Source organism: Cibotium barometz, chromosome 42 (assembly GCF_041138505.1).
Source record: "Cibotium barometz isolate CiBa-2024 chromosome 42, ASM4113850v1, whole genome shotgun sequence".
Lineage (NCBI taxonomy): Eukaryota > Viridiplantae > Streptophyta > Polypodiopsida > Cyatheales > Cibotiaceae > Cibotium > Cibotium barometz.
The window spans coordinates 36,233,903-36,378,081 of NC_141087.1; the positions used below are offsets into that span (position 1 = coordinate 36,233,903).

At 43.6% G+C, this 144,179-nt stretch overlaps 3 protein-coding genes across 5 annotated transcripts; 2 read left to right on the forward strand and 1 right to left on the reverse strand.

Moving 5' to 3' along the window:
* The first annotated feature begins 7,098 nt into the window (after positions 1-7,098).
* Positions 7,099-97,103, forward strand: LOC147614439 (glycolate oxidase 1-like). Of its 3 annotated transcripts, XM_086780976.1 has the most exons (12): positions 7,099-7,115; positions 7,379-7,626; positions 7,719-7,843; positions 8,051-8,097; positions 19,999-20,076; positions 47,805-47,929; positions 48,018-48,084; positions 85,433-85,495; positions 95,896-95,965; positions 96,161-96,261; positions 96,530-96,634; positions 96,719-97,103. In XM_086780976.1, the coding sequence occupies exons 2-12, from the start codon at positions 7,409-7,411 to the stop codon at positions 96,896-96,898; spliced, it is 1,179 nt and encodes a 392-aa protein (XP_086637102.1). In that variant the 5' UTR covers positions 7,099-7,115; positions 7,379-7,408; the 3' UTR covers positions 96,899-97,103. The 3 variants fall into 3 exon arrangements, with proteins under 3 accessions (XP_086637102.1, XP_086637101.1, XP_086637103.1); XM_086780975.1 differs by lacking the exon at positions 7,099-7,115 and having other exon boundaries at positions 7,193-7,626; XM_086780977.1 differs by lacking the exons at positions 7,099-7,115; positions 7,719-7,843 and having other exon boundaries at positions 7,563-7,626.
* LOC147614440 (uncharacterized) lies at positions 56,668-57,757 on the reverse strand. Its single transcript, XM_086780347.1, has one exon. The coding sequence runs from the start codon at positions 57,640-57,642 to the stop codon at positions 56,668-56,670; it is 975 nt and encodes a 324-aa protein (XP_086636473.1). The 5' UTR covers positions 57,643-57,757.
* Positions 97,104-124,194: 27,091 nt separating the features above from the next.
* On the forward strand, positions 124,195-127,675 carry LOC147614441 (senescence/dehydration-associated protein At4g35985, chloroplastic-like). The gene is made up of 4 exons (XM_086780978.1): positions 124,195-125,615; positions 126,087-126,253; positions 127,114-127,198; positions 127,304-127,675. The coding sequence occupies exons 1-4, from the start codon at positions 124,636-124,638 to the stop codon at positions 127,488-127,490; spliced, it is 1,419 nt and encodes a 472-aa protein (XP_086637104.1). The 5' UTR covers positions 124,195-124,635; the 3' UTR covers positions 127,491-127,675.
* Positions 127,676-144,179: the final 16,504 nt, after the last annotated feature.

A 144,179-nucleotide genomic window follows, 5' to 3' on the forward strand; every position in this document is an offset into this window, starting at 1 on the left:
CCTAGCCTACTTTAGATGCTAAGGCCCTCATAGAGGTCGAGAGCTAATCCAGAAGCAACAACTACTAGCCCACCACACCATTTGGATAGATGGTGTAAAAAGTGTGGCACTATTTATTTGACCAATGAGACTAGCCTCTCAAGACAACAAATATAAATCCCTCAATGAGTACATCATCTATTGCCACGGGGTTGGGGATAGGCAATGTGTCATATCCAACATTGTCTTTGGATAACAAAAAAGAAGTACAATTTAAGATTGTTAACATTGTCTTTGGATAACAAAAAAGAAGTACAATTTAAGATTGTTAACAAGGGCCCAAGCCAAGAAATTACAAGATTAGGCGGCCCTGTCCGCAACATCTTCCTCATTATTAGAAACCCCTAAAAGAAAAAAAAAAGGAAAAAGAAAGAGTAGGGATCGTAAACAAAGGGAAGGCACATATAATAGAACATCGATAAGCACGAGAAGCATCTAATGAAAGTAGTGTCTTGAGGTGGGAATCACAAAAAGATCAACAATCTTGGGACCACTCAGGGACAACAATGGGAAAATAGGGAGGTGGAGCTTAGAAACAAAGAGGAAACCTATAAAAGCCTTTAGAGCCAAGAGATGTAGGAAACCTAAGAGCATTACATGACCATGTCCTAAAAGAATGGGAGATTTACGAGAGGTAGCTTGCACGCAAAGAATCTATGATGATAGGAGAAAACATGGAAGAAAACTGAGTCTAAGTGGGCAAGGGGTGTCGTGATAGTCAAAAGAAAACTCATTAAGGATTCTGGAACTCGGTATCGAGCACATCTTCAAAAGTGATTGACCACCCTCTAAGTTATGGGGAGAGAAATCTTGTTTCCCCTTGTGACTAGCTTTATGGTAGAAAACTTAAAAGGGAAACTAGAAGCCTCGAATGAAGCCCACCAATGGAATAATAATTAGCCTACGCCATCCAACCAAGAAACCGAGCAGATATACAAAGACATTCTTCTCCCCATAGGGTTAAATACTTACTATAGAACTCAAGAGACCAAAAAGCTTGAAGGTTGTCCAAAGTTTTATGGGGCACATGGGTATTGCAGAAGGTTTATATTCATGTATAAAAAAATTGCTAAGCCTCTATATGCCATGTTTGTTTGTTTTGCGTGAACAAAGGAGTGCGAGAAAAAAGAGTTCCATAAGGTAAAGCAAGCTTTAATCTTAGCTCCAATTCTAAGAGCATCAAGATGGGATTTTATCTTTCATGTGCACATTTATGCATCGTCTTATGCTATAGGATGCATATTGACCCAACCAGGGGAAACGAACATGGATTTCCCACTGTGCTACTCCAATAGATAGTTGAATGAGCTAGAGAAGAACTACGTCCACTAAGAGAGAAGAATGGTTTATGTTATGAAGAAGTTTTGACATTACCTTTTGGCAAACAAGTTTGCATTTTATGTTGAATAGCCCACTCTATCCAATGAGCAAACCGTATTGTATGAGATAGATCACAAGGTGGCTGATGCTGTGAGGGCAAAAGGAAAAAAGGACTAGATGTGTGAGAGATCAAAGCAAATCAACATAACATGAAATGGATGAATGAATGTATGTATAATGGTGAAGTAATCCAGTACAAGAGGCCCTCTGATGTGAGGTGACTCTAAATAGTAGATTGGCAAATAAGCAAAGATGAATTTGAAGCAAGAGGCTTGGTCAATGAATAAAGGCTCGCATAAGGGACAGTGGTGGCACTCTATGTGATGTCGAAGGTTGCAAAACACAAGTCTACTAAAGATGGTGAAGCAAGGTGTTGCACTGATCACAGGAATATTATGTGCAGGGTAGAGCCGACGATGAAGATGATGTGTTGGTAGATGATGTGTGCGTAGATCAATCAACACTATAACACCTGTTATTGTAGTAGAGCCAATGGTTGGATGTGATGCACAAGGCTACTAAATGTAGGCTGACCTGTTTGGGTGCTGAGCTGTTGGGGCAGTCATATGATGTGTAAGGCTGCTAAACATGAGTTGATGATCGTTGGTTGTTCAGGCAACAAATACAATGGTAGAGCACCGATGACTGCTAATGGAGTGTGCTTGTGTTGGTTGATATAAATGTTAGTTTACACCAAGTAATCATGTTGGTCCACCCAGAGGGAGGCCGGCCAACAGTAAATGGACAAAAATGCCTTTTGGGCTAGTTGTCACACACCCCCTCTTAGACCAAAAGGGGACCATGAGAAAATGATGGTAATTGGGTAAACAGAAACATGATGCAGTATTTGGCTTTTGGTAGGGTTGGTTGTTGTTTTACAGGTGTAGATCATGTGCTCTTCGTCTTTTGTAGAGTCTTGTGAGTTCGGGCTATACTGGATCAATGCCACAGTACAAAGGGTTTTCACATGCATGAATTCCCCTATGTATTTTCATTCATACATGTGCCCTAAACACAAAAAACAAAATGCGATGTAAAGGGTATACAAGATGGTAAATACTATACAGTGGGTTTTCACATGAGCAATGCCCTCACGGGGTTTTCACTTACTCATGTGCCCATTAACAACAATGATTAATAATCCAAATGGTGAGGGTGGTCCCTCTCTCAACATGCTAAGGGTGATGGTGGAGGATTGACTCCAATCCACTCGAGCGAAGACGCTCGAGGAGGATAGGCCGGTTGATGCACTTTGTAAGAATGTCAACATGGTTGTTCGTTGTAGGAATGTACTGGAGCCTCATGGTACCAAGCTCAACCTGTTCCTCCCTAGTAAAATGAAAATGAACACCAACATGTTTGGTATAGTTAGAAAAAATAGGATTGCTGATGAGGGCAATCGTACTCTGACTATCGACAAAGATGGTAGAAGCAATGTCCATGGGAACGCATATGTCCTCAAGAAGTTGACAAAGATACAAAGCCTTAGTGGTGGCGTTATAGAGGGCCCGGTACTTGGCCTCAACTGAAGAACCTGGAACGGTATCCTGCTTCTTGCTAGACCAAGAGAAAGGGCCAAATCCAAGTGAGTACAAATAACCACCATGAGAACTTCGGGAATCGATATCATCGGCCCAGCCGATGTATGTGTAACCACACAAGGTGAACCCACGACTAAAGTGAGGTCTGAACATATAGATAGTGCATAACCCTCATCTCACTAAACTCCAATGTGGCTCCTTCGGAGCATTAAGATACTAACTTAAAATGGATGTGTAATGGGAAATGTTAGGTCTAGAGTTTGTGAGCCATATGAGTTTCCCAACCACTTATTGGGTAGGCTCACTCTTCATGTGGTGGTGAATCCTCTTCCTTTGAAAGTTTGATGGTTGGATCCAGTGGGTGGCCACAGGGATAGCACCATCATGAAAATAGGAAGTAATGAGTTGAAGATAGTAATTTTTCCAACACCATCATGAAAATAGAAAGTGATTTTTCCAACACCATCATGAAAATAGAAAGTAATGAGTTGAAGATAGTACTTTTGTTATGACACAAACCATCAGGATGTTGGACCACCTCCATACCAAGGAAATATGAGAGAAGACCGAGGCCAGTTGTCTCAAATGTTTGTCTCAACTATGACATGATGTTGGACACTTTGCCTTGATTTGAACCAGAGATGATAAGATCATCGACATACAACACAAGGTAGCATACCATCCCGTGATCTATGTGGATATAGATATTGGGATTATAGTGAGATGGGTGAAAACCTTGGTTGTTGCGAAGAAATTTGTTGATGTGATGATACCACACTCAGTGGCTTGCTTAAGCCTGTAAAGAGCTTTATGCAAGCGGAAGACTTTGTCCTCATGTCCGAGGAGTGGGAAGCCCAAAGGTTGGCCAACATAGAATTCCTCCTTGAGAATGCCATTTAGGAAGGCACTCTTGACATCCTTTTGGTAGACTAGCCATTTGTGGTGTGCAGCCAAATTGAGGAAGAGATGGATGGTCGTCATTCGAGCTGTAGGTGCAAAGGTCTCCTTGAAGCTAATGCCTTCTTTTTGGCGAAAGCCTTGCACTACAAGCTGGGCTTTGTAATTTTCCAAGGTACCATCAGCTTTAAATTAGTGTGGAAAATCCATTTGGTTCCAACTACCTTCTTATGACGAGGGCGATCCACAAGGAACCACGTGCCATTACAGTGAATGCTTTTGAGTTCTTGTTCCATAGCCTATTTCTAGGCGGGTTGTTTGATTGCCTCTTTCCACGATGTTGGCTCATCATGCGCCACATAGTTTGCTGAAAATACATAGGCAAATGAGGCACGAGGATTGAGCTAGGTGGACCAACAAGGACCGTCTAAAGGGGTATCGCTGGGAAGCATGCCTAAATCCCGCATGGTTTGTTGGTACCAGCAAGGTAAAGGGTCCCTGGGTAGCTATCGGGAGGAAGGCTCCTCAAGTGTCACCTTCTTTCGGGCCCTTATTGGCATCCTCTACCTCTATGTTGGCTCCTTCAGTGGGTTCTCTGGGGCTTGACCCTAATCTTGTCACTCCAACTTGTGGATTAAGTCAAGTATCTCGTCACCCTCCATCTTTCTGAATGTAGGGTAGGCCACTTATAGTGTAGTGAAAAAGAGTGCACTGGTTATCTTTTGCTCTTTTATCTGTGCCACAATACGGTGGTAAAGGACTACCATGCTAATTGGGTCATATGTGGTAGAAGCCCCAACGGATTAGCTTGCAATGCCTTATATGTGACCCTCATGTCACCCAAGCCCTCTTCATGAATCCGTGTCTCCGCATGGTTCATAATTGTATCCACCAACATGGCAGCATGCTCTGTAAACTGATTTGCATTCAAAATGATTGGCTTTGCATGAGAGCCTCTGCACATGGATTCCTTAAGATTGCACACCATGCATAATAATTGGAGAACAAATTGGAGAACATGGGATGAATTATCTAGTTGTAAATATATGTTGCTGCTCTAGATAGATGTCCCCTTTGAAGTTTATCACATTTACCAGGTGCATGTATTCAGTTGGCATCTTTCTACAAAGCTTGATGAACATGAGAAAGTTCAACGGGTTGGTCCAAGACATATTCGTGATATATAAATATGAGTGGCACTACTTGGAGAGCTTACCTAGAGAGCCTGTTTAGAGGTATTGGGGCAAGGCTATAATGTTACAACACTAGATTAGGCAAATAGACTACCACCTCTAGGATCAGTTGATCCTTTTCCACGGTCACCCACTGACCGACTCGGCTGAGTTGGTTGAGTTTAGGCTTGTGGGAACTTGGGCACTCCCTTTAACGAACTCTTGCTACTTCTTGTGATGGCATCCTTTTTTCTCATTTTAGTTGCATGCAAGGCGGTGGTAGTTCTTCTATTAGCCTCGAGACAATTGACCTTCAGCTTATTGCTCTTAGAAATATTGCGAGGTAGACCCTATTAAGCTCTGCTACATGCTGCAATTGTGCTTTAGATTACATCCTCTTCATCTCTCAGATGGTTGTAAGCAATGTATAAAGTGAAAAATCTGCTGTGGATATATAGAAACTTAATAGTGTTACAATACTCTCCTATCTTGTTTGACCATGCTTCTAGGTGTATACAAGGCTTTACGCAACCTACAACATGGTCCTCATATCTTGGTGGCTGCACCATGTATACTTCCTCCTGTGAATTGCCGTGTAGAAATGCATTCTTTACATCCATCTGATGTAATAACCATTTCTTAGCTACAGCCATAGTACTGATTGTCTCTCATGGTTTCCATCCCAGCCAACCAAGCTGAAGATCCCCTTGAAATCAATGCCATAGATTTGTGTATATCCCTTGGCCTACTAATCTTGCCTTGTACCTACTCACCACACAAACCCATTTGAATTATGTTTTACTTTATAGACCCACTTGCATCTAATTGCTTTTTTCTTCTTAGGTGAAGGCACCAACTCCCATGTCTTATTTGCATCCAATGCAGCCAATGCAGCTATCTCTTCATCCATGGCATCTTCTTATTATTTATGTCCAAGTGCCTCCTCAAAGCATGTGGGTTCAATCTCTTGTATTTCTTTTACCATTAAGCATACTGATGGATTATATACCCATCATAACTTGTCCAGTGGATATCTAACCCTTATAGACCTGTGCACATGTGGATCACTACCAGGTGTTCTCAACATAGGTTGGCTCTAGCTTTGGCCCTTTGTACACCAATTATAACTATAACCCTTGGAATCCAATTTGCTTCTCACTTCATTTGGCACATATACATAGGCAATGCAGCCAAACACTTTCAAGTGTGCCAAATCTCGTTTTCTGCCAATAAACTTGTGTTTATGCGTGATGCCATGAATTGCTAGTGGGGGTCATGTTCATAATGTAAACCACGTTGCCTACTGCTTTAGCCCAAAAGCATCCCTTTCTCATTCATCAACACACATGTAACTTTTGTAATATGCATGTTCTTCTTGTCACACCAAAATGCTCCTTACCAATGGAGTGAGGGGAGAGCTCTCTATGCCTATATGGAGGCAAAAAGAGATAGCCTTCTTGGTAATGTTTCTCTTTCATAAAAGGTGGGGGAAGAAGAAAAAGCTAATGCAAGAGGGAAGCTTACAAACAAAACTATCTAGCATCCATCCATCAAGCAATCAAGATTCAACAGCATACATGCAAGCACGAATAGAGAAGAGAAGAGCTCAAAAGTATTCTATTGCAAGGGAATGATTGTGTATTGCTTATTGTAAAAAACGACTTATATATAAGTGACTAGTTTTCACACTAGGCCGGCCAAACTAAAAAATGGTATGACCTCTATTACTGGTCTTAAGCAAGGATGTACACGAAATCCTTAGACTTTCTCTATTTGACATTAAGTACAAGGTAAGGCCGCTTTATATCTTCTAGCATCGTCTTACAAAATACAAGTGTCCATTCGAGCAGGTAAGGTAAAACACCTTAAAGTAGATGGTGAAGTACCTTAAGGTAAGATGGGACGGGTGAAACCATGTTAACCTCCAGAGTGGTCATAACAGAGATCGAGGTGTTTCATAGTTTGCCTTGGGATTGTCTCATTCTAGACGTGCCACTTTTACCCCCGCAGGGGTCGAAGGGCGGTGAAGCTCTTAATTGCCGTTACTCAGATGTCTATGGCCCCTTCCTAGGCTAGTACCTCCAGTGTAAGATTTTTTTCAACTCCTCTCTTACCACCTCCTCTTCATTGTCCTTACTTAAAGGTCCATAGGCTAGCGACCTCCCTCCTCCTCTCCGTGTTTTTAAACTACCTATTTCCGCCGCACCCTCCAACATCCCTCTGTTATTGCAAGTTCAGTATTTCTTCGGCTAGAAAAATCTTTGAGAAATTAATGTATTAGTAATTCGTAAAGAAAAGATTCCTCTCCGGAGCCGGCGATAGGAACTCAATATATATAACTTGTGTCAGCTTCGGCGAAGCTCAGACAGCAAATTAGCAATGGCACGCAAAGAGACTGCTGCTGCTGCTCGCGTGGAGGAAATGGAGAAGGAGGCGGGCCGGTGCTCGTCGGCGGAAGAGGCCGATGTGGTGAACGTGGGCGAGTACGAGGCGCTGGCTAAGCAGAGGCTGCCCAAGATGGCCTACGACTTCTACGCTGCGGGCGCCGAGGATCAGTGGACCCTCCACCACAACAAGGCCGCCTTCTCCACCATCAGGTAAGCCAACCTTCGAGAAACTTGTGGGAAATGGATAATTCCTTCAAGAACCTTCTCGAAGAAAATAGCCCAAGTTGCCTTCATTGTTGCAGATTACGTCCAAGAGTGTTGGTGGATGTGAGCAAAGTTGATTTGTCCACATCTGTCCTCGGATTCAAAATCCCCATGCCAATCATGGTGGCCCCAACCGCCTTTCATAAATGGGCCCATCCTGAGGGTGATCTCATCTTTCAACCTAAACTCAACCCAATCTGCATTGGCAAAATTTCTACTTCCTTAAACAATCTGAAGACATTCTTGCTCAGGCTTATCTGGTACTCAATCTTTAGGGAAGTCTTCTTGTAGTCATAAAAACCAAGATAGTGGGCACTTTCCCTTGCTGGCTAGGTATACTCTAATCTTTTCTCTTTGTTTTTTGTGATAGGTGAGTTAGCCACGGCAAGAGCGGCTGCATCGATTGGGACAATCATGGTATGTCTCTAGCTCAAAGATTTGACCAAAAAGTAAGGGCAACCCCTTGTTAGGGTAAGATATTGTCAGAATACGCAGCGGAGATGATGACCAGATTTGGGAACACAAGAGCAAAACGCAGTGCAGAAAATCACAGCACAAGTGAGAGAGAGATAGAGGCGTGTAACTTTGCTCTATATACACAAGAAGATCCCGAGAATGATACAAAAATGACAAGGGGGCTGGGGGCCATTTTATATGGCCCCCCATGAGCAGTCGGCCTGCTGTAGGACTGAAAATCCATAGTCGGCCAGCAGCAGAGGGGGTCGGCTAGCATTAGGGAAGTCCACGACTCATGCAATGCAGTTGGCCACTTCCAGAGTCTCCATAGATGCAGTCGGCCAGGTTCAAGGTCCTCCTGCCACTACTAGACTGCCTCCCATGCCACAAAAAAATAGGGAAAAATACGGAGAGTGGGGAAAAATGAGAAAACACCTCATAAGGGCGACAACAAAGGCCCTGGTGTATAAAAATAGACAAGAGATGACTTCCATGAGCTCAACTGCCTTATCAGGAAGCTCCCATCCAATCTGGTGTCCATCAACCAGATCAATGAACCATTCTGCTTCTGAGTCAAAGAGGCATCACACTGCTCACAAGGATCAACACCTGTTACGGTGCAAATCTCCTTTGTATCTCATGTACAAATCAATAAAGCAATGAAAAAAAGTGTTTCTTAGTACTTGGTTTTTGTATATGATGATGTGGAACATAGCAATGTGCTTGTTGATTCTTTCACGTTGAATTTTCTAAGTGAGTATAGAGATTGCTTCACAGATACTTTGCCAAGTGATTGCCTCCTCGGCTAGAGGATCAATGCATTGATTTGGTGCCTCGTAGTTCACCTTCTAATGGGCCGGCATATCATGTGAGTGCTTTCCAACAAGAGGAGATTATGAATCATGGTGGTGAACTCTTAGAGAGGGGTTTAGTGCGACCAAGCTTTTTGCTATTTTACTCACCTGTTCTTCTCGTGTAGAAGAAGGATGTTTCATTTCATATGTGTGGATTACAAGGCACTAAATAAGATAACCATCAAGAATTGGTTCCCATACCGAGGATTGATGATATCTTAGACAAATTGGATGGTTCATCATGCTTTAGTCACATTGATCTCAAGAGCGGCTACCATCAAGTGAGAGTAATGCCTCAAGATGTACAGAAAATAGTTTTTTCACACTTCTTTTGGTCTCTATGAGTATTTGGTCATTTGCCATTCGGTCTTGTGAATGCTCCAGCTAGAAGAGCACAAGATGCACTTGAGAGTGATTTTTGAAGAGCTGAGAAAACATAGGCTTATGATCAATGACAAAAAGGGTGAATTCTTCCTATCAAAGATTCACTATCTTGAGACTTGGACACAGTGTGTCTAAAGATGGCATGCGAATGGGTCCTGCAAAGATCCAAGCCATTAAGGGTTGGTTGGAACTCAAATCTATTCATGAGAAACACAGTTTTCTTGGTTTATACTCATACCATAGGAGGTTTATATTTCACTTTGCAATGAATGCCTCACCATGGCATAAACTTACCAAGAAACACTTGCATTTAAGTGGTCAAAATCAGAAATTGGTGCTTTCCATAGGCTCAAAGATGCCATGTAATATGCGGAAGCTTCGGAGAAGGATCGGTACTTCAAAACTCAGAAATCAGCACTCTTTTCGCGACGGAATTAACACACAAAACTGGAAGACGATGTGCAGAAAATAGAGAGAGAAGGGGGAGATGGAGAGGACACAGTGTTGGGTCCCAATTACCCTCTGTAGGGCCCCCACCACGGATGGTGTATTTGATTTATTAGAATGATGTAAATCTGAAAACAAATACAAAGTACTTGACCTTTTCTTGGCTGGAAAACCTGCCCTTGACCTTCAGTCCTTCACCCCTTTGCGTTAGCAAGTTCTTGGCTGTCCTGGCCCTTGTTTGCTTGGAGCACTTGGTGAATTATGAGATGAGATCAATGATTATTGGCTGGAGTATTTATACTCCCTTCAGCATCCAGTCGGCCAGCTAATAAAAGCCCCACGACTAGGTTCCATTCAATAAAATGCTTTCATACTTTATTAAATGCTGTCCAGCCTGCGCATGCTTTCTGGGACAGCTCCTGGCTACTGGGCATGCTGCGCAGAGGTGTGGGACTGCCCCTACACCTGGCCTGACGAGCTGCGTAGGGTTTCAAACCCTGTCGGCTGCCTGTCCAGCAGCCCTAGGGCTGGCCGACAGCCCTTCCAGCCCTTCCAGCCCATGCCTTGGCTGGTGGGCAAAGCTTGGGCCCTCCTGGCCCCTTGGGGGTGGTTCTACACCTCCCCCATGCCCATACTAAGAGTGCAAGTGCAAATCTTCGCACTGGGGTAGCCCTATGGGCTGGCCCCATCTCTACATGCAAACCTACATGCCTACAGAGGCCTGGCATCCAGTTGCAAACCAGATACACAGAACATCTGACATCATTCCAGAGGGAGACTCACAGCGCGGATTGGCACTGCTTCATGTGCAGGACAGTGCACACCTGACCTTGGACGTATGTGCAGGACAATGCACACCTGACCTCGGACAACTGAGATGGATCCCTGACTGACTCGTCCCGGACTGGGCTCACATGGGACCAGTTCACCATCCCAGGTCTTGCACCTTCTGTACAGAAATGTCTACGTGGCATCCAAGTGCAGGATGCACGTGACATCCCCTTCTGCTTAACTTGACGGAAGCTGCATAGCCTCCAAATAATCCGTCAATAATGTCGGATAGTCTTCGAAAAATTCTTTGTCGAGCCATACCGCTTCATGAGTTCCTCGGTCCTGAAACTTCGTGAGGAACTGTCGTAGTCTTCGGCCTGAGCCATGCTGGAAACGGTGCAGAAGGATCTGTTCTGGAACCATTACTTCTGCTTCATCAATAATGTCTGGTTCCGCTTCGTCTTTGACCTCTGAAGGGGGTGGATCTGCAGATGGCTTTAACCAACTGACATGAAATACATCGTGCATAGTCCAACTCGGAGGTAGCTTTAACTGCATAGACACCTCATTAATCTTTTTCCGGATGGGAAATGGTCCGAAGCTCCTGAAAGACAACTTTGGGCATCACTTGCCCACCTGCTTCAATCTTTGCTTCATAATCCGAAGATACACCCAATCCCCTTCCGAAAACTTCATGTCCCTTCGGTCTTTATTGGCCTGTCGGGTGTAGGCCTCTTGCGCTTTAGCCAATCTGTCTTTAACGGACTCTAGGATCTCCTGGTAAGACTCCGTCACTTTGTTCGCCTCCGGTACTGAAGACGAAGTCCTGGTTAACAACGACTGGAAAGGCCTTCCAAACGCTGCCTCATATGGAGTCCTGCCAATAGCTGAAGAAAAAGAGTCATTCAAAACAGCTTGAACTAAAGGCAAAAACGATTCCCACTTACCTTGCTGATTGTGGACATAACACTTCAGCACATCAAAGGCCAACTGGTTGTATATCTCTGTCTGGCCATCTGTCTGTGGGTGGAATGCACTGGAAAAATTCAACTTAGCACCAAAATTATCAAACAATGCCCTCCAAAAATGACTGGTAAACTTGGCATCTCGGTCTGACACTATGGTCCTAGGAATCCCACCAATCGGGTACCAATGCCGAATGAATAGCTGGGCAACATCCTCGGCGGTCACATTGGCCCTGCAAGGAATAAGCATAACAAATTTGCTGAACCTGTCAACAATAGTTAAACACTGTGTATTACGCTTACTCGGACTGGGAGGCAGATTTGTGACAAAGTCCATCGAAATGTCCTGGAAAGGACCCTCAGGAATTGGCAAAGGCTGTAACAACCCTATCTTCTTTCCACGAGGAGCTTTCACCTTTTGACAAATGTCACAGCGTTGTACATATGTAAACACATCACGCCTCATCTTTGGCCAATAGTATTGCTGTTCTAATTTCTCCAGAGTCGAATTCATGCCCCTATGACCACCTGTAATGGCATCATGGGCATCATGGAGAAGAGCTGCCCGAAATGATTTCATGACACACAGTCGGCCTTTGTAGAAAAGCCAACCATCGCGTATCAGAAAATGGCATGGTCCCGTGGCATCCAATGCCTGTTCCCACTGTGTACCGAATTCCTCGGAATCCGCGTACGTGTGCTTCATGTCTTCTAGTCCTGTACCAACAAGGTCAAGTCTAGTGGTCTGAATCGCAGATACTTGTTCCTTCCTGCTCAAAGCATCGGCCACTGGATTGGCCTTTCCTGGAAGGTACTCAATCGTGCCACCGAACTGCTGCAATATCTGACTCCAGCGGTGTTGTCGATCACTCCACTGTGCACTTGGCATCGTCTGAATCCAGCGCAATGCCTGATGGTCAGTGCGAATCTCAAAGTCACGGCCATACAGGAAATGTTTCCAATGTTTCAAGGCCTGTATAACTGCTAGGAGTTCACGATCGTAGACTGAGTAGTTCTTTTCGGCGGGCAGTAACTTACGAGACATGTAAGCTACTGGATGACCATTCTGTTGCAATACACTTCCAATTGCGATGTTACTCGCATCGGTGATCACCTGAAATGGTTCGTCCCATGAGGCAAGGGCTAAACAAGGCGCTTCTGACAAAGCCACCTTGAGGTTCTGGAATGCCTCCAACGCTCGTGGAGTCATTCGAATCTTTTGCCTTCTTGTTTTCACTCCCTTTAGCAGATCGGTGAGGTCTGCCGAGAGATCAGAAAACTTGTCAATGTGGGTGGAATATGCCTGGCATATACCCACAAATGATCTAATGTCATAAGCGGTCTGAGGTACTTCCCAGTTAACAATCTCGGCCACTTTAGCCGGATCAAGTCGAATGCCTTCGGCACTAATTATATATCCCAAGTAATGTACCTGGAACAGATAAAATTCTGACTTCTTTTCATTGACATAGAGCTCGTTGCTTTCCAGCAACTTAAGGACTTTCTCCACATCAATGTCATGCTGCTCAACTGTAGCTGAAAATATGAGTATGTCGTCCAGAAATATGAACACACACACTCCAATCAACTCCCGGAAAATACGCATCATCATGCGGTTAAATGTAGCTGGGGCGTTCGTCAATCCAAATGGCATAACCACAAATTCATAGTGGGCCCGTTCTGTACGGAAGGCTGTCTTGGGGATGTATCCCTCTACAATCCGTACCTGGTGGTACCCACTCTTTAAATCCAATTTAGAGAACACCTTAGCTCCATTCAGCCTCTCGAGAATATAGTCAATTCGAGGCATCGGGAATCTGCTCTTGATAGTCAGCTTGTTGAGTGCACGATAATCGATACACAACCGAGAAGACCCATCTTTCTTCTTGATAAACAAGATCGGTGCTGCAAATGGCGACACGCTGGGGCGGATGAAGCCAGCTTGCAACAATTCTTGGAGTTGGCGGTCCAACTCCGATTCCATTGTCTTAGAAAACATCAGGAAGAAACTTGTGAAACCACTGGATACCCAAAATTATGTCTGCTCCTACAAGAGGGGCAACCATAAAGTCACGCACAAACTCTATGCCCTGAATCACTAATTTAGCACCTAGAGCTTCATACTTGACGCTCGTTGTCATACCTGTGCTAAAACCCTCAACTTGTTTGTCCACCGGAGTTAGCTCGAAACGGGCACGCCTAGCGGCCTCTTCCGTGATCACATCCTCCGTGCTGCCGCTGTCAAACAAGACAACGACTCTCTGGCCACCTATGTAGCCAAAAGACTTGAGCAATTCGTTGCGCTCATACTCCTGGTCATGGGCGCCCTTCTGCTTATCTTCGAGCTCCCGGCTAATAATTGCTCCAACTGAAGCACCGGGGGTTGAAGAACTAGGGGTAGCCGCTGGGGTCTGTGTGGGAGCTGTGCTCACCACGGAAGCTGTGGAGGCGGTGGCGGCCTTTGGGGGCTTCTTCGGACAATCCCGAGAAGTATGTCCTTTTGTGTGACAAAAGTAACATCTACCCTCCTTCCTGTACTGAGAAAGCTCCTCAGTACTCAACTTGCCACCTGTCTTGCCTGCCTCTGCTTTTTGGTCTGGAGTAAGCTTAGACGCATTGTTCGAGTTCTTGGAGCCAGAGGCTCTCGGGCTCTGTCTTGGGGAAGACTCCGTCTGGTTCTGGCTTTTGCCCCCCGAGGCGTTAGCCTTAGGAGAAGCCGGCTGGGAAGTCTTGGGCTTGCCACCATTGTGTTTCATTTCTGCACTCTGCGCAAGCGAGAGTGCATCCTCAAAGGTGGCTGGCCTAAACATACGCACCTCCCATTGGATTTGCGTGTCCAGGCCATACAAAAACTGCCCTTTCTTGTCCGTATCAGATAAGCCTAATTGCAGACACAAGGTCAAAATTTTATTGGCAAACTGAAGGACTGGTTGCGCGTTCTGACGCGCTCCCCTGAACTCGTCTTCGAGTCGCTCAAGGTAGTGGGGCGGTAGAAACCGCTGCTTAAGGTCGCGGACAAACTTGTCCCACACATAAGCTGCCATACCTGCTCTGGTGTGGGCATGAGCCCACTGAGTCCACCAAGGAATGGCCTCACCTTCCAAGTACCAACTAGCTAAGATCACTTTGTCAGTATCTGTTTTCCTAACTGCGGCAAAGTAAGCTTCAAATTGATGTAACCATGAATAAAGAGTTGTGGGATCGAGTTTACCATTATACTTACTGAAATTCATTTTCTCGAGAAAATGATTCGAGGGCGCCGCCGGTGTCAATCTGGCGTCCAAAGCTCTGAGGTAACGCTCGTGTTCCACTCGTCGCATGGCGTTGTCTTCTCGTTGTCGAATCTCCAATGCACGCATCTGCATCTTAAGCAAGGAGCTTGGCTGCGGCTGTGACCCCGCGAGAGGGTCCCTGTGACGAGGATCTAGTATCTGGGATACGGAAGGAGAGGGAGGAGGAGATGGAAAACGCGACGCTGGAGAGCGAGAACGCTCCTCCAGAGCCAAAATCCGCGCCTTCTGCTCATCCAACTTGGTTGTCTGGTCTGCGATTGCTCGCATCATTTGCTGGAACATGTCTGTGACACTCAAGCCGGGTGCCCTAGCTGGGCTGCCTGGTGCACTCTGGTCCCATGGTTCTGGTTCTCTCTCGTCGCCGAAACTCGCCATAGCGGGAAAATGCAATTCCTTTCCGGAACGCAATCTGACCATCCACTATCTGTGTGGGAGACTTCCGGAGGTTTCCGGAGGCTAAAAACCAACCGTCCTTCGAGGGACAGGAGTCACTCCGAAAGGGGTAGTCCACCGGCGTCTAAAAACCAACCCCACAAGCGAAAAAATTTTCTGGTTTTCTTTGCTGAATCTTTGTCCTTGAAGTGAGCTCTGATACCACTGTAATATGCGGAAGCTTCGGAGAAGGATCGGTACTTCAAAACTCAGAAATCAGCACTCTTTTCGCGACGGAATTAACGCACAAAACTGGAAGACGATGTGCAGAAAATAGAGAGAGAAGGGGGAGATGGAGAGGACACAGTGTTGGGTCCCAATTACCCTCTGTAGGGCCCCCACCACGGATGGTGTATTTGCTTTATTAGAATGATGTAAATCTGAAAACAAATACAAAGTACTTGACCTTTTCTTGGCTGGAAAACCTGCCCTTGACCTTCAGTCCTTCACCCCTTTGCATTAGCAAGTTCTTGGCTGTCCTGGCCCTTGTTTGCTTGGAGCACTTGGTGAATTATGAGATGAGATCAATGATTATTGGCTGGAGTATTTATACTCCCTTCAGCATCCAGTCGGCCAGCTAATAAAAGCCCCACGACTAGGTTCCATTCAATAAAATGCTTTCATACTTTATTAAATGCTGTCCAGCCTGCGCATGCTTTCTGGGACAGCTCCTGGCTGCTGGGCATGCTGCGCAGAGGTGTGGGACTGCCCCTACACCTGGCCTGACCTGCTGGGTAGGGTTTCAAACCCTGTCGGCTGCCTGTCCAGCAGCCCTAGGGCTGGCCGACAGCCCTTCCAGCCCTTCCAGCCCATGCCTTGGCTGGTGGGCAAAGCTTGGGCCCTCCTGGCCCCTTGGGGGTGGTTCTACACCTCCCCCATGCCCATACTAAGAGTGCAAGTGCAAATCTTCGCACTGGGGTAGCCCTATGGGCTGGCCCCATCTCTACATGCAAACCTACATGCCTACAGAGGCCTGGCATCCAGTTGCAAACCAGATACACAGAACATCTGACATCATTCCAGAGGGAGACTCACAGCGCGGACTGGCACTGCTTCATGTGCAGGACAGTGCACACCTGACCTTGGACGCATGTGCAGGACAATGCACACTTGACCTCGGACAACTGAGATGGATCCCTGGCTGACTCGTCTCGGACTGGGCTCACATGGGACCAGTTCACCATCCCAGGTCCTGCACCTTCTGTACAGAAATGTCTACGTGGCATCCAAGTGCGGGATGCACGTGACATGCCATTACATTGGGACCAGTTTTGGTGATTCCCGATTTACAGAAGCCACGTGGTAGTTGCATAGAACCTGTCCTAAATCAAGAAGGACATGCCGTTGCATATGAGAGCAAAAAGTTGCATGATGTTGAGCTTTCTCTTGGCAACTATGAGAAAGAGCTATTGGTTGTAATTCATGCTCTTACAGTATGGAAACACTATTTATTGTGGGAGCTAAATTTACAGTCAAGATTGATCACCAAAGCTTCCAGTAGCATGTCTTGTTGCTGCCATATTTGCTGCATTTGTAGTTGTATCAAGGAAAAAATGGAAGTCATGGAAGACTCGGGTCCAAATAAGGAGACAATCGGAGAAGGAGGACGCTTTGTGGAAGAAGATGAATCAAGGGGAGTATTGAGCTACTCTTGTGATGAGGCTGTCTTCCAGATTACTCATAGTGGGAGTGCTCGTGTTCAAGCTCGAGTGCAAGCAAACCATCCACTACCACGGGTGTGCGAGCGCAAGCAAACCATCCGACTCTTTTAGGGGCTTTTCCAATTCATATCACGAATGAAGCATTTGCAAGATTAGATGGCAGCGGTGGGGATCACCAAGACCAGTGAAGAACTGGCATGCAGGTGCATTAGAGTCTTGTCCCTGAAGTATGATAGTTTGGTGACCTCATTGAACACGCAAGTGTGCGACCCGCCTCTTACTTTTGAGGAATTCGATGGAATGTTGTTGTTGGAGGAGATGCGTTTTAAAGCCAAAGATGGTAGTGATATTGCATTCTCCGCGAATGCAAAGAAAGGCAAGGGGAAGGGCTTTGATAACCCCAATGCTTTTGAGAAGAAGAAGAAATCAAAGGCAAAGTGTTTCTACTGCAACAAGCTTGGTCATGTGGTCAAATCATGTAGACTGAAGGAAGTAGATGAGAAGAATGGCACTTTGAAGCCTTGGATCATTGACAGTGGAGCATTTCGACATATGACCATTCAAAAGAGTTGGTATAGCTTCCTTAAGCTTGTGGGGGAGTTCATTATGGTAGCGGTTGGGATCGATGCCAAATGACTCAAGTACTATTTCTCTTGTTTCTAGCGGTGGTGATACTAAAAAGTTGTTCGATGTCCTTTATGTGCTAGACATTAAGAGGAATTTATTGTCAGTTGCGGCCATAGCTGATCGTGATAGAAGGTTCTCTTCGATAAGGATGGTACAATCATCACAGATGCCAGTGGCAATGTCGGGCACTTGAACTTTGTAGTCTTAAAAGAGATGCAAAGGAATGGAATTATGGCACATCTACTAGCATTTTCAAAGATTTTAGATGTATGTGAACGTTGTATGATGGGCAAGCAATATCGGCATGCATTTCCACAAGAAAGCAAGAATTATGCAAAGGCTCCTCTAGAGCTTTGTACATGCAGATATGTTACAATTCCACGGGCCTCCTAAATGCATAACACAAATAATTAGAATAAACGCCCTAAGAAGGGTGCAAGCTAGCTCACCTCCCAACCATAGGTTCTATGCTTCGAACCGTCCCCGAGCGAGGGGCTAAGGTCTGATTCCCAGAAATCCATGCTAGTCTTTCGGCATGCTGATCTATGCTCTGCTACATACGTAGCCGGAGTCTTAATTGAACTCTGACTAATAGTGAGGTTATGACAACAATAATCAGTGTTTCACTTATATTGTGTGCACTGTTGTTATAAATAACTAAACCATTATAAATAGCGAGTAGACATGGATTTACTAATAATGACCTTAGCCACCCGTATTAGCGTGCTTCCTCCTAATCCTAGGGCTCCCCTAATTCCATCAGATTAGGTTACTAATCTCGAGGATTAGTACTAGGTATGTAATATACTTCCACTCTTGAGATGTTTCCATTCTTGGAAACAAAATCTATCTAAGAAGAAAACTGAGAAACCTATGTTGTAACTAGCATCTGTCTCCCAAGTCAGAAACATTTCGAGTCGATAAAGAGGGGAAACTTGAACTACATTTGACAAATGAATTCATAATCTGGTTCACAGAGTTGAGGAGGAATAGAACAATCCTCAATCCAACTCCCGAGGAATTGGATAATCTGACATCACAGAGAATTGGCGTAGCTAACCAAGTTACCTATCTTATGCATCTGTTCCATCCAGTCCCCATTCCGTTCCTGCCCTGTCTCTGAACACCGTCTTTGTCTTCATTTCGGAGAAATGAGTCTGGCACTCTCACTCCACCCCTTGGAGGATCATCCTCCCTTGGAACTGTTGCCTGAAAGCCTTTCCTGGTATGCCCCAAGTGGCATCCGACTCACAGGACTGCCATTCCCCTTGGGTTTTGTGGAACACCACCAACCAACCTCCTGGGAGTTCTTCCCTGTCTTGTGTTCCTTGCCCTGGGTGTTTAGCCTTGTTGAGACTTATGCTCTGATACCAATGTTACACGTGGAAGCTCTGGGAGTCTTCTTTCAGCCCTAAACACCACCAAGAACATGCTGATGCAGAAATGCATACAGAGGAGAGAGAGAGAGAGAAAGAAAGAAAGAAAGAAAGATTTTATTAACGTCTTCCAAAAGACCGAACTCGGCCTATGAGACAAATCGGAGTACATGTATGGGGTATCCTCTGTCATCCCAACAAAATGGAGAGAGAGAGAGAGAGAGAGAGAGCTGGAAATTCAGTATATCATATAGTACAAAAAGGTACATGAATCCTTGCAGCCATGGGCTGCCTTCTGGGAAAGGTAGAATACCCTTACACACACCCAAGAGGGAGTGAATGCATAAAACGATGAGCAAAAGTGCCTTTTATAGGCCTTGGAAAAAGCTAGAGATCTGGCCAACTGCTGGTTGGCCAGCCGCTTGGACACCAATATCACTAATGAAGTACCCAACCTGTTTTAATGCAGCCGACACAGCCTCTTCTTGCATTCCACACAGCCGAGAGGTCATCATGTCCACTCCAGTCTATCACTGGCCATAACTTGCACATCCATGGTCCAAAATCCTGATTCTATCTGGTTCTTAATCCTTCTTTATCTGGTTGCACTCTAGGATTAGTCGTGGGATTAGCATGTACATGTGCATGCACATGACATTGCATTCTTGTGTTCTTTATTGTGTTGGATCCCCATAATATATGGGCTTATTTCATACTTGTTGATGCTTGTTTTTGTATTAAGAGTTCTTATTTATACTGTCTGTTATTATGTTATCTCCTTTTAATGTATTGGTTTTTTGCCCTGTTTTTTTTTTTAAAATGAAAGTAATACCTTTTGCATATTTGCTTTCATTATGGTGTTTGATTCACATGATTTATGATGTTATTTCATATTTGTTGATGCTTTTTTGAGTAAGAGCTGCACATTCATTGTATCAAAGGGAAGTGAATGTCTCAGAGTGCTTGTCTGATGTATACACGTGTCCTTTGTCCCTCATGAATGGTGGCTTTCTATTAGACTATTCTAATTGGTGTATGGGATTTGAATGCAGGTCCTTTCATTCTCATCTTCATGTAGTGTGGAAGAAGTTGCAGAAGCAAGTAGTAGTATCAAATTTTTTCAACTCTATGTGAGATTCTTACTATAGTAATTTTGCAGTTTTAATGAAGGATGAATGTAAAGTTAAGGGTACTCTAAACTTTGACGGCGATTTCTTGATTACATATAAAGAGTTTGGAAAGGTAGTGAAAAAAGCAATTGGCATAACAGCTGTGGCCTTTTTGCTAAGACTATATGAGACTCTTTCACAAGACTATTGTCACACCTTTTCAAAATGGTTGCTATAGCTCCTGCAGAATACCCTATGATTGTCCTACTATGACATGAAAATTAATATCTTTCATTTTTAAATTTTGTATATATTTTGGTAGTTCTGTAATGAGAGCTTGTTGGATTATATCATCTCCAGAGGGTCTACATAACCTTTCTTCACGCTTGTATTGGCCATTTATGAGGCCCTGCATTGGCATATCTTAGTAGAGATTATTCAGCATTTTTCTACCATTTTTTGGGTATTTGTAGGCATTTTTGTAGCATTTTATGCTACTGTCTTGCTGTCCGCATGCTACAGCTGGCTGACCAGCATCCTATGGGAATATATAAGGGCTGACTCCCTTTCCCCTAGTTTATCTCATTTTTCAGCATTCAATTGAGGTCATTAGTAGCTGCTTCTGCTTCTTCCCATTGTACAGCACCTACGGGCTTCCCTCGTGCTCAGCATTCAACAATAGACATCAGTTTCTAGCATTTACAGGTCTTGTACCTGGGCCTACATCTATGTTTTCTATTTGCTTCACTTTCTTTCTTGGTATCAGAGAAAAACATTGACCTGTGAGCAGAAGAGAGCTGCATTTTCTGTTTTGGAGCAGAGGCTTCGATAGTTTGCTTGCGTTTTCTGCAGATTTCAGCGTAGAAGGTGCTGCGTTTTCTTCCGAGAGCAGAGGCTTCCTCAAGAGTGCTGCGTTTTCTTCATCTGACACTTGGGACTGTTGTATTGCTGAATTTTCAACAAAGATTGCTGATTTTTCTGATTGCTGAAGCCCTCTTCTAGGTGCCAAGGACAGGGAACTACATCTTGGAAAGATCTTCCTCTCTATTCAGTTTCCCACCCTTCCTCCCTTTCTTGTTGCTGTGCACAGCCTGAGAGGAGGACTTGCTGATTTTTTTCAGCCCCTTTCTTCGGAGAAGGTTTCTTGTCACAGAGGACATGTCTTCACAAGGTTTCTCTACTGCTGCTCCTTCTCTTGTTGATTCTCTAGCACCATCACAGCCTAGATCCCCTACTCCCGCCACTGCACAGGTGGTTCCTATTCCCAATCTTTCCTCTCTGAGTTTCTCTCATCCAGGTCTTGCTCCCACCCCTACCCACATACCATCTTACAATCCTCCCCAAGTCAGTGACTCCATGAAGCTTACAACAACCAACTATCATACTTGGCCTTTCTACACTCAGTTGTTGCTGAAGGAGCCGGTGTGTGGATGGCTTTCTCCGCACCTCACTTGGTGGACCTTGCTTTGAGAAGCATATTGGATGCTCGGGCTCGTCTTATCATCATCCATTGCATGACTCCATTCATACAGGCACAATTTGTCTCCTCTCGGAGTAATGCTCATCAGATGTGGACAGAGATCCAGAGGTGGTATGGGAGAGTTCGACAGTTAAGATTGCCAAATTGGAGTCAGATCTAGAGAAGCTTACCATCAGTGAGTCAGATAACTTGATTGAGAAGATTGGAGAGTTCTCTCGTATCAAGCTCCAACTTGAGAAGTACAGGAGCACCATCAACAATCCCATCCATAAACTTCTTGGTAAGTTGCCTGTTTCCTTTGATTCTTTCAGAAGGGATAATATTTATTTCCGTGATCCTCTCCTCCCTTTTGAGGACTTCGTGAGTTATCTCCACGACAAGTGCATGTTTCGTAGAAAAGGCAAGTCAGAGTCTGCTTTTGTTGCCTTTGACAAGGGTAAAGGCAAAGGCGGAAAAGGGAACTCCAACAACAACAACAACAACAACAACAAAAACAAAGGCAAAGGCAAGGGTAAAGAGGATTCTAAGGAATCCAAGGACAAAAACAATGAATGTGATTATTGTGGTAGGTCAGGTCATACTGAGGCTCGCTGCTTTGTTCGTCGTGATGATTCTTGAACAGCAAAAGCCAAGTATAAAGCCCAAGATGCCTCTAAAGCATCTGACAAGGACAACACCAAAGATAAAGGCAAATTTTCAGAGGAGGGATCTGCCAAAGTTGCATACATGGCAGTCACAGATTCATCCACTTCTTCAAAGGATTCATTCCTCGTGATCACAGATATTACTTCTCTTGAAGAGGTTAGTGTCACACTTGCAGCAGTGGAATGGGTTGGTGATAGTGGTGCTTCTGTCCACATGACCAATCAGGCCCATATCTTGGAGGACTACTAAACTCTCTCTTCTTTAGTTCGTATCGGCGACAACTCTTCGCTTCTTGTCACTGGTGTTGGTAATGTTTCTTTGGGTTCCTTTGCCACCTTACATGATGTTCTGCATGTACCACGAATTTCCAAAAATCTATTTTCAGTATACAAAGCTTCTCAGAAGGGACTTGGTGTGTACTTTGATGATGAGGTCATCGAAGTAATTGATAGGAAGACTCTCGGGGTTGTGGCTAATGGAGTCCATGATGGGGGTCTCTACAAGATCACCAATTGTTCTTCCCAGATCCCTCACACTCATTCCCATATTCATCAGCTTTTCTCATTCCGGACCCATATCTATTGAAGACAGTTGTACGAGTCATTCTACGTCATACTTTTCAGTTGCTTACTGGATACTAGACTACGAGTTTTGGAACTTGGAACTTGGACTTGGTTTTGGAACTTGGGCCTTGGACTTGAACTTGGGCCTTGGACTTGGACTTGGTTTTGGATTTCGACTTGGAACTTGGAACTTGGACTTGGACTTGGTTTTGGAACTTGGAACTTAGACTTGGACTTGGTTTTGGAACTTGGAACTTGGATTTTGGATTTGGACTTGGAACTTGGACTCGGACTTGGTTTTCGATTTGGATTTGGGTATTGGATCTGGTACTAGTCCGGTGAAAGATTCTTGTTGGTCATCCCCGTGGTGTGCTCGGTATCAGAGATCTCGTGCCTCGACACCAACTTCGACTTAGAGATTCTACATCAGCATATTTGTTTGCTTTTGTATTCATTGTTGTATTGATCCTGGCTAGTGTGCCCGTGGATTGTTCTTGAATAAATTCTTGAAAGGAGGCGGGGCTTGTTCCCCGCTCAGTGTGGTGTATCGTGTAAGATTCCTATTCCCTTCTCTCTCTCTCCTCTATCTCTCTCTTTATACCTTTATCTCTTGTACACGTGCTTGAGTCTGTCACAGCACGCCTCATTGGGCTTACAATGGTATGAGAGCAAGATTTCTCTTGAACAAACTTTCTTGGGGTGACAGAGCCATGTCGAGAGAAGAGGGAGACCAAGAGCCTCATGAAGGGAACAACTATGAGGCCGATACAGAACTTCTAGATGGGAACCAAGGCCTCAATCTATTTCTCATGAGACCGTAGCCATGACATCGGCAGAGTACCGAGATTTTCAGCAGTTTAGACAGTTTCTCCAAGATGAAGAATTCCTAGCTTGGAGAGCTAAGAAGGAATAGGACCAAAGAAGGGCTCGAATGTTTTGCGGATACTTTTCTAGGAGAGCTACCTCCAAAGAGATCGAAAAATCGTCAGATTGACATCATGCCAGGAAGCTCACCTCCTAACAGACCTCCTTATCGTGTGAGTCAAGCACAACAAGAGGAGATTATGAAGCAAGCGAACGAGCTATTGGAAAAGGGTTTTTAGACCTAGCTCATCACCTTTTTGCTCCCTAGTCTCGTTGGTTCAGAAAAAGGATGGTTCTCGGCGGATGTGTATTGATTACAGGGCTCTTAACAAGATCACCTTGAAGAGTAGGTTTTCTATTCCTAGGATTGATGACATCCTAGATAGATTAGATGGAGCCACCATCTTTAGTAGGATTTACTTGAAGAGTGGTTACCATCAAGTTAGGATTGTTCCAGAGGACATTCACAAGACCGCATTCAGGACTACCTTTGGACTCTATGATTATTTGGTGATGCCTCTTGGTCTTACCAATGTCCCGGCTACTTTTAACCGAATGATGGAAATAATATTTCGAGGACATAGAAAGTTTGCGGCTACTTTCTTTGATGACATTATTGTGCATTCAAAGAATGAAGGTGCATTCAAAGAATGAAGATGAGCATCGAAAGCACTTGGATATGGTATTTTAGGAATTGTGGAAGCACAAGTTGTATTTGAATGGCAAGAAGAGTGAGTTTTTTTTGTCACAGATTCACTACTTGGGTCATATAGTGTCCAAGTAAGGGGTCAGGATGGACCCAAAAAAGGTCAAGGCTATTATGGAATGGCCAGAGTTGACTAGTGTGCATGCAGCTCGAAGTTTCCTTGGCTTATGCTCTTACTACGGGAAGTTCATCGAGTGGCTTGCCGTGGTAGCAAGTCCACTGCATGATTTGACAAAGAGGGCCGTGAGAGCGGAAGACTTCAAGGAGCCGAAAAGACCGCACCCACATACGAGAAAGAATTGATGGCTATCATTCATGCCTTAAAGATTTAGAAACACTATCTTATGGGTGTGGAGTTTATTATCAAGCTTGGGTTCCTGGTGCTCCTTAGCTTTGGATTTTCTAAGTCTGGTTGTAGAGAAGCACAGAAGGATTGGATTTTATTGCGATTTTTTTTTCCAGAAAGGAGACTTCTATTAAGTATGAAAAATTTTACAAAATGGAGATTTCACACCAAGCAAGGTGGAGATCTCAACCAATCAGGAACCTTGTGCTGCCAATAGGGTCCCGAATGAGAGGACGTGAAAAAGATACCAATGTCCCACTCTCTCATAAAGTGGCCACGCTTCCTCTTCGCAGCCCTCGAAGATCCTTGGATTCTGGCCCAGGTAGCCATAATGTGTGAATAATATCACTCCAAATCTTGCAAAAGACACTGAGAAACAAGAACAGGAGTACCCTCAATGGCCTCAGTGCATCTAGCATTCCAGATATTCCAAGCTGTGATGCTAGCAATAATCTCCCAAGAACTGTCTAACCTCTGTGTCGGAGAGACAGTGTGAAAGTGGCAAATCCTGAAGACAACACTGCCGAGCAACTCCTTGCCTAACCATAATGGCCAAGCTCTTGTCAGTCCCCTCGAATCTCAGCTGAGGCCTAGACTTTGTCAACCAAATGATAGAACCAAAAGAAATGATAGCATCCCTCTTAATCCTACCAAAGAGGTGTGCAATCGCAGACCAAACCCTCTGTGCTTCCCTGCATTCCCATAAACAATGGTAAACTGACTCCGAAACTCCTGCACATCTAGGGCATGCTAGGCAAGCACTAGTAATAGACCTCCACTGATTGGTGGCCAGACCACCATGAAGGGAAACCCAGATAAAGGAGGAAATCTGTGGCTTCCTATGAGAAAGCCTTAATCTCCGCCAAAATACCCTCTGAATGTCAATCGAAATGCCGTAAGACTCCCAATGGGGTCTAAGAGTAGGGACACTCTGAATGTGTCCCAAGATAAGATGTCTGGCATTCCGCACCGTATAACTAAAAAAAGGCATGCTTTTCAAAGGGTTACAAGCATCCTTCCACTCCCACTCACCGGGGTCCCAATGCAAATGTCTGATAGGGCAGCCACCATACAACCAAAGGCTAACACTCTTTGTGAACATCCCTGGGGGGGTGGGGGGGGTGGGGGTCAACAAAGACATGCTTCCCTAGCTTGCCAACAACTCTGATTGGACGAATCTGGGGGCCCTCAATAAGGTCTTGCACATCACATCTCTCCGGCTGCCATCCATCCTGTACAGAAAAAAAGACCGGTACATCATCCTCCCTAGGCAAGGAGAGACCCATACCCTGAAGAGGAACGCTTGTTCCATAAAAAACCCCTGACCAAGAATGATGACGACCTTCCAAAAAAGATCCAGTAATCCAGTGGTTGGGAATGGCTGCATCAATCTGTGCAATCCTCCGGCTAGAGCCTCTCAAGTGCTGCGTGAAATCCAATCTCTGCACCTCAGTGAGGCTCTGAAGCCTCTTCCAAGCCAGCACTGTGGGGCAAAGGGTCTCCTAGCCAACCCAAAGAATATGCATAGCTGCCCCAAGAGGTCTACCATGCACATCTAATATCAAATCATTCCACAGAATGGGCTGCCGGTTAGCTTCCTCCGCTGAACGCGGGGGGATGTGTACCAAAAAACTCCTCAAGCAGTCCCAGGTTCGTAGGAGGGACCTAACCAAGGGGGACGAAGGGGAGCGGTGAATTGCATCCGAAAAAATAAAGCGTGAGCTGAGAGTCCAGTCACCTCCGCGAACAGGGACACGATCTGCTGCATGAGAAAGTCCTTCCATGGCTCAGTGCCTGGAAGAAAGCCCCTAACAACAAGCTTACAGAGCAAAGTCTTACATTGCACCTCAGGGTCAATGATATTCAATCCCCCTTCCTGCTTAGGCCCGATAATGGTTTCCCAAGCAACTCTGGCCCTGGTGTGTGCATTTCCATCAAGCCCTGACCAAAGAAAGTTCCAAATAAGGCGACGAAGCTGGCCAATGCAACCCTTATGAAAAATCCAGCACGAAGCAATAAACCAAGCCATGGCTAGCAAAACTTGGTTAACCACCAAAGCTCTAGAGGCCAAGTCGAGCTTCCTCCTCCTCGAGTGATGAAGTTTGCTTTTAATGCTTAAGAGCACTGGAGCAAACTGTTGTGCAGGGGAGATGTCAACGCCCACCTGACAACCAAGGTGTCTGGCAGAGCATCCTCTCTTAATCCAAGTAAAGCCAACATCTGGACCCCAATCTGCAAGAGGAGAATCATTGATCAACCAAGTGATTTATGCCAATGGATAGTAGCTCTCTTAATCCAAGTAAAGCCAACATCTGGACCCCAATTTGCAAGAGGAGAATCATTGATCAACCAAGTGATTTATGCCAATGGATAGTAGCTCCTGCTGCCAAACAAAAGGCCTCCAAGGCTGTATGGAAAGCACATAAACAAGCATGTGAAGCCTCAAGGAACAACGCTGTATCATCTGCTAACTCAGAGTCCAAAAACTCTTCCTCCGTGCATAAAGGCAGCCTGAGACCCACAACACCAGGAGCAGCCCGAAGAAACCTGCTCATAGCCTCAGCTACAATGAGGTACAGTAAAGGGGCGAGGGGACAACCTTGCCTCACCGAATGGGAAATTTGAAAACGCTCGCCGCGCCCCCCACAAGCTAAAACAGTGCTATGAGCCTCCCTGTATAGGCAAGACACCCCCCTAATCCAGTTTTGGGAAAACCCCATGTGTGCCATAGTGCCCTCCAAAAAATCCCAATCCACTCTGTGATAAGCTTTTTCAAAATCAAGCAAAAGAATGGCAAGAGGCTGTTGACTAGACTTTGCCCACTCGACAGCTTCCTAGAAAGAAAAGATGTTATCAAATATACTCCTTCCTTGGAGGAACCCATTCTGTGTATCATGGATAGTCCTTTGGAGAATCAGCTGCAACCTTATACTCGAGGCTTTAGCTAAGATCTTATATGCAGATCCAAGGAGAGTGATGGGCCTCCATTGCTTGATGTCAGTCTTGTCCCCACTCTTGGGGATAAGGTGAATCAACCCCTCTGTGAGGTATGGCGGCATCATACCCGACAACCACATTTCCTGAAGGGCAACAGTGATAGCATCTCCAATATGATATCAAAAAAGAATAAAGAAGGCGGGAGAAAGACCATCATCCCCTGGGCATGCAGTGCGTGAAGGAATTCATCGTTCGAGAAAGGGGCATCCAGGGAAGAACACAGCATCTGTAATGAGCCTGGGCATGCACTCCCAAACTTTCTGCCATGCCACATCTCTCGGAGGAGAGGACACCTCTGCAGTGAACAGAGACCGATAAAAATCTGAAGCAATACGCCTTACCTTATCAGGCTCAATCTGAACCTCACCCTGTGAATCCTGCAAGTACCTCACAGAATCCCTGCTATGGGAAGGCCTGTGCACTGAAAAAAACTCTTTGTTGCATCTGCCACCCATCTAAGTCCAAAAAGCCTCGTTCGCATGAAACGCGAACTCAGCCCTCTTGTCCATGGCCAACTGCAGCTCTGCTCTAACTGTGGTCAAGAGGTTTGTAATCCAAGATACATGTCGATGCTTTTCATGTTCCCTTTGAAGAGCAGCAATCCTACGCCTAATAGCTCTCTCCTTGTCCAGAGCCTCCTTCTTCTTGGACAAGGCAGCGCTATGATAATGATGGCTGGTCCTCTCAAGAGCCAGCGCAATATTATGACGAGGATCAGGACCGTCACAAGATCTCCATATCTCTCTGATCTCAAGGGAGATGCCAGCATCTAGATAAAGAGAGTCAAGGATACGGACACGGGGAGAGGCCGAGCGAGCCCAGGCTCCCTGAGACACAAAACGGCGGGGCAATGATTGGATTTGGTGGTGCCAGGCATAATAGCAATGGTGCCTCCTTTGTCCACGAGGGACCAATCATCCACATAAAATCTGTCCAGACGTGCAAAGATGCTCTCATCCCCACTCCTGCGGTTATGCTAAGAGAAAGATAAGGAGTTTGGCCTTCTCTGGAAGTCATCCTCAGTCCAGCAATCCGTGCCAAAAAAAGAAAGCGTGAACCTCTCCCATGAGGTTCGCTCCAAAGGGTGTGTACCCCCTTCGCGTCCACCCTTCTTGTCAGAAGGTTGCTCAACCATATTGAAGTCTCCTCCCACTATCCAATGATCAACCTGGGGAATGACATTTGTAATGGTGTCCCAAAAGGACACCCTTTCACCTCTCACGTTAGGTGCATAGATATTCAAGATTCCCAATTTCTGACCCTCATGCATGATCAAGATCCATTGCGCTCTAGCAAGGATGATAACACAATGCCGAATAACATGAGGCATAACAGATGCTGCCACTGAAATGCGAACACCCCCTCTAGTCCCAATAGCCGAGGACCAGAAGTCTAAGAAGACGATGGGCAGCTTGAGGACGCCTCTCATAATGCTGGAGGACGGGATAATCCACGGGGCAGAGTCCGCTGACATGCCCTTGTCTGAGGCCTTGCATAGTACCTGCATATGTACGAGAAACCTGTGTGCCTTGCAGGGCATCAAGGGCAATGGCATCATGCTGAAAATCCTACAATACATGATTCCCACTGCGTTGAACATCTTGCATATCGCCCCCTCCAAGTAGAGAGGACTCAACAAAATCATCCCGATTTGATATATCATCTCCTTGCAAAGATGCATGAGTTGATACATCCCCAGAAACATCATCTATCTGAGGTACAAGATCCGAGGAGGTCTTCCCATCAATCGCACTAGGGGGGCGGGCGTGAGAGACAGCTCGCCACACCTGGCGGACTGTAGGACGGGAAGGATCAAGGGAGGTGGCGCCTGAGAAGCACGCTTGCGAGGCCTCCTGTGACCCCGAGCCTGAGGGCAATCTCGAGCAAAGTGACCCTGTTGGTGACAAACCTGGCACTGATTAAGTTTACTTGCAATCTCCATACGTTGCTTCAAAGGACCACTAGGGCCTGGAAGCAAAACATAGTCCTCAAAGAGCTCACTGTCACGGTGTCGTGACGTGGGCGGTATCGCTGGGCAAGTGCGAGACTTCTGGCTGTGAGAGTAGCTTCAAATCCCAGCAAGGAAACAGAATATATATCTCTTCAAGGGGCACCACCTGCAGAAGCTGGAACCATAATATTTAAATACCAAATCTCAGCAAGACATATGAGTTGTACCAAAAACCATCATAGGCATCATGGTTCAAACCAAAATCCAAGGTTGATAACATTATAATCTGTCATAAAACTCAAAACATCAAACCCCAGAAAAACATCTCATAGGTTTTTGCACTCCAGAAAATCAACTCATGGCATATACATCCAAGACTCATGGCCAACCATCATATGGTTCCAAAACCAACTCCACATGGTATTGTGTTCCTATGATCCTTGCAGTAACAATTTCCACCTTGGGCCAGCCAAGTATCATTATAGACATCCTTGTATAATGATAACCCACAAAATCAGCCTCTATGAGCCTCTATAAACCTGCGCTTACGTCCCCATATGCAAAATTCTTCCTGTCAAGAACAAAGTAATTGGGTACTGCAAATCTGTGCTTCCTCAATTTGCATGCACCAGCCTCTCTCCAAGATAGTCACCTCTTTGTTGGCAGTGCATACCATCACACCCCATGGTATTCTGAAGAGCTATTTTGAAGAGCTATACTCCCTTACTCAGCACGAACAGCCGCTCCATTTCATGAGATACCCACCATAATTACACCAAGCATTCTTCACCTCTGCAGCATGCTCCTCGAAGGTGCTGGTCTTCCTCTACATGCAGTTCTCGGTGGTTTCATCTCTGCACAACTTTCAGCATGCAGATTCTTCTCTTTCTTCTCTTGAAAAAAAAAAAGTGAGGCTCTCCATTTCACTATAGCACACCAACTACATGTAGATCCTCACGGTTCCTTCGTGAACACCATGTTGCTGCTCTGCATCTCCTTGGCCATCTACTCTTCACGCGCTCCTCTTCATGCATTTACTTTCAAGACTCTCATACTTAGCACCATCACAGCAAAAAACACTCTCTGGTTTCTTGTTACAAAAGAGTCCCTCCACGAACAATACACGCATGCTCTCCCGTCTTCAGAAACATTCATGCAATAAAAATGATGCTGGTGCGTTTAGTTCTCTCCTTCCTGCAAAGTGAGGCGTCCATCATTGCAGCTCACACATAGAAACGCATGCGTCTCCCCACAGCAGAAACATGCACTCGTTTTGATCATCTCTTCCTTCATTGAAAACATAAAAATGCTGATTTTATAGATTCCAGCCATGTAGAAAACTGCGCTTTTTCCATTTTGATGAAGACAAGCTTATTTACAAGCTATAACCACTCTTCGTTTCTAAAAAAAACTGCAATTTTTCCAAGTTTGTATATGTTATAGAGCTCCCTCTACTGATTACATCGAACCCCTAGAAGCCCACTTTTGATAAGAAAACACCATGACTGCATAAGAAAGAAACTCCAAGCTCTGTACATAGAAAAAAAAACGACCCCCCCTCCCAATATGTGCGCCGCCTGGTTATTTTTCATTTCCCGCAAGGAATTCGGGCAGAATTGCCTTTTGCAGCCAAAAATTCGCGTTTCCCAAAATGAAAAATACGCTACGCCCCTTTTTTAGCTTAAAATTCGGATATTCCAATTTTTGAAAAACACTGCCTTCGTATTTTCCCCACGCAAGACACCACCCTGAGGCATCAGAAGCAGCAGAAAATCCTGCGCTCTGGAAAATTGATGCAGCATAATAAAGAACACTTGGTTGTCCAGTGATCTGTTGGAACAACACAAGGCCACCACCTATCATTAAAACTCTCAGACTGGTGCTCCTAAAGATCTCCAAGAAGCTCACTTCATCTTGTACAAGTTGCAAGGATAGCAAGGTTTCCCACATTTGATGTGAAACTACAACTTCATCAACATCATTTCCTCTCAACCGGCAGATGGCTGCAGCAGCTCTCTCTTGTGACGACTCCACATCTCCTTTTCCTTTGCAAGCACAAAGCAGTATCCAACGTGGTGATGGAGGTAGCCACCACATGCCCACCGCCATTATCAAGGCAATAGGTGCACCGATGCCATACATGATCCGCCATCCTCCCACCGTATCAATTGCTAGATACCCAATAAGATATCCAAGCAATATTCCCAAAACTATGAAGGCCTCTTTCATGGAAATCAATGTGCCACGTATCTCCCCAGGGCAGGTCTCTGCAATGCTAGCATCTTTTAAAGCTTCTACCATCCCAGAAGAAACGTTCATAATGCCATTTTGCATGGATGCATCTTCAACCATATTATCTACTCCCTCTCTAGAAGTGATCAATTGCTGGTCCTTCAGTCTTTCTTGTGCCTCCATCAAGATCAAAAACTGCAACCAATCCCTCTTCCTTGTCAGCCCCATAAGAAAGTGATGCTGCTTTTGGTTCATTGATAATTCGTGCTACCTCAAGGTTTACCATAAGCATAAAAACTCCATGATTCACACCACATTTATGTACAGAGGCTTCGAGACCTGGCTCAGCCTCAGCTCGTCTTATTGAACCTCATTTACAATATGAACATATGTACATAGGCATCATAAAATGACTCAAGTCATGGCACTTAATCTCATACATCTAGATTTATATTTAATGGTCTCACATGCATGGTTTCACACCATAGACGTGCCATGGCACGACATCCACCCCTTCTAAACCTGCACATCCTCCGGTATGTGCCAAGTCATCATTAAGATCCATATATATCTGGATGTTGTCTTCATCTTCTATATTACCAGGAAGATCATCCTCTTTCTCTTCAACCATATCCATGGTATCACTATCAAGCCTCTAATCTTGAGTCTCCTGTGAATCAAAAGGATCACTGTCATGCCTTCTTTTAAACATCTTGATCCTTTTGCGTGCTACAAGATTCTTTATCTCTGTTCCATCAAGCTCACACAGGGTATACGTGGCATTTCCATGCACATGCTTGACAATGTAAGGGCCAAACCATCTTTTTGCAAACTTTCTTTGCACAGTGAACTGGTTGTCAAGACTACTATCATACATTAGGACCCAATCACCTTCTTCAATGGGTTTCGGCCGGAGTCTGTGTCTTCTATCAAATCTTTCTTTATTTTTCAACCTTGCATCTTTCAAACGAGCTTTAGCAAGCTCTACATCTTCAGGCCTTCTCTCCAACTGCCTCATTCGCAATGCAAGGAGGTCTTCCCTGCTCAATTCTTCTACCCAGGGTAATACATTCCAAGTTGGGACTACTTCTTCAACTGGCATTACCGGCTTCTGACCATACATTAATTCTGCAGGCATGTATCCTGTCTCACTGAGCTATGAGTTGTACGGTCAGCCCATAAAGCATATGGTAGCAGCCTTGGCCACTCCCGCATTCTTCCTCTGCATGCCTTAGCCAAAGCTTTAATGATTGGAGGATGTCCTCGCTCGCTTTTACCATTGTCCTCAGGGTTGTTAGCACATGTTAGGGCCAATTTGATGCCAATTCTAGAAAAGAATTCCCTTGCTTCTTCAGCATCTAGCTCACCCCTGTCAGCTGTTATTTTCCCAACACAACCATACCGGCAAATCACATCTTCCAAGAGAAATTTGCATACTGTTTCCGTGCTCTTTGTTCTAAGAGCACGCCCTTCCACCTGATTTGTCAGGTCTTGTCTTGCAAGTACTACGTACCGCATCTGCCAGATTCCCAAGGGCATTGTAACTAGATCCACTACCCATTTGTAGTGCATGGCAGGTGGGTAGGTTGGTTGCAGGCCATCACGATGTCGCACATTCGAGTACATTTGACATACCATGCATGTTTCCACATATTGGGATATATCCTTGTACATTCCTTTCCACCAATATCTTTCCTTTATTTTGGTAAAGGTGGCCCACACACTTCGATGTCCAGTCCAGAGACTCTCATGGAATTCTTTCATGAGCTTCCCTTGAGTCTCTTTATCACATATAACTCCCTGTGGCATAGCATTCCTCTGCTTAGGATGCTTCCAGAGGTACCCATTCTTTAGAAAATACCCATATGCCTTTCTGCGGATCCTCTTGAATTCTAAGTCAGACCAATTTTCCTGCCTTGTCAAGGTACTCAAGTATTGGCCAATAAGCAACCAATCTCCTTCATACATTTCCTCAGTAAAAGACTCAAGTGCATTTGATAAGCAAGCATGGTTCCCTTTTGCATGTGCAGTAGTATAGAACTTTGTGCCTACATCATCAATGTCACTAATTATCCCTTCTTCATCTTCATACCTGGCTCTTGATAGCATATCTGCAACTGGGTTGTCCTTCCCTGCAATATGCTCAAACTCAGGATTTAGTGACTTGATATAGGCAATCCACCTGAGCATAGCGATATCTGGAGTGGTGCAGCTTGCAATCATCCCAAGGAGTGGCAAGCAGTCAGTTTCCACAAGCACGGATGCTCCAATAAGATATTCTTTTTCACATTTTAGAGCAGTGACTACTCCCAATAACTCCCTCTTGATCAGCGGATAGTTTTGCTGGCGAATGCTTAGTACCTTTGCTCCAAACCTGATTACATACCTGTGATCATCCTCATCATCTTGCCCTACTGCCCATCCTATCCCAGTAGGACTAGTATCAACTGTTACAATCACAGGCCTGCCACACTCATAATCTACCTTCCTTAGAGTAGGTGATGATTGGAGCAGACATTTCAGCTTCCGCATAGCTTTAATATGTGCAGCACTCCATAAAAATCTCTGATTTTTCCTCAAAAGTTGGTAGAGAGGATCTGCTACATGTGCATAATGTGGGATCCATATAACATAAAAGACACATGCACCAAGAAATCTCCTCACCTTTGTAACATTAATGCATATCTCTTTCATTCTTTGTATCGCATCTATCTTGGCTGGACAAGGTCTGCGTCCATTAGTACTACAAAGATGTCCCATGATTAGTACTTCACCAACCCCAAACACTGATTTCAATCCAGACAAAGTAAGATTCACCTCTTCAAGCCTGGATAGAATTTTATCACAATCTTTTATATGATTTGCCACAAACTTACGGCACCCTTTTGAATCCAAATTCCCATCTTTATCTTTTTCATCACAGCCTTTTATGGGCACATCATCCAGAAAAGGCATAGTTATTTGTGGTATGAAGTCTCGTAAGACTTTATTCATTCCATTCATCATATGCGCCACTGAGTTGGTGGCTCCCTGTGGTAAGGTGCACATCCTTACCAAACCCAAAGGAGTTTTCATTGTGGTCATGTCCCTGCTTTGTATATCCAGCTGGAACTGATCATATCCCGAATACAGATCACCCATAGAGTATATAGCTTTCGCTGCAAATGCTTCTACAAACTCGTCCACAATCGGACCTGTTCCCACATTCCTGATTGTGACCTTGTTTACAGGTTGCATGTCTTGAATGAAGCGCAATGCTCCATTTTTCTTTGGCACGGTAAACCATCTGTTGGAGTATGGAGCGCATGATGGCTCCAAAATTCCCATCCTGATCTTTTCTTTTAATTCCATCAGCTTTGGCAAGAGAGCTTTTGGTACTGGAATCGGCTGCAGGTTCCAGGGCACATGTGGAACAGTGAAGATTACCATTGGTGCTATTACGCTTGGATCAACACAGCCTATCTCATGCGGCTGAAAAGCAAAGGCCTTCCCATGTTTTACAAGCATCTCCTCAAAGCATTCCTTTTCAACTGGTAACAGGAAATCCTTGTCACCGATCTTCAGCTCTTTTAGGGTTTTCTATGTAAACTTATGCCCAATTTTCTTCGGATCTCTGAGATTCGGTTGCATAGAGGCTTCATCTATCTTCTCCTTGCTTTCTGGTGGCAGGGGCAAGGCAACTGGTTTCACCTTCTTTGCAACCGTTTTATACTTTGTATCAACACGAGCATCCATCTCACAATACATGTTTTTACATTCCATTCCTTCAAATTCCTGGATTATATCATACATCTCCACAGATGACACTTTTACTATCTCATTCCCACCCTGTAAGCATGCGCTTTCCATGGCAAAAAGCTCACCCATAGTATCCACAAATGACACCTCGTCAAGCATACCTGAAATAAACTCATTTTTCTCCAAAAGACCACACTGCTCAAGACTTTTTTGTACATTTTGTACATATCGACGTATACCACGCTTCAAATCCTTGCTTTTTACAAAGACTATTGACCCATGGCTAGAGAATCTCTGAAAGTTTGCTAAAAAGTTATTTACATTGATTGAGTCCTGCGAGAACTCATTGCCCCTTGTACCATTGCAATCCCGCTTTACAATGGCACCTGGCCAAAATCCCTCATGTCCTTGTAGTTCATGAATTCTCTGTTTATCTTTGGGAGTGACTGTTCTCGAAGAGACTCGCGGTTTCTTTCATGGTTGATGCAAACTGTCAAGAACTGAACAGCTTTCTTACCATCTTTGCTCCTTATTCTTGCATACGCCGAGCCATCGTCCAAGACTTTTGTCTCCATCCTCACAGCTGTAATATAGGGTTACCCAAGGATAAGGGGGTACGATGACATCTCCTGGACGAAGAAGTTCTGGTCATCTTTCACATTCCCTATAGTTACCGTTACATTTGGACAGGCTGCATAGAGCTCTCCAGATGAGTTATTAGCCGCCTTAATCATCCACCCGTGATCTACATCCATTGGCCAGATCTACATCCATTGGCCACTTACATTTGTTGTAGAGGTTTTTAGCCATAAGATTTATTTCAGACCCATGGTCGATTAGAGCGACATACGGCTCTTCCAAGTCTCCTATCTTGACAAGGGTTTCAGTGGTGGCCCTTGCCCAATGGTTCCTGGAGTAATGACTTTTTGCAAGAACTTCTTTTTCATCACCCTCAGCCACAAAGCGCACTTGTCGTGCCCCTCCAGTAGAGTGACTGCATTCCACCACATTCTCTCTCTCTTCCTTTTGCTGTACCTGTACTCCATGAGTCTTGGAAGTGCTTGTCTCCCCCTGTGATGGAATAGATTCAATTATGGACTGCCTTTTCCTTCGTATAATATCAATTATCTCATCATGGAATTCTTTCTTTGCAATCCCCAAGACTTCCCCTAGTGTAAATTCCACCCTACTGTTTAGAATTCTCTCTTCTAGCACCTTTTTGAGGTCCATTGCGGCTTCAATATCGGATTGGAGCTTGTAGAGCGGACTTTTCCCTTTACCCTTCTCCTTCTCATGCTTCATCTTTGCTGGCGCTTCTTCCATTGATACTTCCTGTGGAGGCTGGTTTTGCGGCGGAGGCACATGTGATGGCCCAGGGTCCTTCTTTCCACTACCACGGGTGACCCTTTTTGATGGCCCTCCTTCCTCATTTTCCCTCTTACGCTTTTCCTCAACCTGTGCCTCATTATTCTGGCATTTTGCAATATAGGCATGAACAGATAGAGAATCCACACGTTCTTCCCAACCAGTCTCAAGACGTATACAGTCTCCTGCCTCATGCAAAGCCTGCTTAGACACCTTCTTTGACGCAATTAGCTCCATTGTTGATGGCCAAAAATCTTCATTCTCATAGTCTTCATCCTTCTCAGATTCTTGCTTTGATTGACCGGCCTTTAACCCATAGGTTGCTGCCTCAACCATAGAGATGGCATGGCTGGCAGCCATATCTTCAACCAACTTTTCATCCCTCCTTTCCCAAAGTTTGTGCTTAACGGAAGACCAGTCTCTGTATTTGCAGCTCACACATAGAAACGCATCCGTCTCCCCACAGCAGAAACATGCACTCGTTTTGATCATCTCTTCCTTCATTGAAAACATAAAAATGCTGATTTTATAGCTTCCAGCCATGTAGAAAATTGCGAGTTTTCCATTTTGATGAAGACAAGCTTATTTACAAGCTATAACCACTCTTCGTTTCTAAAAAAAACTGCAATTTTTGCAAGTTTGTATATGTTATAGAGCTCTCTCTACTGATTACATCGAACCCCTAGAAGCCCACTTTTGATAAGAAAACACCATGATTGCATAAGAAAGAAACTCCAAGCTCTGTACATAGAAAAAAAAACGACCCCCCCCCCCCCCCCCTCCCAATATGTGCGCCGCCTGGTTATTTTTCATTTCCTGCAGGGAATTCGGGCAGAATTGCCTTTTGCAGCCAAAAATTCGCGTTTCCCAAAATGAAAAATACGCTGCGCCTCTTTTTTATCTTAAAATTCGGATATTCCAATTTTTGAAAAACACTGCCTTCGTATTTTCCCCACGCAAGACACCACCCTGAGGCATTAGAAGCAGCAGAAAATCCTGCGCTTTGGAAAATTGATGCAGCATAATAAAGAACACTTGGTTGTCCAGTGATCTGTTGGAACAACACAAGGCCACCACCTATCATTAAAACTCTCAGACTGGTGCTCCTAAAGATCTCCAAGAAGCTCACTTCATCCTGTACAAGTTGCAAGGATAGCAAGGTTTCCTACATTTGATGTGAAACTACAACTTCATCAACATCATTTCCTCTCAACCGGCAGATGGCTGCAGCAGCTCTCTCTTGTGACGACTCCACATCTCCTTTTCCTTTGCAAGCACAAAGCAGTATCCAACGTGGTGATGGAGGTAGCCACCACATGCCCACCGCCATTATCAAGGCAATAGGTGCACCGATGCCATACATGATCCGCCATCCTCCCACCGTATCAATTGCTAGATACCCAATAAGATATCCAAGCAATATTCCCAAAACTATGAAGGCCTCTTTCATGGAAATCAATGTGCCACGTATCTCCCCAGGGCAGGTCTCTGCAATGCTAGCATCTTTTAAAGCTTCTACCATCCCAGAAGAAACGTTCATAATGCCATTTTGCATGGATGCATCTTCAACCATATTATCTACTCCCTCTCTAGAAGTGATCAGTTGCTGGTCCTTCAGTCTTTCTTGTGCCTCCATCAAGATCAAAAATTGCAACTAATCCCTCTTCCTTGTCAGCCCCATAAGAAAGTGATGCTGCTTTTGGTTCATTGATAATTCGTGCTACCTCAAGGTTTACCATAAGCATAAAAACTCCATGATTCACACCACATTTATGTACAGAGGCTTCGAGACCTGGCTCAGCCTCAGCTCGTCTTATTGAACCTCATTTACAATATGAACATATGTACATAGGCATCATAAAATGACTCAAGTCATGGCACTTAATCTCATGCATCTATATTTATATTTAATGGCCTCACATGCATGGTTTCACACCATAGACGTGCCATGGCACGACAACGGGCAAGAACCATGACCCTGGGGACAGCATCCGCCGAGACAGTGACCACCTGGGCATAAGATGTCGGCAAGGCGTGGAGGGGGGGCACTTGAAGAACCAGCCCAGAGGCAGACCCGATGGCCTCAAGCATAGGCCAGAACCTCTGCAAAACTTTGCCAATGTATTCCTTCCGAGACAAATACAACACATGTTGATTTTTGTCCCGAAGTATCCGCATACCCAAAATGTGATTTACATCACCCAAATCCTTCATATCAAAGGTCTGATGCAGCCTCTTCTTCAAGGCATCCATCTCTTTACGAGATTTCCCGGCAATCAACATATCATCAACATACAAGATGAGGATCAATAGATTGCCATCCAAAGCTTTCTTGGTGTATAAGCAGTGATCTATGTCACTCCTCCTGAAATCCTGGGATTTCATGAATGTATCAAATTTATGATACCATTCCCTTGGTGCCTGACTCTTTTTCAGCTTGCATACAAGCTTCTCCTTTCCATTCACTGCATAACCCTCTGGCTGTTGCATATATATCTCCTCATGGAGATCACCGTGAAGAAAAGCAGTCTTCACATCCATCTGAATCAAATCCAGATCATCATGAGCAACCAAAGCTAATACAGCTCTAAGTGTGGTCATTTTGACCATTGGAGAGAAGATCTCATCAAAGTCCACACCATATTTCTGCTTGAAGCCCTTAGCCACTAACCTGGCTTTGTATCTTGGCTTTGCATAAGGTGCAACTTTGAGCCTGTAAACGCACTTGCATGGCAAAACCTTCTTGCCTGTAGGCAAATGCACCAACTCCCATGTTCCATTTTTGTGTAGAGAATCCATCTCTGACTTCATAGCACGCTCCCAAAGAGCCTTGTCTGCCCTCTGTAAAGCCTCCTTATAACAAGAGGGCTCCCCACAGTCAGTAAGCATCAAGTAGTCAACCCCTGGAACAAACCTGTCCCGGGGTCTGGAGAGTCTTGTGGACCTCCGTACCCAATGATCATCATTTGCAGGTTGCTGTCCAGCCTGCATATCACCTATTGGTGGCTCCTTTCCATGCCATAAGGTTGAAAGATCATGCCCGGTATCTCCTCTAACTGTGGGATATCCATAGGGATATCTTCTGCCATCTCTGGCTGTCCATTTGGACCATTTTCAGCACCATTTAAGGGCTGGTTTTGTTGCTGTAATGGCTGATTTACAGCCCTTGGTTGTTGTCCATGATGTCCATCATCATCAAAGATGACTCTGCCAGGCTCGTGTTGCTTTGCAGGCTCCTTATACATGCATGTTTCATCAAAAATGACATCATTGCTGCGTATAATCTTTCTATTCACTGGATCCCAAAGTCTATACCCCATTTCACCTCTGTCACCATATCCTAGGAATATGCATTTGTGAGACTTAGGATCAAGTTTGGTGCGTATTTCCCTGCGTATGTACACGTACGCAACGCAACCAAACACTCTCAAGTGCTTGTAGGACGGAGGCTTTCCTGTCCATACTTCCTCTGGCACTTTCCCACCAAGCCTCGTGTTAGGTGACCTGTTTATAAGATGAACGACTGTCATAACAGCTTCAGCCCAAAAACCATGAGGTAACGTAGCATGTGACAACATAGAACGGACGTTCTCCTGAATGGTCCTGTTCATCCTCTCTGCTGTCCCGTTTTGTGGAGGATCATAAGGAGCAGAGAGCTCTCTCTTGATGCCTTTAGCATCACAAAAGTCCTGAAACTGTTTGGACATATACTCTCCACCATTGTCGGAACGCAAAGCCTTCAGTGTTTTGCCAGTTTGATTCTCAACATGAGCAACAAACTTCTCAAACACTGAGAATGTATCACTCTTCGAACGAAGAGGATAAACCCACACCTTACGTGTGGCATCATCAATAAAAGACACAAAATATTTTGCCCCTCCCAAAGAAAGCTGAGGCATATCACATACATCTGTATGCACAAGCTCTAACTGAGCATCTTTCTGTCCAAGAGCTTTCTTGTGGGGGCACTGGAGTTGCTTGCCATATATACAATGCTCACAAAACTGAAAACTTGAGAACTTTAGAGAAGGCAAGTAACCAAAACGAGACAATTGCTCCATTCCTTTGACACTCATGTGTCCCAACCGGCTATGCCACACAGAGATTTCCGGCAGCTCGGTTGCATTTACATTAGCATGGTGACAAACACCAGCATGCATGAAGTAAAGAGTGTCCACCTTAGAGCCTCTGGCAACAACCAGTGAGCCCTTACTAATCTTCCACTTTCCACTACCAAATGTGGTAACATAACCAGCATCATGAAGCTGTCTAGTAGAAAGCAAGTTCTTCTTGATCTCAGGCACATGCCTGACATCACGGAGCATAAGCTGTGAGCCATCTGAAAACACAAGTCTCACATCACCTCTGCCAAGAATCTGGCATGCATGGTTGTCACCCAAATAAACTACTCCTTCATTGCCAGCAGTATACCTGACAAACAAGTCTCTGCAACCTGTGACATGAAAGGAGGCACCTGAATCAATGATCCATGAGTGCATACCATGACCATCTCCTGCATGGAGTGAATGGGCATCAAGTGAAGACATGAATAGGACTTCATCCTCACTGTCACCTGCATGTGACACATTGACTTCTTCAATCTTGACTCCACTTTTGCCCTTTGGCTTTGCATCTTGGCTTCATCTTTGTCTTTGTCTTTTCCTTTGCCCTTTTCCTTTTGATCATTCTTCTATTTGTAGCATTGCTTTTTGAAATGTCCCTTCTTGCCACAATAATGGCATTCCAAGTCCTTTTTGGAGCGGGACTTGCTCCTTCCCCGTTCTTGGCTTTTACCCCTTTGTTGGGATCTCCCACGTGCATTCATTGCATTGGACTTTCCAACAGAGTTGTTCTTCCTGTTCATCTCCTCTTGAAGGAGAGCACCCTTCACATCTGCATATGACAGCATAGCATTTGAATTGCTAGTGGCTGTCCTGAATGTGTCCCAACTCTCTGGCAAAGTGCATAAGAGAAAGGTGGCTTTGAGCTCATCGTCCATTGCCAACTTTTGATTGATGACCTGGCTGACAACACTAGTAAACTCATTTAGATGGGCTGTCATAGATGCCCCTTCCTTCATTTGAAGACCTATGAGTTTCTTCAACCAATACACTTTGCTTTGAGACACTTTGCTGGGCATACAAGTCTTGCAATCTTTGCCACATTTCCCAAGCTGTCTTCTCTTCACGTATGCTGAAAAGTAAAGAGTCTGACACAGACAACATGATGGTGGATCTTGCCAGCTCATCCATATCTTCCCATTCTTCAGCAGTAAGAGAAGCGGTTATTACACCCCTTTCTTTGATGGGCTTGTGCTGCTTCTTCTGGAGCAACACATTATAGCATTGGGTTTGCCAAATGTCATAATTATGTGAGCCTTCAAGCTTCTTGATGTGAAGCAATGAAGAGCTCTCACCTGTGGTTGCCATAGCAATATGCAACCTTTGACACAGTCAATGCCTGACTCCCTGCAAGATGTGCAAACACTGCACTAAAGCACACAAAGTGCTCACAGTTGTTCTCCCAAAGTTTATCTCCCACTGCGGAAGCACGAATGCAACTCTCCTCCCACTGAATGTGACTGCAGATTTATGACAGCACCTTAGATGTGCTCTGTTCCCCTTCCAAAATACTGTACAACAGTACTAAGTGCTCACCAATGATATACCAAATCTGTACCGGCAAGTACAGCAGCTGAAAATGAGCCTTTTCCTCACTCAAATCAATGTACAGCCATGCCAAAACTTGTACAAAGTTGTACCAAATTTGTACCAGCAAGTACAGTAGCAATAAATGCTCTCCTGGCTGTCCAAATGAGTGAAAATCAGACCTTGACAGTCCCCACCACTGCATACAACAGTCCCGGACAGAAATTGGGCAAAAGCCCCTTGACTGCAAGTGGATTTCTGAGGGTTCAAGGTATAAAAGTCTTCCTTGTTGCTTTGCCAAGCTCAACAAGCACAAAATCTTGAAAGGTCCCTTGATTCAAGATCAATTTCTGATCATGAATGGTACATTAATGCACATGAAGGCATCCAGAGTCTTCACAATGCTTCCCCCTGGCCACATATACATCCAATACATAAAAGCCCCTTGATTTATTGGCACATTGAGTGCTTGACAGGCATCAACACATTGCCCAAAGCATCAAATGCCAGTGCCTGGATGCAAATCAACCCAATTGGCACAAAAGCCCTTTGATTTGCACTACAATTTCTTGCAATTTAGCCCTGAATGTGAGATTGCTCACATCATACAGCATGTATGAATGCCCAATGGCACAATTACATCAAAAGCCCCAAATGTTAACACCCAATTTTCTGCCAATTGACCCGGAATGTGACCAATGTCACCCAATGTTGCCAATTGTGCTCAAATCTGAGCCATTAGGACCTGTACCTGCTCAATTGATGATAATGGACATGCAAATCCCAAAATTTCAGCAAATACCTCTGAAATTTCTGATTTCTTGCGATTTGCAGACTAAATTTCTTGATTTCTGTTGCAGAAAGGGGGGGGGCGTCGTATTTGCTGACTCGTGTGCTGATGGTGGTGGTGGTGGTGGTGGTGGTGGTGCTGTGCAGGTACGGATGCTGCTGTGTGCTGTACGGCTGTTGAAGGGAGCTGTTGCTGGACTTGCTCGCTTCTCAGCGTACAGTATATTCGTGCAGGTGGGCGGTAGCGGAGGAGCTCTGCAGCGATCACGCCATGGCGGACCTCAAGAATTGTAGTGTGCGCACGCGCAAGTTCATGACCAATCGCCTTCTCTCCCGCAAGCAATTTGTTGTGGATGTACTGCATCCTGGTCGGGCTAATGTCTCCAAGACTGAGCCTTGGATGGGTGGTTACACAGAGGAGCAGCGTGGTGAAGGTGAGGGCAGGTAAGACGGCCCTGGGATGCACCAAGAGGTCCAGATCACGGAAGTCGCTAGCCCGGACATCAGGTTTTCGTGTCCGCCTTCGCACCCCAAGTGGTCGGAATGTGCTCAAAAGGAGGTGGGTCAAAGGTAGAAGGGTCCTCTGCCCTTGCAGCAACCCTAGCAGCGGCAAGCGGGCTTAAGTTCATGCATGCCTATGGCATACCATGCACAAGCGCTTACCCCAGAAGATGCTCTGATACCAGTTGAAGGAGCTAAAGAAGCTCAGCTGAAACAGTTAGGGTTTCATGTGGGAGACACACACAGAGAAGAAGGGAGAGAGAGAGAGAGAGACATGTGGGGATAAGTCAACTCACAAAGTATGAGTGTGTGACTCCCCTATCACACATGTATATTTGCTCTAGTGCACATAGTGCACTTAGTACTTTTAATGTACTAAGTGTACTATGTACTATAAAACTTATGGGCTTGTACACACTATAAGGGTGGGCATAATGCCTTTACCCCAACAACCTCCCACTTAAAGGCAGTGTGCCCTTAAGTGAAGGAAAAGAAAAAATCAGCATGTACATGATAATATACAAGGCCATATCAAGGCTGAAACTGGCCTCATCCAATGCCCATCAAGTGTTTGCAATGAGCAAACCGCTCTGGAGGCGAACTCTTTGTCAACAGATCAGCCGGTTGTCATCCGTATGAATCTTGACAAGCTGAATCAGCTTGTCCTCTATCACCTCTCTGATGAGCATGGAGACGAAGAGATTCATCAACCTCGACACCTTTTTGCGCTATTGCTGTCTGTACAGTTCTGCCGCCTCCAGAATCTCTGCTGCCACTCTCCTTCTGGCTGCGCCTACCAGCACCATCTGAAGCCTCAAGCGTCTGCTGCTGTTGTTGTTTATTGCTGTGCGCTGCTGCCAGCTTCGCCAGTCAGCACCGCCAACTTCGCCATCTAGCACCATTGTTTGCACCTGCTAGCACTGGCTCCATCAGAATCTCAGCCTGCCTGAAGCCACTTATAGCCACCTCATTCGCAAGCTATTACAGGCTGCGCCACTTTCGCTTGTGCCACCTGACAAGCTGTCCAGCCAGTAACCAGCGCTTGTGCTTCTGCTGCTGATACACGCCTGCACAAGCACCCCCTCCAGCCGCCATCTTTGTACCTAGCTGCCATCAACTACTCTTGGCTGCCAGCGCTTCGGCCATCTAGAGCTGCTGTCCAAGAGTGGCCAGCACCTACTACTACACCTGGCCTCTGCTATCTACTCCTGGCCCCCAGAGGACACACCTAGCTGCCGCCGTTGTACAAAAACTAACCACCGATATCTGCTGGCCACTGCCCCCAGCTGCTGCCGGACCCACATTTGTTGAAGACAGTTGTACGAGTCATTCTATGTCATACTTTTCAGTTGCTGACTGGATACTACTGTGAGACTACAAGTTTTGGAACTTGGACTTGGACTTAGACTTGGTTTTGGAACTTGGAACTTGGACTTGGACTTGGTTTTGGATTTGGACTTGGAATTTGGAACTTGGACTTGGACTTGGTTTTGGAACTTGGAACTTGGACTTGGACGTGGTTTTGGACTTGGATTTGGAACTTGGAACTTGGAACTTGGACTTGGACTTGGTTTTGGATTTGGATTTGGGTATTGGATCTGGTACTAGCCCGTTGAGAGATTCTTGTGGGTCATCCCCATGGTGTGCTCGGCATTAGAGATCTCGTGCCTTGACATCAACTTCAACTTAGGGATTCTACATTGGCATATTTGTTTGCTTTTGTATTCATTGTTGTATTGATCTTGGCTAGCGTGCCCGTGGATTGTTCCTGAATAAATTCCTGAAAGGGGGCGGGGCTTGTTCCCTACTCAGTGTGGTGTATTGTGCAAGAACCCTATTCCCTTCTCTCTCTCCCCTCTCTCTTTATACCTTTATCTGTTGGACACGTGGTTGAGTCTGTCATGGCACGCCCCGCTGGGCTTACATACTATTTATATAGGGCTGCCATGCTGTTGGTCGGTTGGTATTAGAGGCTGTCGGCTTGTGTTTGCTGCTCCACGACATGAGTATTCACCTAATAATAGGGGCTTTTCGCATGTGTGGTCTATGGACTGGCCGACTGAGCCTTGATGTTGGCTGACTGGTTGTGAGTGCCCCCAACAACATGCCGACTTGCTGCCCAGCCCTCATATGGCTGGTTGCTTGGGCATGGGGGCCTCCTTGGCCCCTAGGGTAGCCCCCAAGGGCTGCTCACCTTGCGGGCAAGGATTCTAAAGCCTTATGGGGTGGCCCATAGGGCTGCGCCTTCACCTAGATGCCCATCTGCATGCAACTAATAACTTGACTCCTAGATATCTGGTGTCTTAGGGAAAGTGCGATACACCTCTGCATCATTCTAGAGGGTGACACTGAGTGCGGGACATGCACCTAAAGTTGCCTTTTTCTCTGTAGCGAGGATGTTCCTGCATTGAGCGGAGATCTATATGTCAAATCTCGTTATTATTTTTTTATCCCAATCTTGAAGCCCAATCCTCTTCAAGAAGCGGGTCATACCTGATGCCCATAACACGACCAGGATATAGTGCCGGGAATCATAGGGGAGATCCCTGGTTGACTCATCCTGGATTGGGGCTGACAAGCGGCAATTACCACTCTAGGTCGTGCACTTGTTGTACAAATATGGCCATGTGGCATTCAAGGGCGAGATGCATGTGACATAATTAATAGCCTAGGGCTAATAATGGCTAAAAGATTATAAATATTGCCTGAAAGCTAATAAATAAAGCAGGAAAGCTAATAAATAAAGCAAGGGCCAGTAATAGCTAGGTTATTACTATACAAGTGACCTTGGGATCACTTGTTAGACATAAGAGGTCAACTAGTCACGCGGTGGTCTGGGGCTACCAAGGAAGCGTGCAAGATCTCGTTGGCCATGGAGCTACAAGGTGGGTGGTTCAGCCAAGTTGCATGGGACACTAGGTTGGGGCCATAAGGTACCAAGCATGCTTGTGTCAATCAGACCTTAGGCTCGAGGGTGGTTCCATGCACTGAACCTAAAGTTGGGTGGTGAGTTGCTAGCCACAATCAATCATGATCATGCGATGCGTACGACGATGTCGGGTCTATGAAACCTCTTTAGGGTTTCGGTTCTAGGTTAGATAATCCTTGGGTGTGGTTTGTGGAGACCTTACAGCTATCTTCTCTAATCCAGATACCAGGTAACTGCATGAAGGATGCGCCTCAAAATTGTGCCTCTGAACCATTGCTGAATGTATAAATGATTACTCTAAAATGCCCTTTGACTTCCTTTATGTAGGGATTTGATGGGAAGTCATGTTTAGATTGGCTTGGCTATCGATTTTCAAGTCATAAAACATCATAAAAAATACCATTAAACATGTTCACATTTTTGTGTCCCAACCATTGGGCCATGTCCTAGGCACCTATGGGTACCTATTGGGTTGCCAAAACTGCCCAAATCAGGCCATATTCTACCTCTAAGTTGCATAAGAGGCAGATGCAAGTAAGATCCATGTCCTTGTAGCATTCACAAATGTGATGCACATGGCATTTTTCTTGGGGGGGAAAAGAAAATAATACTAGGTGCCCTGTGTTGGATGACGTGCAGGCCTAGTTCAAGCAAAACTGATTGAGTTTTTTGCTGCTTCTAGGCTCGCTGCTTTCCTATGATGAAACTGGTTCTTGTTTGCTCAGCCTTGGCCATTTCCCACACTCGCAGAGTTGAGTCTTTTTATCTATCCTCATGCGTTCTCTTCTTCTCTCCCTGTTTCAATCAAGTACTTTCTTCAGGAAGCTATTATCTTTGATTTTTTGTTCTTAGTTTTGAATTATTTTAGTTATAATGCGTTTAATGATTTTGTCACTGCTGGTTCTAACATCACTTTTAAAGGTCGCCACCACAGTCTTTTTGTTTGGTCCAATGACCTTTTTTCACCATGGTAATTTTGGTCTGCTTGTGTTCAGGTCTATAGAAACAGGAAAATAGCTGAAAACCTTGTTAATCGTGCCCAGAGAGCTGGCTACAAAGCAATTGTTTTGACAGGGGACACGCCTAGGCTTGGGCGCAGAGAATCAGACATAAGGAACAGGTGGTGTATCTTGTAACATTGAAGTTCATCCTTGGAGTTGTCCTTGGTTTATCACTTGAGAAACATAGAGTATGGTGGTTCCTTACAGATTTACCATGCCACCCCATGTGACTTTCAAAAATCTTGATGGACTAATATCCATGAAAATGGATGAGGTACGTGAATCCTTGTGAACTAAGTGTGTGAGTTCAGTATATGGAACAATGCACCTGTGTGAGAGTTCGCTGTAAGAGCATGGAGTTTGCAGATTGACCGATTAAGCAGCATTGCAGTCTGTATTTGAGGATCCAAAGGTAAGTTTATTTGGTGGATGCCACTGAGTTTGAAGAGCTTGAGGAGGGCTCAGTTGGAAACAGGGATTTGCTTAGAGTCTCAAGGACCTCATTCGTAGCTTCATGGTGATATTACCTTTCAATTTTTTTCTGATTTCGGTCACTAAGATCAATGGTAGGTGTCGTCTGATTCTCATTTGGAAGTGTCTTGATTTCGGCTTTTTGAGAGCTGAGTGAACAACTGTTCGGGATAGATCATTGCATGTATAGAAGATGCTCTAATGGTGTGCGAAGCACATCTCAGATGCATGTACTACGAATTCCGCTTTCTAGTTCTAACAAGGGATTTCTCAACTAAGACACTTCTTCATTATGTTTACATTTTGGAGCCAAGGCCTGTTGGAATTTGTGTGGATGGATTTTATGGGAAGTGTTGTGGCAGGACTTGCATCCATTTTTCCTGTCTTGTATAGTCAAACACTGCTGCTGGAGTAATGCTTGATTGATAAGCAGGACGAGCTACATATGCATCTTTGGTTTTGTTTCCACCCATGCACTCGTGTGAGAGGGGATAGACAGGGGTTGGTAAGAATGACAAGCATTTTATGATGTCTTACTGGCATCTTGCAGTCGTGAGGTATTTTCCTGCAGCTGACTGGTATTTCATCAGTCGTGGGACTTCTTGCTTCAGCCGACAGCCTCCTAGAGGCAGGTGACTGCTGTTTGAGGGGGTATAAAAGGCATGGCCTTATTCCCACAATGCATATCCAGGTATTCAGCAGATACAACTTTAGTTTGCAGCATCCTACTCATCTCCAGGCAACAAGGAAGATTCCCTTACATCTCAGCCAGCATATGTGCAGTCCTTGAATCATCTGGACTTGCATCAGTGGCCAAGGAGAGTCTTCAGCAGAGCCTCGGGATAGTTGGATACTCCGCCGATGTTCGGGCCTCCTCGTCCTTGTGGTGGGATAGCATATCATTTGTACTCAGCATTGTACAACATTTCTCCAAAGAATAATAGAAGGAAATACTCCTGCTTGCTTGCAGAGGGGGGGGAGGGGGGGGGGGGTGCTTCAATGGGTATTGAGACCCAATCCGATGTCGTCTTCTACATTCTACATTCTCTACACTCCTTATTCTCTAAAGTTGATGCTACATATTCTCACCACATAAAGGTATAAAGAAGGCCTTGTTGCGCGTTATCACGATCAACCTCGGTGCATGTAACATTGGTAACAGAGCATCAGGTTGGTAACCCAACTCGGCTACCTAAAGAAGTGAGAGCATCCGGTGGATGGTTATACTTCGGTCGGGAGAAGAAACCCTTGCCTCTACCATGTCGGGAGAAACATTGCATCACGAAGAAAGCCAGCAGGAAGGAATGGAGGTACAAAGCTTCCAAACAGAAAAAGCGCTTCCACCAAGCACAGAAGAGCTCCTGAAAATGATGATGGAGCTAATAAATTCTCTGAAGATGCAGCTTATCACCAAAAAGGGTGATTCCGTCGCTCGCTGAAGCTCTCGCTCCCCCCCCCCCCCCCCCCCCCGCCTGCCCTCGCGTTTGCCCCCCCTCCCCCGCCTAGCTGTTCTGCGCGCCCCAGCGTTGCTGCGCCGCCATCCCCTGCTCCAGTGAATGGGAGAGAGAATTAGGGTTAGGTTTTCATGTGGGAGACATACACAGAGAAGAAGGGGGAGAGAGAGAGAGAGAGAGAGTTGTGGGGATAAGTCAACTCATTAAGTGAGAGTGTGTGACTCCCCTATCACACATGTATATTGCACTAGTACACATAGTGCACTTAGTACTTTTAATGTACTAAGTGTACTATGTACTATAACTTATGGGCTTGTACACACTATAAGGGTGGGCATAATGCCTTTACCCCAACAACCTCCCACTTAAAGGCAAAGTGCCCTTAAGTAAAGGAAAAGAAAAAAATCAGCATGTACATGATAATATACAAGGCCATATCAAGACTGAAACTGGCCTCATCCAATGCCCATCAAGTGTCTGCAATGAGCAAACCGCTCCGGAGGCAAACTCTTTGTCAACAGATCAGCCGGGTTGTCATCTGTGTGAATCTTAACAAGCTGAATTTGCTTGTTCTCTATCACCTCTCTGATGAAGTGATACTTCACATCCACATGCTTCGTCTTTGCATGAAAGACAGGGTTCTTTGCGGCACTCTGACTGTCACAATGCAACAATGGAATATCACCTGTATAGCCCAAATCAACCACTACCCGAGATAGCCATAATGCCTCCTTGCAAGCCTCTGTGGCTGCAATATACTCGGCCTCTGTAGTAGATAAGGCTGTGCACTTCTGCATCCTGGATATCCATGACACAGCACCTCCTGTGAATGTAAACACATAACCGGTAGTAGACTTCCGGTTATCTGGATGACCGGCATAATCCGAATCCGTGTAACCATGCACTAATGCATCCTGTTTGCCAAAGCATATGCACATATCCTGTGTGCCCTTCAGGTATCTCATGACACCTTTCACTGCTTCCCAATGCTTCTTGCCAGGGTTGGCCATGTATCTAGAAACCACTCCCACTGCAAATGCAATGTCCGGCCTAGTAGCAACCATGGCATACATGAGACTGCCACAAGCTGAAGCATACGGAATCTTGGCCATATCAGCCCTGCCACTATTTGACTGTGGGCTGTCCATAGCACTGAGTTTCACATATGGAGGCAAAGGAGTACTAGTCTTCTTTCCCCCGTCCATATTGAACCTCTGCAAGACTTTGCCAATGTATTCCTTCTGAGACAAATACAACACATGCTGATTTCTGTCCCGAAGTATCCGCATACCCAAAATGTGATTTGCATCACCCAAATCCTTCATATCAAAGGTTTGATGCAGCCTCTTCTTCAAGGCATCCATCACTTTACGAGATTTCCCGGCAATCAACATATCATCAACATACAAGATGAGGATCAATAGACTGCCATCCAAAGCTTTCTTGGTGTACAAGCAGTGATCTATGTCACTTCTCCTGAAATCTTGGGATTTCATGAATGTATCAAATTTATGATACCATTCTCTTGGTGCCTGTTTGAGCCCATAAAGACTCTTTTTCAGCTTGCATACAAGCTTCTCCTTTCCATTTACTGCATAACCCTCTGGCTGTTGCATATATATCTCTTCATGCAGATCACTGTGAAGAAAAGCAGTCTTCACATCCATCTGAATCAAGTCCAGATCATCATGAGCAACCAAAGCTAATACAGCTCTAAGTGTGGTCATTTTGACCACTGGAGAGAAGATCTCATCAAAGTCCACACCATATTCCTGCTTGAAGCCCTTGGCTACTAACCTGGCTTTGTACCTTGGCTTTGCATCAGGTGCAACTTTGAGCCTGTATACCCACTTGCATGGCAAAACCTTCTTGCCTGCAGGCAAATGCACCAACTTCCATGTTCCATTTTTGTGCAGAGAATCCATCTCTGACTTCATGGCACGCTCCCAAAGAGCCTTGTTTGCCCTCTGTAAAGCCTCCTTATAACATGAGGGCTCCCCACAGTCAGTAAGCATCAAGTAGTCAACCCCTGGAACAAACCTGTCAGGGGCTCTGGATGGTCTTGTGGACCTCCGTACCCAATGACCATCATTTGCAGGTTGCTGTCCAGCTTGCATATCACCTATTGGTGGCTCCTTTCCATGCCATAAGGCTGAAAAATCATGCCCGGTATCTCCTCTAACTGTGGTATATCTATAGGGATATCTTCTGCCATCTCTGGCTGTCCATTTGGACCATTTTCAGCACCATTTAAGGGCTGGTTTTGTTGCTGTAATGGCTGATTTACAGCCCTTGGTTGTTGTCCATGATGTCCATCATCATCAAAGATGACTCTGCTAGGCTCCTGTTGCCTTGCAGGCTCCTTATACATGCATGTTTCATCAAAAATGACATCATTGCTGCGTATAATCTTTCTATTCACGGGATCCCAAAGTCTATACCCCATTTCACCTCTGTCACCATATCCTAGGAATATGCATTTGTGAGACTTAGGATCAAGTTTGGTGCGCATTTCCATGCGTATCTGCACGTACGCAACGCAACCTTGTAGGACGGAGGCTTCCCTGTCCATACTTCCTTTGGCACTTTTCCACCAAGCCTCTTGTTAGGTGACTTGTTTATAAGATGAACGGCTGTCATAGCAGCTTCAGCCCAAAAACCATGAGGTAACGCAGCATGTGACAACATAGAACGGACCTTCTCCTGAATGGTCCTGTTCATCCTCTCTGCTGTCCCGTTTTGTGGAGGATCATAAGGAGTAGAGAGCTTCCTCTTGATGCCTTTAGCATCATAAAAGTCCTGAAACTGTTTGGACATATACTCTCCACCATTGTCGGAACGCAAAGCCTTCAGTGTTTTGCCCGTTTTATTCTCAACAAGAGCAACAAACTTCTCAAACACTGAGAATGTATCACTCTTCAGACGAAGAGGATAGACCCACACCTTGCGTGTGGCATCATCTATAAAAGACACAAAATATTTTGCCCCTCCCAAAGAAAGCTGAGGCATCTCACATACATCTGTATGCACAAGCTCTAACTGAGCATCTTTCTGTCCAAGAGCGAGCTTTCTTGTGGGGGCACTGTAGTTGCCTACCATATATACAATGCTCACAAAACTGAAAACTTGAAAACTTTAGAGAAGGCAAGTAACCCAAACGAGACAATTGCTCCATTCCTTTGACACTCATGTGTCCCAACCGGCTATGCCACATAGAGATTTCCGGCAGCTCGGTTGCATTTACAGTAGCATGGTGACAAACACCAGCATGCATGAAATAAAGAGTGTCCACCTTAGAGCCTCTGGCAACAACCAGTGAGCCCTTACTAATCTTCCACTTTCCACTACCAAATGTGGTAACATAATCAGCATCATCAAGCTGTCCAGTAGAAAGCAGGTTCTTCTTGATCACAGGCACATGCCTGACATCATGGAGCATAAGCTGTGAGCCATCTGAAAACACAAGTCTCACATCACCTCTGCCAAGAATCTTGCATGCATGGTTATCACCCAAATAAACTACTCCTTCATTGCCAGCAGTATACCTGACAAACAAGTCTCTGCAACCTGTGACATGAAAGGAGGCACCTGAATCAATGATCCATGAGTGCATACCATGACCACCTGTAAGAAGTGAATGGGCATCAAGTGAAGACGTAAATAGGACCTCATCCTCACTGTCACCTGCATGTGACACATTGACTTCTTCAATCTTGACTCCACTTTTGCCCTTTGGCTTTACATCTTTGGCTTCATCTTTGTCTTTGTCTTTGCCTTTTCCCTTTTCCTTTTGATCATTTTTCCATTTGTAGCATTGCTTTTTGATGTGTCCCTTCTTGCCACAATAATGGCATTCCAAGTCCTTTTTGGAGCGGGACTTGCTCCTTTCCTGTTCTTGGCTTTTACCCCTTTGTTGGGATCTCCCACGTGCATTCATTGCATTGGACTTTCCAACAGAGTTGTTTTTCCTGTTCATCTCCTCTTGAAGAAGAGCACCCTCAACATCTGCATATGACAGCACAGCATTCGAATTGCTAGTGGCTGTCCTGAATGTGTCCCAACTCTCTGGCAAAGTGCATAAGAGAAAGGTGGCTTTGAACTCATCGTCCATTGCCAACTTTTGATTTATAACTTGGCTGACAATACCATTAAACTCATTTAGATGGGCTGTCATAGACGCCCCTTCCTTCATCTGAAGATCTATGAGTTTCTTCAACCAATACACTTTGCTTGAGGCACTTTGCTGGGCATACAAGTCCTGCAATCTCTGCCACATTCCCCAAGCTGTCTTCTCTTCACGAATGCTGAAAAGTAAAGAGTCTGACACAGACAACATGATAGCAGATCTTGCCAGCTCATCCATATCTTCCCACTCTTCAGCAGTAAGAGAAGCGGGCTTTACACCCCTTTCTTTGATAGGCTTGTGCTGCTTCTTTTGGAGCAACACATTATAGCACTGGGTTTGCCAAATATCATAGTTATGTGAGTCTTCAAGCTTCTTGATGTGAAGCAATGAAGAGCTCTCACCTGTGGTTGCCATAGCAATATGCAACCTGTCAATGCCTGACTCCCTGCAAAATGTGCAAACACTGCACCAAAAGCACACAAAGTGCTCACAGTTGTTCTCCCAAAGTTTATCTCCCACTGCGGAAGCACAAATGCAACTTTTCTCCCACTGTATGTGATGAAATCACCAAAATTTGGTTGCTGCAGATTTAGGACAGCACCTTAAATGTGCTCTGTTGCCCTTCCAAAGTACTGTACAACAGTACCAAGTGCTCACCTGTGATGTACCAAACCTGTACAGGCAAGTACAGCAGTTGTAAATGAGCCTTTTCCTCACTCAAATCAGTGTACAGCCATGCCAAAACTTGTACAAAGCTGTACCAAATCTGTACCAGTAGGTACAGTAGCAATAAATGCTCTCCTGGCTGTCCAAATGAGTGAAAATCAGACTTTTACAGTCCCGAACACTGCATACAACAGTCCCGAACAGAAATTGGGCAAAAGCTCCTTGACTGCAAGCTGATTTCTGAGGATTCAAGGCATAAAAGTCTTGCCTGTTGCTTTGCCAAGCTCAACAAGCATAAAATCTTGAAAAGCCCCTTGATTTAAGATCAATTTCTGATCATACATGGTACATTAACGCACATGAAGGCATCCAGAGTGTTCACGATGCTTCCCCTTGGCCACATATACATCCAATACATGAAAGCCCCTTGATTTACAGGCACATTGAGTGCTTGTCAGGCATCAACACATTGCCCAAAGCATCAAATGCGATTGCCTGCATGCAAATCAATCCAATCGGCACAAAAGCCCCTTGATTTGCACTGCAATTTGCTGCAATTTTGCCCGAATGTGCGATTTCTCACATCATACAGCATGTATGAATGCTTAATTGCACAATTACATCAAAAGCCCTAAATTTCGACATCCAATTTCCTGCAAATTGATCCTGATTGTGACCAATGTCACTTAATTTTGCCAATTTTGCTCAAAAATTGAGCAATTCGGCACCTGTACCTGCTCAATTGATGATTGTACTTGCTCAATTGCAAATCCCAAAAAAAAATTGAAGCAGAATACCTTGTAATTTCTGATTTTTTTTGTTGCAGGAAAGGGGGGTTTGCTGAATTTGGTGCTGCTGCAGAAATGGTGGAGACAAAATGATAGGCGAGGAGTTCCACGGGGCCGTAGGCTGGCAGTGGTGCGTAGCTCCTTGCGTAGCTCTCCTCGTTGGCGATTGTCCCCGTAAGATCTTCTTTCCGACTCGGTTGGGCAGCGTCAACAACCGTGAGACGCCAACTCTTCGACAGCACACCTAGCCAAGCGTGGTTTTACGCCTTCGCCTAGTGTGGGCTGACCCGATTTCGCCCAGCCACTCGTCGTGTCGAGCTTGCCTTCGCCGTCTCTGCCTAGCCGGCGCTACACGTGACAAGGCATGTTTTATTGACGTCGCCTCCGCTCGAGCTCGCCTTCACGGGGGACACACTTCACCACTTCGCTCACGCTGTCGTGACGTGGGCGGTATCGCTGGGAAAGTGCGAGACTTCTGGCTGTGAGAGTAGCTTTCAAATCCCAGCAAGGAAACAAAACATATAACTCTTCAAGGAGCATAAGACATCTCCATTTTTGATGACATGTACATGTGCCAATTCACTTCAATACATCCCAAATTCAGCTTGATGATTGCACATAAATTGTGTGTCAAGAGCATGACCAGTTCCAAGCATAGATCTCCTGACTCTTTTTCCAAATGCCTCAAACATATCACATATAGGCATAACACAATCTACAAAAGATTTCCATATACATGTGACCATTCACATCACATATTTCATATATTGCCAACTCCATCATTTCAAGATGTCTCTTGATCTCATAAAAACCTGCTTTCAGATTCCAACAACTCACAAAGCAAAAGATGACATATGGCATATGTACAACATATTCATGTGATTTTAGAAAACTCCATGTCTAGCAATCCAAAATCCAACCAAGTAGCTTTTTACAAAATAAAATCTAAATCCCAGGAAACTCTTTGTATTTTTGATGCTTTCCTATTCCCAGACTCTCCAAAACCTTAAAGGAGTAGTGTTTTTATCCAAAGGCTATACGATTTTAGAAAATCGTAAGTAACAAAACAAAAAAAATACTTATCTCAGAGTAATAAAAAAAAGAAGCGAATTCATGAATTTCGCTTTTCCCATGTTCTGCTTCACTGCAGTATGCGCCAAAATCAGCATTTGTAAAGGTTTTGACATCATTTTCGCTTGTATACTGTGAGATTTTTGAAGATCATGACATTGGATAGCGCTTCATTTTCTCTTTAATTCAAACCCCAGGATGCCCTATACAGTAGCCCTCATCACGATCTTTTAATCTCTGGTAGATTTCAGCTCTGGTTCTGTTTTTTATACCCCCCCTCTTCAATATGCGCCGTTTGCTTGGTTTTCCTCTATTTCCCGCAGGGAATTCGGTCCCCATTCCCTTTTGCAGCCAAAAACACGGATTTCCAAAATTGAAAATACGCTGCGCCTCCTTTTTTCATGCTTAATATTCGGATATTCCCTTTTTAAAAAAATCCTTCGTATTTTTGCCACGCAAGCCACCACCTTGCGTATACGTCTCCAGCCGCTTTGACGAACTGGGTCAACTTCAGAAGGCCGAGCCAATGGATGTTCACGTCTAGCATGGACACGAAGCTCCTCATAAGTACCTTTGAATGAACAGAACTCTTGTGCACAGTTCCTGGCCTTGTGATTTAGATGTTCCCTGGCTGAATTCACTACTTTCCATCCTTTCACTTTGCCTCTGCAAAGAGGACAAAATAGACCCTCCATGTCACCTTTTACAAAGGATGAAGATGCTCCAGACTGTTCAGGTTCATCTGCGCACTCACCCGCATCCACTGATGCTGGCTCGAGATCCAAACCTTGCATGGCTGTAGCTCCTCCTAGTCCATTGATGGCTACATTCCTTCCACTTCTTTGAGCCATCCTAACAGATTCAGTATTGGTGGTGTTCAACAATCTCCCAACCCTTGCATCTAGAGCTTGGTCAGAGGAACTTTTAGGCACTGGCTCTCTCGAAAAACAAGTTTTCTGTGTTCCCAGATAGGCCTTTCGATACTGATCAAGACAGTTAGAATGCCGGTAGCTGGTGTTACACATGTATGGGCGACAGCCCTTATCATATGAGGAACAGAAAAGGAGGACAGCATTATGCGAAAAATCCATGCAAACCGGACAAGTTGCATCCTCCCAATCCTTTTTCCCTGCGGAACCTTGTGAAGAATCCCCTTCTGTCAAGTCATGTCCCTTACCATGGCTTGAGTGTGGCTTGTAAGCATGATATCTGCTTTTCTGTGATGCTGAACTGCGGCAGCTTTTATCTTTAGGCATTATTAATCTCTGGATGTGACCTTGGATTTGACCGCTGCAGACAGAAACGTTGTAGACGAGGGGATCATCCGAGAGTAAGAAAAGCTGCGATCGCCATAGCCAATGCCGACAATGCCCTACTACAAGGTCTACCATAAGCATAAAACTCCATAATTCACACCACACTCATGTACAGAGGCTTCGAGACCTGGCTCAGCCTCAGCTCGTCTTATTGAACCTCATTTACAATATGAACATATGTACTTAGGCATCATATAATGACTCAAGTCATGGCACTTAATCCCATGCATCTGGATTTGCATTTAATGGCCTCATATGCATGGTTTCACATCATAGACGTGCCATGGCACGACAACGCCCAGCAGCCAGCCTACGCCCAACGCTCACGTATTGCTGCCCAGTGCTGACACCTAGTCGACGTATTGCTGCCCAGCGCTGACACCTAGTCGACCTGCTTGCTGGCGGCGTTTAGCTCCTCACCTGCTGCGAGCGCTGCTGCAACTGCACTGGAGGTGTGTGAAGCGACCCCAGCACTTGTCCCTGCCGCCCGTCAAGCTTCACTGTTCTATGCTGGCCGAAGATGCTATCTGTAAGCACCTGCTCCACAGCCTGAAATGCAGCCTCAAACTGTTCACATGGAACAGCCTCACAATTTGGATAAGCTCTACTTGCCGCTGGGAGAGGATCAAGACAGCTACCTAAGCTCTGATACCAGTTGAATGGGAGAGAGAATTAGGGTTAGGTTTTCATGTGGGAGACATACACAGAGAAGAAGGGAGAGAGAGAGAGAGAGAGTTGTGGGGATAAGTCAACTCATCAAGTGAGAGTGTGTGACTCCCCTATCACACATGTATATTGCACTAGTACACATAGTGCACTTAGTACTTTTAATGTACTAAGTGTACTTTGTACTATAACTTATGGGCTTGTACACACTATAAGGGTGGGCATAATGCCTTTACCCCAACATCCAGCTCCTCTCCTTCGCACCCCCCCCCCCCCCCCCCGTCTGTCTTCAGCGCCCCGCTCCCCCTTTAGCCGCCGTCACCTCTTCTTCCCCCCGCCCCCCCTTCTTCGCGCTGCTGCCGCCTCCCCCCTAGGGGCTTTTTGTCCTCGCCGCCTTACCCCCCCCCTCCCCTTCTTTTCCTTTTTTGGTTTTTTCGTCCCCCTTGGGGTTTTCTTCCTTTTTGCCTTCTGCCTTCCCCCTCCGTCCTTTGTGTGCAGCTCGGTTCTTGTAGGACTCTCCGCATTCGCTCCGCCTTCGACATAGCTTCAGACACTGATGGAGGCTCCTCCCGCCCCGCCTTAGAGGGACTCCCCCGCAGCCTCCTCGCCCGCCCTTGAGGACACCCCCATCAGGCTCTCTCTTTCACCAGAAGAGGAAGCGAGCCTCGCCGCCCGCCGCAGAGGTGGAACGCCTCCAGGCTCATTCCACCATCTGCCGTATAGTCGGCACTCGCCTCAGCAGAGGGGAGATCCAGGATCTTCTCCAGGCCCGCCTTTTTGCAGATGTGGGCAAGATCCTGGACGTTCAGCTACTGGGCCGTGGACATTACCAGTTCGAGTTCGAGACAGCCCAGAGCGTGGCCAAGGTCCTAGCCATGAGTCCCCTTGACATCAGGGGTTGCTCGGGCTTTCTTCAGACCTTGGCAACATGGCTTTGACCCAGCAGCGGCCGAGCAGGGAGAGCGCCTTTTCCATGTTACAGTTTTCTTCCCTGGACTCCGCCGGGAGTACCTTCCGCTCCTTTCTAGGCTAGGAGCATTGGTGGGTTCGGTGCTAGAGACTGGCCCCACAGCAGCTTCAGTGGCCAGAGCAGTTGGGCTACCCTCGGTCAGAGTTTTGGTGTCTGACATCTCCTCCCTTCCGAAGGTCATTTAGCTACCTAGGATAGGGGGGGATGGATTGATCAGAGAGTGGAGTTCTCGGGGCTCCCGAACCAGTGCTTTATTTGCAGGCAGGCCGGTCATCTGGCCAAGGCCTGCCCTCGTAGGAGACCCCGACCTTCACCGCAGCAGCAGGCCCCTGATGGCCCGCCCACAGATGCGGCTCGGTAGGCAGCCTCCGGGACACCTGCTCAAGCCACAGAGACCTCGGAGTGGCAGCCTCGACAGGGGCGCCGTCGAGGGAGACAGCCACAGCAGCACGCCCAGAGACCATTGCAGCAGCAGCCACAATCTCAGCATCACTGGGTTCCCGTGAGGAACAGCTTTGCTCCACTCCAGGAGGAGACCCCTGCAACGACTAAGGACCAGGAGATGCCAGCACCCCCTCCTTCACCCTCCCCACCCCCGTCCCCCCCTACCGCCTCGCTTCCACCTTCGCCTCCTCCCGTCCCCGCTCCGGTTTCGGCAGCGGCTCCTTCTCCACCCCCTCGCCCCCTCCTCCTCCCCCCCCCCCCGCCCGCCTCAGCTCTCCGGGAGGCTCTGACAGTCCCCTGGCGTTCACCTGCAGTCCAGAGGGCTCTGAGCACCGACCTTGCTCGAGCACCGCAGAGGTGACTTACCATGCCGATTCGGGCTTCACGGATATCATCTATCCGCAGTCGGCTGAGTCGCGTCGGCACTAGACAGCGCTCGGAGGCTTTTGATTATGCCTTCACACGGCTTTTTGGAGCAGAGGCCCCCCATGAGCCAGCACCCATCAGAGTTCATGTAGTGATTCCTCCGGCCCGCGGGGAGGAGGCACTTGATTCAGCGGTGGCCTTCTCGTTCCCTCTCTGTGGCCCATGCAACCGGGAGTGGACTCTGGAGCTCGCTCTTAGCACTTTGAAGACTCAGGCAGTTGAGTTTTCTCACCATGTGAGCGATCTGGAGGTGACAGATGTGATAGGCCGACTATGGGAGTTGGCTCATTTTTTCTTGGATCCCGGGAGTGTGGATGCCTCAGGGATTCGTCATTTGGTCGTTCGCATAGTGGCAGACTTAGCATGCGACCCTGGATATGTATGTATACACGAGGTTGCTCTGTCTGAGCGGGAGGCAGTCGCCATGGGACACAGCCACTGGCGCCTGATCCGTGATTCTTGCAGTACACCGGGTGGGCGGATTCGCAGCCGCTCGGATGGGGATACTCTCCATCCAAGCCGCTTGCGAAGGCCCGCCGTACGGCTGAGACAGCATCCACCTCAGCAGGTCATCCATGAGGATCATCTCACAGAATGTACAGGGCCTTGGCGGAGCACATTTTATACGCTATCGTGGTTGCTTGAGGCAGGAGCTTCAGAGATGCCTGGTTGGTGGCAGCATTGATATTTTGATGATGCAGGAGCACCACTTGGGTGAGAGCAGGATCCGGAGATATGGTTTGGTGATGCGTGGTAGATGGGACACCTTTTGGTCTGCAGGGTTTGGTCCTTTGGGTGGACAGGGAGGAGTGTGCATGGTCATTGCAGATGTATGGCGGCAGGCCATTGTGGATCGAGGGATCATTGTGCCTGGTAGAGCACACAATGTCATTCTGAGGATGCATGATGAGCTATTGGGCGTGCTCAACGTCTATGCGCCCAACCATGCTAGTGCCAGAGCAGAGTTCTGGACCCAGGTTACGGGTGCATTGCCAGAGGCCGCACATTGGTGTGTCGGGGGAGACTTCAACATGCTTGAGGACCTGGCTGATAGGGTGGGAGGCAGTCATGTTACAGTGCACGGCACGGAGCTTGCAGCTTGGTAGCGATTTTGCATGTCACTGAGGATCACTGATGCATGGCAGCATGGAGCCTTCTCCCGCTCTCAGGACAGTCTTAGTTTCTCTCGGTCGGATCGCCGGCACGGTGCTGGCACGGAAGCGGTAAAGCTGTTTACGCCCTTATAGGGTGCCACACTTCCACACACGCATATGAATACACCGGAACACTAGACCAAAGAGCATAAACAAGACTTATATTTCAGATCTGGTTGTCACAACTTGTACCCAAACAAACAAAGAAACAAAAAAGAACTCTCTGGCATCACCAAACACCAGCCACAGCTAATCAAGAGAATTTACAACTCTGGCCTGAGTCTCCAGAAGAGGTAGAAATCCACAAAAAACCATACTCACGCCCTCTCTATCCCAGGCACCACCTTCCCTGTTCCCTTTCTTGCAAACTGGGTGACCACCTTCACACAGCGCCACACGTAAGACTCTTTTTGTCCTTGCTACCCACCAGCCTTCTTGCTCTCTCTGCTCTATTCCCCCCTTCGCTTGCTCCCTAGGCGGCTCCCTTTGGCTATGCCGAATCACCAGCCCTTGCAAGCTTTTTACCCTTGCCTCTCTCAGTCGTGGTGACCTCCTGCACTTTCCTCTTCACCTGTCTGTAGCTGCTTCTCAGAGCCCAGCAGCTACACCCAAGGCGGTCACTGCCTACAAAAACTCCCTTCTCTGGCTCCCCTCTACAGTACCTGCAGTCTTTCTCTAGGCGGCAACTCCCCACGTTGTCTCACTTCTCTGCAGCCACGCTGTCCACTCTGCGTTCCAGACCACTGATCACCCGGGCTCTTGACAATTCCCAGCAGTAACTCCACCACGGATTGCCCCAGCTCACCTTCAAACTAGCATAGGCCACCCCAGCAGTCCAACGTCTGCTGCTCTGCGCCAACTTTTGCCTCTCACTACCCAGGCGCCTCCAGCTACCTCTGCGCTGTGCTCCAGTCGTGAGCTCTCCGCAGCAACAATACTTGCCAGCGCTTATCAACACCACAAGGCGGCTATCAGTCCTTCACTGCTTCGCCTACTTCCAGAACCGGGGCCCTCTCTCTAGGCGACCTCCAGCACCTTCTCCAGCACTGCGCCTTCGCTCCAGGCCATTGATCACCCGGGCGCCTCCAGCTAGTGCCAACACCTCTGGTCTCTGCAAGCGGTCTCTCCAGCCAGCTCTCGTACCAGTCGGCCTTCTTCTCACCTTCCGCAGCTGCAGCGCTTCCACCGTAGCACCACTCCAGAGCCCACATCAACAAGGCGGTTTTTCTTTTTTTTTTTCCGTCGATTCCAATTGGGCGCCACCTTCCGTTGCTCCACGCTCCCCAGCTTCTAGATAATGAGCTGGCAGCCTACCAAGCCTTCCATGTGGCTTTTCAATTTTTTGGCCACGTAAATCATTATTTTCTTATTTTCCAATGCCTAAAGATGGCCACACTTATATTTCCTTTCACACCAAATGCCCAAGGCAACACTGTCCCTTCAACCTTAAATGCCCATGCTTCCATACACATTCAAACACAGCCTTCCAATGCCCACTCATACTTGGGCGTGTACACATACTCAGAGCCGAACGAGGAGCTGAAATCAATCCCAGCGAACCTCCAGTAGACCACGTCCAGACAGGCCTGTACGTGCTCACATCAAAACCATCTACTCTATACACCTGGCAATGCTCTCAAAAGCAACACTTCACACACGCCATGCACACGTATGTACACATTACCAACTCCTATTTTGTCCACACATATTTAGCAACCCCCTACTTCTGCTGAGACATTCATGTCCAGCAGCTGTACAAACAGGGATGAAATATTCAGATTTTCCTCTGTATCTTTCACAACCTCCTGACATGCATCACAAGCTTCCTGATCTTCCTCTTTCACGGCTAACATCAATCGAGCAAAATATTTCTTCAGTCGTAAACCATTCACTCTTCTTTTATGCTTCTTTCCATTCAAATCAGCAAGCTGATAACTCCCATTATCAAATTTTCTCTCAACTTTATACGGACCTTCCCACTTTGTCTGGAATGCAGTATGAAAAGTATTATCCAGCTTGCTATTATACCTGAGAACCAGATCACCTTCTTCAATTTCTTTCTGCTCCACCTTCTCATTCTCTCTCTCTTGTCTTTTCAATTGCATAGCTGCATAATGATCAAATGCTAGCTCTCTGTCCAACTGGACTATTTGCAAGGCCAGTAATCTTTCTCTGTAACAATTAATAGGCTCATGTCCTTCTTCAACCAGGAACTTCAAAGCTGGAATTTCCACATCAATATGCATGAGTGCTTCTTTCCCATAAACTAAATGAAAGGGTGAGAATTGTGTACCAGATTTTACTGCAACCCTGTATGCCCATAATACACGATTCATCTCTATATCCCAATTCTTGATATGACCTTCTGTCATTTTGGTTATCATCAGCTTAAATTCACCATTGAATCTTTCATTCAAGCCTATCTCCAGAGGAATACCAAATCTGCAGCATATATGTTCATACACAAAATCAGCCACCTCTTTACTATCCACTCTCTTCACTGCTTTCGCTTCTGCCCATTTTGATAAGTAATCCACCGCAGTAAGCACATAACACTTTCCTCTGGCCGTCCTGGGAAGTGGTCCAACTGCATCCACTCCCCATCTTTCAAAAATGTCATATACCAGCATGATATTTCTCGGCTCCATTTTTAAGATTCTCTTCCCCATTCTCTGGCACTCATGGCAAGACCTGCACCAGTGCTGAATATCCTTCTGAATGGAAGGCCATACATAACTCTCCAGTAATATCTTCTGCAAGGTGATCTTAAATGCATAATGACCCCCACATGCTCCCTCATGATTTGAAGATAGAATATAATAAATTTCTTCCCTCCATGGAATTCTTCTCAATACCTGATCAGCTCCTTGCATGTATAATTCATCTCCAATCATGACATAATGCTTTATTCTCCCGATAAAATGATACTTTTGGCCTTTTTTGAGCTCTTCAGGCAAGCGACCTGAGAGTAAGTAATCCACCACTCTGGACAGGTATTCCCTCCCTCTGTATAATGGCTCTTCGATTTTTGCAATTACTGGATCCTGATTAATTGCCTCCTGAGCCAACTCATGTGCCATATGATTGTCCTCCCGCCGCACATGTTGAATACTCCATGCTGTAAATTGATGTAGTAGCCTTCTAACATCAGCCAGACATTCTTTTAATCTCGGATTCTTTGCTCGCCAGCTACCCAAGACCTGCTTTACTACTAATAGAGAATCTCCTTTTATGATTAGCTTTTGAATTTTCTGTTTTAAAGCAGCCTGCAACCCTTGAAACAATGCTGTGTATTCAGCTTCATTGTTACTTTCAGCTTCCAGATGTATTCCATCCTTTAGAATCAGCCCGCCTTCTGAATCCTGGATTATATACCCCCCGGTGGCTTGATGTATACTCCTCTTATATGAACCGTCAAAGAATAAAACATGAGCTCCGGGAATGATAATTTGTTCTTCTTTTTCTATCTTTGAATTCACTTCCTTCACCAAGATCGGACCGTCCTTGTATGTTAGAAGATCTGCCAGAGTTGCCTTGCAAGTATCTTCAATCAAAAATGAGAAATCATATTCTTGAAGCTCCACTAACCATCGCATCATACCTTTTGAGAGTGAAGTACCATTCACCAGCTGAGGGAGTAAAGTATAGTTTGTCAGTACCACAAATGGTCTCATCAGGAGATATGACCTGAATTTCCTGCAAGCATACACCAGACTTGACAAAACCAATTCAGCCTCAGTGTATTTCCTCTCTGCTTCTGTCTTCACTCTACTTGCATAATACACAGGCTTCATATATCTGGATTCATCTCCTCTCTGCATTAAAATTGCTCCAACTACATCCGGACCAAAAGATGGATTCACATAAAAGACCTGAGAGAAATCCGGAGCTTTTACACTAGAAATACCTCCCAATACCTCTTTCACTTTCTCAAACACTTCCTCGCATTCTTCATTCCATTGCAATGGTTCTTTCTTCATAGCCTACTGAAGAGGGTAAAGCAGCTGAGACATTAAAGGGACAAATCTTGCCATATATTTTACCTTCTGGACAAAAGTCTGCAGAGCTGCCTGGATGTTGATGGTGCAGATAATAAGACAAGAGCTTTTATCTTCTCTGGATCAGGTTCAATTCCATTTTGAGATATCATATGTCCCAACAGCTTCACCTTTGAATACCCTAGATGACACTTCTTTGGATTTAGCTGTCCACCTGCATCATCCATTTTAGAAAATACTTGCTCCAATTTATTATCATGCTCCTTTTGAGAACTATATACACATATATCATCCAAAAAAGCTTTCACAAAATGATCTGTAAGAGGTGCAAGTACTCTATCAGTGTTCCTCTGATACCACGAGGGTGCATTTTTCAAACCAAATGGTACTACTCAGTAACAGAAGCAACCCCACGGTGTAATGATAGTGGTTTTAGCCTGGTCTCTTCCTTCATTATAAATGATACCCGACTCTCATCATCAGAAGTAGAACTCTCTTCTTCAGTTTCGCTATCTGTATACTCATCAGCACTTGTTTCTTCAGGCTCACTCTTCATTTCCCGCTTACTACTCATATTGAACTTCCTGGCCCTTCCTCTCTTATTATGTACTGTTATAGTTCCCCTTTTCCAATTTTGGATGGCACCCACCTGTCTGAGCCAAGGTCTGCCCAAAATCAATGGATAAGCTCCCAAACCAGCCGGCATAATATGACAATTTATGTTGCAAACCACACCAAAAGCAGTCACTGGCACTTCTGTACATATACCCAGACACTTCACTTTTGCATGATTTGCTAAACGGAGTCTAAAATCTGAACTAGCATTCAGCCTTAACCCCAATCTCTCCATACAGGACTGAGTCATGACACTGATTTGTGCGCCGCCATCAACATATGCTTCTCCAACACTCACACTTCCACACCAAGCATCAACTGATGGGGACAAATATCAGGAAGGTCTTCCACAGACATCAGCTCCATTTCACCTTGTGTGGGCTCCTGCTCATTTACTTTCCTCGGATTTGCTAACTTCTTCCACTCTCTCTTAAGCTTCGGACACAATCCAAGCAATTGGGCAAAAGTTATATTGGCTACCCTTCCCTTTAAATCTCCCATCAATGTATACTCCTCCTGACCTTGACCAATATGCAAATCTGAAGTTTTATAATGTTTTCTTGGCTTCCTCTTCTTCTTCTCTGGTTGAGGACTTATATCAAATTGGACATGTTTACCTTTCTTAGAAGATGGTTCAGGTTCTGCCATTGTACTTCTCGTCCTCTTGGCCACAGGCATAATCTCTGGAATGGTCTCCACCCCTATCAAGCTGAGAGCTGGTCCCTTTCCTTTATCCTCCCATTTAACTCCACTGGTAGAGGGTTGATTTGGATCTTTTACTTCAACACTATGATCCCCCGATCTATCATTAGTCCTCTGCATCATAGCATACATTCCACCACCTGCTCTGGGCGGTTTGTCACATTGAGGGCTGATATGTCCCCGCTCCCCACAGTTCCAGCATTGGACATTGCTTAAATAATAGCCCCGTCCTCTCCCTGTTCCTCCCATATTCCCTTCACCTGTTGACATATTGTCTCTTCTATTATTTGGTGCACCTCGGCTCTTTCCCTTTCCACCTGCTTCCATCCAATTCAAACTTAGAGACTTCATGAGTTCCACTGCATCATGTATGTCCCTCTTCAAAGTGTCCTCCTGTTCAGGAACAACAGCAGCTTCTCTTTCAGGATGTATACTCTCAATCTCTGGCATCTTCACAAACTTCTTCGGCTCTTCCTGTATTCCCATCTGCCTCAGACGCTTCACCTTCCACTCCTTCTCTTGAGCTACTCTGACAGCCTCCTCAAAGCTATCCAGGTTCTTCAGCTCCACCTTCAGACGGAGGGTTGGCTCCCGACCAGCCACAAACCGGTCTCTCTTTATCATCTGCGGGGGTACTTCAGGAATCAAAGCCTCACACCATAGACTCCACAGTCTACCAAACTCTATCAGATACTGATCCACATCCTGACCGTCCTTTTGCTGAATGTTACACAACTCCTTCCACATTTCATTCGGACTCCTCACACGGGCAAACTGTGCCAAAAATGCAGCTCTGACTACACGGTACTCAAGATCCTGTTGATGAATGTTCCTGTGTGTAGTCACAAACATCTATAGCCATGTTTTTGCATCACCCTGCAAGCAATAAGTCAAAATTTGAGAAAGGATCTCCGGGGTTGCCCTGTCTTTCATCAAGGCTGTAAATTCCATTTTCTCCAGAAACCTGACTGCACTCTCCTGTGGCAATCCCCAATACTCCGGAAAATCTTGAGCCATTTCCCAAATCTTTTTTCACACAGCTCCTGTTCTCTTTCACAAACCAGAGGAAATCTGCTCCTCTGTGGAGGCACCAAAAAGTGATGGCACGGAAGCGGTAAAGCTGTTTACGCCCTTATAGGGTGCCACACTTCCACACACGCATATGAATACACCGGAACACTAGACCAAAGAGCATAAACAAGACTTATATTTCAGATCTGGTTGTCACAACTTGTACCCAAACAAACAAAGAAACAAAAAAGAACTCTCTGGCATCACCAAACACCAGCCACAGCTAATCAAGAGAATTTACAACTCTGGCCTGAGTCTCTAGAAGAGGTAGAAATCCACAAAAAACCATACTCACGCCCTCTCTATCCCAGGCACCACCTTCCCTGTTCCCTTTCTTGCAAACTGGGTGACCACCTTCACACAGCGCCACACGTAAGACTCTTTTTGTCCTTGCTACCCACCAGCCTTCTTGCTCTCTCTGCTCTATTCCCCCCTTCGCTTGCTCCCCAAGCGGCTCCCTCTGGCTATGCCGAATCACCAGCCCTTGCAAGCTTTTTACCCTTGCCTCTCTCAGTCGTGGTGACCTCCTGCACTTTCCTCTTCACCTGTCTGTAGCTGCTTCTCAGAGCCCAGCAGCTACACCCAAGGTGGTCACTGCCTACAAAAACTCCCTTCTCTGGCTCCCCTCTACAGTACCTGCAGTCTTTCTCCAGGCGGCAACTCCCCACGTTGTCTCACTTCTCTGCAGCCACGCTGTCCACTTTGCCTTCCAGACCATTGATCACCCGGGCTCTTGACAATTCCCAGCAGTAACTCCACCACGGATTGCCCCAGCTCACCTTCAAACTAGCATAGGCCACCCCAGCAGTCCAACGTCTGCTGCTCTGCGCCAACTTTTGCCTCTCACTACCCAGGCGCCTCCAGCTACCTCTGCGCTGTGCTCCAGTCGTGAGCTCTCCGCAGCAACAATACTTGCCAGCGCTTATCAACACCACAAGGCGGCTATCAGTCCTTCACTGCTTCGCCTACTTCCAGAACCGGGGCCCTCTCTCTAGGCGACCTCCAGCACCTTCTCCAGCACTGCGCCTTCGCTCCAGGCCATTGATCACCCGGGCGCCTCCAGCTAGTGCCAACACCTCTGGTCTCTGCAAGCGGTCTCTCCAGCCAGCTCTCGTACCAGTCGGCCTTCTTCTCACCTTCCGCAGCTGCAGCGCTTCCACCGTAGCACCACTCCAGAGCCCACATCAACAAGGCGGTTTTTCTTTTTTTTTTTCCGTCGATTCCAATTGGGCGCCACCTTCCGTTGCTCCACGCTCCCCAGCTTCTAGATAATGAACTGGCAGCCAACCAAGCCTTCCATGTGGCTTTTCAATTTTATGGCCACGTAAATCATTATTTTCTTATTTTCCAAGGCCTAAAGATGGCCACACTTATATTTCCTTTCACACCAAATGCCCAAGGCAACACTGTCCCTTCAACCTTAAATGCCCATGCTTCCATACACATTCAAACACAGCCTTCCAATGCCCACTCATACTTGGGCGTGTACACATACTCAGAGCCGAACGAGGAGCTGAAATCAATCCCAGCGAACCTCCAGTAGACCACGTCTAGACAGGCCTGTACGTGCTCACATCAAAACCATCTACTCTGTACACCTGGCAATGCTCTCAAAAGCAACACTTCACACACGCCATGCACACGTATGTACACATTACCAACTCCTATTTTGTTCACATCAAAACCATCTACTCTGTACACCTGGCAATGCTCTCAAAAGCAACACTTCACACACGCCATGCACACGTATGTACACATTACCAACTCCTATTTTGTCCACACAACGGAGGGACTAATCTATCACGGATTGATCGCTTTTATGTGGGCGATTGGTTAAGGGAGCGAGGGGGCTCCGTTGGCATTCTTGCTGGCACCTCATTTTCAGATTATGCGCCAGTTATTTTGACACTTGAGGAGAGGACACGGGAGCCCAGCTTGCAGTTGAGGATCCTAGAGAGGGTACTTACAGATCCTAGTCTCGCCGACGACATTGAGAGGATCTGGCATGATAGTCAGTGCTCTGACCAGGATGCAGCAGGCCAGTGTGCCCAGGGACTCATCGAGCTTAGCTCTTTTCTGCACGCTGCAGCTTTGACACGGCTGGGAGGGATTCGCGAGCGGGAGCATCGGCTGAGACGCAGCCTTGCTTCGCTTCAGCGCCTTCAGGAGCAGCAGCCTGCATGTGAGTGGGTGGCGTCCCAGCTGAGCCAGGCACGCCAGGAGGTTAGAGAGGCAGCGGAGCAGAGACATGAGTTTTACTATCGTCGCCAAGCCTCTCAGTGGACGCAGCTTGGTGATAGAGTGACTGGGGAGTTTTTTGAGATTACTGGACCCCGCCATGCTCGAGTAGAAGTCCGTCAGCTTGGGAGGCCGGACGGTTCGGTAGCTACTGAGCCCGGGTAGATTAGAGCCATTGCCACTGGGTTCTATAGAGACCTGCTTTCAGCGGAGCCAGCCACTGAGGCTCGGGATGCTTGCAGACAGACTGTGTGGGCCCATGTGCAGAGGAGGGTCACAGATCGTATGCGTACTGTTCTTGGTGCGCCTCTTTCAGAGGTTGAGCTTGCTGAGGCCTTGAGGGTCTTGCCGCGTCATAGTTGCCCAGGGGAGGACGGACTGACGCCTCCCTTTTTTATGCGCTATTGGGACCTTTTGGGGCCAGGCCTTCGCAGGGGCTTTCAGTATGTTTTGGACACTGGGGTGATGCCACAGAGCTTTTCAGAGGGCTTGATCTTTCTTATCCCCAAGGGGGAGGGAGTATTAGATGATATTCGGCATTGGAGACCTATTATGATCCTCAATACTATCTACAAGGTCTTAGCAAAGGCCTTGAGTTTGAGGATCCAGCCCTACCTGGGGGAGTTGATTCATGCTACCCAGACAGGATTCGTCAAGGAGCGTAGTATCCTTGACAACATTTTCTTGCGAGGACAGTATGACCGCATCCGGGGTGACTCGGATGAGGCGATCTTGCGGCGCCAGGCCTTTCACACCACCTGGTGCAGCGGCCCCTTCTATACCCTACACGCGGGGTCCCCCCGTTGGCACTGCCACCTGTTTGGCTTTTCCCCCCGTTTGTACTGATACTTGTACTTTTCAGCATCTAGGGAGAGTCTTCCTGGCTGCCTTGCTTTGTTCTCTGCTCTGTTTTTCTTGTGAGCAGGAGAGGATCTTTTGTAGCCCTACGGGCGTTTTTTATAACTAATGAAAGGATCTTTTCTCGGGAAAAAGAAAAAAAGAAAAAGAAGCTTATCACCAAAAAGGAGAAGCCCAAAGAAAACATCTCAGATCTGGCACAGGTCCTACTACATATTGAAGAACAACGAAGAAAAGACGACAAAGCCAAAAGACAAGCAGATGAAGAAAAAGAACTAAGATGTGCAAAGGAATAGAGGGATAGGGAAGCCACACGCAAATTTGAGGAAGACCAAGGCCGCAGAGAGAAGGCCGACCGAGAGTTCCAACAAAGACTCGACTGGGAGGCTGTGCAAATCCAGAATTAACAAACAGTAGCACAAATCCTGGTGGCTCTCCCTCATCAGGCAACACCTTTCTCGTCCTCCACCGCCCCTACCACCACTGTCATATGAACCTCTCCAAATTTTAGTAAGTATGATGTTAAGTGTGATCATGCTGCAGTTACTCAATTTATTCATCAATTTGAAGCACATTTTCCATTAGCTAAAATCACATATCCACAAGACAAGGTCAATGTGGCAGCCCCACAACTCACTGGGGAAGCTGTTACTTGGTAGCAACATTGGTCACAACTTCACACAGACTCCATCACAGGCCAAGTGTGCTTTCATTGGAACACCTTCGTGGCTGATCTCAAAGCCCGTTTTCTTCCACCACAGTACATGACCAATCTTGACGATGAGTTTTACAAACTCACTCAGGGTGGTTCCCCTGTTTTGACCTATTCAAAGAAGGTCATTACACTGGCCCAACAGTTGGGCATATCGGAAGAAGATAAGCTCAAGCAGTTTATTCGAGGTCTAGACACTACCATTAGGTACCTAGTGCGGAATTTTGAGCCTCAGACTTATGCACGGGCACTGACCCTCGCTCAGAATTAGGAGCTGATGCTGAATGGAGGTAAGCCCAAGCAGGTACAGTCTACCCCAAAGCCCCAACAATAGTCATCTACCCAACAGTCATCTATCCAAGGTAAGGGGGCTCACAACAACAAAGACCAAAAGAACCAAAAGAAAAATTCTAGGGGTCAATCGGGGCATAAGAAAGATTCTACATCCAAGAACACTCTCGAGGAAAAAGCTAAGGAGGGCATAATTGGAGGTTATCTCCAGTCTCATGAATAGACACGGTACCGGACAGAGAACCATTGTTTCTTCTGTCACACTATGGGACACGGGAAGAAAGATTGTCCTAAATTCCAGGCTGAAAGGTTCGTTAAGGCATCCACTTCCACAGTAGCCATCGTAGAATCATCCACACCTCCGCCATCAGCCTTGAATGCCGTTCAACTTTTACCCTCTTTGAATTCAGTGGCACCAGTGGTATTTGATGATCAGTAGGAGGGTGAGGTTGAGGGCAAGACAAAGGCGTCATCCGTGCCTATGGCATTTCAAAGGGACAACAGTTCATTGTCCTCTTCAACATGGGCAGTTCTGAGGATGCCATCTCTCCGCAGTTGGCTACCAAGATGAGTTGTAGCTTGGTTCCTTATCATTTGGATGTGGACAGGTTTACCCCTGGTCTACGTACGCACATTACTTATAAAGCTCTGCAATTTGAGTTTCAGGTTCAGCGGCCACATTCCAGCGGGATTTCATTGTCTCCCCTCTCTCAGGGTGTAACATGATTCTCGGGATCTAGTGGTTTAGACAGTATGCACCCATTCCTGATTGGAGGCAAGACACTTTCACCATCGTTTAAGGCTTTCCTGAGCCTCTCATGATTCGTGGGGATCAGAGCATTCTTGGCATTCCACTCATTTCTCACATCCAGGCCCAAAGAGCCATCAGAAAAGGAGCCAACTGTGCGTTACTATACGTCCGCTCTCAGTCTAATGCAGTTCAAGTAGCACCCATAGGGGAGCAACGGATGGCTGGTCTTTTGTCTCAATATAGCAATATCATGTTGCGAGATGACCTCCTGCCCGCTCTCCCACCCAATAGACCTGAGGTTCCCTATCGCCTTTCTAAGGCATTGGAGAGCGAGCTGGAACATCAGTCCGCTTAGTTACTCCGGTCCAGTTTTATCCGACCATCCTCCTCACCATTTGCCGCTCCCGTTCTGTTTGTCTAGAAGAAAGATAAGTCTGCACGATTATGTGTGGATTACAGGGTGCTCAACAAGCTAATGGTGAAGAATAGATTCCCCATGCCTAGAATAGAGTACATCCTAGAACGACTCAATGGTGCAAAGATTTTTTCTAAGATAGATCTTAAGAGTGGCTACTATCTTTGAGGCCGACATTCCAAAAACGGCCTTTAGAACCGAGCGTGGCCACTACGAATTTGTGGTGATGCCCTTTGGTCTCACCAATGCACCAGCGACGTTCAACAAAATGATGTCCTAGGTTTTTCGAAATCTCATTGGCAAATGCGTCTTCATCTTTTTAGATAATATTCTTATCTTCTCAGGGACTGCAGAGCAGCATGAGCGAGATTTGGCACAGGTTTTGCAACTCTTGCGAGACAATGACTTGTTTATCAATGCCAAGAAGAGTGAGTTTGGAGTACAAGAAATCCATTATTTGGGATACATCATCAGTTCTTCAGGTATTAGCCTTGACCCTAAAAAGGTACAAGCCATTCTCAGTTGGGATGTTCCCACTACAGACCAGGAAATCCGCTCAGTTGTGGGTCTTTGTCAAGCCTACAGCGCACATACGGACAAGTTTTCTGACCTTGCAGCACCTCTTACTGACCTGCTCAAGGGCGTGAAGACTCGTCGTCAGAAAGTGTCTGTCATGGGCAAGGCTCTAGAGGCATTCCAGGCCATGAAGAAAGTTGCCTCTGAGTCCCCAGTTTGAAGTTGGCATCATGGGATGATCCTTTAGAGGTGATTACCGTTGCCAGTAATCTTGCCATTGGAGCCGTTTTACAGCAAGATGGTAGGCCAATGGATTATTATAGCTGCAAGTTGAATAACGCTGAGAAGAATTATTCGGTGTATGACAAGGAGCTCTTGGGGGTGATGACCGCTCTTAAACATTGGAAGCACTTCCTTTACGGGAGGGGCTTCACAGTTAAGACATATCACCAGGCACTTAAATGGTTGCAAACCATGCCTAGTGCTCAATGGAGTGACAGGCAGTCCAGATGGAGTCAATTGTTCCAACAGTTTGGAGGAATGATTGAATACGTTCCGGGCAAGAATAACCCTGTTGCCGATGCTCTTAGTCGCAAGGGCACTCTTCATACATTGGAGGAGGTCACTGTGGTTGAAATTCAAGGCAAAGACTTAGAGAGTCTGAAGGCACAGTATCCGGATTCAGAAGAGTTCGGGACTCAATACCAGTTGGCCCTCAGCTCAGAACCATGCCATTATAGTATACAGGATGGTTGGTTGTTTTTCAAAAACCGTATTTGTGTACTCAAAGACAAGCGTCAAGTCCTTCTCCATGATGTCCATGATTCTCTGGTTGGGGGTCATAGGGGTATCAACAGTACCTTGGAGAAGTAAGAGAGATCATTCTATTGGCCTAAGATGCGACGGGATGTCTACCAACATGTCCAATCATGCCAGATATGTCAAAAGGTGAAAGTTCCTCATACCAAACAAGCAGGGTTGCTACAGCCTTTGCCTATTCCTGAGGGACTCTTTCATGACATCAATATGGACTTTGTAGGCCCTCTCCCCGTCTCAGCTGGATCTAGAAACACACAGTGTATGACCATTGTTAATAGATTCAGTAAGTTTTGCATGCTCATTCCATGCAAGCAGATAGCCACAACCGAGGACATAGCACGCTTATTCATTCGGTTTTGGTATCCCATTGGTGGTTTGCCACAGATTATCACATCAGATAGAGATCCAAAATTTACGTCCCACTTTTGGAGAGCATTGTTTGACAATTTTGGGACTAAGTTGCAGTTGTCCAGCGCATTCCATTCTCAAACAGATGTCCGAACAGAAATTTACAATCAATTGGCCTTTGACGTTCTCAAATCATACTGCCATGACCAGCAGTCGAAATGGGAATAATATCTTTCTTCGGTGTAGGCAATCCTAAATGATACGCACTCTTCGAGTATTGGCTGGACGTTGCATGAGGCAGCATTTGGTCGCTGGTTCTCCTCTCTTTTGACGAGACAGGTGTCACAATCTCAAGGCCAATAAAACGATCGAGACATTCTCGGAAATCATGGAGTCAGTTAGGGAGCACCTTGCCAAGGCTTAGGAAGCATATACCCGGCAAGCCAACAAATCCAGGCGAGATGTCCACTTTAAGGAATGGGATTGGGTATATCTCCGCATCATGAAACAACGGCTAAAGGAAGAGGGCAAGCGTTGTCCTAAACTCTCATTCTGAAGTTTCGGCCCATTTTCAGTTATTCAGAAGTTAAGTGATGTCTCTTTAAAGTTAAAGTTGTGGGAAAGTTGGACTATGCACAATGTCTTTCATGTTTCTTAGTTGAAGCCATATGTAGGTCTAGCATTGAAGGATATCTCAGAAGAGCAACAACTAGATATGATTGACGAAGCTGAAGTTATAGCCCCAGAACAGATTCTCCTCCACAGATGGAAGCATGGATCCGGTCGAAGAATATGACAATTCTATACGAAGTTTAAGAACCGCGGAACCCACGAAGCAGTTTGGCTCGATGAAGAGTTCTTTCAGGGGTACCCCCAGTTGTTGGCGGACTACTTGGAAGCTCTAAACTTGCCGCCAAGTTAAGCAGGAGGAAATGTCACGTGCACCTTGCACTGGGGTACACAGTGACACACTGGGATGATCTTGAGTGCAGCATTTGTATAGAAGTAGAACCTTTTCTATGATTATTTGTCGTACGTCGTGACCCCATTGTGAGCCCTTAGTCCAGGGACAGTCAGGCATCAGCTACGTAGGTTAGTCTCTAAGCTTTAGAGGTCAGTCGGTTGTCAGTCCTCTTAACCCACTCGGAGAAAGCATCATTCAGGAGCATGTATGTGTCAGCCTTAGCTTTAGATGCATGTCGAGCATTGTAGGTGCATCCACATAGTAGGGGGCCAGCCCCAAGGCAGCCTCAGCTTGGCTAGCCTTGCAAAGGCAGCCAAGGCCTTGCCTCACAGTCGGGCAGCACCAGACCAGCATCTGTGGGCCAGCCGACAGAGAATACAGCACCCGACCAGGTATTGTTGGGCAGCCGACTGTGCACATGAGCAGTCGTGAGCATTTAATGACCAGCTGACAGGGAATATTATACCCGACCAGCATTTTATGCTGTCTGACTGGCATCTTGCAGTCATGAGGGTATTTTCCTGCAGCCGACTGTTATTTCATCAATCGTGGGACTTCTTGCTTCAGTCGACAGCCTCCAAGAGGCAGCTGACTGCTGTTTGAGGGGGTATAAAAGGCACGGCCTTACTCCCACAATGCATATTCAGGTATTCAGCAGATACACAACTTCAGTTTGCAGCATCCTACTCATCTCCAGGCAACAAGGAAGATTCCCTTACATCTCAGCCAGCATATATGCAGTCCTTCAGTTTGGACTTGCATCAGTGGCCAAGGAGAGTCTTCAGCAGCAGAGCCTCGGGATAGCTGGATACTCCGCCGACGTTTGGGCCTCCTCATCCTTGCGTTGGGCATTCATATCATTTGTACTCAGCATTTACAGCATTTCTCCAAAGAATAATAGAAGCAAGTACTCTTGCTTTGGGGGGGGGGGAGTGTTGGGACCCAATCCGGTGTTGTCTTCTACATTCTACATTCTCTACTCTCCCTCTTCTCTAAAGTTGATGCTACATATTCTCACCACATAAAGGTATAAAGAAGGCCCTATTGTGCGTTAGCACGATCAACCTCGGTGCATGTAACATTGCTTGTGTTTAGGGAGATCTTAGAGGGATGTTACAAGTCCATTGCGGGGCCATCCCACTCCATTTGTGGGGCTACACATAGCGGGAAGGAGAACTCTCCAACTACAACATTAGTGCGTATAGGGCAGGGGTGGTGGAGGACCACATAAACCTAGAGAGGCACCACCACCACTTCGAGAGAGCTTGAGTTGAAAGGGGAGGCAGCGAAAGAAGGAATAGTCCACTCACTGGGTGTGACCCATGAGGCATGGAGGGGCGCCCTTGGGAGTAGGGGGGGATAGATGAAACTGGGGACGGCTGAGGTGGAGAAGATGGAAAGATGACGATGATGAGGATTCTGTACAAGATCGTCAAAACCAACATGAGTACTTCTCTATGCTCCTCCATGAGGGTATTGGCTCGCTCCTTATATACTTGATGGGGGACTATGCTTTTGTCTTGTCCTGCTTTTGTTTTATCTCTTAGCTTTTGCTTTTTCATTTTCAATATTATTTATAATAACTAAAGTTCTTGATGGTGCTTTTACAACTTCAGGGCCTTGCTTTTTGGCCCTGGAGTAGCTTTTTGAAGAAGCAGCTTTTAGCTTTTTGATCCAATTCGATGTCCTCTTTCCAACGGTGCCCTCAGCTTTTTGGTCAACAAAGTTTGACTTTTGCTTTTTCTTGCTTTTTGACCAAGACGGGTGCTTTTTCCAATGCCAGCATTAGGAACCCTGTTCCCATGTGTCCGTCATCTTGTCCATGTGCCCGGGCATGAGTTCTATCATATGAAAAGAGCATGGAGGACCAAATAGTTACATTCCCTCCCTCTTACATCACAATTGTCCTCAACTGTGGCATGCATACGATCTTGGTACTAGCCCCATCTGGTGCTCTTGTGAATCTGGTCTTTCCTCATATATGTGGTGCCTTTTGGCAACATCTTTATGCCTTTCTTTGACCGATGTTCTTGTTGTTGATGGTACACGTTCTTAATAGCCTGTAATAGGGATTAGATATAATAAATGCATACTCACCTTCTGCAAAAATTAGACACAAGATAGTCAACAAACAAGTATGCATCATTTGCGTCTACTGGGTATTCCAGGTACTGGCCAGGTAGTCTGGAGCCCAGTGGACTATCACATGTCATAAATCGAAGCACTGTCCACGCATCAAAAACAACACACAGTCAAAGAAATTCAAACATACATCAGTATGCAATGCACAAGTAATGATTCTTATATTCATGGATTGTCCTATCTGATTTCATTGAAACCGTGCTGAGCCATCTGGTCACTAGGACCGCTTAGTCTACCCCTCTAGGCCATCTGGTCACTATGACCACCCGAGAGTTCATCAATAGTCATCTGGGCCATCTGGTCGCATTGACCGCCCGACTGCGAAATCCAATATAGTCATTTGGGCCATCTGGTTGGAATGACCGCCCGACTACGAAATCTAATAGTCATTTGGGCCATCTGGTCGCAATGACCGCTCGACTGCGAATGTCCAATATATCTGGCATCCTTGCCGTCCAATGGGTCTTCTGGCATTGTTGCCTCCCATGTACAAATCTTGCTTCTTGGGCTTTGAGGCATCGTTGCCACCCAAACTAGAGCATATCCAATCAATACCATTACATAAGCAAGATAATGATCAATTCCATTTCAGTATAAATATATACAATGAAGAGGACTAGAGGTACAATGAAGAGGACTAGAGGTACAATCCCTCCCTCTTAAATCTGTCTTGATTACAAGACGTTTCAAGCTTGTACTTCAAATACATTTGGACCAACTCCTTCCTCATAAGCTCGAAGAATATCTGGGTAGTTCTTGAAGTACTCTTCTGGCATTTATTTCGCATCCATAGGTGAATGGTTCTTAAACTTCAAGAGGAATTTCCTGACCATTGTCCTTCCTTTTTTTCTCTCTGAATGGAATACAATCTGTTCCGGCTATAAAATTTCTTCTTGTTCTTCCACTTCTGGTGGATCCTCCAATACAGGCCCCTCTGGGGGTAGTCTTGTATATGGCTTCAATAAATAGACATGGAAGGCATTATGTATCCTCCAATGGTCTGGAAGGTCCAAACGATAACATACATCGTTGATCTTCTTGGTAACCTGAAAAGGTCCATAATATTTGGGGCAAGCTTGGGTTCCTTGAGCTCCTTAGCTTTTGACTTTCTAAGTCTTGCTTTTTCAAATCGCAATAACACCCAATCTCCTTCTTCAAAAATGACCTTCCTTCTATTCTTACTTGCAGCTTTCTTTTGCTTGGCTTGAGATGTCTCAATAACCTTCTAAACCTGTGCAAAGGCCGTATCCAAATCTCGAACAAACTCGTCCGCATGGAAGATCTCTTGGTCTTCAAAATAGGCAACAACAATGGTTTGCCATAGATAATCTCAAAAGGAGCTTTGCCTATCGAAGAATGAACAATGTTGTTATAGGCAAACTCAACCAATGTGGCAAGTACTTCTCCCATTGATCCTTTGCTTCGAGAGCATAACACTTTAGCATATCCAAAATAGTGAGGTTTGCAATCTCACTTTGTCCATTTGTTTGAGGATGATAAGCCCAAGAAAAATTCAGCTTTGTTCCCATGTTGTCAAAAAGTGCTCTCCAAAAGAAACTAGTAGTCCGAGGATCTCTATCCCCTACAATGGATTTGGTTAATCCATGATGCCTTACTGAACCTGTCAATAATAGTCCATATTCCATCATTCCCAAATCTTGACTTTGGTAATCCAAAGATGAAGTCCATAGCAATACTTTCCCATGGAATGTTGGGAATTGGCAGAGGTTGTAACAATCCTGCGGGTTTTTACCGATCAAACTTGACCTTCTGACAAACCAAACATTCTCGAACATATTTCTCAATATCCTTTTTCATGCTAAGCCAAATGAAATAATTTTCCAAGACATGAGTTGTTGTCATGATACCCTTGTCCGGGGGCATGGCATTCTTCCATTACTTTTGGTCTCAAATCCTTGGTCACACTTAAATGGGTTTGCATCATAAGAAACCCTTCCTTGATGACATAAGAAGTCACCAAGTCTCCATTCTGCAACGTGTCCCAAATGTCCTTGAAATCTTGATCTGTAGCATAAAGATCTTTCATCGTAGTGAAGTCCAAATGATATCCCATAGAAACTACATGGGTCATGGGTCTTCGAGATAGAGCATCTGCTACTTTGTTGTCTTTCCCATGAGTATGCATAATCTAAAAATGAAATTGGGCCAAATAGCTAGCCCATCTTATTATATGCTTTTCTGATATCTTAGGTGTAACATGCAACGGAATTATGCGTAATGAAGGATCCTGTCACACCAATCTCACACCGCCGTCTTTATCCCGAGTTTCACGAGTCTTTAGCAATCCACTTTTATCACTTCAAACTTTAAGAGATGAGAGAGATATAGAATTGGACACCTTATTGGGTCCCAAATTACCCATTGAAGGGCCCCCTCCTATTGCTAGGAGTATTTGCTTTATTATCTTTGAAGAGAACGACTGAGGGACTGTCGATAAGCCAAACGCAAGACCTTTGAAAGACCAAGAGTCGGGCTGAACTGTACACGGCTGTGGAAGCGCAAATGATGACCGATCTCAAGCCTATGCACTCTTCCAATGGAATGTAGGAAGGCTGCAAATCTGAGACTGAGATATGGGGATGATTAGGACTGTTCTAGGCTGTGAATGAATGCTGAAAATGATCGTATGAATGCGTTTTACCTTCACCGGAAGGGCTGTAGCAATACGATGATATAATGAATGCTAAAACTGTGTATATGCTGAAAACGCAAGGTTCTGAAGTGGCTGAATGCTGAATGGTGCTGCGTTTTGATGATGTGGGGCTGGATGCTCAATCGTTGATGCTCCTTGTGCTGAAGGATGAAACGCTTGAAGGTTGGTGATTGAATGATTGTGAATGCAAGAGCGATGCTATTTATATGGGCAAGATCTAGTCGGCTAGCTGTAAAAGCTGGCCGACTGTAGCACTTTTTGCTACACGACTTGCTACATCAAATAATGATGTTAAAAATGCTGAAATATTATGGAAAATTTTCAAATAAAATGCTAATAAATAGGATAAAATGCTGAATGATATTCTGATGCTTCTGCCATGGTCTAGATGGTCTATATGCATATGGGATGAATGCTATGCAAAATGTAAACATGATCTGATGTAAACCCTAAGGCTTCTACTGACTTTTATATGCATGAATGATTCTCTCCAAGTGGGTTAAGGGACTTTGACTGACTGGTTGACTCTCTAAGGCTGAGGAATGACCTATGTAGCTCATGCCTGACATATCCTGGACTGAGGATTACAATGGGGTCACGGCATATGACAAATATCAAATCCTAAAGGGTTCTACTACTATACAATGTTGCATTGATGATGAGCCATCTTGTCACCATGCACTACAGTGCAGAGTGCATGTGACATTAGGTTGAGACATAAAATACCTAAGACTTTGATGATCTGTCTTGATAACAAACTCAACACCCATAAGATAGTGCTTCCAAATCTTCAAGGCATGAATGATAGCCATCAATTCTTTCTCGTATGTGGGTGCGGTCTTTACGCCTCCTTGAAGTCTTTGACTCTCATAGGCCACGGCATGGCCCTCTTGGTTCAAGACTGCTCCAATGCAATCTCCTGAAGCATCACACTCTACCATGAATGGCTTCGACAAATCTAGAATAATCAATACCGGTCCTTTGCTAGCATAAAACTTTAGTGCTTTAAAGGATTCTTTTTCGGCTTTGGCCCATCGAAATGCCATGGCTTTCTTTGTCAAATCATGTAGTGGACTTGCTACCACGGCAGACCACTTGATGAACTTCTTGTAATGAGAGCATAAGCCAAGGAAACTTCGAACTGCATGCACACTAGTCAACTCTAGTCATTCCATAATAGCCTTGACTTTTTTTGGGTCCATCCCGACCCTTCCTTGGACACTATATGGCCCAAGTAGTGAATCTTTGACAAAAAGAACTCACTCTTCTTGCCATTCACATACAATTTGTGCTTACGCAATTCCTGAAATACCATGTCCAAGTGCTTTCGATGCTCTTCTTCGTTCTTTGAATGTACAATATTGTCATCAACGAAAGTAGCTGCAAACTTTCTATGTGCTCGAAATATTCTTTCCATCATTCAGTTGAAGGTAGCCGGGGCATTGGTGAGACCAAAAGGCATCACCAAATACTCAGAGTCCAAAGGTAGGCCTGAATGCGGTCTTATGAATATCCTCTGGAACAATCCTGACTTGATGGTAACCACTGTTCAAGTCAATCCTGCTAAAGATAGTGGCTCCATCCAATCTATCCAAGATATCATCAATCCTAGGGATAGGAAACCTGTTCTTTACAGTGATCTTGTTAAGACTCCTGTAATCAATACACATATGCCAAGAACCATCCTTTTTCTGAACCAATAAGACTAGGGAGCAAAAAGGTGATGAGCTAGGTCGAATCAAACCCTTTTCCAAAAGCTCCGTCACTTGCTTCATAATATCTTGTTGAGTCTGACTCACTCGATAAGGAGGTCTATTAGGAGGTGAACTTCCTGGCATGATGTCAATCTTAAGATCTTCTAGTCTCTTTGGAGGTAGCTCTCTTGGAAGAGTATCTACAAAACAACCCTCATACTTCTTTTGAAAATATTTCCTTTCATGATCAAGAGTTGATAGTGACTCATTTCTTTGTTTTTTCTTTTTTGGATTTTTTTTTGAATTATCTAAAGTTTTTTCAAAACACGTGTTTGGTGTTTCTTAACTCGTTTGGCACAAAAAATAATGTACTTTTTTCGGGTTAGTCAAGCGTTGATGGCGTTGGCTCCCATAGTTAAGGAAGCTCCTTAACTATGGAAAAACACATTTTTTTCGGTGTTACATAAGTTGCGTCAAAATGATCGCAACGGCTTAAAACATATATCAAGCAAACTTATGCGTGTATTTTTAAAAAAATATATATACATTTTTTTTCCTCCGACCTTTTTTTTCTCATCTCTTTTACGTTTTTTTTTTTAAAAAACTTTTTCATTTTTTCATTTTTTCTTTTTTTTACTGTATTATTTTTTACTTTCGCGGCTTTGATTTTTCAGTTTTTACCGAGAAGGGGTATGTTTGGAATCTTTGACTTGGAGGTCTGCCTAAAAGCCTGCACATGTTGAATGTGCCCAGCCGATCCCGAATTATCCAAAATTGGTTAATGTCAAAATTCGGATTTTTGTGACTAGTGGCCTCAAAGGTTGTACGTATTAAATGCAGCCAGCTAGTCAAGAGACTCCAAAGAGGAATAAGCCTAATTAACTTGCGTAATTGCACTAATGCAAGAATATAGAAAGCCTACAATAACATAGAATTTTTTGTGTCTTGCAAATCCTTCTTTAATTTCAGTTTCTATTCCAATTTCGTCATATAAGGAATCCAAATTAGAGTAAAAAACTATACTACGAAGCTAATTCTAAGGTCAATTTAATTAAATTCTTTCCATTATATGCTCATTTGACAGTTTTTTCGTTTTGAAAATGTAAAAAATGTAGAAAACCAAAAAATTACAGAAAACCAGAAATTGCAGAAACACTAGAAATTTTAATGAAAAACACATTAAAGACAAATTTGTAATAAAAAACGCAACAAGACAAAAAATCAAAAATATAATAGAAATTAACCTTACACATACGCATCCGAAATGCACATTGCCTATGCGATGGAGCTATTCCTCGGCAACGGCGCCACTTATGGAGGGCCCTTACGCTACAAGAAAGACGCAGGGAACGCCCAAATGTTGTGGGGCTTTGCCCAATTGCCCTTGGGAGTACAAACAGCTCAACCTACAAGCCAATCTACCATGGCCTATGCACAAAATGCAAACGGGGGTGTGTCACTCACCTCGTTGAATGTTGGTTCTTGAGATTCTCGTGGCTGCTGTCGCACGCGAGAATCTCGTGGCTGTTGTCGATGTAGGAGCACGCGAGAGTTCCACTCACCGCCGCACTCCAATGGAAGCTCGACCCTCCTCTCACTCAATCTCTCTCTCACACATACACAATGAGCATATAGCAGCTCTTATTAGATTAGGCAAGAGATTATAGAATGGAGAAGAAGAGCACTCTATTCGTTGCATAAGAAAATGAATGGTTAGAATACAAATCGACCCTTATCTTGGTCCCAAGCATTCATACCTTGGCCGGCCATACTTAAAATATAGCTCCATGGCTATCCAAGGGTGCCTAGGCTTGTACAAACACTTAATCTAAGCATGCAATCTGAATAATTAATCCCATGGCATGCCTTTCATAGACAAGCAATGATCACACACGTAAAATATACGATATTAGCATTTCTAATGCCAATGGCCAAATGAAGTGACGGTTGCCAATGGATGGCGTTGACGCTGGAAAGGTGTCCAATGAGGGTTAACAGGCGTGTAGACATTTAGAAAGCCAACATAGTGCTCCCCTATCCTGATTGTAACCCACTGAGCTTGTCCAGTGACAGTGGTTCTTGAGTCTTCTGCTGCCGGCAAAAGCTACTCACTGATGGAAATGCATACTCCACTGTGTGTCTTAGAGGGGCCAAAAGAGTGGGACAAGAAGGTGTCTGCTGCCCTGCTGCTATGTGGAGCTCCTCTCTAAGGACACCACGCCTCTGGAAGCAGTGTAGGCCGCCCAACCTTTGGATGTTTCATGAAACAATCTGCATAGCTAAAAGCGGTGAGAAGCGGAATAGTCAGAACTGCCCTCCACTCGAAGAGTCTTGGGCATGGGTTTCGATGGAGAGTAATCACTGCCAGTCCTGGGGTGAAGCGGCGCCAAATGGGAAAAGGGGCGGGGGCTCATTAGGTGGAAGAAGAGAGGGCTGGGATGGGAGGCGACACTAGGTGGAAGGGGAGAAGGGCGAGGGGTGTAGGCGATGGCGAAGGCAAATGGAACACGAGGCGGAAGGGGAGATGGTGAGAGAAAAGGGCGATGGCAAGGCAGTAGTGCGAGGTTGGGGCGGAAGGAAGCTGGGCTGGCGATGGCGAAGGTAGGTGCACAGTTGGGGGAGGTCCAGTCACTTGTTCACGATTCATAGCTTGGTACAGAGGTGGTTCTGGACTGGATGGATGAGTGATTATCCAGGAGAAATACATATTCGCTCCCAAACAGGGATGTGGGGTCTCTTAATCACGGGTTGTCTGACTTTTTCAAAACTTGTTTTCATACTAATTTGTACAATAGATCCTGTTGATGTATTATCTTTGTCTTATAGACCCTTGTGGTCTTACAATTTTCTTTCTCTTTCTTTCTTTTCCAGTGTGTGTGTGTGTGTGCAACTGAGATTATCTGGCTCTGCTAGCACTGATTTTGTTTATGAGTCAATCTTTCTTATTACTTGGTTGACTCTTGACTTTCATATGTTTAGTCTCAATAGAAGACTCCTTTTTTCAATAAAAATTACTAAGCATATATATCTTTTCCCTCAAGAGTAATTACATGGCTTGCGGAACAGCTTAGTAGTCCTTGGAACATCTCAAAGCCAATGCGGAATACGTGTGGCTGCTTTTAGTCCTATGATATTTTATTTTGGACTTTCTGCCTTTGAAAGCTTTCTTAAATGAAAGGATTACTTAAAACAGAAAATGTTTGTGTAGGCTTCTAGATTTGTCTAGGTGAAATTGCTTTTAACAAGTTTTATTGTTTTGCAGTCCAAAGGCTCTGGATTGGAGGCATATGCTGCTGATACCATGGACAGGTCTTTGAGTTGGAAGGTAGTTGCTTCGTCTGTGGTGTCCTCTTCCTTCTGTTGGAATTAGTAGGTTCAAATGTTCTCAGTAAGCCTGTTTTAGAATAAGAGGAAAGGTCCTATTTTGGCTTCTAGCACCATGGAGTCATGTCTTACTATTGTTTTTTTTTTTGCTTGGACATATATCAAATCATGAATTCAAAAGGGTCCACCTATGGAAAGGTTAACCTGTATGCATCCTTAGTGTCTGAGGTCCAGCTTCAAATGGGGATTAAGATATACCATGTGGTTGAATAAGTCCATCGGTCCTGAAGCTTTGCACTCATTGATGGTCTCAGGTTGACAACCTGTGGAGTCTCCACATCTATCCCGATGTGTAGATTGTGACAATTTGGTCCGATCAGCACACCTTGTGTGACTTCTATGGGCAGCTTGTCCACTTGATACATGAGTGGGAGATTTGGCATTCTCAGACTTTCATGTGATAGATTGAATATCTTCCTTTTAGCACCCAGTCGAGCTACCTGCATCACGATCATGCTTGGGTGATGCACTTGCAGTTGCATCAGTGAACATGATGGGAGTCGGCATAGGTGCTGTGAGTTGCTACATGTCTATTAAGGCATGCATTAACCTCTGTGCTAACGCATTAACATCCACACTTCTTGTGATGATGGCATGGTGACAGACATACTTGTATCTACAGTCTCTGTGACCTGCATTACATGTGCGTGTGGCTGTGGCATTGGCATACTCTGTGATGGGCATTCATTCTGTTTGATGCAAAGGCATTTCAGCTTGTGTAGACATTGGCACCACGGCTTGCCAACCTGTACTGGGTGCTATATCTGCTTCTCTTGAATTGGCGTGAAAAACCAAGATTTGGGTTTTCCATGGTTATTAAGCATGAGTCGAACAATAATTTTAAGCGCAAATAGCAAGTGGGGAGCACTAAAAAAGGCCTTGAATCCTATTTCTCTTGAATTCTTGTGGACGTGAAAAACTTCATGGTCGTAAAAAACCCAGTTTTTCATGGTTTCATTTTTTGAGTTTTTATGGTTTGAGATGGGTTAGTTGACATTAGTATAGGTCAATAAGCAATGTTAGAAGATGAAAATGAAGTTAATCTCAGACGGAAAAATCCTAATGTTTTTCACGGTGTGATAAAACTTAGTTTTTCATGGTGAACCTGGGAGTTGATTTTTTACCTTTTTGCATGCATTGTGGGCTAGCATGATGTAGTAAAGATAAGAAAATATGGTCTCTTGCTACTTTTCTTCAGGTTAGTGCCAGCGTGAAAAACCACTTTTTGAACTTGGCTTGAAAAACTAACTCAATTTTTCACGGTTACACATTATGCATGGGACTGATGGCCAAGGTTGTGCTCTTAATTTTGTGTTTTGACCTTTAGCCAAGAATTTCCTATGACGTGAAAAACCAATCTGGTTTTTTATGGTGCATGGAGTTAGTATTTTCTCTTGTATTCTCATGTTTGTCAGTAGATTGATGTTGTGATTTTCCATGATATGCATGATGGATAGAAGAATGATAATGAGGTCATGCAAGCTAGCGTTTTCAGAAATTGGGGTTTTCTCATGTTAGTAGTGTCTTGCTTTTGGAGTATGCAATATGCAGAGAAAAAGCATGTAAAGATAGTGAAGACTTCAATCAAAAGAAGGCAAGGGATTAATAATCTCCACTAGTATCTTGACTAATACTATGTAGTTCATCAAACTTTGGAGGACATGCTTGACACAGGCTTCTAGACGCCATCATACCCATACTTGAGGTGAACGCTCAAGAGGCTCCAGGCACGTTGAAATCACAACTGCTACAAACTTGGTGATTAGGCTTTTAGGCTAGATTGAGGGTTAAGTGTCATGGAAAGGCACTATAAAAGTTATGACCTTTACGAGAAAGTTGGCCACACCCAAGCTCATGTAGTTAACCTAGGAGTTTTGGGAGCCCATAAGGGCCAGTTGTACATAAGGCATTATCTCATAATGAATTGATACAACCCCCCTTTGTGCTAAACGAGTTTTCTAAGCGTTCTACTTGCTCTTTTCTCTTGTCTATGTGTGTCTGTGTGAGAGAGTTGAGAGTAGAGGTTAGTTTGCTTTTTAGTACATATTCCTATCTACGCTTGGTGTGAGAGAGAGTAGATAGTGAGAGGAGAGTGAGTTCTTGGGCGACGACTCAGTTGGAGCTCCTTAACCTTCTTCCAAGTTAGAGGAGACGTCATCTTTTTTTTCTTTTTTTTTTCAATTGGTCTTTGGTCCAAGATCCTCCCATAGTTACCAAATTTTACCGCCTGTAGATAGCCCGCCTGTCAGCGCTTATTTATTCACTTGTAGGCAATACCTCCAAGGAAGCACCAAGGGGGGTTTTGATACGAAAAAAGTGGCCGGATCATGGACTCCCTACTCGAGTAAAGTGGGTTCGTGAAAGCGGCTCCCCTTTGATCATTGTAACAAATGAGCTCTTGGAGGAACTCTCTTTGCTCGTGGACGGGAAGTATCTTTGACAACTAGGCATCTCGATCGAAAAGTAGCTCCTCATCAGCGAAGAGCCTTGGTACTTTGTAGGCAGGATGCAGCAAGTCTGCAACCCAAGACCTCTTGGTCCTAGGCAAACGCCTTCACCACTTGAGCTATCACCTCATTGGCACTTCATCTCTTTATTTACTTCCACCTCAGCTTCATAGCTAAGTGGGGAGGCACCTCCACCGCGAGTAGATTGCACTTGAGGCTGCTTGGGGAGGAGTGGAAGCCCGCATTTGAGCATACCTAGAGCAGCTCTGCCCTTGCACCGACATCCACTATTCCCCTTCGAAATCCGCTTTGAAGATCAGCCGCGCCATGGAGAGACTGGCCCTGTCGTTGAGACACCTAGCATTTCAGCCATCTCAGGCAATGTTTGATGGTTAGGAGGCACCTCTAAGGTGCAAGGCCATAGTCATGACGGAACTTATAGAGCCCTTGTTGGGGGGTATCATTGGCATTCTCATGATCCAAGAGCATCACGTCACAACTCACTGCTATCTATCGTTGTGGGGAGAGTCTCCCCTATTGGTCCCTGCTGGTGGGCTCCCCGCTAAAACCAAGGTGGAGCATGCAGTTTTGTGGGTGAGTCTTTGGCCTCCCAGGTGCTGGACACAGCGACACAGTGTAATGGTTGATTCTTCAGGTTGGGGACACCAAGCTCAGCTTCCTCAAGATCTACCACGCTCCCAATGGAGCCATGGACCGTACTACCTTTTGGATTCAGGTGCTCCAGGATCTACCTCCAATAGACGCTTGGTGCATGGGCGGGGGCTTCAACATGCTTGAGGACCCAGAGGACCACCAAGGTGGTAGCCCAATTTCTATCATTTCAAGACCCAAGTGCTTGGCTTGGGAGGGACTTACCCTGCACATCAGATGACAGGACAAGGAACATAGTAGTACCATCAGCAAGATTAGAGTCCAAACTCTCATCCTCACTACGCAAGGGAAGACTCAAACCAGAAACTCCTTGTAGCAGAGCGAAGAAAGATGCTCATAGCCTCAGTAACAATGAGATATAACACGGGGGCTAAGGGGCATCCATGTCGTACAGAACGAGAGATCTCATGCGAGCACATTCCAGCGATCAGAGCATCCCGATACAAGCATGTAACACCTCTGATCCAGTCTCAAGAGAATCCTATACATCTAAGAGTTCCTTCAAGGAAATCCAATCAAATTTATCTTATGCCTTCTCAAAGTGGCTTGGGGATGGTTGCTTTCCTTAGCCCAGTCAACCACCTTGCAAAAAGGAAAGATATTATCAAAGATGCTCCTTCCTTGAAGGAAACCATTCTGTGTATCATGAATCACATCTTGCAATACTGGCTGGAACCTCATGCTTATTGCCTTGGCAAGTATTCTATACGTATTTGTCTTATCGGCACCTTTTGGGATAAGGTGAATAAGACCCTCAGTAAGCAAAGAAGGCATACTCCCTCCCCATGTTCCACATCTCTTGAAGGGCCATAGTGACATGCTCCTCAAAGGCATCCCAAAATGTCATGAAAAAGGTGGGTGAGAGGCCATCATCCCTTGGACACTTACCCTGAGGTAATGCATGGAGTGCGTGCCTCAACTCCTTAGCAGTGAAAGGTGTTAGGTAATTCGGAGCTTTCTGTGTGTGTGAACACCCCTTAAAAGGTGTATGTGTGTTAAGAGTGTGTGAGCAGGGGCTTATAACCACCTAATGTGTTTGTGTGTTAGTAGTGATGCCACTGGTTTAGCCAAGTGTTACTGCCTCAGTGAGTAGAGTGTTGAGAAAGATAAGGCTTTTAGCTTATAAAAGAGCATTGTACTTGGAAGGTTTACACATCAATCAAGCTTTCATTTGTATGGTGCTATCATTTGTCTTTGCATTAAGTTTACATTAGTCTTCCCCTCTCACTTTATCTTCACTTTAAACATGGAGCATCATTTGCCATAGCCGATTCTTGCTGAGCACGGGATCTAAGCTCTCAATTCGTTTCTACACATCTAGGGTTTTATAGCATCGCTAGGAGGGGTCTATCGTTTTTTTGCACTTCTCGTTAATTGTGCATTTGCCCAATTGACATTTCTTCCTGCGCAACACCTTCGCCATGGCGACCTCTTCGTGCACTTCCTGTAACTCTCATGTTGCCATTCCCTCCTCCCGCTGGTGCTAGTGCCTTAGTGAATCACCCGCAAGACACCCGGGTGAGCTGCACCTCTTACGTGGTCGACCTCATCTGCTCGTCAGCTTTGTTCTGCCACCTCATACACTCTTCCACAGTTGTGGTGCTTTTTAGCCTTGCCTCGTTGGTTCGTTTTTGGCCCATATGCTCTCACGTATAGCCTCACTAGGTGCCTATCCCCCCTTGTGTCGACCTATGGCCTTTTGCCTCTGCAGCGACGAGCTTCTGCCTTGTTGTCCATGGCTCTAACTCGCTTGTGCCTGCCTGTGCGGCACTAGTTGCATGCCTCTCTTCTCTTGCATGCTTCTCCATTGCTGTCCATTATTTGTGCCTCTTGCACAACCTTGTGTCTTTTGTGCTCTCCAAGATCACACTAATAGCAACATGACATCATCAGCAGCACCTCTGTCACCTATGCCACATCTATAGAAGTCCGCGCCAAAAATCAAATTTATGGCTTTTCAATAATGAGGTGAAAATCGGGTAATTGAAACTCTACACATCTTGTTGCTGTTGCTCAGAACTTCCATCAGTCTTCGCACTACCATGGACCTCAATAGAAGCAGTGTTGCATTCTCGGAAGCCTTGCTATACTTATCCACAGTCCTAAGCTTCATTATGAACAGGATGCTGACTTAAGAGGGATTCTACTGCTTATTACATTTCAACCAAAATTCAAGAATCGTCATTTTTCAATCGGAATCCAAATCAATTCATTAGCCATGGCATAGGCATGCATGTGACATCCCCTCCTGCTAAACTTGATGACGGGTTGGACACTTTGTCATCCTTCCTTTCTGGACTATTGACTTTGATATTTTTGTCCGAACACCTTCCACTTCTGATCTCCACTTCCAAGTCTTGCTGAAGAATTGAGCATTTGTTCCATTGCCATCCCCATGCTTGCTATCCCTTTCCCTCAACACAGTGACGAGTCACTTGTCGGAACTAATCATGCCTGTTGCTACGTCTTTCGAATTGATCTGAGAGCTTAATGATGTACGGTTTCTTACTATATACCCTTAGGAAATGATTTCCTTTGGCTTCGCCTATTGTAGACCACTCCATTTGCTACCCTATTGCATTCTTCTTATGGATCTGAGCACCTCCTTGGGACGCTTCCCAGCTTGGCAAACTAAGAAGATTAGGTTACTCTTGATGAGATGGGATTTGGGACATTGTCAAAGGTACCGAGGAAAAACCAAAGGGAGCAGCGATATCGCTCGAAGTGAAAGCATGGAACGACCAAAATGATAGAGCTTTGGTACATACTGGTCTCTGTCTCATCAACAGTCTTATACACCACCTCAACTTTGACAAATCTGCAAAAGAGGTATGGAATAAGGTTGCGAATTTATTTGGAAACAAAATTAATAACTCTTAAGGTCTTTTTGAAGTACTTTTAAAAATGAAAGAACATCGCACTCTCCAAGAACATCTCAGCACAATAGGATGACTTCTGCAACAACTCACAACATTAAATGCAAAATTTCATGAGGATGATTAAAAGGCAGTTCTCTTCAAGAGATAGACACCTTCAAGGAAGTGTTGTCTACACTTCGAGTGTCCCATGAGTTGACATATGATAGCATGGTGGCATTTCTCATTGATAAGGAAAGACAGCTTCAAGACCACAATGCCACTAGTCTTGACTTGGAGAAAAGTTACAGAAGGGTGTTAACTATTAATAGTGATTAATGTGGGAATAAACAAGTGTTAGGTGGTTGAGTAAACTAGCACTGAATGTAAGCCTTAAATAAGGCGGTTCCAATGTGTGTGAACAACCGCTAGTATGCACAAGTCTCTTGTGTAGGAATAGCCTCTTAAAAGGCATATGTGGTGGCATCATATTTTGCATATGTGGTGGCATCATACTTAGAATATGTGGTGGAATCATATAGAGCATATGTGGTGGCATCACATCTAGCATATGCTTAGAATACGTAATGAGGTCTCTCCTAAAAAAAGGACCTAGTTCTATAATAAATTCATGCTTTTCCACTACATCTTGTACTCCCAAAATCCCCTCAATCTTGTGTTGATTATCTTGTTAATTATCATGTCTTCCTCTTCTCCTCACTATTTGGTGGCTGCACTCTAGACACTTGCCATCATTTGGTATCAGAGCAAGGTTCTGCTGCAGCCACACGACCTCCACTCGCACTCGTCGCCGCCGTCTCAAAGCCAGGTGCTCATCTCCGCCGATCCAGAGCCAGTCGCCGCCACCCAGAGCCAATCACCAGGTGCTGCCGCTGTCCAGAGCCAGTCGCCGCCACTCTAGAGCCTGCCGCCGCCGCTCAACCGGGTGGCACTAGTGCCCAGCGCACCACCTCTGCCGACCAGTTGGCCGGAGCCACTGAAGAACGAGCGCCACCTCCGCCCGTCGCCGCTTGCACCCAAATCCACCGCCTTAACTGGTGCCTGCATCCACTATCACTGCCTCAGCTAGTGCTGCGCCCAGTTATGCCGCCTGAGTCCGTTGCCGCAGCTCAACTTGGCTCAGCTTCGCCTCAATGCGCGGCTCAGCTAGCTCTAAGACCTGCTTGGCCACTTTGCTTGGGAGCCAAAGGGAGGAGGAGAGAGGAGATACAAATCAGCTCACACAAGCATTTTGCTCGAGGTACATAGATTTGGGGCTTTCTTTTCCATTCATTTTTTTTTGGTCAAATTCAAGGCCTCTGTGCTGCATGCATCATAGACACTCTAGTTCTTGTGCACTATTCTCGGAGTCTTGTGTTAGCTCATTTAAGTATACACCTTTTTCTTTGTATACTTCCACGATCACACCTTCAATCTCGTCATATCCTGGTGCCTTGTGTGCACACTCCCGTAAATCTCTTTTTCTCGTATTTTCCAAGAGCTTACATTGAGGGGGGGGGGGGGGGGGGGGGGGGGGGGGGAGGGGCTTCCTGTTTCTAGTTCTCTCTCTAGCTTTGGAAAATTTCGTACTACTGTGAGGATGTCGCAAAGAGCCACTTCCACTGAGCTTTTTGGATTTGGTGCCTTCATGACAACTGAAGATCAACTTAATGGTCCCAACTACTCGTTATGGAGTTTCATGCTCAAGAATCTCTTAATTGCCAAGGGGCTATAGGAGATTGTCACGGGGCAAGAGCTTCGTCTCGTTGCACCAACTCTTGGTGCCTCAACTTTAAGGGCGACTCAAATTGTGGCACAAGTTGTGTCAGGCATTACAGCACCGCCTCCTGGCCCCATTGAAGACCAAAGACGGTGGGATGTCCGTGATGCTTAAGCAATGGCCATGATTGCTCTTTTAGTCAAGCGCTCGATTACACCTCACATCCGATCCTGCAGCTCTGCAAAGGCTGCCTCGGTGGTTCTTGAGACCATGTTCCAGTCCCGTAATGAAGCACGAGTCATGTACTTGATGTGGGAGCTGGACAACTTGACCATGAATAAAGGTGCTTCCATTTCAGATCATCTTACCAAGGTAACAGACCTCAAAGAACCATAGTCACATGGGACGTGAAATTGGGACGGGGACGGAAAAGATTGAGAATGGCCATTCCCTGTGACTATAGAGTGACATGGGACAGGAATGGGAACGGGAAGATGCTACCATCCCCAACATTCCCGAGTCTAAAAATGCCCATTCCCTGTGACTAGCTGAATATAGATGAGGTAGTTGATAACAGGAAATTGGTCACCACCGTTCTTAACTCCTTACTTGAGTCCTATCAGAGTTTCCATACTTCTCTGAATCTCTCTATGAGAGGAGGATGCAATCCTATATCCTTTGAGGAGTTGGTTGGATTACTTCTCCAAGAGGAGCAGACAAGGAAGAACAGATCCAGGGGTGATGCATGCAAAGGAGACTTTTGCAAGGACAAAGGCAAAGTGGACTTGTCACAGGGTGACACCAAGAAGAAGAAAGGAAAGTGTCACTATTGCCACAAGCCAGGGCACTACATCAAAGAGTGTTGGAAGAGGCTCGCAAAGCTGAAAGCTGATGAAGATTCTGCAAACTCTGCTTCCTCTACCTCCGACGACAAGAAGCAGCAACCAGAAGATAAAGTAAACCTAGTCCAAGATGACTAGGATTTCTAGCCACATTATCACTATGGGGGGGAATGTTAAATATTAATAGTGATTAATGTGGGAATAAACAAGTGCTAGGTGGTTGAGTAAACTAGCACTGAATGTAAGCCTTAAATAAAGCGGTTCCAATGTGTGTTGCTAGTATGTACAAGTCTCTTGTGTAGGAATAGCCTCTTAAAAGGCATATGTGGTGGCATCATATTTGGCATATGTGGTGGAATCATATGTAGCATATGTGGTGGCATCACATCTAGCATATGCTTAGAATATGTAATGAGGTCTCTCCTATGAAAAGGACCTAGTTCTATAATGAATTCATGCTTTTTCACATCTTGTACTCCCACAATCCCCTCAATCTTGTGTTGATTCTCTTGTTAATTATTATCTCTGCCTCTTCTCCTCACTATTGTGTGGCTGCACTCTAGACACTAGCCATCAAAGGACAAAAACAAAGGGAGAACTTTCAAATGTACCTTCTGCAAAAAGCTGGGTCATACTGAGGACAGATGCTTCAAGTGTTTGGCTAAAGAGCAAGAAAAGAACGATGCCAACCTTGTTGCTACAGAAGAGGAAGATGAAGAACTTGAAGATTTGCGAGAGAAGCCGGAAGCCTCTACTTCAACACCTGAAAAAGCTTTCATTGCTACATTCTCTAATCTCTCCCTCTGTGAGAAGTACATAAAGTATTTGCAATCCATTGAGCATTGGGGTGCTTTGCATGTTCTCTTTTAAATGGGGATACCCTATGTTTGAGAGCCCTCTCATGGTCAATGACCTTTTGTCTTCTAAGTAAGGCCATCCTGTGGTAAAAATCACTGACATGCTGCAATGTGGATGCGACACTCACTGGGCCATCAGAAAAGCATGAGACCTCCATATATCTATCACCTGTCACGAAAGCTCTGCATATGAATAGAAATGGAGTAAAGCCATGGTATCCTGGATCTCTAATACATAAAACCACTGGGCAATGTTCAGATTTGGAAGTGCCAGATGCTATGAGTGTATGTCTCCCCCATCAAGAACCCATTCTTTGTTGAGTCTTCTTATCTTGGTGTTCTTGGCCACCTGTGGTTTATTCATGCCATGCATCCAATATTATGCATGTATATTGACCCTCAAATTGTCCAATTTAACGAAGGCATGCCTGTCTCAGTGCTCATGTGTTTCTGCTCAAAACTTTAGTCTAAGTTATAAATGCATGATTACAATTTGAACACCCTTCATTGATGGAAACATTCATTACGTGCAAGTCATGCTCGATCATCTTAACCCTCTCTTAATCTTTACCCACAGAGTTTCTAGTGCTTCCTCTCTTGAACCTTGTAATCCATCTTTCAGGCTAGTGGGCCATTGGCCAAGCACTTGAATGATATACCAGGGCAGAGCACCCATTGTGCATGGTCCTTTCAAGCTTTGACGAAGTCATAGAACTCAACCACATAGCTGCTCTTTTGGGCCATGATAATCAGGGTAGAAATGTTCTTTAAGGCTTGGGAGAGCACCTGAAAAACATAATGATCTATTACACTTCATTAGCAAGGGAAGACCACCCATGGCCGTTTTGCTTAGTGTGACCTCCTCCTCCTCCTGGTCATAATGTCTTTTGTATTGGTAGCATGTGGATTTGTGTTCATATACTTCTTCATTAATGCTTTGGCTTGCAGGATATCAGATGGTTAAAATCTATTACCAACCTGCCAATCCTTCTGAAAGGAGTCCTGACTGGTGAAGATGGTAAGATAGGGTTTTTATCCATTTCCGTCCACCTCAAAAACAAGCATTGGGCTGAGATCCAGCTAGATATATTAACACACACAGGCATGCGCACATGTTTTCAAGCTGTTCACAAATTGATTAGTTGGTCATGCTTGTCAGGTAATTATGTATGGACTTCTGTGATACATGTATATTGTGTGGTCTTATGAACAGCATCTTTAGCAGTACAAGCTGGGGTTGAAGGGATAATTGTTTCGAATCATGGTGCCCGCCAATTGGACTTCGTCTCTCCAACCATACTGGCCCTTGAGGAGGTTCTTTCTTCTTGTCCCTTTCTACTTTTAAAGCAATCTCTTTTTACTCTGCAAGATGATACCAGGTTGTTGGTAGAACTTATTGGGTAGTTGTGGTGGAAGTGTGATCCAAGTAGCTAGTCAATGTGTGAAATAATCACTAAAAACAGCAAGTTAACCATTTGCACACAAAGAGACCTTGTGGTCTATCACCCTCCAAGTTTACACTGGAGAAAACACTGGAGGAAGTGAGGGAGTGAGTGTGTGTGTTAAGAGTTGTGTTCAACAGGTTGTTACGGCTGTGCAAGGTCGAATACCTGTTTTCTTTGATGGAGGGATTCGCCGGGGCACCGATATTTTCAAGGCTCTAGCTTTGGGTGCAGAGGCTGTGTTTGTAAGTGTACAAAACCATATTGATGCTTAGCTAGAAGTGTCTTCTGATTGTTTTTCTTCCTTAATATGTTCGCTGTTATCTCAGATTGGAAGACCGGTTCTTTTCGGCCTTGCAGTAGATGGAGAATCAGGGGTTAAGAAGGTGCTTCAAATGCTTTGTGATGAGCTTGAATTAACTATGTCGTTGACTGGATGTTGCTCACTCAAGAACATCAGAAGGTCTTATGTCCAAACAGGTTATGACGTGTTGACCTCTAAGCTCTAACTTAAGGCATCTTGGAAGTACATGTGAAGAGAGTAATTACATGGTTGGCTCATATAAATAGTCACACATAAAATCCAAGGTTACCCCCCACCCTCAACTGATTTGGCATACTACATGCAAAGAGGGGTTGATATCATAAACACAAAACACAATAAGACATCAATTTATTAGATTCAATTGGTTGATAATAGTTTTTCATTATCAACTAAGTAGATTATCAAATGAGTATCACAACCATGTTTACCATACGTTTGTCCATGATATCACGTCTTCCATGGGAAGCTTGTCAAACACTTGTGTTTTCACAAGCAAACATAAACATTTGGTGTATATGTCAAACAAGGTGCCAGTAAGAAAGTTTCATTCCAACCTCTTCCTAGCAAGTTCACTGCATATTTCGTGGCCTCGTCTATGGCTCCGAAGCTGCCTTAGGCTTTCAAGTTGTAACAAATGTGATAGTATTGAGATTTTTGTCGAGAGAGATGCCCTCCTGTCTGTTTGCATATGCATGAATCGGTTTAGTGCTTATTGAGATTGTGTAGTTCCTCACGTCATGTATGCATGCAAGGGCATGGCATAAGCTTGGTCTCTTTCCTTTTTTCACCTGTACAAAATCCTCTTTCTCAAAAATAAGTGCCTCTTCTAATAAGCTAAGAATTGTTCAACCACCACTCCACATGTCTAATGTTGCATTGTGCATATTTCTCAACCTCTATTGGTTGGATGCTGCAATTTTCTAGAGTTATTGTGTATGTGATTCATTGGCTATCAAGTTCCGACCTCAGGTGATTCTCATACTTCATTACCCAATAAATGCATTATTTAAAGATGGAATCCCAATACTCTAAATGCACAAGCAATTACCATAAATTCAAGAGTAATAATATCTATATAAAAAGTACGTGTAATAAACATCAAAGTAAGGGTGGAGAAAAGCACAATAAAGCAACAATCCAATATAGTGATGTTGTGTGATCATGTTGATTCAATAGACCTAAGAGATTATGGTTAGTAGGATCCACACGTGCAAGTAAGACTTGCAATTGACATGAGGATTAAACTTCACAATATAAACTAAGCAAATGTTCCTAACACCCCTAGCATACACGTGCAACACTTGCAAACCCACTTGCTTTCAACTCCTTAGAATAACATCAAAAGTAACAACCTTAGCATGAAAAACATATTCAAAAGTGATACGCATGAAGAACATGATCATAAGCCATCATCATAAGCCATCATGATTAGAAGCCATCATCATAAGCAAGGATAAATTTTGATCATATCCAAGACCATTTCCATCCCAAGTAGAAAAGGGTTCAATTGTACTTTTGCAAATGTGAGATCCAAAGTCTGTAACTTGCACAAATAGGAACATGCTACTCATTACCGTCAGCCTCATCATCACATCACCCTCACCACCCTTCTCCTCCTCACCACCTTGACCACCCTTATCATCATCATCCTCAACATCAACTTCATGAGGATCAAGAGTGATCAAAGGCACATGTCCAAGACAACAATGTCAATCTCCATGGATAGACAATGACGAAGTAAGTCTTGGCAAAGCCTTGCCATCTCACCATAACGTGCAAAGACATCAATGACGCAATCATCGAGCTCTCTGAATGTTTTGAGTATCCACTTTGTTAGAAGCATTAAAGGGCCTTAGAGGACATAACAACCATATTTGTTGTTATTGAAAGAACTTTAATTACATCCCGTTGTCACTTGTGCTTGTTTTGCAACATGTTTTTGGCCATACTTCATGAGCATTGATCTCTTTCTTGGAAAAAGCCTCTCGGAGACCTTTGCACTAGCTTGTTGATCCATGTGTGGGGGGTCACAATTTCCACGTCAGAGACCTCAATGTGTAGACTATGAACCTAATGGATGACACCTCTAGTCAAATACATCTTGCGCATCCAAATCCAGTTTGCTAGAACAAAACAAACAAACATGTAGATGATTTGATATACCTCTTCTCCATCATAAAAATGTGGGGTTAGAAGTCTAGAAGCACCGTATATGATCGATGCAGTTTTAACTCACTCTCCTCCTATGTTCAAATATGTAGCCAAAAGGTTTTGGTAGCATGTCATGTACCGTCCCTCGTTTGTCGTGAAGGTGTGGGCAAGTTGTGCCTTATTTGCATATAGATTGGGGGAGTATATGTTCCACTATGGGCATGCAGTGCTTTTTGCCCGTGAGCCTCATTGCCAAACATATGGGGAAATCTGTCCATACCAAGCAAGCAACCTCAATACACATCAAAGTAAAGATGGAGAAAAGCATAATCAAGCAAGAAGCCACCTCAATACACATCAAAGCAAACCACTTCAATACACATCAAAGTAAAGATGGAAAAAGGCATAATCAAGCAAGAAGCCAATATATTGATGCTATGTGATCATGTTGATTCAATAGACCTAGTGGATTATGGTTAGTAGGATCCACACGTGCAAGTAGACTTGATCATGGTTAGTGGGAACAATTCAGTAGACTTGCAATTGACATGAGGATTGAACTTTGCAAATATTCCTAACACCCCTAGCATACACACGTGCAACACTTGCAAACCCACTTGCTTTCAACTCCTCAGAGTCATATCAAAAATAACAACCTCAGCATGAAAAGCGTATTAAAAAGTGATGATCATAAGCATGAAGATTATGATTAAAAGCCATCATCATAAGCAAGGAGAAACGTTGATCATATCCAATACCATTTACATCCCAAGTAGAAAAGTGTTCAGTCTCGTAACTATTGCAAATGTGAGATCCAAAGTTTATAACTTGCACAAATGGGAACATGCTTCTACTCATCACTTTCGTTATCGTCCTCATCATCACATTACCCTCACCATCCTCCTCATCATCATCACCCTCACCACCCTCATCATCACGCTCAACATCAACCTCATGGGGATCAAAAGGGAGTGATTGAAGGCACATGTCCAAGACAACAATGTCAATCTCTATGGATAGACAATGACAAAGTAAGTCTTGGCAAAGCCTTGCCATCTCACCATAGTGTGCAAAGACATCGATGGTGCAACCATCGAGCTCTCTGAATATTTTGAGTATCCACTTGTCAGAAGCATTAAAGGGCCTTAGAAGACATACAATCATTTACATACAACCATATTTGTTGTTATTGAAAGAATTTTAACTACATCCCACGACTTCAATAAAACATGATTATTATCTTGCTTGTGTAGGGCCTTACTTGTACAAGTACTTCAATCTCTCTGCGCCTCCTCGTATAGTAAGATGTTGCCACTTGTGTCCATGAGCATTGATCTATTTCTTGGAAAACGCTTGTTGGAGACCTCTGCACTCGCTTGTCGATCCATGTGTGGGAGGTGACAATTTCCATGCAGATACCTCGATGTGTAGACTACGAACCTAATCGATGACACCTCTACTCAGATACATCTTGCGCATGCAAATCTAGTTTGCTAGAACAAAAAAACAAACATGTAGGTTATTTGATGTACCTCTTCTCCACTGTTGTTCAAATGTAGGTCTAGAAGTCTAGAAGCATTGTATATGATCGATGTAGTTTGAACTCGCTCTCCTCCCATGTTCAAATATGTATCCAAAATGTTCAGCATGTCATGTACCATCCCTCGTCTATCGTGATGTGGGCAAACTTTGCCACATTTGCATATAGATTGGGGGAGTATATATGTTCCACTATGGGCACATGTAGTGCTTATTCCCCGTGAGCTCCATTGCCAAACCTATGGGGAAATCTGCCCATATGAAGCGAGCCACCTCAATACACAAATTACCATTGTGTGACATCTCTGGTTCTTTCACCTTTTTCAAGAAGTTATCAATCTTGATATAACCAATTCACTCCCCCTATATCAATAACTTATATTCAGAAATAGATTGTTCAATGCATGCTTTGCCAAGGCACTTACAACTTTGGTGTATCTAACAACTATATGATATCCTTTAGAATCACATCCAAGTAGATGAACCAATTCAAATTTGGATGAATTAAATCAAATCTTGTGTAAGTTTGGCTACAAAAATTGGATAATCATAACGAACTTAGGGAAGAGGGGTACTCACTAGTTGATCATGTCTGTCTCTCGTTGTGGATAGCAAAAGCGGTCTTGGAATCAAGCCACTACTTTGTTCTTGCCATATGGCATTTCTCACTCCATACCTCTTGTCTAGTGCACTTTGGCACCACAATTCCCAACACACACCCCCTTGGTGCCAAATCTTTGGGCTACTTCTAGGTGGTTGGATGCGAGTCATACAAATCTTTGGGCTACTTCTAGGTGGTTGGATGCGAGTCATATAAATAAGCTTTGGGCTACTTCTAGGTGGTTGGATGCGAGTCATACAAATAAGCTTTCACTCTTCCTAACTCCCTCTATGTGCTAGGGTTGCTTTGACCCAAGATACAAATGTGCTACTTTGGCACTAACCCCCCCTTGATGCCGACATGGCAAATCACATGCAGGGGTGATAGGCTACTTTGGCCATTTCTTAGCATAAGTACATCATCGGTCTCAGAGGGGCTGGTTTACAAAATCTTAAGTACTTTTGGTAGAGAGAAGGGGTGAAGCATACATGTTTTCCTTTTTCTTTAAAAGAGTGTTTTTGAAGCATCTATGGCTTCTGTGAAGTTGGCTTGATTCTTTTTCCCATAGCAGTTTTCTTCTAGGTGGCCAATTTTACCACAATGATCACATACAAGCTTAGGCGTGTCCCTGTCTCGTCACGACACTCATTGGTAACATGACCAAGTTTTCCACCACAATGAAAACACTTGGTAACTTTGTGCTTGAGGTAGTTTCTTTGTTGTTCTTGAATCTTCCTCCTTTGGTGAAGAGTGCAGTCTGTCCTGAGTGTGAGAGTGGGTGGCTTATGTTTTGCTTCATACTCTAACAAAGAAGACTTTACTTCTGATAGAGTTTTATCCACATTTTGAAGTGTTGAAACAATGGTGTCATATGGCTTTTTATCCACACTATTAAGCAATATAGCAATAGCTTCATCTTCATCAATTTTCTTCTTAATTGCATGGAGTTGTTGTTTTACCGCCTTGAATTTGTTGATGTGTGAGGCCATGCTTTCATTGTTTGCTTTGTCGAGCTTGTAAAATTGCATGAGCAAGTTGATTTTGGAGTGCTTTGATTCGATGCGCCGAAGATCTTGTTCAGCTCCTCCTATGTCACCTTAAATGACTAAATTTATGGTTTAGGTTACAGGTATGGAAGGAAATGTTTAGAAAATTTGGCATAACGTTTGGGCAGTTTTTACCAAAACTCAATCCAAAATGTGATCACAACTGATGTCCAAGCATAGGCAACATGCAAATACCAACAATTGCAATCTTTTCTGCCTTTGCTTATGCCATTCCTTTTCTCCAAATGTAATGACCAAAATAAGATGATTTTCAATACCACTTTGCTTGTGGCATTGGTTTTTCTTGAAATGTAATTTCCCATAGGATGACTGTCGATGTAGCACATTGAAGCTTGCCGATCTCCTGGCCAAGATCTTCCAATCCCTTTACCCAAGTTTAGAATTCAAGGGAAAAGATTTGGGGTAAGTCTTCACCACCAATACTCATTGCCAAGATTTTGAGCGATTATACCCAAGGCCAACATGTTTTAAAACAAAACCTAAAAGAGAAACCAAAACCTTCTAAACCCAAGAAAAATAAGGGACTACTGAGACTTCTCCTCTGACCCCTCCTCTAACCCCTCCTCTGACTCCTCCTCCACTCCTCACACCTCCTTTGACTCTTCTGATTCCTCTCTTAATCCTACGACCCCTCCTTTGATCTCGTGAGCTTCCCATGATTGGGAAGCCCCATTTTCCTTGTCGGTGTTGCTCTTGGTGATGCCACAAAGATTCTTGCAAGCACGCAGGAACCTTTGAGAGCTCGGGACGACTCCTCTGTGCCCCCTCCTCTGAGATCCCTCCTATGACCCCTCTTCTGACTTCTCCTCCTCTCCTCTGACTCCTCTGACCCCTCCTTTGATCTCGTGAGCCGCCCATGACCTAGAAGCTCCATTTTCCTTGGTGGTGTTGCTCTTGGTGATGCCACAAAGGCTTTGTGAGCTTAAGGGACCCTTCCGCATAAGAATGTACATGGTCTTCATTTGCCATGTATAAAACCCATCACCATTGAATTTATTAATCTCTTATTCCATGTTTGAGGGGTCTTACACTAAGTACTACTCAGCAGTGTCTACCTCTTGATTACAAGTTGGGCATGTGCAGCAATACAAGCAAGATTAATGCAAAGAGTTGGTGCAATACAAATAATAAATTTTCCCTTCCCACTTTTGATTTTTGATTCCGGAGCTCTTGAGAGAATCTCTGATGCAATATGAGTGCTTTTGGTGTCAATTCAAGGTTGATGCAAGTTTTGCAAAGACTTGAAAATGTTGAAAACCTCAACAGAAAAACTAGATAGTTTTGGCATGCCTACATTGTAGAGAAGATCTAAGAAGATCCAACCGTTGGATTGACTTCATGTAAAAATACAAGTTGTTTGTTAGCTCATGATCTACACTTTGACCGTTGGGATTTTCAAAATAATCTCTCAAATGCTACCAGAGTGCACTTTACTAAAGTCTAAATTTCAGGCAGTTTGCAGCAACTGCAACCTCCTTGTTGGCATTTGGTTTTTTTCTTGCTCCAACTCACCCAATGGACCAAATGGCATGTGATTTGGGCTGTGGGTAGCTCATAACATTGCTAAACTTAACCTAAGAGAAATTATCCCAATTGTGAGTAGAGAGAAAGAATGAATAAAAAAACATGGATAGCAGCCCGCCGGTTGCAACACGAAAATCGGGAGGTAAAGGATAAAATTGGACAAACCCTTGGATGTGTATCTTAGAAATAGGTTGAGGAATGTGTGGCTAAGAGGGTGTAGGCAATGGTGCAAAGGATTGAGAGAATAGAGCATGTCAAATTTGGGCCACAAGCGGGAGAAATGGATAAGATGTGATTAGTGATATGATTAGTGCTAATTAAGCTGTGGGAAGACTAATAAGAAGAGGAAAGATAGGTAGGAGAGCTATGGAAAGGATTTGATACCATGTTGAGATTTTGGGAGACCCAAGCTCTCCATGATGGCAATGATGCTAATCCGAACGAACTGTCTCCGAATACCATGCTTCTTCAAAAATTCAGAGAACTCATTGGAGAAGTACTCTCCCTCTCCATCTGACCTTAGGCACTTTACATATTTCCCTGTTTGCTTTTCAACCATAACTCTGAAATTCTAAAAATTAGTGAACACCTCACCCTTCTCCTTCATGAAGTATACCCACACTTTCCTTGTGTGGTCATCAATAAATGTCACATAATACCTGCAGCCTCCCATAGACATGGTCTTCGTAGGAACCCATACATCTGAATGCACAACATCTAGTGCATTTCTGCTCACATTTCTGTTACGTGGAAATACATGCTTTGTTTGCTTTTCAAATTAGCATATGATATTCTCTGCATACCTTCAACTTTAAATTTTGGCAGCCCTGTCACAATTCCTTTAGTCTTCATAGACTTCATTCTCTGCACATTTACATGTCCAATTCTTTTATGCCAAATGTCTGTGTCTACAACAATTCCTGAACCAGTTGCAATGAACCATTTGCAACAAACATCGTAACACTCACTTCAGGCATGTTTACATTCAACGTAAACATTCCGTCCATTCTGTTGCCTTTTGCAACCAACCTGCACTTGTCTTTAAAGTCTTCAACATAACAACCATCAGTGAACCTGCAAACCCTGCTCAATCATCTGGCCAACTGAAACCAGATTCTTTGTTATGTTCGAAACATGAGATACATCTGCTGCAAGGTAACTTCACTTTGCCATCTTGCATAGACAATGGCACATCTCCAACATGAGCAATTGGATGAGCAGTGTCATCCCCTGTTTCCACAAAACCTGGTCTTTCAAGGTTTTTCATCTCCTTGAACCACTCCCCATGACTTGTCATGTGGTTCGAAGCACCTGAATCAACGTACCATACATCATCTTTATGTTCTACTTCAACATTTTTAGACATGGCATTAACGACATGCTGCATAACAAACAACCTTTCATTATCCTCATTGTTTCTACTCGAGGATGCATAGTTGTTTTGCTGCAATTTCCCATTTTGCATGTCAGCCTACTTCTTATAACAATCTGCCTGCCTGCTTCTTATAACAATCTGCCTGCACATGTCCAGTCTTACCACAATAAAAGCATCCACGTGTATCATTATACTACCTTTGCCAATTTCCACGACCTCTTTGACTCCCCCTACCTCTGAATTGGCCTCTTCCACCTGCGTGTTGTTGTGAATTCTGGGACTGTTGTTGTTGTTGCTGCTGGCCATAATTCTGATTACCTGTTCGGCCACCTCCTTGACCGCGTCCAGGGCGTCCTCTACCTCGTCCTCTTCCTGAACTTGTGTAGAAGGCCCGTTGCTCTGAACTGTTTTTATTTTGTGAAGACTGTTGGTCTTCACCCAAGCTCTTCTCGTACATAGACACCAAATCTGTGAAATTGGGAATGTTTTTCCGTGTCTGAATAGACGTGTCTGAACGCCTTGTATTGTGGCCCGAGATCATGTAGACAGACTTCCACCTTGTCACCATCATCTACTGAAACGCCAATAGATGCAAGGGATTCCACAATACCCTTGATCTTTAATGCATAGTCGTTCACAGACATACTCTTTTTCTCCACAGTATGAAGTTCATTCTTCAACTGTATCTTTCATGCCTTGGTATTCGTTTCATAGAGTTTTACCAAGGTGTCCCATGCCTCCTTGGGGGACTTGGCATCCTGTATGTGCCCAATCATGGTGTCCTGTATACTGATAGAGAGCCAATACATAACTTTTCTGGCTCCTTGGTTCCAATCCTTGAACTCTTTCACATCTGCAGCAGTCGGATTGATGTCCGGTATCGCCGGTGCCTCTTCATGCTCACCTTCTATATAGTCCTAGTAGCCCTTTCCCATCAGGAAATTTGTCAGCCTGAACCTCCAAGCATGGAAGTTATTCTTATCAAGCTTCTCAGCAACAATATGGTTTATGCCATCATTTGACATCTTGCCAGAAACACAAATTTACCAGAAACAGCACTCTGGTTTGTCCTGCACAAACTGCTGTATTTTTTGAAAGCAGTAGTAATGTAGTACACTCAAATGTCACAACCAGTGACCTCAATGTGCATACATACACCCAATGGACACTGTTGACCTCCTTGTAGCACACATAGTGTCTGCACAGCCAATCTATCTCCTTGCAGTTCTTAAAACAGAGTTCTGCAGAGAGTCAATGACTTACCCGCAGTGCTCGAAATTGCATGCTTTCTTAAAAACGGAGGTCCTGACGCACCCGAAATGCATTTTCGGCCCAAAAATTTGTCCGATAGAACAATAGAGTTGCCTTAAAGCTTTACTCCCGCGAAGAAAGCTCCTCAATCAGAGATCGTTTGCCGATACCTCCCGTAGAGCTCCTGACAAGGGTGTAGTCGCCAACACAAATAGGGAAGAGTAGTTGAAGCTCTTACCCTCGTACTGCTTCCTGTGATTCTCTTGCTTGCAGCTCAGCCCTTAGCATGAACCTGGCTCTGATACCATGAAAAGATGCAGGGGAGAAGAGAGCTTGAGCTCTTGCAAGCACACACACACACTCACAAAACCCTAATAGAGGACACACAAGGTGAGAGGCTGAAAATCTTCTTCTTCTTCACTTAACACTCAACACACCATATACAAAGATAAGAGTACACACATATGAAAAGGTACTCAACCAAATACATACTAGGGTTCTCTATAGTGTGAACCCAACTAAAATGAGCTGGCGGTATAACTATGCCACCAGTCTCTAGAATGGCTGTCACCACACAGCCTGTCATCCCACTGGCCGCATATCACCCATGATCTCACCAACCATGCGAGTGGTGTAAGTGTGGGGCCTATCCCCCAGGCGGGTCATCACAGTGTCCACCGCCTCACTAGATGATCTCGATATCTCAACACACCAGCACTTTGGCAAAAGAAGACATTGAGCAAGAGGTAATAATCGACCTTTTACAACTTAGAAACATTTGTAATTATGTATAGGAAAATATTTTGATTTTTTCTTTGATTGTAGAGGGTGGTTGAAATTGACGCATTTGCTGGGAGAGGCGACGGCACAGCAGAGACCAGGCCAAGGTCCATGGACATGATGCTGCATTGGTGCACTATCTTGGTCGGCTTCCTATGGATGGCATCACCATTATCCATAGGGACTACACTCCTCAATCTACCTTCACTCTCTTCTTTTTGAAAGCCATCTCTAAGGTGCTATGTGTAGCCTCTATGGCGCAAAGCACCAAATGTATAGTTCTGATTAAAAAATCCCTTGCCTTCGATGTTTTTGGTTTTGGATTTAGGGGTAAGCTTCTTGCTCGTATAGGTATAGCCAAAAGCATAGGCAGAGAGGATCCTGAAGAAATAGCCCAATCACTCCTTGAGCACACTCTGCCCAATAACAAGAGAAGGAAGCTCAATATTGTAAGAAAACTTTTGTAAAGATGATGTATCACTTCTTATTATGAATACAATACAGTTTTTGCAAACTTATTTTCATCAAGTATATCATTGTTTTTTCTAGTTTGTACCATCATTTTTTTTTTGTAAATGCATCAGAAATGACCCTGGGGGCCTGGGGGAGCAGTGCTAGAACAATGCGAATTTTGAGCTTGCACCGTTGCTATAGAGCCCAAATTCACACTGTTTTGGCACAGCTTCCCCAGCCCTTTAGGAGCGATTCTGATGCATTGGATGACAAATAATGTATTTTTACACATGATTAAAGGTGTTTTTATCTTGTAAATTACTGTTTTTCATAATCAATGTACTCAACTTCATTATGCATCAGAAATAATCCTAAGTGGCTGGGGAGCAGTGCCAAAACAGTCCGAATTTTGAGCCTGCACAACGGCTGCCTAAATTCACACTGTTCTAACATAGCTTCCCAAGTCCTCCAGGAGCAATTATGATGCATTGGATGACAAACAATGTATTTTTACACATGATTAAAGGTGTTTTTATCTTGTAAACTACTGTTTCTCACAATTAGTATACTCAACTTCATTATAAATGCATCAGAAATGATCCTGAGTGGCTAGGGGAGAAGTGCCAGAACAGTGCAAATTTTTAGCCTACATCGCCATTGCAGAGGCTAAATTCGCAGTGTTCTGGCACAGCTTCCTCAGTCCTCTAAGAGTATTTATGATGCCTTAGGTGACAAACTGGCACATGATAGACACTCCATGTTAAACAAACATGATGACACCGAGACTTTGTAAGAGAAACTTAAAATTTAAATTATCAGAAGGTTACAAATGAAAGCCAGATAGGCTTGTTACAAAGGGGGGTTTGAAACAAAAGAGTTGCTTCAAAAAGTAGGTTAACATCTAAGATCTCTAGATCGTGTCTCGCTTGCCTTGAATACGCCGAGCTAGTTGCATGTCCTTGGCAAAAATGGTAATCCTCTTTGCATGTATTGCAAGGAGGTTGGTGTCTTCAAAAAGCTCAACAAGGTAAGCCTCGGCGGCTTCTTACAATGCTTCAAGGGCAATTCCCTACACACGGAACTCTGTTCTATATCATTGGAGATTCTCCTTCACTGTGCAAGCAAAAGGGGCTCTTCTTATCAGCAACTCAGTGTTCCTCTGATAAAACTTGATTTCTTGTAGAGCCCTATGCCCTTGGTGCATCCTTCTCCTTGGAGCTCTCTGTGTTGTGTTGGTGCGTTGGGCAAGGTTGGGACTTCCTTGGCTTGAAGAGCTTGACCTTTCTACCCTTGCCTGCACTTGCAAGGAACCTCCCCTTGGTCTCTCTCATAGTCTGAATCCTCGTCCTCCCGCTGTTGTGGTACCTGTGTATCAAGTTCCTCCCGGGTAGGTAGGGGACCCTGTCCTGGTAGTAGGGTCTTGCCACCTGTGATGCTGCGCAATGTAGGAATGTTTTCACCAACCTAGTCGAACTTCTCATCGGCCTCTCTATCTTGATCTCTGGGTGGCTGCATTGTGGGATCTTCTTCATGCTCTTGCTCCCACTAGAAGGGCCTACATGTGTGCGCGTTGGTGTTGCTGTGGGAGGAGGGTTGGACTCTAGTGATCCCATTGGGCGTGTCCTAGAATCCAAGGGGTCACTCTCTTCCGTGGTGTCGCCAGTATGTGGTCGTTGGGTGCCTTGCACTGTATTTTGTAAGGGCATGGTAACACGTGTGGTGTTCTTGGTGCGTGCCATATCCATGTACGACTATGCCTATTGTGCTAATGTGGTGATATGTTGGTGTCCTTACGTGGGTGCCTACATAGATCTTGAGATCAAGCTCTCTAAAAAAGTGAAATGAAAATGAAGTGAGAGAAGGAACTATTAATAGTTTTTTTTTTAAGGCAAAAAAAAACCTAACCTATATATAGTTAAAATTTAAAGTTTGGCCTTTTCACACTAGACCGCTAGACAAAAAAATTACAGTTTGTAAAAATATTAATTAAATAAAGATTGGTTAAAAAAGAGCTTACTACAAAATTACAAGCATGTCATCTAATCTAAAATTGTTATAATGTCTTCATTTTTTACCCCTCTTGTGACATTTACTTCATGTTGATCTCCATCTCCTTGTTGACTTGAAATCTTGTCATTGCCTTCACCTCAATCCTGAAACTCTTGCCCCTCACATGCATCAAAACAGAGGCTATTTTCCCATATACTCAGTTCATCTTCAATGAAAAGATGTAGGGGAGAAGAGAGCTTGAGCTCTTTCAAGCACACTCACAAAACTCTAAAAGAGAACACACAAGGTGAGAGGCTGAAAATCTTCTTCTTCTTCACACAACACTCAACACACCATATACAAAGATAAGAGTGCACAATATGAAAAGGTACTCAACCAAATACATACTAGGGTTCTCTATAGTGTGAACCCAACTAAATGAGTTGACGCTATAACTATGCCAGTCTCTCTAGAATGGCTATCACACATAGCCTATCATCCCACTGGCCGCATATCACCCATGATCTCACCAACCATGCCAGTGGTGTAAGTGTGGGGCCTATCTCCCCCCCAGGCAGGTCATCAGTGTGTCCACCGCCTCACTAGATGAGCTAGATATCTCAACACTCCCCCTCGTGCTCAACTCCATCTCATGTACACCAAGTGAAGCCCTGAATCTGCGGAGCTTCTCTGTACCCAACGCTTTGGTGAAGATGTCAACGACCTGATCCTGTGTGGTGCTGACATAAACAAGGTCAACGTCTCCTGCCAAAACCTTCTCTCTGACAAAATGGTAGTGGACCTCTATATGCTTCGTGCGAGCATGAAAAGCTGGGTTCTTGGTCAACTTTATACTGCTAATGTTGTCACAGAAAATGACAACTTGTCTATCCATTAATAGACCCAAATCTGCAAGTAGCTTTCTCAACCAAGCTACCTCACATGCTGTCATAGCAGCACCTCTGTACTGGATAAAGCAACCGTAGGCTTCTTCTTGTTGCTGCTCCAAGTCACAGCAGCACTCCCCACACCAAAGAAAACATGAAGCCACTAGTAGATCTTCTATCTGAGATACTACCAGCCCAATCAGCATCTGTGTACACATATCTCTGTCCCAGTTTCATAAAATAGTCCACAATGCAAAGTAGACCTCACATACCTCAGTATGCATCTCAATGCATCCAAATGCGACTTCTGAGGAACCTACATAAACTGACTCACCAACCCAACAGCATAGCTCAAATTTGGCCTGATGATCGGCATGTAGATCAAGCTTCCTACTATGCGCCTATACATGGTAGGATCCTCTAAAATCTCTCTTGAATCTGCACTCAACTTGCCATTGTGATCCATTGGCACTGAGATAGGCTTACAGCCTGTCATACCATACTTAGACGCCATACTGTCTCTGCAGTAATCCAATACCATGTGGTGACCTAATAACCTCAATGCCCAAGAAATATCTGAGCTCCCCCATATCCTTCATCTTAAACTTCTCTCTAAGCAAGATCTTTGCATCATTGTCCCTCGTAATGATCAGGTCATCTACATAGATGACAACAAGCACAACCCCTCTATCACTGTGTCTCACATACAGCGAGAAATCTGCACTGGGGCTACATGAAAGCCAATAGTGACAAGATATTCAAAAATCTCGTCAGACCATGCTCTTGGTGCTTGTTTTAAGCCACACAAGGCTTTCTTCAACCTACAAACATGCTCGCGGTGACTCACATCTTCATAACCAGGTGACTCACATCCTCATAACCAGGTGGCTGCAACATATACACCTCTGATGTAAAGACCATTGCTTTGACACAGCCACTGCTATCACAACTCTCACTGTTGCCATCTTGGCAAACTGAACTGAAAGTTTCCTCATAATCAATGCCATATGTCTGCACATATCCTTTGGCTACCGATCTAGCCTTGTACCTGCTTATGCTTCCATCAATGTTATGTTTTACTTTGTACACCCACTTGCATCCAATGGCTTTCTTGCCTTTGGGCAATTGCACTAAATCCCAAGTCTCATTTCCATATAGTGCATCCATCTCCTCATTCATAGCTTTCTCCCAAAACACATTTCCAACAGCCTCATCAATGCATGTGGGCTCTAGAACCTGTACAACTTTGCCATGTATGCATAGTGATGTGCCACATAACCATCATAGGTAAACCTCTGCACAAGATTCTTCACTCTCCCAGATCTTCGCAGCTTTGCATTCATGGCTTCCATAGCCTTCTTTACACGAGGTGTTCTCATAGTAGCTGGTATCCCAAGATCCTCATCAAGGCTCATCTCTGAGCCACTAGACTCTCCATCAACATGAGAATGCCATGCAGAAATGTCAGGCATACTAAGGGGCTCAATCACTTTCTCTTTGCCTTTATGTGATGTACTAATCACATTTGCAGGACTGGTATTATGACATAGCCTGCCACTCCATGGTCTATCAACTGAACCACTAGATGAGGACTCTCCTGGTCCACTCAAAGACTGTGATTGCTGACTTGCATTCTGTGCAACCACATTTCCACTCACATCAGCCCCAACAGCTTCTTTTTCAGCAGCATACTAGCTGATCATCTCATGAAAAAAAACATCCCTGCTTACCCTCAACTCACGTGTAGCAGGGTTATAACACCTGTATCCCTGCTTACCCTCAACTCACGTGTAGCAGGATTATAACACCTGTATCCCATTTGCTCTCAAGGGAATACCCAATAAACACACATTTTTCTGCTTTTGGATCCCGCATAGTTCTCAGCTCATCTGGCACATGCACATATGCAATGCATCCAAAGAATTTCAGATGAGACAAATCAGGTTTTCTGCCCAGTAAACCTCTCCTCTAGAGTTACATCATGTATGGCTACAGTTGGAGTCCTGTTCATGATGTAAACTGCTATAAAAAATAGCCTCAGCCCAATAGCTATGTGGCATATTCTTCTCTCCCATCAATGCTCGTGCAATCTCAGCAATGTGCCTGTTTTTTCACTCAGCAACTCCATTTTGTTGCGGAGTGTATCTGCATGTAACCTGTCTCCGAATACCATTCTTCTTCAAAAAATCAGAGAACTCATTGGAGAAGTATTCTCCCCCTCCATCTGACCTTAGGCACTTTACATATTTCCCTGTTTGCTTTTCAACCATAACTCTAAAATTTTGAAAATGAGTGAACACCTCACTCTTCTCCTTCATGAAGTATACCCACACTTTCCTTGTGTGGTCATCAATAAATGTCACATAATACCTACCGCCTCCCATAGACATGGTCTTCGTAGGACCCCATACATCTGAATGCACAATGTCTAGTGCATTTTTGCTCACATTTCTGTCACGTGGAAATACATGCTTTGTTTGCTTTCCAAATTGGCATGCTTCACATATTTTCTGCATACCTTCAACTTTAAACTTTGGCAGCCCTGTCACAATTCCTTTAGTCTGCATAGACTTCATTCTCTGCACATTCACATGTCCAATTCTTTTATGCCAAATGTCTGTGTCTGCAACAATTCCTGAACCATTTGTAAACATTGCAGCACTCACTTCAGGCATGTTTACATTCAATGTAAACATTCTGCCCACTCTGTTGCCTTTTGCAACCAACGTGCACTTATCTTTAAAGTCTTAAACATAACAGCCATCAGGGTTAAACCGAACCTGGAAACCCTGGCCAGCTGTGAAACCAGATTCTTTGTTATATTCGGAACATGAAGTACATCTACAAGGTACTTCACTTTGCCATCTTGCATAAACAATGGCACATCTCCAACATGGGCAATTGGATGAGCAGTGTCATTCCCTGTTTCCACAAAACTTGGTCTTTCAAGGTTTTTCATCTCCTTGAACCACTCCCCATGACTTGTCATGTGGTTCGAAGCACCTGAATCAACGTACCATACATCATCTTTATGTGCTGCTTCAACATTTTCAGACATGGCATTAACGACATGCTGTATAACAAACAACCTTTCATTATCCTCATTGTTTCTACTCGAGGATGCATAGTTGTTTTGTTACAATTTTCCATTTTTCATGTCAGTTTGCTTCTTATATAACAATCTGCCTGCACATGTCCAGGCTTACCGCAATAAAAGCATCCACGTGTATCATTATACTGCCTTTGCCAATTTCCATGACCTCTTTGACTCCCCTTGCCTCTGAATCGGCCTCTTCCACCTGCGTGGTGTTGTTGTTGTGAATTCTAAGACTGTTGTTGTTGCTGCTGCTGGCCATAATTCTGATTACCTATTCGGCCACCTCCTTGGCCGCGTCCACGGCCTCCTCTACCTCGTCCTCTTCCTAAACTTGTGTAGAAGGCCTCTTGCTCTGAACTGTTTTTGTTTTGTGAAGGCTGTTGGTCTTCACCCAAGCTCTTCTCTTCTATAATCAACATAGACACCAAATCTGTGAAATTGGGAATGTTTTCCCGAGTCTGAATAGAAGTCTTGAACGCCTTGTATTGTGGCCCGAGACCACGTGGACAGACTTTCACCTTATCATCATCATCTACTGAAATGCCAATAGATGCAACAAGGGATTCCACAATACCCTTGATCTTCAATGCATATTCATTCACAAACATACTCTTTTTCTCCACAGTATAAAGTTCATTCTTTAACTGTATCTTTCGTGCCTTGGTATTCGCTTCATTGAGTTTTACCAAGGTGTCCCATGCCTCCTTGGGGGACTTGGCATCCTGTATGTGCCCAATCATGGTGTCTTGTATACTGATGGAGAGCCAATACATAACTTTTTTGGCTCCTTGGTTCCAATCCTTGAACTCTTTCATATCTGCAGCAGTCGGATTGATCTCCGGTATCTCTGGTGCCTCTTCATGCTCACCTTCTATGTAGTCCCAGTAACCCTTTCCCATCAGGAAATTTGTCAACCTGAACCTCCAAGCATGGAAGTTGCTCTTATCAAGCTTCTCAGCAACAATCTGGTTTATGCCATCATTTGACATCTTGCCAAACACACAAATTTACTAGAAACAGCACTCTGGAAGCTTTCCTTTGGCTTGAGGGATTGAGGGTTCTACTCTTGCTTGGATCAAGAGTGGCCACCAATTCTTTGTAGAGGAATTAGTCAAAAACAAGTGAATTATCAAAGAATTCAATGTTTTTGGCTCTGGGGAGGAGTAGAGTAACAGTGCATAAAACACTTTTAAGCTTCTACAAAGAGGGAGCTTCTATTTATAGGAAAAAATGAGCCTCTAACCAAGCAAACTGATTCTAGAATTTTCCAAATCAGTTTGGTCAATTTTTGACCATTTTTGGGTCAGTTTAACTTACTTTTTGGAATTAGACTTGAATTAGGAGAGAGGAGAGATGAAATATCTCATTATTTGAGAGTTTAAAACTCCACCACACATGTGAAATAGGCGCCTCCTTCATGAGGGGGAATCCCCACTCTGAGGTGTCAAAAATTTATTTTTTTAGTATTTCCTTTGGTCCGCTTTTCTTCATAGACATGTCGATCTTGATGAAACAACCTGGATGTCCTGCAATAAGGCTATCATGGGCTTCATTCAGAATTTGACCTTTAGTTCCCTCATCATTGGGAATACATAGCTTGCTATTATAATACAAAATTCCATCATCCAGGGTGTACCCTTGAACTCGGTTCAACTCCTGAGGTAATTACAAAAGTGTTATTATTATTAAATTTGATTTCTATGCATAGAAAGATGCATAAAGGAAATTTTTTATTACAAAAGTGTTATTCTTATTAAATTCGATTTTTATGCATAGAAAGATGCATAAAGGAATTTTTTTATTATAAAAGCGTTATTCTTATAAAATTTGATTTTTATGCATAAATAGATGCATAAAGAAATTCTTTTATTTTAAAAGTGTTATTCCTATTAAATTTGATTTGATGCATAAATAGATGCATAAAAGGATTTTTTTAAATATAAAAGTGTTATTCCCATTGAAATTGATTTTTATGCATAAATAGATGCATAAAGAATTTTTATATCAAAATTAGAATTCTCTTAAATTCTATGTTTAAAATTCTATGAGTATTTGATAAATGAATAATTAAATACTCTAAGAGAGAAATTTCTATCGTTTTATATTCACACGGATTGTAAAAAGAAAATTCAAAAAATCTATCGAGATCGAAATATTCACATAAATGATTAATTTATTCCTCATTGAAATTCATAACTAATTTAGAAATCAGTTAAGTGAATATTCAAAGAAAGAAATTCAGTAAAATAGTAACTGAATTATCAAACCTTTTCGAGAACGAAAGTTCAAGAAAAATCTTATCCGACTCGAACCTTGTATCAGATTATGACTAAGACTAAACTCTTTTGTCAGTTTTGAGGAAAGGAGTGACCAGTTTAGAAAAATACACTCAAAACTCCCGCCAAATCTGAAACTAAGTTTGAGACCCTTTGAATTGATATGTAGATCAAGGTTATAAAATTCGAGGAATTCTGGTATGAAATTCAAAATTCCGATCAAGAAGTTTTGGGGATACTAATTCAAGAAATACTCCTTGTATTCAAAAGAAAATCAAACTGAAAACTTGCATAGAAAACCTGTTTTCTTAAAGGACTGTCTTACGCCATAATGCTGGAGGGGGAAGAGGAGTCTCACAACTCATCTCCGAGCCACTGGACTCTCCATCAACAAGAGAATGCCCTATAGAAATATCAGGCATACCAAGGGGCTCAACCACTTTCTCTTTACCTTTATGTGATGACATGTGAATCAGATAGATGTGAATGAATGGATGACATGTGAATCAGATAGATGTGAATGAATGGATGAGATGTGATGTCATGGGAATCGGGATGTAAATGAATGATATGGGATGTGAGTGGATGATATGTGATGAAAATGGATGTGAATGTGTATGTGAAGAATGGATGTGGATGTGTATGTGAAAGAATGGATGTGGATATGTATGTGAAAGAATGGATGTGAATGTGTATGTGAAGAATGGATGTGAATGTGTATGTGAAGAATGGATGTTTGATGTGTATGTGAAAGAATGGATGTGGATATGTATGTGAAAGAATGGATGTGGATGTGTATGTGAAAGAATGGATGTGGATGTGTATGTGAAGAATGGATGTGGATGTGTATGTGAAAGAATGGATGTGCCTGCACTACCTCTCGGGGGGTTCACCAAAAAATGTGTAAGTATACCATATGAGTTCAAATGAACGGGTTTTTTAATTCAAAATTTTAAGGTAAATTTATAGAAATACATTTACATAAGAGATATTTTAAATCAATTTTTTAAAAAAAACCTGTAAGTCCATAAAGAAAAAGGTATTATTTTATTCATGAAAAATTAACTGGTAAGGGGTTTTTTAATACCCCTTGAATATACGTGATACATAGGGTTTCTTAGTAGTGCACCTCCCGAGCACTACCTTTGGGCTCTTAGTTTTGAGACCACCTACCCTTCCAATTTTACACCACCTTTTCCAGCTCTGTCCTTCTTTGGGAGATTCCTCGGATACTTTGGTTCTAGCTTCGCAGTAGCAATTCTAATGCTACAACTATGACGATTCCAATCCCGTGTGGCTGAAGCAATTAGGCTGCCATGTAGCAATTCCAATCTCTAGGCTCTTGGTTCTAAGACCACCTACCCTTCCAATTCTTCATTACCTTTTCCACCTCTGTCCTCCTTTTTGATGATTCCTAGCAGTTTGCAAATACAATTCCAATATTGTGGTTCTAGCCTCATAGTAGCAATTCCAACGCTACAATGGCGATTCTAATCAGCTCTACCTAGATATGATTCCAATGTTGCATCTATGAAGATTCCAATCCCGTGTGGCGATCCCAATGCAGTGGTGATTCCAATCTATAGTGGGTGTGATTCGAATCTGCAGCAGCGAATCTACAATTTCAAGGAAGCGAGAGGGTGATCCCATGCTGAGGGTTCTTGAGCTTTTGCCCTCCCTTTGATGGCCCTTCCTATGCTTCTCCCTCTAGCCAACACAGTTTGGGCTTGCTTGCCTGAACCTTGGAGCCTCTCCCAAGCAAGCTTGTCATGATTTTTTTCTCTTTTTTTGGCTATTCTTATGTTGCCCAAGGCTTCCAAGATACAAGTGATGCTTACTAAGCTGGAAAGAAGCCTTTGGCATCAATTTGCCACCTCTTGCTCACCTTGGCAGTGTTGTGCATATGCTCCAATTAGTGTAGTTAAAAAAACAACATCATTCCAAGTATGAAGCTTTACATGCATTTGCCAGGCCGCCTCATATTTGACATAGCTATTCACCCATGGGTTCCAAGTGTTTAGAAGAAGCCCCTTTTGTTTGTCATCCATTGAAAATAGTTAAGAGCTTACTCAACCTACTTGATTGGGCATATCCCGCATTCAATGCATTCCAAGAGACAACATCTTGATAATGGAGATTGTCAAGAACTCATGCTATGTCTAGCAATCTCATCATGAATTTTCTACCCCTTGGAAATTGCTCCTATACTGCAAGGCTTTCAGGATGGAAGTGAAGGTCAAAGTGTTTAGAGAGAGTACCTCACACTACATCTGTTCAAAACAGCTCAGTGGCATATCATGTGATTATTGCATTCCAAGAGACAACATCCCTGAAAGATCCCTGTCCCCTCCGCGCAACGAATTCTCGGGTGCTAGCAGCGGAAGTAGCACTTCTTGCGCGGGGCAGGGTCCCTCACTCATCGGCGCCTCACCCACGTATATCCGAACAAGAGACTAATCCCTCGGTTCTTCCAAAACAGAACCCGAAAAAACTTCCCTCACCCGGAAAGCACGGGTTCGGTTCTTCCAAAACCGAACCCGGAAAAACTTCCCTCGCCCGAAAAGCACGAGCGATTCCTCCACGATAATTTTACTCTAACGTAGTCAAGAGCCTTAACTAACTGAACTGATCTGACCGAACCCGTAAGTCCCATAGTTAGATCAAGGAAAAGACTTGCACTTGGATCATAGAGACCAATACTTTTTAGACACATCTAGACCTGTGGGTTAGCCAACCGCCCAACCACTGTAGTGATGGGATCCATTTAAAAATTTGGTTAGGTTTTGTCCCGGGTACCAGGGAAAAGAGTTCCTAGGCCCCCTAGCCGGATATTTATGCAAACTTAAAACTAGTCACACCACTTATACACCCAATATAAAATTACCTTTTTCACAGATTCAGCTGTCTTTAAAACAATCTTTTAATGAAACTATAGTATCAATGATCATAATCCTATAGTATCAATGATCATAATCCTCCTAAATATCTGATTGAATCCTAATTTCTAATTTTTCCTTAACGCTCACCACCTATCCACTCAGGGGCCTTTTCAATAGTTCCTAGCTCATCGTCGTAACCGAAAATATTTTCACTTATAAAAATCAAAATGGAATCTCCGTTGAAGGTCAGCAAGATCAACCAACAGATCCATATAAAAGAGCCATGGACTCATCCGTTGAGGACCAGCAAGGTCAATCAACCAGATCCATGCCCGAATTCAGAAAATAACTCTTACTCCTTGTTCCAATATCTTCCACGACGCACGTGTGGGTATCTTCGACGACCCAGAGCCCGAGCACCATATGGTCAGCACCCTCTAGGATCCTTCAGGTCACCTAGCGCTTCACTCATAGGCCACTTCTTTAGTCCCTCATTCACCGTACTAGAAGCTCACCATTTAAATCGAACCGAGGCTGGTCAAGACCTCGGCCGACCTTGCTATGCGAGACGTCCTCCATTGACTCTCCGTCAGCTATTGCAACTTTATCAGTTAGGTCTCCACGACCTCATTCACAAGACGATCAAAATGCTTCCCCAGCATTCTTGACATAAAACAGTCATTTAAAAACAGATCATAAATACAGTTTCTATAATAAACTCTCGTCTTTCCACATTGTTCCACATTATTTAATCCACATCCATTTCATATGTATTCCCATTCTCATCCAATCACATCATTTTCATCTGATCACATCTTTTCTCATTTATCCGCATCAGATCTCATCCACTCGCATCTACCCATATCCATATCCACATCTCATCACATCACATTCACTCACATCTCATCCATTCATATCTACCCCGATCCACATCATATCACGTCACATCCGTTTCACCTCACATCTCATTCATTCACATCTATCCCAATTCACATCGCATCACATCTCATCTCCATTCACACACATCTCGCATTCTATCCACATAACATCACATCACATCTCTCCACATCATATCTCATTCATACACATCTCTTCTCAATCATCCACATCCATCCAATCGTTCACATGTACGACTATCCACATCTATCCATATATTCATATCTATCACTTTACATCCATAAATATTCATGTCACATCACATCTCTTTACATCACATCACATTCTATACACATCCACATCCATTCTTTCACATACACATCCACATCCATTCTTTCACATACATCCACATCCATTCTTTACATACACATCCATATCCATTCTTTCACATATACATCCACATCCATTCTTCACATACACATCCACATCCATTCTTTCACATCGTCTCAGACCCAAGATCCCAGAGATTAGAATTGCTAGTTCGGCTACCAAGTATTGATTCCAATCTTTGGGCTCTTGGGTCTGAGACCACCTAGTACCGTTCCAATTCTTCACTACCTTTTCCAGCTCTGTGCTCCTTTTTGCAGTGATTCCTTCTACCTTTTCTAGCTCCATCTCCCTTTGTGGCGATTCCTTGCAGTGTTTAGAGACAATTTTGATACTATGGTTGCAGCCTCAAAGTAGTGCTAAAACAATTCCAATGGCCTAAACTGCTAAGTAGCTATTCTAATATTTAGGATCTTAGGCATAAGACCACCTACCTACACTACCTTTTAGGGTCTAGGGTCTGAGACCACCTACCCTTCCAATTCTGCACTACTTTTTCTAGCTCTGTACTCCTTGGTGTGGTGATTTCTTCTACCTTTTCTAGATCTATCCTCCTTTGTGGCGATTTCTTTGCAATGTTTAGAGAAGATTTTGATACTATGGTTCTAGCATTGCAGTATTTATTCCAATGCTATAGTGGCAATTTTGATAAGCTCTACCAAGATATGATTCCAATGCTATGGATATTATGATTCCAATTCCATGTGGGTGAAGCGATTCAGATGGCCTAGGGTACAAAGTAGTGATTCCAATCTCTGGGCTCTTGGGTCTGAGAGACCACCTACCCTTCCAATTCTACGGCTCTGATGATTCCAATCCCGTGTGGTTGAAGCAATTATAATGGCCTAGGCTACCAAGTTGTGATTACAATGTCCAGGCTCTTGGGTCTAAGACCATCTACCTGCACTACCTTTTAAGTTGTTGGGTCTAAGGCCACCTACCCTTCCAATTATACACTACCTATTGTCCTATGTGGCAATCCCTTGTAGTGTTGGGGGAATATTCTGATATTGTGGTTCTAGCCTTGGAGTAGTGATTCCAATGCTATAGTGGCGATTCTGATCAGTTTTGCCTAGATTTTATTCCAATCTTGGGTCTGAGACCACCTACCAGCACTACCTTTGGGCTCTTAGGTCTGAAACCACCTACCCTTCCTCTTTTGCACTACCTTTTCCCAGCTCTGTCCTCCTTTGGGTGATTCCTTACAGTGTTTAGAGAAATCACCTTACAGTGTTCAGAGACGATTCAGATACTCTGGTTCGAGCCCTGCAGTTTTGATTCCAACGCTATGTGACTGAAGCAACTCTGATGGCCTAGGCTGCAGACACAAAGGCTTATGCAAAGAAGAAGATGATTATATCCATGCAACTGTTAGTAATTCCATTTATATTTTCATTCTATTTTCATTCTGATCGAATTTTTTTTTCAAAAAAATAATGACAAAATATGAATAAGCATTTGCTGACAATATAAAATGAATTAATTAAGAATACTGATAATTACACCAATGTTTTGCATGTATTCACTGACAACATAAAAAGAATTGATTAAAAATAAGGATAATGTGATGACAACATGCATTCATAAAAAATAAGCATTCAGGTGACACACAGTATGCACTTAGGATATATGCACCAACAATAATAAATAATTGAATATATATGCACCCACATAGCCATTCATACCTTTTGATTCATATTAATGTTATACCTTTTGATTCATATTAATGTTATACCTTTCAATTGATATTCATGTTTTAATTGGTTGTTGTTTTGTATCCTCTTTTTTGAAGGATCTAGCAAGTTAGACGTGAAAGAAAAAAAACCAATGCAGAGTGAAAAAAATGCTGATTCTGAGCCTTCTGTACACAAAATCCCATCTTTTCCTTCAGACAAAAAAACCAAGCTCCTTGAAGTATCTGTTACAATTGCGATTGGGAATGGAGATATTCGATTATCATGCTGGGAACCCTTGGAGGAATTTGTCAGAATGGAGTGTTTGAAAGGTCTCTTTGCACTTTCAGATGGTTGCTACTTTAATGGCTCCATCCCTAATGAACATAGGCAAAACTATAAAGAGATATTTAGGATGGGATTTATTTAAACCTGAGGGTGCATTGGTTATGTGTCGAGGTCTTAGACAGATTAAGATGCACACCTTTGAAGACATGGTAGGTTATTGTATGAAAGATTTTCACAAAACACACTTCAAATTTTTCTCGCACAACATATCTGCTGATGAGATTACTAGAGGTCGTCAGCTATATGCTTTATATGGCCAGGTTGACTTAAAGAATAAAGTGTGCTTGTCACCTGTTAATCTTTTTGAAAGAGCACATGTCTACATGGATAATTATATAGCCAATAAGCTTGGCGCATCTTTAGAAACCACTCTTCTTAAAATGGTCCGTAATGGAAAGTACTACCCGACAGCCTCATGGATAATTCCAAAAACTGGCTCGGGTATGAGCAGGAAAAGATCTGTTGCGGTGTGGAAAGTTATGAAACTCCCGCACCTCACCCACTGCATAGATATAGAAGAGATTTTCTTTGTAGATTCTCCTTCTGCCAGAGGTACTACGATCCCATCAATGCAAGACCAAACATAGATTATGAAGAGGATGAAAGTGACGATGGTGATGGACTCCAAAATATGCATGGCAACAATGACAATATAGTAGCACTAGGGACTCGAGCAAATCCAATAGTCATTGATGATGATCAAGAAAACCAATCACCGCATGACCACAACACATCTTATCTATTTGTATATGGGAGAGAGCATGTAAAGTCAAAAAGGCCATCGTGGATGTACGATGAATTTGTCCCTCTGTCCCCAAAAGTCTGCAAGTTTGTTGGCCTCACAGAGGAAGAAGCTTGTTTTGTGTAGTGTCACGTTTTCCTTCTCCACATATGTAATTATTGCACCATTGTTTGTAAGCTTTATAAATAAATAACATGTGTGGTTTTTCCAATTCTCGATTTGATAATGTTTCAAACGTTCAACACGATTTGTGTATGTCATTTCTCTTTGCTTTACAATTTCGTTATTCTTGCAACGTTCATGAATTTGTATACCTTGCTGTTGCTATCTTTTATTTTCATCTTATACTTAGTAAGGTTGTAAACCTTACGAAGTCTAAGGTTAGAGTGAATATGAAGCACCAAAAAAATTTTGATTAATAGGGGCATACGAGTGAAAAAAGATATTCAATTAATTAATTGAGGAAACTTAATTATATAATTTATTAAGGTTTGACCTTAGGATTAAACCTTACGTAATTAAATTTTTTAATTTTTTGATTACTGCATTTTTTTTTCCAACGGTTGCAACTGCTCGTATTAGTGTTGAAGATATTTCAATGGGAATAGAAATTTACATGCAATATGGTGCAGATGATTTGAAGAACAAAGTTTGTCTTACTCCAACAAATATTTTTGATAGAGCATTGATGTTTTGGAAGTTCTATTTAAAGCTTCCTTTAGGCAATAATTTCTGCACCACCATTCATAAAATGATCAAGACAGGAAAGTACTACCCATCTTCTAATTGGATAACACCATATCAAGGAAGAGGAATGGAGCTTCAAAAAGTTGATGCTTTATGGAGGACAATGGTATACCCATCTAACACAACAATGAAAGATATCTTTGACATTTTTATTAATAAACAAAATTTCGATGCTTCACATCCAAGATTAGATTGGTTCATGAATAGATGGAAAAGAAATGAGAATGAAGTTGACGATTTCAGGTATGCCTTTAATGAAGATGAAATAGTAGAGAATTTATATAAGACAAATAAGCAAACAATTGAAATAATGGAGGAAGAGCAAACACATAGACCGGGTAAAGAAATTGATATTGAAGTTGATGATAGTGACAATGAGGAGAACATCCACAAGCTAGAATATATTCCTTTATTCCAAAAAAAGAATATTGGTATTGTAATCACTTGAAAGATCAATAAATGACATTTTTATTATGTTTTTCTCAAATGTGAATCCATGGAAATTTTTGTCATGAAAAATAAAAAATATCTATGGTTTTCTTTTTGTCGTCCTCTTTTTAAAAGTAGAGTTATAATTTTATCCGAATAGTAGAGTGAATAGTAGAGTGAATATGCGTTGCATGCTTAAAAAGGATTGCTTTGGTCTAACGTTTTTTTTATAAAAAGTGTCGCTTTGGTCCTGGCTGTCCTGCCACGCGGCCCAATAACAACGGTGTGGAAAGACTAAAAAATGTGCACCGTCAAATAAAAAAGGGGAATCAATGCGTGCCATGTGGCAGGCGCTGTGTGAGCCCAACTGCAAAAGAGCGTGTCAACACGACATGCAACGTCTTCTAATCACAACTAAGATTTCTGCGGGCTGAGTCTTGGGTGCAGAATTATGCGCTATGTTCTGCACCACCGCCAGGTACTCGCACACAACGCCTCTGCTAATCTTCAGTGTTCAAAACACCAGTTTCAGTTCTGTTTTGTTAATCGAGCCTCAGTAGCGAGAGCTGAGTAGATTACGCAATTTAGCTTAGTGGGCTTTGGTTTAATTAGCAATTAGTAGGGAGTTTGGTAGATTAAGCAATTGAAGCTTAGTGCGTCGGTTTACTTAGCAATCTATCTTTGTAAGCTTTGGTTTAATTAGCAATTAGTAGGCAGATTAATCCAAAACTGAGTAGATCGAGCGATTGAAGCTTAGTGGGTTGGCTTAATTAGCAATTTAGCTTAGAGGGCTTTGGTTTAATTAGGAATTAGTACGGAGACTAATCCGAAGCTGAGGAGATTAAGCAGGATGCCTTGGTTTAAGAGCAATACAAGGCAGGAGGGTTTGGCTAACAGCAAGGATGACAATGATACGAAGAAGAAGAGTGTGAAGGAGGCGGCGGAAGAGGAGGAGGAGGAGGAGGCTAACTCCGTGGTGGTGGGCAAAGGGCAAGGCCCCTCGCAAGGAGCGGAGGAGATTCTCTTGAAGATTCCTGGTGCCATCGTGCACCTCATCGACGGCCAGGAAAGCGCCCATCTCGCTACCGGCGTCTTCTCCTTGATCCGCCTCACCCAAGGCGGCAAGGGCATCGCCGTCTTCGCCAAAGTTGGCGATGACCTACAATGGCCCTTGGCCAAAGACGCCCCAACCGGCAAATTAGATGAAACCCACTATTTTTTCACCCTCAAAGTGCCTCCAGAAGTGGAGGACGAGACAGAAAAAGAGAGTAGACATGACCAAGAGGGGCCTGACACTCTCAACTATGGTGTCACCTTTGCTAATGAGGGTGGGCAGTCCCTGCTTACTGAGCTAGACAAATACCTAGAGCAATACAGCCTCTTCTCTGTGCCCCAGGTTGTGCAGGGTGCCCCAGAAAGGAAAGGGGAGCTTGAAGAACAAGTCATTAAGAAGCATAAGGGCCGCCTGGACCGACTCGAAGAGCTCATTTTTGGCAAGCCCAACCCCCCTGCAAAGCCCACCACTATCCCTGATGATGCCAAAGTCGCCGCCACGGCCACCGTCATGTCATCTCCTGCAGAGAAGAAGAAATATGTGGAAGAGAAGTCTTCTGCATACTGGACCACCCTCGCACCCAATGTTGAAGAGTATAGCAGTGGCATGGCCAGGGGCATTGCTACACAGTCCAACTCTGTGATCAAGGGCCTCTTCTGGTGCAGTGATGCCACCATTCAGCAACTCGAGCGGCTTGGTGACTATGCCAAAGCCCACATTAAGACTAATGATAAACCCTCTCAGATTAGCCCCCGGACCATGAGGAACTTGCGCAGGTGATCCACTTAATCAATTAACCAAATCAATTATTCACCATACGGCCAGAAAAATGTTCACTCATGTTGTGCCCTTGTGTGTCTTTGATTGAAAAATCATATAAGAACTCACATATGCATGTGTGTATTGTCTCTGGGTATGTGATAGACATGTGTGTGCATCTGTCTCTGTGTATGTGTATATATGTATGCACATGCTTATGTATTCGTGGGTCTGTATGTGTGTTTTTGTATTCGTGTGCAAGATATGTATGCATGTGTTTGCACATGTCTGTGGATTCATGTACGTGCATGTCCATGTACATGTATAGGTATATATGTACCTATTTGTATTCAGTACTGTAAATTTCATAGATTCTGAGTGTGCACTGTGTACTACAACAATCTATTATTTATATCATGGCACATGCGATCATATGTTTTGCTGTAGGTGAATTACTTCCTGACTGTGTGTGTGTGTGTGCGCCTCAGGGTGAGAAAAATGTCAAGGATGACAGAGAGAGTTGCCAAAGGGGTGTTGGCAGGAATTATAACCGCAACAGGTCTGGCAAGTGCCTCAGTGATGCGATCTAAAGCAGGCAAAAAGTTTTTTAAGATGTTACCTGGGGAGGTGGCTCTTGTTTCTTTGGATGCATTTGGTAATCTTCTAAACTTCGGCATGGTGTAAGTGTGTGTGCAATTCATGGTTTTGTTTTCCTATCGTGGAAGTGCATCGCTTGATTACCGTCGTAATCCTTGTTTTTTTGGCGGTGAAATGGGTTCCAGCCGGGAAGCTGTGACCTGGCCGCTGGACTACCACCATATGGGTTCACAACTTTCAATAAAGCTGCAACATCTGGCACAGAATACAGCCAGCTTCATGTAGTGGGAAGGTTGTAGATCCCAATGGCCTGGGGCCAAGTCCTGAGGCAGCATTTTTTTTCTTTGCAGCCCCATCTGGTCTCTTTAAGGTCAGAAGCCTTTTGACCTTAGGGGTGTCTGCTTGGTGGACCCCATATATGATGGCAGCTGCTGAATGCGGCATTGCTATGTGGACCTCACAAGCTTCCGTGGAGGCATGTGAACCCAGCCTTACTCGCTTCTACCGATTTCTTTTACACATAGGCTGGTGTCCTGCATTGCATATTTAAGTGGAAGCTTGCTTTGACTTAGCCTTGTCATGGCTTGCTTTTACTTCTGTGGAGGCTTGTGAACCCAGCCTTACCCTTACTCGCTTCTACCGATTCTTTTAGACATCGGCTGGTGTCCTGCATTGCATATTTAAGTGGAAGCTTGCTTTGACTTGGCCTTGTCATGGCTTGCTTTTACTTCTGTGGAGGCTTGTGAACCCAGCCTTACTCGCTTCTACCGATTCTTTTACACATTGGCTGGTGTCCGCCATTGCATATTTTAAGTAGAAGCTTGCTTTTACTTGGCCTTGGCATGGCTAGTATATGTTTTGCAATTTGGGGTGTGGTCTCTTAATGCTTAGCTAATTATGAGGAGAAACAACATACAGGAAAGGTGTTTGATGCTGTGGAGCTGGCGGGAAAGAGTGTCTTGAACAGCACAAGGGTGGTCACATGTGGAGTGGTTGCACACAGGTAAAGCTCATATCTACATGAATACATGAGCACATTATCATGTGATGGGATTACATGTGATTAATGACTGGAGGAATGATAAGAGAGTGAATGTTGTCCCACTAGGTACGGAGAGCAAGCTGGAGAGGCAGCCAATGAAGGGTTAGCGACAGCCGGACATGTGTTCAGTACAGCGTGGACCATCTCTAAGATCCGGAAGGCTCTTAATCCCAATAGAGATTCGAGTAAGCTCTCCAAAAGAGCGCTTCTCAAGTCCACCATCAAAGGCAAAGCCCCAGCACCTGCACCTTAAATGTTCTCAAGTACTGCATTGACTCACCCACCTCCTATTCCTTCACTTCGTAAAAAGTTATGTCAATATAGTTTTTGTATCATAATCAATTGTGACTACAAATTCTCTTGATGGGGATGTGAAGAATAATGGATTTAGTTTACATGGCTGCTCAAGACTAATAACAGAGGTCATACCATTTTTAAGTTTGGCCGGTCTAGTGTGAAAACTAGTGATTTGTCTATTAGTCATTTTTAACAATGCGCTACACACAATCATTCCCTTGCAATAGTTTTCTTGTGAGCTCTCCTCGCTCTTTTTGCTTGCTCTTTTTGCTTGCTTGCATGCTACTGGATTCTTATATGTTAGATGGACGCTTGGCCGGTCTATTGTGAAAACTAGTGATTTGTCTATAAGTCATTTTTGACAATAAACAATACACAATCATTCTCTTGCAATAGTTTTCTTGTGAAATCTCCCTCTCCCTCTTCTTGCTTGCTTGCATGCTATTGGATTCTTACATGCTAACAAAGGTCGTACCATTTTAAGTTTGGCCGGTCTATGTGAAAATTAGTGATTTGTCTATAAGTCATTTTTAACAATAAGGAACACACAATCATTCCCTTACTATAGTTTTCTTGTTAGCTCCTCTTCTTGCTTGCTTGCATGCTACTGGATTCTTACATGCTAGATGGATGCTTGTGTGGGTTCCCTTCATTAGCTTCTTCTTTCCTCGCATTTTATGAGAGATCCATCATGAAGGATCATCTTCATGTGCCTTTTAATGAAGAAAGAGGAGGATACAAGACCAACTGATAATAGAGCTATCACAATAATTTAGAAATAAAGAATCAACCAAGATTGTGGCTTTGCTATTTGAAGAACCCAGGCTGTTGAGCCACATACTGCACTGTGCAAGCACATGCATTATGGAAAGAGTATGAAACCAAAAAGAATCACAACTTGGTTTGCTATCTAAAAAACCCACGCTATTGGGCTACATACCGTGTTGCATGTAGGTGCATACATGATGGAAAGGGTATGAAACCAAAAAGAAGCACAACCCACTTCTCCTCAACTTTTTAGAGTTTGAATCACCACCCTTTGACATGATCCCAACTGAAGATTGGATGTGTGGATTGATTGCTCAGTTTTATCAACTCCATCAAGAGGTTTTTGACTTTACAATCTAAGCATCCGAGGGCCAAGCTATCCTACTGGAGACCCAGGCCATTATGAAGGAGATAAAAAAGGGAGAAAGAAGAAGACAGAAAAAAATGAGGGGCATCATCCCAGACATAGCTGCAGAATCACAAAGACTAGAGGCTGAGGTGCCACAAAAAATCAAAAAATACCAGGAAGCATTGACAGAGCAAGAAGCCACAATCAACTAGGCCACTCAAGAGCAAACGCAGCAAGTTACTCCCCCGACGAGACTGGCATAGCTGATTTTCATGAACCTGTCTCCCCACTTAAGGATTCAGCTTTGGCAGACACACCGGCAGAGATAGAACCCGAATAATTAGCATCAATTCTAATACAAGCTGAGGAAACACAAGACATTGAGGCGCAGCAATGGCTCAAGTGCATGAACCAGCAGCCCATACTGATACAAGAAAAACACCAAGAAGTGTAGAACCATCAAGCACAAGAAAAAGAAGGCATTTGGAAGATGAGGGAAGAATACCCAAGTTGTCCTTCCTATAAAATGTCGACTATGAACATTTCATGCAGGAAACAATGGAAGGTTTGGATGAACTATTAAACCTGCCACATACTGGACTCGAAGAAAGCGCAAGCACAAGTGCACCATGGGAGCAGGAGCAAAAAGTCTGGCGTTTCCACCTCCTCATAACACACATGCTCCATGATTGTAACGCTTCCCTTTGGAAGTAGGTTAACGAGTCAAACACACGTGCGGACCTTAAAGGACCACTTGGCAGCAGTAGAGGCTATGCATCTGGATGTCATAATGAAAAGTTTGAAGGCCACGGAGGAGCAAGAGACTAGATACAAGGCACTGGAGAGCAATAATGTGGTCCTTAGCCAAACCATTGTACAAAGGATCAAAGAAAATACAGACCTCAAAGCAAAGTTAGAACAAGCTAAAGAGCAACTCCAGAAGGAGGTCACCCACACCCATGAGCTCACAGCCCTTCATGCCCAGCAAGTACAAGAACTCCAACACAATTTCATGGCCAAAGAAGAGGAGCTGCAAAACGACAGATCCAACATCTATCCTTTAATCTGAAAATAGCATATGACAAAGCCACTCACTTATAGTAAGAGAGAGAACAATCAAACAAGGCACATGCAAAGAAAGTAAGAGACTTATAGCAAGAGAGAGAACAATCAAACAAGGCACATGCAAAGAAAGTAAGAGCACTTAACAACACCATCAGTGCCAGTCAAGTCGAAATGCAAAGGATGGTATTAGCACACCAAGAAGCAATGGCATAAATCACGTAAAATAGCTATAAGACAGTCAAAGAGGCTGGCTGCCAAAAGACTCCAAAGAATCACAGAAGCTCAAGAAAGCGAAGCAATAGCCAGACGCGCCCAAGAGGAAGCAACTCGGAGATTCGAGGAATTGGAAGCTGCAAGGATGCAAACAAATGCCCTCATCTTTGTAGAATCATGTCTTGCTACACCATGAGAAGAGTTACACAGGATATAAAAGACACACCTTCACAATCCTTTCACATGTGTTCACTATTGATTATTACACCTGTTCAACACCGAGGCTTCTATAACAATAGAAGAACTAGTACCTTGATGTTCGTTTCGAAACGCCGAAGGACTACTGTTGAGGCCGTACGATGAGACACTCCTACAGAGTGTACATTTTGTAAGTACATGCACAACACTTATACATTACATTATCATCACCAATGAGTAAAATTATTCTTGGCAAATTCATTTGGATTGGGATCATAACACCCAGGCTAGGTGGATTATTATGTCGCAATGGTGTATTTGGCACTTCACCACTTGCCAAACTTATCTAGATCCATAACTTATTCATCTACATTAGTATCCAAACTATGTAACGATAAAACCATTGAACACAAAGTAAAAGAGTGCCTTGCCTATGTTGCTGCATGACCCACTTCTTCAACTTTTGGGGTTGCCTCGATCTTGCGAGTGCTATTCCCAGAATCACTATCGTCATATTCTGACACAGAGACATCAACAGAGTCGTCCTCTTCCTCTCGTGCCTTTCCTCTTTTCTTTTCCTTCATTGCATCCTTCTTTGGCACTTTTGTCCCTACATCATCATCATCCTCTTCATATTCATCATCCCCTTCATCTTTCATAAGACCTTTGCCCTTGTCTTAAACATGTGATTGGTCACGTAGACTTCATTAGGGGGCATTTGAGCATAAAAAGGGCCCTGTAAAGATCCCTAATTTTAAGGAATTAAGATTAATTTTATTTGAGAATTAAGGAGACAAAGCTCATAATGACGCCTACTTTTGGGCCTAAAAGTAGGGGATCTCTCTGATTCTTGAACTAGGATTATCTCTATGATTCTCTTTCTAGCTATTAAAACCCCCTACTAAGATCACTGATATCCACACTTTCATTCTTATTTACTCTATTTTAATAGTCATATTTGAAATTCCCTCCACATTTTGTTTCTTTCAATCATTACTATTATTAATCACGTTTCCTACCAACCTCTGCAATAAGATTCTCTCTCTCTCTCTCTCTCTCTCTCTCTCTCTCTCTCTCTCTCTCTCTCTCTCTCTCCCTTTTTTCCAAGCTCTCTTCTCCTATTGTGAATACGATAGGATAGCCCTGGGTCTATCTCCCTCTCTCTCTTTATCTCTCTCCCTCTTCACAATAGAATAGCCCTATTCTGAATACAATAGGACAACCTAAGTCACTTCAGATTAGTCTCTTCCATTTTGGTTATGACAAGAATTTTCAATTCAACAAGAGTACGGAAGGTGGACTTGCATATTCGCATATTGAATGAATATGCACCGATCAAGAAGAAAGAGCATCTGAATGCACATGAGAAGCATGTAAGAAGACAATAGGGCCGGCGGACTAATGTGGATCTTTGGATTTATATCATAATGATCCTTCTTTGCATTGTCCTCCACCCTTCAACTGATCTCCCTTTATTTATTCAGTTTGTTGGAGAGGGTGAGAATGGGCTGCTTGGATATTGTAGAAGGTTAAGCATGAGCGATGCATGGAGAGTCCAATTCCTCCACTCACAAACACAAAGCTTACAAAGCACTTTGAATAGTGCACAACATACACTATAAGATGCACAAAATAATATTGTAGAGCTAGAGAAAAGACACAAAGAGAAAGAGGCTCGCGTTATAAAGCTACAAGATATAATCTCTCACATGAAGAGCACCCCTCTGGGATCAAGAGAGCGAAAGAGGACAATCAATAACATTCAAAAACTCATAGTTGGTGGTGGTGCTCGCAAGCAAAGAATCCATGCAACAAGGTTTATTTTTTTATTTTTTTATTACTTAAGGAATTTTTGGTTGGTGTGTTGTTATAAGCAATAGATTAAGGTTTTTTGGTAATCTTTATTGGTTTGTGATAGGAACTTTTTGAAATAAGCATGTGGTGATAATGGTCCTCAAGATTTTGGAGAAATATTACGTAGTTGTGTGAGGAGACGTGACATTCTTTCCATTATTCGAGACCCATGCCACAAGAAGATATGACGGTACTCGCAAATGAGATAATGGATGACATTACCAATCTTCTAAGCATTGAGGAGGTTCAAAGTGCATGCAATGAGGTGGGCATTAGCACAAAAGGATATCAAGCCCTCCACCATCAATTGCTAAAAGATACACTCCGCAAACAAGGCATCACAAGGAATATTTTTCCTGTCCCCAAAAAGATAAGATTAGAAAAGAGGACATGCAATGATGATGTGCAACGCAAAATTGGAGAGTACTATTGCATCAATGATACATTAACCATTGGAGCTTGGGGGAAAAAACAAAGCACAAATGGTAAGCTTATGTATCCCTACAATGAGTTCAACAACATATTTGTTGATCTACAACGTCTTCAGAGACCTATGATCTTATTCTATGGACTGCATAAACAATGTAAGTAATTTTTTACATTCTTTAAAAAAATCTTTCAAGTACTAAAACTTATCTACTTTTGTTTATCATGCAAGGTGACAAGGTAAGTTTTGTGTTAAAAGTGGATGAGTGTCAGATTGTAAAAGGTAAGAGGTTAGAACGAATGAGTATCACACTTATGAATGAGGCAATGGCATATGCAAAGAGTGAGATCAACATGACTAAGGAGACTAAGTTACCTTTGGAAGGCTCTGCTGAAAACCCAGACAATCAAACGAGCAATAGGGAGAGGGTTTGCAAGTTAAGTTTTTCCTCTTTTAGTGTCCAATCTGAGAGAGAGAGATGGTGGCTTGGGGCGTTTGAAGTACCGAAGGAGACACATGAAGTGCTGGCTTGGATGTTTGATAGGATACCATGAATTACCAATGTCATTAAAGCACATATTCAAGGGAAAAAACTAGAAGTGGAGGGTAAGGGCACTTATACAATAGACTGAAATTTAGGAGGTGACTTGAAGACAATAAAGTGCCTTCTTGGGTGTCCACAAGGTGCTAACACCCCAAATCCTTGTCCATGGTGCATGAGAATGGTGAGAGAAAAGAAAAAGAAGGCAAGAAGGAAGAGGAATCTAGAGAATCAAGATGATGAGAATGACACAGTGGATGATAATGCTGGCAATTGGATTGGTGGTGTCTTGTCTGCTAACATGCTAGAGCTGAGCCAAACATGCATTTGAGAGACCCCAAATGGAATCCTGTAATTCCATTCAAACTCAAGAATGTCCACTTTTGTACTTTGCATGCATTCATGCATGTGTTTGATCGTCTACTCACTCAAGTGTCACATTGATTATGCATTTAGTATACAAGGCAAGGAAAGACAACATGAAACTCTTCAAAAAGCAGAGGAACTACTGAACTCAATTGGATGCCGTAGCGGCAAATTACTGTTAACAAGAAGACCTCTGGCATTAATCATGAAGTGGCCCAACAGGTGTCAATGATTGGATATAAGGCAAGACATTTTCTAGAGGCCAAAAAAAGTAAAGAACTCAAAGTCCTGGGACTTGTGGAAGGATTTGTGTAAATGCACAACATTTGACTGCACCAATCCAAGCCTTGTAGTTCTATGTGAGAAAGTTTGGTAAAACTTCAATAAGATGGTTAAATTAATGAGAAAAAGCAGGACGACTATAGAGGAGCGCCAAAAATTTCAAGAAGAGCTTCAAATTTTACAAAAGCCCTTATTTATAATTTCTGTACTAACAAATTTACTATATGCCTCCCACTCTTTCTATAACATGGAGCTTGCCATGCCCTACTATTTGTTCTAAATTAAAGGGCACATTAAATATAGGCTCAACATCTGAAAGACACTCATCGTGCCCAGCTCTCCTTAATAAATCAAATAGGTTCTCATTGGCACTAGGCTCATCTTTTACCCCTTCAAGTGCCTCTACATCTTCCAAAGGATCATAGGAGTGAACCATTTGAACTACTTGCTCCATGCTGGCCACGACGCGATGACAAATAACTAGTAAAAGAAGCAGAATTGTCTATTGCACGGTGAACTACAGACGCGAGGGAAGCCAATCCACGACACGAGGATGAAGAAACAACTATAAAAAACCCTCTTATCACACGGTGAACAGAACTATAAAGCGCATGTGGAAGGGACAAAGGACATAAATTTTTAAAAAAATCAACAAGGCACGAATATATATAGATCTTATTAGGGCTGATATCATACATGTATGACAGAAGTGTAGGGCTGACGTCAACAAATTGTGCCATTATGCCACGTGTAGGGCTGACATCATCATCGGAGTGACACGTGTATGGCTAACATCATCACCAGAGTGACACGTTGTAGGGCTTATGTCACACTTACAATGATGACATCGCATTCTATAAAATGGGTAAAATATGACAAGAAATGCATCCGAAAAAGAATGCCCCAATCCCATAAACCATAGAATCACTTTGGCATCCACAAAATCTGAAAATGCACACCTCAAACTCCATGTTCGTATATAAACTTTATTGTCATCCTCAAAATCCCCTTGAAGATCTCCACTACAAAGCATAGAACATGTAGGAAGATGTAAACAAAAGAAGAAGATATATAAATAGAGAGAGAGCTAAAAATAGAGAGAAAGCTAAAAATTAAGATTTAAAAAATAAATTTTAGGGTAGAGAGAAGGAAGTAACAAAAAGAAAGGTGAGAGAGAGAGAGAGAGAGAGAGAGAGAGAGAGAGAGAGAGTGAGAGAAATGGAGGCGATCGCGGTCCACACACTGTGTGTGTGTGTGTGTGTGTGTGTGTGTGTGGAGAGAGAGAGAGAGAGAGAGAGAGAGAGAGAGAGTGAGTGCGTGAGCGAGTGAGTGAGATCACAGGCAAGAGAGAGAGAGAGAGAGAGAGAGAGAGAGAGGAAGTGGCCTTAAGTGAGGGGAGGGTCTCCTCACTAAGGCGGTTGCCCTTAGTGGAGGGACACTATGACGTCTACCTTAGTGAGGGTAATAATCTCACTAAGGGTGACCATATATCTATATATATATATATATATATATATATATATATATATATATATATATATAGATATATGTATGTATGTATGTATGTATGTATATATATATATGATCAAACCATAAGATGATGGTGTAGATCATCTTATATCTATCCAGTTATCTAGACCCACTAGAGAGGAACCATGTTATATATTTGATAAATATATAACAACAAAATACCTGGTTTTTCCAATAATAGGAGAGTCAAGCAACACTACAGCAACAAGCTCACCCCAAAGCAAGTCATTATTGATGTTACAACAAAAAAATTCTCCCACAAGTACACCAGTTTAGAAGAGTGTGGTCAAATACTTATTGTTTGAGGAATCTCATGCAAGTGTTCTTCGAAGAATGTTATTAGCAAGCACCCATATTGAGAAGGTAGAAGAGATTCCTCAAATCTATAATGGCAATGTGGCTTTTGAGTTACCAAATGTACGCGATCCTTCAACCTCTCCAATGCAAGGAATAGAGCAAGCACGTGATGGCCATTTTTGGGTAAAACCTGTGGAGAGTCGTGTGAAGTTTCCTGGAGTAGTACAAAAGAGTTCTTGTGGAGGCTTATTTGAGTTCACTTATGCCTTGTGCAGAAGCAGAACTATGAACGGCACACCAAATACAACATCATGGATTAGTAAGCTTATTATCTTGGCTCTATTTCAGTAAACCTTGATTAATAAGAGTATTTATTGTGACTTTGTAATTTTCCAAATAATAAGCAAGTTCACACAGAAGCTTCCCTCGTTGGGCTTAACAACGGATGGATATGGCTCTCTAGCTTGTTTCTACCACAAGAACAAACCTGTATGTAGAAGAATGTGTGGTGCTACGGTGTACTATTGTAAGCTTGCTAACCCACATATAACCAAATTGATAATACATCAAGGGGAACATTTACATGCAGTGCAAAGGGGCATATGAAGGGAGGCATTGGAAAATATAAGAGAACTTGTGCAAGAGGAAGTTTCAGAGGTGGCTACAAGTGGTCCAAGGAAGATACAAATGGATATCACCAAAACAACTTATATTGGATGCAGTTGATAGAGGAGGCATATGAAGGATGGATCAAATCTTAGCAACATGGAGTTGTTGCTATTATTGGAGCACATAAATCCCCTATTTCAATGTCAAAGGTAATTCATATTCCATATTGATTTTAATTTTTTAATTATTCTTCTCAACTTAAGTTTACATAGTTTGTTAAGTTCTCCAATTCTCTTATAGATTTAGGAGGATGCTACGCGCTTCTAGGATCAATGGTTCAGTGCAAGGAGAAGAGTCCAATATCTTAGAATTGAAGAGACAATGCGCTTTTGAGTTCTTCCATGGTAGTCTTTTTCTTGGAAAAGCTTTGGACGAGTTAGAGCGATGTTACGTATTTAAAATGTCAACAACAGGGCCCGCACATCGGGTTTGGATCTGGTGACAGTATGCGCCAATAGAAGATGGTGATTTGAGGAGGTCTTAGGTTCTTTTTACCACATCAGGCATAGGTAGGGATGGACAACAATGGTTGCACATGTATATGATCCAAGGTACAGTTTGGTCTTGTCAAATTCTTCAAAAGTTTGAACTTGTTTTCAACTCCTTTCCAACTATTATATGATGGCATGCATCATGAGAATTGCGATTTGTGAAATGAAAGAGGAGGACACAGTGGCACAAGTTCTTCTCTAGGAAATGATTAACGATGTTATGGTGCAAAAAGGCTTTTCCAAACCAAATTTTTTTGTGGCTTCATAGCTGATGAGGTTGAAGCCAACTAGAGAGCAGTTAGGATAGTCTATAATAATGGACCAAAGAATATAATGGAAGGTCGTGAGTGTTCCTGTCTTTTTCATTGGGAACAAAGCTTGAACATCCATACAGTACAATATATAGTCATGAATTTTCAAGAAGAGCACAAGCGACTATGTCGTCAGTGGCATTGTTTGTGCACATTGAGTCAAGAAGAGACACTCTTGAAATACAAACACATTAGATCGTGGTGGATGAACGGTAAAGTTATTGATGCAAACTTACCAGCCATGGATTGCTGGCTTAGTTGGTGGCGTACTAGATATCCCCATTAGAAGAAGCACCTTGCAGGGGTAAGTATTACTTTCTTAGATTTGAAAACAAATAGCTTGCATTTGGAATCTGAATTATTAATCTAATATTTTGTTGTGGAATGTGGTTGGAGCTTACAATTACAATTCTTATCATTTTATTATACGAGGTGGATGATGCAACTTTGACACACATGCCGAACACCAATCTAGCAAAAATAAAACATGCAAGTTGGTTAGCATGAGAGGGTTTCAAAGAAACCATCTCTTTATATGATGCTGTTGTGTTTTAGATATCACTAATACCCTCTTGAAATCCACGAAGAAGCATGCATTCACGCAAGGTAAATATCATGGACCAGGCCCTACAATAACAAAGTTGATGGAGAAGTCTAGAAAATCAATAGCCCCGAGTCCATCAAGCACCAACAGATTGGTGGGGGAAGCAGTGATGAGTGGCACTCCAATGCATGTACAACCAAACTATATAGGTGACAACATTATAGTTAGCCGGCATTAAAAACCCATAGTTATAAATCTAGAGGAACATAACTCATCACATTGTCTAGATTATGTCATAGAGAACCAACCACACAAGAAACAAGGTACGAGATTAAACTTTCCACCCACTATTTCTTCAGCTGCTATAGAAGGTGGTCACAATGCAGAGGGATTAGCAAACTAAATCAGAGGTGCATTAAATTTTAGAGAATGACATACATGACTCAATGTGGGCTATACGTCGAACACCTCTACACAGCAAGGTCACTTGCCACCCAAGGATGGTTATGTGGTCAAGATGGCAAGTGCAAGAAGAGCATCAAGAACTGTGGGCTAGGTGTTCTAGCTCCATCTTTCTATGGTATGAGAGATGTTCAAGAGGAAGAGGTGTCAGTTCATGTGGTTTTGCAACAACAACATTGTGGATCATACTTGGAGAGTATGTAATACCATCTATCAATCACCTCTACTAGACCCCCAGTTGTATGGGAAGTTGGACGAGGTAGAAACCTTACTATGGATGAGGTTCAAGCATTGGAGGCTGGTGGATTTGTATTGCAAAAAAAGGGGCTACGCCAAGAAGTAAATGATTAGCCAATCGGTCAACAAAGTACAGAAGTGGCATATCATGTAATGATTCCTCCCAAGCCTCTCAGGATGTCCAATATCTTCCCCTGTAGTCAAATCCCTCTTCAGAAATATAAAAGATCTTGTTTCTACTTGTTTTGGCCTAGAGAGAGAAAATCTTCTAGAGAGAGGTGATTCAGTTATTAAATATTTTTGGATGGAAAAATATCTCATCTTATTTAAATAAGTTCCCCTGAAACAGAAGTTCAGAGAAGGTGCATTCGAAATAAATTATAATCTGTTCAAAAGGCCTTATCCTGGGTGTCCATATTTTTTTAAAATTTTAAATTAAGGTTCCTATGGACCAATAAGATTCATCCTAATGTAGGGAGGAGATAAATGGAAGAATAAAAGGAAAATCCCCCAAAAATGAGTAAATACTCACATAAGATGAAGAGTTAACTAAGGACAAGGTTAATGGTTAAAAAAGAGAGATATTTAGAAGAAATGATGCATTTTTGACACCTCAGTATGGGGGAATTTCCCTCATGAAGAAGGCTCCTATTTCACATGTGTGGGAGAGTTTTAAACTCCTAAATAATGAGATATTTTTATCTCTCCTCTCTCCTGTTTCAACTAGATCCAAAAAGTAAGCTAAACTGACCTAAAAATGGTCAAAAATTGACCAAACTGATTTGAAAAATTCTAGAATCAGTTTGCTTGGTTAGAGGCTCACTTTTTCCTATAAATAGAAGCCTTCCCCTTTGTTGAAGCTTAATAGTGTTTTTTGCACTGTTACCCTGCTTCTCTCCCAAGAGCCAAAATTTGTGAATTTACTCATAATTCACTAGTTTTTGACCTTTTCCTCTTCTAAAGATTAGTGGCCACTCTTGTTTCAAACAAGAGTAGATCCCTCAAACCATCAAGCCAAAGGAAAGCTCTCAAATTCTCCTTGTAAGTTGGAGATTCTTCTCTTTTCTATTTCATTTTATGGTTTTTAATGATTTTTGTCTTCTTTAAAGTGAATAATGATGTTATGCCTCATCGAAAAGGCATTCCCCTCTCTTCTTTAGTAAATCCAACCCTTGTTTATCCTAGATGAATGATTAATGGATAGAATAAAGTTTTTCATAATGTTTTTCTTAAATAAGTAGAAAATCTTTACATTAGAATGATTTAAATACTCTTGGTGAAATTCTAGTTGATTTTAGAGAGTTAAAAACTGAAAAATGGTCAGCCATACAAAGGAGGTTAATATGGCAAAATTTTCTAAAAATTGTGTAAAATAAGTTTTACCTTTTATTATTCAAAAAGAGTAATTTCCATCGTATATGTATTCTTAAAGTGTTGTTTTTCATCTAGGTATAGAAAAATGCATACTAAAAATATTTTATTAAAAAAGTGTTACTTTCTTTAGAATTAAATTCTATGCATAGAAGGAAGCATATTGAAATTGTTATTTTGATTACAAAAGTGTTATTTTTATCATAAATGATTTTTATGCATAAATGGATGCATAAAAGAAATTCTTTTATATTAAAAGAGTGATTTTCATCATAAATGATTTGTATGCATAAACATATGCATAAAAGATTTTTTTATATTAAAAGTGTGATTTTCATCATAAATGATTTTTATGCATAAATGGATGCATAAAAGAAATTCTTTTATTTTAAAAGAGACTGTGATTTTCATCATAAATGATTTGTATGCATAAAAGATTTTTTTCTATTAAAGGTGTGATTTTCATCATGAATGGATTTTATGCATAAATTAGATGCATAAACAAATTATTTTATTATAAAAGTGACTTTCATCAGAATTGAATTTACGCATAAATAGATGCCTAAAAGAAAGTTTTTATTTTAAAAGAGTTATTTTTCATTGGATTTAGTTTTTATGCATGGGAAGATGCATAAGAGAAATTCTTTTATTCTAAAAGTGTAATTCCTACTAAATTGGATTTATGCATGGAAAGATACATAAAGAATTTTATTTTTAATTCAAAAGAGTTATTTTCATCAATTTTAATTTTATGCATAGAAAGATGCATAAAAGATTTATTTTTATTTTGAAAGTATTATTTTCATTGAATTTGAATTCATGCATAGATAGATGCATAAAAGATTTATTTTTATTTTGAAAGTGTTATTCTCATTAAAATGGAATTTATGCATAGTAAAATGCATAAAAGATTTATTTTTATTCCGAAAGTATTATTTTCATTGAAATTAAATTTATGCATAGATAGATGCATAAAAGATTTATTTTTATTTTGAAAGTGTTATTCTCATTAAAATGAAATTTATGCATAGTAAAATGCATAAAAGGTTAATTTTTAATTTGAAAGTGTTATTTTTCTTAAAATTAAATTTATGCCTAAATAGATGCATAAAAGGATTTTTATAAAAGTGTTATTCTCATTAAAATGGAATTCATGCATAGTAAAATGCATAAAAGGTTTATTTTTAATTCAAAAGTGTTATTTTTCTCAAAATTGAATTTATGCCTAAATAGATGCAAAAAAGGATTTTTATAAAAGTGTTATTCCTACTAAAGTTATCTTTAAGCCTAATTAGATGCGTAAAGAATCTTTATATCAAAAAAAATTAGAATTCTCTTCCATTCTATAAATAGATGTGATGAGATGTGATAGGAATTAGATAGATGTAAATGGATGGATGGAAGTGATATGAATCAGATAAATGAAAATGGATGAATGGATGTGATGTCCTGTGAATTAGGATGTGAATGAATGGTATAGGATGTGAAGGAATGTGATGGCATGTGAATCGTGATATGAATGAATGATAAGGGATGTGAATGAATGATAGCATGTGAATCAGATGTGAATGGATGATGTGGTTTGATGTGTGAATGATGTGGATTGATGTAGATGGATGAATGGACGATGTGGTTTGATGTGTGAATGATGTGGGTTGATGTAGATGGATGAATGGATGATGTGGATGTGGATGTATGAATGTGGATGTGGATATGGATGTGGATGTGGATGTATGGATATGGAAATGGATGTATGGATGTGAATGTGGATGTGGATGTATGAATGTGAATGGGGATGTGAATGTATGAATGTGGATGTGGATGTGGATGTGAAAATGGATGTATGGATGTGAATGTGGATGTGGATATATAAATGTGAATGGAGATGTGGATGTATGAATGTGAATGGGGATGTGGATGTATGAATGTGGATGTGGATATGGATGTATGAATGTGGATGTGAAAATGGATATATGGATGTGGATGTGGATGTGGAAATGGATGTATGAATGTGGATGTGGATGTATGGATGTGGATATGGATATGTATGTATGAATGCGGATGTGGAAGTGGATGTATGGATGTGGATGTACGAATGTGGATGTGTATGTGGAATAATGAATGCGAATGTGTATGTGAAATGATGTGACATGGATATGAGTGAATGGATGAGATGTGATGACATGTGAATTGGGATGTGAATAAATGATATGTGATGTGAATGAATCTGATGTGATGAGATGGAAAATGATGTGATTGGATGAGAATGAGTACACATATGAATGGAATGTGGAATAAGTAATGTGGACTGATGAGGGATAATGTGGAAAGACGAGAGTTCATTATAGAAACTGTATTTGTGACCTGTTTGTAAATGACTGTTTTATGTCAAGAATGCTGGGGAAGCATTTTGACCGTCTTGTGATTAAGGTCGTGGTGGAGACCTAACTGATAAAGTTGCAACAGCTGACGGAGAATCAACGGAGAACGTCTCGCGTAGCATGGTCGACCGACGTTTGACCAGCCTCGGTTCGATTTAAATGGTGAGCTTCCGGTACAGTAGATAGGGACCAAGGAAGCGGCCTATGAGTGAAGCGCTAGGTGACTTGCGAAGGATCCTAGAGGGTGCTGACCATACGATGCTCGGGCTCTGGGTCACCGAGGATACCCACACATGCGTCGTGGAAGATATTGGAATAAGGAGTAAGAGTTGTTTTCTGAAACCGGGCATGGATCTGGTTGATTGACCTTGCTAGTCCTCAACGGATGAGTCCATGGCTCTTTTATATGGATCTGTTGGTTGATCTTGTTGATCTTCAATGGAGATTCCATCTTGATTTTTATAAGTCATTAGGGGAAGGTTGAGGTCTATGGGGGCCCTTTAAGCTGCCATATTATGTTTTTAAGTACTTTTGCCTAAGGACTCTAAGCAAACTTTGGCTAGGCCTGAAAAGGGGATCTTTATGCAATCATTATTTGAATTTCTATTTTTTCAAATATATATTTGCTTGAGCTAAATTGGGGGTAACTTTTTGGTTTCACCAAATTCAAAATGGCTGAAAAGCCTTCCCTCCTCTCTTCCCTCCACTTTTAGGACCCCCACCACTTTCTTTCTCTACATTCTCTCTCTAAGATGCCCTCATCTCACTAAAACTCTCTTTCCCTTTCTCACATTTGGGCGTGCCATGGCCAAGCATCTCTGATTAGTAAGCTTCCATAAGGGTCGCATTTGAGGAAGACCAGGAAGCACTTCTCTGTATTGAGCAAGAGCAGTATCAACAGGCTGCTGACTTCTATGAAGCAGAGGAAATAAGCCGTCGTGAGGAGAAGGATAGGCTCTTAGCACAAACACTACATGAGGAACTTGAGAGGCGTCAGTCCCCCAGCCTCCACCTAAAAAACAAAGAATAAAGATTTGTGTCAAGAGAAAGAAGGAACGTGCAAACAGGCAGCCAGAGGTGGAGATGGAAGAGGAGGAATGACGACAAGAAGAGAAGCAAAGGGAGAGGGAAAGACGGGAGCAGGAGGAGTACCAAAGAATTCAAGAAGCACACAGATTAAAACAAGAACAAGAAAAGAAGAAGGCAAGTAAAAGAAAAACTCTAGATCCATGCACAAAGAGGGATTATTATCCTCTACCCTTTCAGGATGAGATTTTGGATCAAGTTGCAGGTCATGAGTTGTATTCAGTGTGTGATGGATACTCTGGATACTTCCAAATCTGGATTTGTGATAAGAAGATCAAAGGAAAACCTCATTTATCACCCTTGGGGAGTGTGCCTATAGGGTGATGCCATTTGGCTTGACCAATGCACCAGCAACTTTTCAACGCTTTATGAGTCAGGTATTTGCACCTTACTTGGGGAAGTTTATAAGAGTCTTTCTGGATGATTTTTGCATTTATTCAAGCTGCATGGATCACTTGGAAAAGTTGAGGTTGGCCTTGCAAAGTATTGATGATGCAAAAGGGTGTCTTAATCCTGGAAAATGCCGCTTGGCACGAAGGAAGGTGGTTCTCTTGGGACATGTTATCTCAGAAGAAGGCATAGAGATGGATCCTGAGAAGGTGCAGGCAATTGTGGCCCTCCCACCACCTACCAATGTAAGGGAGGTAAGGAGGATTTTGGGTAAAACAAAGTATTACTAACGCTTTGTTGACATGTTCTCTGAGAAGATGTATCCTATAAATCTGTTAACAAAGAAGAATGTTTCTTTCCAATGGGGGCCCGATCAAATTCAATCTTTTTGTTTGCTCAAGGAATGCATGAGTCAAAGTCCAATTGTGCAGCCTCCTAGGTGGGGGGAGGACTTTTATGTGAACCCAAGTGTTTCATCACATTCAGTGGGTGCTATACTCTTGCAAAAGGGTGAGCAAGGGCGTATGCAACCAGTGTATTATGCAAGCTGACAACTCACTGATGCCGAGGAGAGGTATGGTGAAATGGAGAAAGGTGGTTTGTCTCTTGTTTTTGCAGTAAAGAAGTTCAGGTCATACTTGTTACCTCGCCCTTTTTTCTTCCTCACATCTCAACCTTCTTTACAATTCTTGGTCCGTAAACCCAATCCTGCAGGAGGGAAGTTTGCAAAGTGGATTTGTGAGCTTCAAGAATTCTCTTTCACTTTTATTACAGAAAACACCACTAGGGCCTCTCTTGCAGATTTGCTTACAC

Bases quoted from the DNA above. Each gene is read 5' to 3' on its own strand.
- LOC147614439 (XM_086780976.1), top strand. From the start codon at position 7,409: ATGGCACGCAAAGAGACTGCTGCTGCTGCTCGCGTGGAGGAAATGGAG. The intron at 7,844-8,050 runs GTGATCTCATCT...TTTTTGTGATAG, and splicing joins TAAATGGGCCCATCCTGAGG to GTGAGTTAGCCACGGCAAGA. The intron at 8,098-19,998 runs GTATGTCTCTAG...ATTTGAATGCAG, and splicing joins CATCGATTGGGACAATCATG to GTCCTTTCATTCTCATCTTC.
- LOC147614440 (XM_086780347.1), bottom strand. From the start codon at position 57,642: ATGCCTAAAGATAAAAGCTGCCGCAGTTCAGCATCACAGAAAAGCAGA.
- LOC147614441 (XM_086780978.1), top strand. From the start codon at position 124,636: ATGCCTTGGTTTAAGAGCAATACAAGGCAGGAGGGTTTGGCTAACAGC. The intron at 126,254-127,113 runs GTAATCTTCTAA...AACAACATACAG, and splicing joins TGTTTCTTTGGATGCATTTG to GAAAGGTGTTTGATGCTGTG. The intron at 127,199-127,303 runs GTAAAGCTCATA...TTGTCCCACTAG, and splicing joins TGTGGAGTGGTTGCACACAG to GTACGGAGAGCAAGCTGGAG.